This window comes from Papio anubis, chromosome 7 (assembly GCF_008728515.1).
Source record: "Papio anubis isolate 15944 chromosome 7, Panubis1.0, whole genome shotgun sequence".
Taxonomy (NCBI): Eukaryota; Metazoa; Chordata; class Mammalia; order Primates; family Cercopithecidae; genus Papio; species Papio anubis.
In genome coordinates, this window is record NC_044982.1 from 79719077 (window position 1) to 79863255 (window position 144179).

Below are 144179 nucleotides of genomic sequence, written 5' to 3' on the forward strand. Positions count from 1 at the left end.
TAGAGTCAGTTTGTACAATAGTGGTCCTGAGGTGACATACATTCTCAGCTTATGAAGATAACAGGATTAAGAGATTAAAGCAAAGACAGGCATAAGAAATTAAAAGAGTATTATTAGGGAAGTGGTAAATGTACATGAAATCTTCACAATTTATGTTCAGAGATTGCAGTAAAGACAAGCATAAGAGATTACAAAAGTATTAATTTGGGGAACTGATAAATGTCCATGAAATTTTCACGATTTATATTCTTCTGCTGTGGTTTCAGCTGGTCCCTCCATTGGGGGTCCCTGACTTCCTGCAACACTTGCTATCTCCTTCAGAATGTTTAATAAACCTTTCAAACATAATCTGTCCAAAACTGAACTCCTAATCTTCCATCCACAAATGCTCTTTCCTCTCTCAAGTGATAATATCATCCTTGCAGTTACTCAGGCCCAAAACTTGCAGTAACCTCTTATCTGCCTTTCTTTCCCTCACAAACCCTGTCCAATCCATCAGAAAATCTTTTTGACTCTACCTTCAAACTTTATCCAGGATCAAACTGCTTCTCAGTAATTCCACGACTATCACTTGGTTTTATCCACCATTATCTGCTTGTGTGGATTTTTGCAAAATCCTTCTAACTACTTGCTAAGATTCTATTCTTGCCATTTGTCATACAGCAGCCAATAGTCTGCAAAGGCATATGTGATCTGCCATTCCCATTGCCTCTTCCATCTCATGGTTTTCCCTTTCTGTCTGATTCATTCTACTCAAGCCACACTTGTCTCCTTGATATTCCTCCCATACACCAAGTTAAGTTCCATTACAGGCATTTCCAGTGACTAGTTTTTATCTGCCTGGAATGTCCTTCAAAATATCCTCATAGCTAATTTCCTCATCTCAAGTCTTTGCATAAATGCCACCTTCTCTGTGAGGTCTATTCTGACCATCCTATTTAAAAATGTATCTTTATCTATCCTATACACTTGATCAGCTCTATCTGTTTTATTTTTTAACCATGGTATTAATGGCCTTCTAATATGCTATATAATTTACTTTTGTGTATTTTTTGCATCTCTCTCTACTAGAATATAAGATCTACAAGAGCAGGTATTTTGATGGATTTTGATCACAAATACATTTCAAATTCTTACATTGGTGTTAAATAAATTTTCCTTTTTTTAAATTATTTTATGGAATACACACTGTAGTACTATTGTTTGTGCATAGCTTATTTCCTTTCTCAGTTTTTGGACTCCATGAGGAGAATATCAGTGTCTGATTCATTTTTGTTAACTGCATCTGCATTCACAGTATTCAGTATCTTGCTTTGCACATGAGAGGTAAGTCATAGTACAATTTTGGTACAAAAAAATACAAATTCAAACAAATTAACTGTTTGTAAATGGTGTAAATTAATTTTGGGTGCATAATTATTTCACAGAAATGAAATAAAATTTTTCTATATACTTTCCATATTTAATAAACAACTAATACCAGGAAACTGGAATGCTATTGGGAAGTGAAACAGGATCTCCTGTCTACATCTTTGTGGAGCCAGATATTTCATCTCTAGTTGTTTGCACAGTTTTGTTTTTTCATTTATGTCTGTCTCTCCACCCCTTCTCTTTGCTCTCTAATCCATCTCCACACAGTATTTCACTGCTTCTTCATATTTATATAACAAAAGATGGCTATCCATAGCTTCCTAGTTTAACTCCTCCTCAAGTAACACTTGAACCATTTCAGTTTTAGGGGCTTTGGCCTAGATATAATGACAACCATAAAAATTTAACCCATCAAATTTTATTCAAGTCTTTTCCTAACCATTTAAATGGCCCTCACTATAGGCCTAAATCTCCTACTTAAAAAAAACCTGCCTAGTTCAGCAGACTGCCAATGGACATCCAAACTCATTCAAGCAATAAAAGGAATCTTGACTAGGTTGAAGGATTCATTCTAATTAAATCAATTCCTTTGTCCCATTCATCATTCATTCTCTCTAAATAGCTATGCCAATTTATTTTGCCCTACTATAAGATTTATAACCTTGTGTTTATAGTGGAAAAGAAATGGAAAGGCAAGGTGAAAAGAAAGTTTCAAGCTCAACAAAGAAAAAGTATTTTGCCCAGTTTTCACTTACAGCAATGTAAAATCTTTAGGCAGGATATCCTGAGTTATATATATATAATTTAAATTACATATAATGTATTTAAATGTATATAAATATATTTAAATATATATTTAAATTATATATAATTATTTGTTTAATAATATATATATACTTAATCACTATGATTTAAATATTCTCCCTTTTTTCTCCCCTAAATGTTCATCTTCTTGTTATTACCACTGGTTGTCAAGAGATACTAGATCTTGGCTTTCTACAAAAAAAGCTGGGGAAAAAACATCCCACAATATTTAACAAAAACCACAACAGAATTTTAAGAAACAGATTTTGTCTTTTTGATATTTTTCTTTTTCCTTTTCACTTACTTCTAAATGAAAAATAACAACCAGAGATACTGGCTGAGGAAGAATATGATGAATGTCACTGCTCATCGGGGTTTCACCTAGACCACTGTCTTCTTTCTCCAGTCTATCCCACACCGATAGAGTTTAAAAACACAAATTCTTTGACACTCCTACCATTGTGAGATGAGGTTCACAGCACTTCTCCTTTAATCTGGGCAGGTTCATAACTGTTTGTACCACTAGAATATACTATGTGGCTTCCACAACTAGGTCATAAAAATATCTATGCAGTCTTTCACCTTCCTTACTGGTACACTTGCTCTTGGAGCCCTAAACAACAGTGTAAAACTGCCGACCTGGGGTGGAGTCGTATAGATTCCCCCATCAACATTCCTAACTGTGTAAATTATTTTGTCATCTACTCTACCTGCTAGAGATGTGAATAAAGAAATCATTTTTAAAGGGTATCCTCCATCCCTAACTGTTTCAGCCTTTACTGCTTTAAATTGCCTCCAGTAATGGAGTCATTCCATGAGCATAATAAAATGATTATAGCTTTGTAGACCTGACTTGTGCAGTAGTTTGTTACACAGAAGTAGATAACTGGCCCACATTTCAAAGCTTTAGTTGTTTCTTTTGATTCCTGAACAACGTCTTCATTAACAAAACATTGACAGCCAGTTATCATATGTAAAGGATGTGATAAACTTTACAGTAAGGTGTTAATAGGTGATAACCCAACATAAGCATCTGAGCCTCCAGCTTCCTCATTATTAAATCAGGAGTATGTGCTATATAGTCTCCTAGACTCCTTTCACTTTGGATCTTTGTAGGACTCATGAGATGTGCCTTAACTTAGGGAATAAAGCATCAGTGGTAGCACTCGTGGGTGCATAATTTAATTTTCAAATATTTAGCTTAGAATCTCTCAAATATATCATTAGGTTGTCATTCTCATCAGTTTGTTCCGACACTAACTCTAGTCTAGAGACTGTCAATTCAACATTTTTTTATGGGAGCAGTATACCTCTACATCTCTTCTCTAATTAACTCTTAAATAAGATGTGTGATTTTTGATGAACAATCCAGGTACTTTCCTTCTCTACAGTAATTCAGAGAAGCAGTTCTCTCAGGACCATACTAGTGCCATTAGTGTCTGTAATATTGGGCCAGAAATATTTCTAGCTATTTCCTCTGGAAGGCAAATAAAAATGACTGGGAAGTTTCCTAAGGATCAGATTTACTCAAGCAGTATTTTGTCCCAAAGCATTCTTTTGCTCATCACTAGAAATGGCATTATATCACCATTAATTCCTATATTAATTTTTATATTAAAGAAGATGCATTTCTGAATACTTCTAAAAATTTAACTTTAAAACAGATTTTGCTTTAAATAAAGGTGCTTCTTTTCCCCCTCTTAAATGTTAGTGCAGTGAAGAAATTAATCTCGTTTTTCTTTCTTTCTTAAACAAGCATTCCTAGTTATTTGTTCATTTAATTATTGTTACATAGCTAAATATTTTTTTTCTTCAGATTTTAAAATCTCTCTTTCCTAGTGGTAGACCACTGACCCTTAGCGAAAGGAATGAAACCAGTGAATTTTGGTCATTAGCAATAGAAAAGATTGGATCTTTTCACCATCTCTGAATGGAAAGAGATTGTGACAGTTAACCGAGTTATACTACCCATTAAAGCTTAAAATCTGCTTTTCTGAAAATCCTGAGGTAACCCTCACACCACAGATTGCATGTGTTGTTCTTTTAAAAGTGGAGAATGACATTAAAATAACTATGAAAATATTTTTGACTGAGAACATATTGAAACTTATCATTATCCAACTCTGGTGCTTTGACTAAAATGTAAAACACATTTGCTGAAGCATTGAAGTTCTCATTAAGTAGCCCTAGCTTAGTCAAAGCACAATTGTTGACCTTCTGTGCTTAAGGCATGTGCTGTTCCATACAGATAGAGGCTTTCCTACCACACTCCTCTTGATGGTTCATAACGGAGTGACATGTGCATATCAGGAGAAGAACAGACCCTAATTTGAAATATTAAGTAGCATAAGCACATAAAAGGCCTTCATTAAAATATTAAAAGTTTGTTAAACCCATAAGAGCTAAGAGATATGTTTCTATGAGAGGAAAATTCCAACCTCAGGCTCCCTCCATATGTTAATTTCTGACATTTGTTAATAAGAACATTAACTTAGAAACTCATTTTATCCAGTAGCTGCTAAAGTGCTACTAGACTACCGGAGGATTAGTTCACATTTTACTTTTTGCAGAACACAACAGAAGAGTACCATATACAATCGTTGCATCCCTGAAAGTGCCAAACTACAAACTTAAGGCTCATTTTGTCATTGTGAGCTAAACGGAGGATTGGCGGGGAGTGTCCTCATTACAACAATTTTCACCAAGTCATTGATAGCCTCATCAAGGTTTTGATATTATAACTATGTCAATGGACAGTTGATGTTCATATTTTCATCCAAAATTGGGGAAGCACTTACCATCAGAAAGTGCCTAAAACAGAGCACTCTGAGTCTCCAATTTTGACTTTTTTTTTCTTTTTGAGATGGAGTCTTGCTCTGTCACTCAGGCTGGAGTACAGTGGTGCAATCTTGGTTCACCGCAATCTCCGCCTCCTGGGTTCCAACAATTTTCCTGCCTCAGCCTCCTGAGTAGCTGGAACTACAGGTACATGCCACCACGTCCACCTAATTTTTCAGTAGAGATGGGGTTTCATCATATTGATCAGGCTGATCTTGAACTCCTGACCTTGTGATTTGCCCGCCTCGGCTTCCCAAAGTCCTGGGATTACTGGTGTGAGCCACCACAACTGGTTGACTTTTAAAAATATAAAACAACCTATCTAGAGACTAATTTTTATATTAGCTATTAAATGAACTTAGTAATTTCTATATTTAAAAAGATGCATTTCTAAATACTTTTAAAAATTTAACTTTAAAGTAAATATTGTTTTAAATACAGGGCTTTTTTCCCCTCTTAAAAGTTAGCATCATGAAGAAATTACTCTCATTTGTTAAGTAACAGGTATCAAAAAAGTGGTAATATTTATATATACCTAATCTTTAGATATTGTTATCTTAACCATTTAAAAGTCATATTACATCCTGGAATCCATCATAGTGCTTGAAAAGCACCTGAGACATAATTCAAGGGCTATTTGTTTAACATATAAATTTTTTAAATGCTTTACTCCTGCTGAGTACACTTTAATAGTATGAGGATAAACATGGAGGGAATAGCAAGGATTGCTCCAGTAACTAGGCTAGGAAGGACTTCGTGGATTTGCAAAAAGAAAGAAAAAGTTCACAAATTGGTAACAAAGTAATATGTGAAAATTAATGTATTCATTTTGCTAGGGCTGTCACACACACACACACACACAAAATACTACACAATGGTGGTTTAAGGAACAGAAATTTATTTGGTTACAGTTTTGGAGAAGTGTATGATCAAGGTATTATTCTGATGCCTGTCTCCTTGGCTTCCAGATGGCCGCTGTCTCCCTGTGTCCTCACACATTCTTTCCTCTATTCCTGTACAGAGTTTTGGTGTTTCCCTGAGTGTCCAAATTTCTTCTTTTTGTAAAGACAACAGTCAGATTGGATTAGGTCCCCGCTAAAGATCTCATTTTAATGCAATGACATCTCTAAGAGCCTTATCTCCAATACAACCACATCCTGAGATACTGGGAGTTAGAATTTGAACATATATACTGGGGAGACACATTTCAGCCCACAACAACTAGTTTCTCATCTTCAAGGCCACAGAAACCCACAAAGTTAAAAATGGAATTTTGAAAAAACTGAGATTTTATTTATTTGGAAATATATTAGGGAGAGACCTTGAGGTCTTTAGATATTCAGAAACTGTAATACATTTGCAAACAGTACAAGAAAATTGTGTAATCAATAAAAGTAGGCTTTGTATCAACTGCAAAAACAACAAATTAATGTCATGGTATTATACCATAAACATAAAGGGTCACTCTGCTGGAAAAAAGTTGTTTCACAACCTACTTGAGAGAAGAGAAGGGGAAGGTATGAACTGAGCAATAACCAATTGCTATATATGGCTACATATGAAATCTAACTCCCAGAAGATAGATGTGGGAACTTGGGAGGAAAGGCAAAGTCAAATGCTAATAACTAGCCTAAGGCTTACCAACCCTTACAAACCAACAGGGCTTTCTTGCTGGACCCTAGTTTCTACTCCCTAGAATGACCATATGTTCCAATTTGCCAAGGACTATCCCAGGTTATATCTGTTGTTTCTCAGTCGTATGTCTGGCTAGCATCCCCATGAAAATCAAAAGTATCCCAGTTTGCATGATGTGATCATCTATCACTATGGCCCCTTCTCCCACAACATGTGTATAAACCCACACAAATAGCAAGTATTTGAGGTTCAGAAGACCTGGTCTCCCATCCTCAATAGATATCATCCCCTCCCCATACTTACACATTCAACCTCTTTCCTTTTTGACCAGTGAAGAGAAGTTGAAAGATCTCAAATTCTGTTTTATCTATCTTTGATGTATTAGTCTGCTCTCTGAGACTGGGTTATTTATAAGAAAAGAGATTTATATTGGTTCATGGTTCTATAGGCTGTACAGAAAGCACAACACTGGTATCTGCTTCTGGGGAGGCCTCTGGAAGCTTACAATCATGGCAGAATGCAAAGAAGGAGCAGGGACATCACATGGCAAAAGCAGAAGCAACAGAGAGAGAGATGGGAGAGGTGCCACACACTTTTAAAGGACAAGATCTCTCAAGAGCTCTCTCACTATTGCCAGGACAGCACCAAGGGGATGGTACTAAACCATTCATGAGAAATTCACCCCCGTGATCCAATTGCCTCTCACCAGGCTCCCAACTCCAACATTGGGGATTATCTTTCACCATGAAATTTGGGTGGGAACACAGATCCAAGTCATAGCACTTGATAATACAACCTAGGTTCTGAAGAGAAAGAAGAAGAGTTCCTGTAATATTTTTCAAACTCTCACATTTAATCTCAACAGTCATCAAGGTATAATAGAAAGAAGTCTGGACTAGAAATATTATTAGAATTCTGGTCCCCACTTGGTTGTTAGTCCTGAGACTTTGTACACATTATTTAAACTGTTTAAGCCTTACTTTCTTCATTCATATCAAAGGAATAGGGTGGATAAGGGAGCATGATATCCATCCTACCTATTTCAGTGTCCTAAAGAATCAAATGAAATACTGGCTAAACACTTTTAAAATCCTTTAAGCATCATATGAATGGTAGTTGTTATTATTCTTATAATCAGAGAGATAAATAGACAGCATAATAACTAAATGTGTTTATTTAAAGGCCTTATCCACAACATTAGAAGTGCCCTCTAGGAGCCATAGCTTCTCACTTCCAGACCACCCTTTTCTCATTATTGTACTTTCACCATGAGGATTCATATGAGTAAGGTGAAAGCAGAAAAGCTGAATTAAGGATCGTATATCTGAATATACTACAGAATTAAGGACGAATGATTGAAAAACCTACAAGTTCAGAGAGGAGGAAAGGTGAAGTGAGATAAAACTGTAAAAGTACTCCGTAAGCTTCCCGGTCAAGTCTTCAAGGGCATTGGAACATGTAAGTGGTGATGTGTTAGTATCCTATGTTTTTTATACTTTTATTATGGGGAAAGGGAAGTTGGGGAATGAGAAGAGGGAGAATAATAAAAAAGAAAGTAAACTATAAAAACAGCAATGAATAGACTTTTAGCCTTTGCTTTGCCCATTTTGACTTTTGTTAAAAGAGGACACAGAGAACACAGGAAAAAGAGAATCAAGATGTGGGACTATTTTCATCAACATAGACCTGGATGTATGAGAGATTACCTTGACTTCTTTGTTTTTAGTGTGTTTATGTGTTTCTTCAAGAAAAAAAAAAAAAAAAAAACATATATATAAAAGTATATGGTTTTGTCCCTAGAAAGACTGTTGCCTAATACTCAGTTGGGTAAAAAGATAAAATAATACATGGTCAATCTGGAACAAAAAGGACTTACCAACCTATATTCTAGCACAATACTCCCCACTTTTCACTAGCCATCCCATTGTCATCTTCTTTTTTATCTATTATAAAATTCTCACCATTCCCATATCCACAATTTAGTGTGTATTTAGGCATATTAACCTGGGGATATATCTAACTATGGATACAATGTATGTGCTCCAGTTTCCAAAAAGTAATTTTATGCTCAGAGAGACCAAGGTCAAAGTGGTTGAAAAGACATGTGGGGTCAATTCTTGCAATCATTAGAAATCAGTTCAAAATATTTCTTAAACAAATACCCAAATCATAATTGTCCTTAAGTTTGAATAGGTACTGTGACATAGTCTATGCTCTTCTGACAGAAGGTTTTGTTTTGTTTTAACAAAACTACCACATAATCTGTATTGAATTAGTTTGCTACTTGATGTATTCAAAAACATTAAAATTTGGCAATGACTCTTCTCTTGATGATGACTCTTGGCTATGACCATGGCTAGTTGAGGGAAGAAGAGTAGAGAATTAGGATTGTTTGCAGAACATGCCCATAATGAAGCAATTTCATCTTTTTTCTTACTGTATCAGTTATCTGTTGCCATCATAAGGCTATAAAACAACAGAAAGCCTCAATGACCTATAGCAGTAAACATTCATTTAGCTCACAAGTCCGCAAGTTGATGATTGAGGCTGAACTCAGTCACATAGTTCTTCTAGTCTCAGGTGAGAGCACCCGCATATCTGGGGTTCTGCAGTCCTAGATTGGGGCCTCATACATCCGGACTGCCTGGTTATTGGCTAGAGTAAATCAGCTCTGCTTCACTCACCTCTCGCCAGCAATCTATACTTGTATTCTCATGGCAAAAGCAGAGGAATGAAAGTTGAAAAAAAAAAAAAAAGAATAAACAAGTAAATGGTTTCAAGAAAAAAAGGAGAAGGCAGAACTGTCACTGCCTGTTTCTCCCTATCCACACCAAACTCTTTTTCAGCTGCCTAAATGTTTCTCAGGTTTCTTGACTCAACATTTTTATCAATGATTTCCTCTTTCTTCACCACATCATTACTGATATCTTATTCTCCTGTATTCTTTACTCTGTATACTCTATAACTGATTTTCTATATCCTATAACTGATGTTTTCAAACCTCCTCATGCATTATACCTGCTAACTTCCCATTGACCAAACCAAATTACATGGTTGAAGGTAGAATCCAGGGAGCAGAGAAATAAACCCCACCTTTTAATGAGAGTAACTACAAAGCCACATGGCAAAGAGATCCCTTTGTAAGGAGTGATGAAGAATTTGGGCTATCCCTGCAGTTTATGGTAGATATACCATCAACCATTCTTAAATAAAAAATTTCTCAGGGCTTTAGGGACATTTCTACACGGTTTCATTAGAATATCTATATCTATATCTATATCTATATCTATATCTATATCTATCTATCTACCTACCTACCTACCTACCTACCTATCTATCTATCTATCTATCTATCTATATGCAGTTCCCAGTCATCTTCCCTGGGCCACCTCCCCACCCACCCTGAAATCTATTTCAGCTGCCTATGTGTTTCTCAGGTTTCTTAACATTTTCATCACTGATTTCATCACCTTTTATCACGTTGTTATCAATATATATTTCCTTCTGTTTTCTTTATTCTCTCTACTCTATAACTGATTCCATCATGTACCAGGTCAAATGAGCCAGAAAAATAGGAAGGTCTCTTCCTGCTTACCCTCTCTTTACATTTTCCAATGGATCATGTCCCATGACTGCTACCTCTGTAATATTTGCTTATGTATTTTTCTTTTCTGTTTCCACTGTCACAATACTGATTCATGCTTTACCTTTTATAACTACTGAAATATTTTACTTCTCTTTCTATTCTAACCTGATCCAGAATAACCTTTCTAAAATGAACATTGTCATGGGATATCCTAGCTTACCATCTTCAATGGTGCCCCATTGCCTGTAGGACGTAGAATGTGAGGACCTTCGTGATTTAGCTCCTTCTTACAGTACCCCTAAATTATGATAATACTAATCTGGAATAATTTAGTGTTGTTTCAATAAGCCTGGCTGATTCTACTTATTTGATTTGAGTGTCTCATATATATATATATAATATATATATAATATATATATACACATATATATTATATATATATATTACATACACACATAAACACACATACATGCAGAGACACACACACAACTGGGGTAGGGAAAGCAATAAAAACATAGACTTTGGAATAGGGAGGATCCGAGTTTGAATCCTGGCTACATCACTAACTAGCTATTTAAATTTGGGCAAGTGAACTAAACTCTTTTAGTACAGTCCTTTGGTCTAAATGTTGGTTTACATATTTGTGTAAAAATGCACAACTGTAAAGATACACAAATACATCGGGTATGTATCCATCAGGTCTCAGTTCAAGGACCATCATCTATCTGAAACCCTTTCTAAATGACCTAGAGTACCTTTCTCACTCTGTATTTTATGTCTTCACTACATTCTGTGTAGACCTTTATCATAACAGCTGTAGTGCATTAATGCACTTATTGCTTTACATCTGTCTTTGGTTTTATAGACTATGGTTTTATAGACTATTCTCACCTTATTAAGATGACTTCTTATTCATCTTTCTAACCCCAGAATCTAGCATGCAACAGATTTGGTGTCTGAATAAACTCAGAGACAGGTGGTAGGTACAGTTTCCAGGTGAAAAGGAAACATTACACATATACCCAGTATACATGTTATATTTTCTCTTGATATTAAATAAAACAGACTGAAGAAAATAGACTAAGCTTGAATCTTCCTCTACTCTCTTAAACGATATCCCAGGCAATTTGCCACTTACTCCTTTTCAATCAGTGATTACTTCCTAGAGTTCTCTCCAGATGTATAAAATGACTGGTAAGTCAGTCTTACAGAACCTGCCAGAGTCAGCTCTCCAGATGGTACTAAATGTGTCAATAATGAAAATATGCCAGTGTTAATGCTGTCCTTCATTTCCACATACCTGATGAGCCAAAAGAATGAGAGAATGTCAACTTTTACAATAGGTGGGTGAAGTACCGGAACAAGAAGATTTTTGCCCTCAGGAGTACCAATAAATCATTAAAAATTTTATTCTACCTCAAGAGATAACTCCCCAATGATATTCTTAATAATGAGGACTTACACACAAGAGAAGCTAAGAAATTTAAAGTAGGACACAATATACATATTAAATGTATATTAATTTCAATAACCTGCGTACATTCATTTAAATGGTACACATGCAGATACCATTCAAGGCCTCCAGGTAAGAGTAGCCAGACTCTAACCAAAGCAGAAGAAGGAAGATCTTGTGGCATCAGAATTTCACCTCTTTAAGGGTTCTTTTTCCCTCCTACTATGAAATAATAAACATATATTCAGTTATCACTTTTTACAGTCATAATATACCACCTGAGAATGCCTAACAATGAATTGCATAGTGGAGAGCTGACCATAACCCTGAGTTTCTTCCATACCCATTGTCTTCTGCTGGTCAGAAGTTGCCAGTTGGCCAGCAGAGTAAATGGTGTCTTTACTTGAGTATTCTGAACTTAAAAGGTCATATTAAAATTGATAGTGACTATCCAAACCAATTAGAGAAGGATTAGATAGTGGAAGGATTTAAAAGATTTGCAGAAATAAATAAATAAGAGCCATGAGAAAGTGCACATCATGAATAAGAAGAAGCCAGGAGGTAAAAATAGAAAAGCAAAAAGTAGCCACAAGTAAAAGCAGAGAAACAAGTGGAACAATAGACTGATTAGTAAAGGCAACAATGGGCATTTGCCTACAATGAGACAACTGAAAATTTCTGGGGAGACACAAAGAACTCCTTGAGGACCCGGGATTTGATTACTGAAGCAGCTTCTTGTACTTTCCCTCTTCTCCTGTAAACCTACAATGAACTCCCATGATAAGTGGAAATCTAAACATGTTTACTTCTTATTTGGAAGTAACTTAATAATGCAATGGGAAAGTGTAAAGAAAATGTATGTGTTTCTGCTGGGCAGCATTTACAAGTCAATTTTTCTTTAGAATCTAACCAGGATAACAGCTCGGAACTTTTAACCTTCAGAACCATATTAATCTGTTCCAACTCTTTCATCTTACTGCTAATATTTTGTTAAGTATAACTTTTCCCCCATCATGAGTCAATATTTTAAAACAGTACTTAGGTTAAGAGAAAAAATGTCACTTAATAAGATAATATCATCTCTCTCAGGTACGTTAAAGTTCACTCTTAGTTCATTAATGTAAATCAAAATAAGTACATTAAGCTACTAGTCATAAAAAAGTTCAAAACAAAACACAAATGAAATAAGATGATTCTCTAACATACTTTTCCCAACCAGTATTTGATCTGTAACTCTCAAGACTTCAACTGATTAATATTTTCTGCCATAAAAATGCCCATGATGGAAGCCAAAATGTTTTAAGAAGTTCTTCTTTCACTTCTCCTAGATTAACTCTTATACGGGGTTGAAAAGATATCCCTTGACCACTAGCTATGGACAGAACCACTTCTGCCATATACAGTTGGTCAAAATAATCACAAAGCCTGCTCACAGTCAAGGAATAGAGAAATAAACTCTATGTCTTGATGAGAGAGTGGCAATGTCACACTGCAGAAGAGTACATAGGATGGGAGATCTCTGGTCATCTTTGGATAATACAATCTGTCAGCCTCCAAAGTTAAAAGTGCGAGCACAGATATATTTTACAAAGTATCTTCTGCATTTTTTTCTATTTTTATAGTATTTTCACAATACTTGGCATGCAGCGGATATTTTTACACAAGTTTTATTTTTCAAGTAAGTTTTGAAATATTTCTAGTACTGCCACACAGTATACAAAAAGTAGAGGTGCTATTTTTTTTCGGGGGTGGGGGTTAGATACAGACAAGAAGATGCTACCTATAAAATGTGGGATAAATTTTCAGCTGCAGTAAGATTATTGTTTGCCTTATGTTTTCTTTGATGAAAGTGGCCAAGAAGACTTCCATCCTGAAAATTTCACCTTCTAAAAGCCCCATTTGTTGAGTACTATTTCCATGATTACATAACTAGATTTGATCCCTGGGTGTGGACTATGCATGTACTTAACCTGAGGTTGATTTGTCTCTCCTCTAAGGATGCATAAAAATTAGTTTTTAAAGGTTCCTATAAACTTTCATCAGCTAAGTTTGTATTAAAGGAAAAAAGCAAAAAACCAAAAGAGCCTTCAGTATTCTAGATAAAGAACCTCCTTTTGATTGTTGCCAGGGAGACCTCATCTGAAGCCTCCCTCTGTGCTGGACATGCATTGGCTCATATTCATCACTATTGACAGTCTCATATGTGTCACTGTCCAGCAAAAATCCTATCTGTTGCTATTAATAAGTACCCTTTGCCACATTGATTAGGTGCTTATCTGAGCTTTACAGACAACAACCTCCCTGCTTGTCTCAGAAGTCTCATATTAGTCAGAATGGTACCCCTAACTCTTCACTCCCTATTTTCATGACTTTAGGTACACACAGCTTTGACCTTAGATACTTTCTTTGTACCTCTGTCTTAGCACTCAAATCAAGACATTCTCTTGAACCTTGTTACAGTGTTAACTCTCAGACAACCACACTCTGCTTTGTGCATTTCATATCTGGCACTTTCTGGAAGTCGTTTGGGTGTGGCTACTCTGCCTAAACTATAGATGGTAGAAATCTCCAAGCTAAAGTGTGGGGCTTCTAAATAACATGCACACAATAAATTTTAAAAGGATGCACGCAAATATCCCATTTTTAACATGACTTAACTCCGTTTCTTGATAACAATAACAATAATTAAGTGGAACTGGAAAACTATTAGATCTAGTCCAGTAAATCAGTGGTATGACACACAAAGTAGATATTAGGAGGCAAAGGAGAAGCTTGTTCCCAGCTTAGCTGTAAACCGTGCTCAAAGATTCAGATGCTACTGTAACTCCCTAGAGAGCCAATGGGTTGACCTCACTAGGAATTTATTTCATTGACATGTCCACCTTGAAAGCAGTTTATCCAAAAGAATGAGGCATGCAAGCTCAATTTGAGAATGATACCAATTTAGAAAGAGGAGGCAGTTATCAATAGGTGCTTTATGTGAGTTTCATGGCCTCACATTTGTATTGTAGGAAAATTGACTTCCAGAGAAAATAAAAGCTGTTTTCACCAAAATCTTCATGAGATATTGCGACCATGAAGTCCAATATGAAGTGGCTACTCTGGTTGCTTGTATCTGGGACATATATATCCAAGCACACCACAAAGGTGGGAGAAAGGGCTTCTCTTCCCCTAAGCATAGAGCCGAACGGCCACATGGCGATTCCTCAGCTTCAACAATAACTTTAGTTTTGGTGCAGCAAAGCAGCTTCAGTTCAATAGAATATTGACATTACTCAGTTTCAGTGATTTTTATCCAGAGACTGTGACAATATCAGCAGCCTTAGAGTTCCTTTGAAGGATTGTGTGGACATTGATTATTTTAGCAGCATACATTACTTGAGAAGTATGGACCAACAATGAGAGCAAAAAGGAAAATTTTAAAAGTTACACAGAGGTCCCAAAATAATTGGTGGAACTTTGAGAGGGACTACAGTTTCCACAGTAGAAATTAAAGAAGGTACAGAAAACTATTGTTTGTCATTTTTGAGCTTAGTCTATATAGGTTTTTTCATATAAATTAAAAAAAAAAACAAGATATGAATTAAGATGTAGAATTGAGAAAAGCCCCAGCAGAACATGGGGATGAATGTTAAACATTGGCTTCTCTAACCCTACAACTTTGCAATCTATTCCCTGCCTACCTTTTCATTTTTCCTTATTTTGTTTATACACATGAAGGATATTGGATGATGGAGCCTGTGCCTCTGACCTGTGCCTCTCCACAAAATAGATCCATTATATGCATATAAAAAAAGAGTACGCATAAAAACAAACACCATGCTTGAAATTAGAAGAAAACATTTCAGTAGTACATTCAGTTAAACTTGCTCTTCTTATTTAGGATGCTATTATAGCTTCTTTGCTAGAATGTTGATTTCTAGAATTGTTTGCTGCTAGCAACTCACCATAAAATTCAAGAAGTGTGTCATAAAAGATCTCATCAAATATAACAGTTAATCAGATTCTTTTAATTCTCTGCATACATTTTCTCAAAATAACACATAGTATCCTTAAGAAAATGAGTTCTAAAATATGATCAAAGCAAAAATAACCTGTTTCTGATGGAAGCCCAAAGTGTCTAGCAAATACCTTTCTAATTCAAATAAACAGAGACAAATAGGTTAATTTTGTTTATTGTTTTATTTTTAACAGCTCTCAGCCAGGATCTCATTTACATTTTTTTTTTTTTTTTTTTTTTACTATAACTCTCTTTTAAAAGGGTATTTCCTCAAGACAAAGAAACTTCCTGGCATAATTGGCATGAGCATGTTATGTGAAATTGAATTATGTTAGCCAGCATTTCTCTAATTACCATTTTTTCATGGGCATCTATTATTCAACAATAATATTAGAAAAATAATTAATACCTTCAGGACAAGGACCTGAACTTTATGCAAATATAGATTAGAAAAGTCCAAATTATTTTTTAATGAGCTATATGTATTATGTCTCCCTATCTAGAGTTCATCTGGACCATGGCATTAAATAAGCTTAGAGTTAATTAAGCGTATTATAACTATTCCTAGCTTCTGCCATTATTAGTATGAATCTGCCAGCTCAGAGGCACTCAGCAAACATGAAAATACTTTATCAACATCCCTCTTCAAAACACCTTGAAATATTTCAATCCTGTCTATACTCTTGGGATAATTCTAGAAGCTCAAACCTATTGGACCCATTTTGAAATCCATTACTTTTCTATTTATATCAATATGAATTTCAGGAATAGAGGAGGCTTTCTTTGTAGATGTTGATTTATATTAATAAGAGCTACAGCCAAACAATTGCTCTCAAGCACATGCACACACGAAGGTAGGATATCTCTTGCTGCAAAGATACTGGCTCAGGCAGCAGATTAAATGAATAGATTTGCTTCATATTTGAGTGTGCTAAATTGAATACAAGTCATAATAGAAAATCTCAACATGCAAATGAAATCAGAAGAGCTTTTCTAATTTTCAGGAAGTGAATGACAGAATCGCCCTTTCAGTTAAAAAAAAAAAAAAATCTTCAGACCACTCATTAATAGCTGATCACATGTTAGCACTAGCCAAATTAATTGAATTGAAACCTACTCAGAGGTTGTGTTAGTTAGAAGAGTGAACCCTGTTGGAGCAAGTCCTTCTAAAATCCACCCAAAATTTGAAAGAATTATTACTTATATAAGATAATCCTATGGATGGAGAGGAGCAGTGCCATGAATATCAAGAGAAAAGCAATAGACATTCATTTTCTATTAGGAACTCAGCAGGGAAAGGAAAAAAAGCAAAGTCAAGATGAATTTTCCATGGGGTGGGTTCAAATTCTATCATAAACCCTAAGGCCATATTTCAACAGCTGTGGCAAAATTTTTTATAGGAGAATGATTTGACATTTGAAGAGTTATCTTTCCAGTCTCTTCCATGTAATTCTGTGATGAAACAACAAACTCAGGCATCCTGGAGAAGGCCTGGAATATCAAAAACCAATAGATTGTGGATTCAGACAAACCAGACTTTAAATACAAGCATAGCCATACACTACATGAGCTACCATGGAAAATCAGTTAACTTTTCTCAGCCTTAGTTCTTTCTACAGAAAGAGAATTCACTACACAAACAGAGCCATCAAAGGGCATGTACCCAGCAAATATTTTGAAACATAACAGGCATTCAGTAGTTATTTGTTCACTCATCTCCCTTTCTTCAGATATTATCTTCACTCTATTTTTATGCTATTGGCTACTGTTCAAAAACTTCAGTCGCTTTGTGCGATTTTGCCTTCAGTGTTGTATATTCTACTTTTATCTCAAGGTGTTCATCAGTTTGACCCATATAATATATCTTTTGAAATACCTCAAGACCTTCTGTCCCCACAACCTAACTCCATTCTTCCTCTAGGGTTGGAGGAAGAACAGAATAATAGTCAAATGGAATTAATAAGAATAGGCTATTGTACCAGAAGGTGGAATTTCTGTTGGGAAGAATAAAGGAATCATAATGGCAGCTAGACCCAGGCAAACACATTCCTGTCTCTCGTGAAATACTCTTCCCCTTAGAATTCCTTGTGGCTAATAGGTTTCTTTTCTTCTTGGAAGAGAAACACCCGCAACTCTGGAGGAAGAGTTCAGGAAAAAGGAACTAAGAGACAGGATAGTGAGGCCCACACATTATTTAGGGCAAGGTAGTCTTCATGACACATATGAAGTACAGGTTTGTTCTCTGGAAGGATGGACACATAAGCATTTCAGAGCCAAATCAGTAATTATTCTTTTTCCTTTTGTGAAATGATATCTGTGCACATGGGACTCAAGTTGAGATGGTCAAGGGGGGCTGCAACTGCTGTATGAGACAGGTAGAAATCTCAAAGATTTGATCCTGTCCACATGCTATCACTACCCTTCTAATAGTTAAATGAATGTAGCCTGGTTTTCTTGAGTTTCATACAAAACAGTTTACAATATTATAAAATATGATTTTATAACTTTACTATAAAGATTTAGTACCTCATAAAGAAATTTTGAACTTCTTTTCCAAAAATGAATATAAAATATTTGTTCATATCATATACAAGAACTCTCTTAGGTTACATATTCAGATAACTATTTATAGACACTAATTTTTGATGGATCACTATGGTCAGCTACATAATAACACCTCAAAATATTTACATCCTAATCTCTGGAATGTTTGGATGTTTTCTTACATGGCTAAAGGAATGTTGCAGATGTGATTTAATTAAGGATCTTGAGGAGGGGCAATTATCTTACCTCATATCATGGACCATAATGCAACCCTCAGTGACCTTATACGGAGGAGACAGAGGGAGTTTATAACAGGAGATGATGTGAGGGTGCTGCTGACTTTGCAGATGAAAGAAGGGGACCTGGGTTGAGGCATGCATCTCTAGAAATGGAAAAGGTAAAGGATCACATTTTCCCAGAGAACCTCCCTAAGGAATGTGGCCTTGCCAATACCTTCATTTTGTCCCAAAGAAACCCACTTTGAGATTCTGGTCTCCAAATCTATAAAAGAATACATTTCTGTTTCAAGTGACTAAATCTGTGGTAATTTGTTACAGCAACCATGGGAAGCCAATAAAGTCAGAAATGTTCTAACCAAATAGCAACTGAGGATTAAATAATTTATAATTTGAGTATGTGAACAGAAACTAAAGCTTTTCCCAAAACCTCCAAACTTGATTAGGTACTTTCACAGCATAGCATAATCCTCTCTCACTGCATCTCTCACATACACTGAAACTTAATTATTTAGTCATCTCTCTTTTCCAAAAACCAGAAAGTCCATGAGAGCCTGGTTTCATATCTGCCTTACTCATCTCTGTATCCCTAAAGTTGAGCATAGTAGCTGACACATAGCAGAATCAATAAACATTTGTTGAAACAATAAATATGTGAATGAGAAAATGAATGAATAAATAAATTGTTTAAGAATGGTGCCAAGCAAGGAGAAGCAAAGCAAGGCAACACAGGCAAAAGAGCATTACCTCACACATGTAAACTGTTGTCAGTATAGGAAAGAAAGCCAGTGGATTCAGGGGATTTTTTTTCATGCTCTTCTTGATCATCTTTTGCTAAGTTTCAAGAAGCAAAGCACAAAAAGGCAGCCAAATGAAATCAAAGTTTTGTATTATCTATAAACTTTTAAAGAGACCTTAAATTATCATAAAATGTAAGCATTTATAGATGATCGTAGGATCAAACATTTAAATATTTGAAAGATTTCTAATTCATTTTACAAATTGTATTTTAAATGTATTTCATTGTACTATATAATGGAAATACTATTATTATACTGTTGTATTGTGTTATTATATGGTCTAAACAATGATTCTTAGTAACAAATTACAAATACAGTACTTTTACCATTTTACACAAGCCAATAATCAATAGTCAAATTCAACAGGGAAGTTGTATCTTTAAACTCCAAATGTTTTACGTACCCCAAATGGTTGTGTTTCCTGTCTCTACACAGGAAAGACAAAGAACATTCACTAAAGTTTAATTCTCCTTGACAATTAGCACTTCTCTAAAACACACTCAAAGACATAGAAATGGGAGGTTCTACTTTGACAGCACCTAAACCACCTGTGGGGTGGGTTGTTTGTCCGGTGACTTGCTCCTCGCAATTACTAATATTGCTCAGTAAGGAGGGCTAAGCTTTTCCCGCTTTCTAATATACGTAAAAACCTTGTCTGTAAAAGTTTTTACTATCAATAAATGCATTTCAATCATAGCCAGTCTATGTATCCCAAGCTAAACGCTTTCTTCAAACAGAAGTGCATATCCTGGAATCTTTTGCACCTGTTAATTTGAAAGCAAAATTTGGATCTGAAACCTTTTTTTATTTTTATCTAAGCACTTCTTTACAGCTGTTCAAACTAGTATGATAATATGAAAATCACATATCATTTATTCAGAAGGGAAATTAACTTTTTTAATAACATACATTTCAGAAATTTCCCATGTAGATAAACATTGCTTTTTTTTTCCCCAAATTTAGATTTTCTTGACAAAGATTTGTTCTGTGTCATCGAATTCTTGTTTCTCTAGTTTGAGAGCTATATATGAATATGCAAATAAACTAGAGCAGTAGTCATTCATTGGAAAGCAATACTAATACTAATATTAATGCCATTCATATCTTACAAAGAACTTCTCAGAGTTAATATATAATGTATAGTATTATATGCAAGTAATTCTCATTTGCATATAATATAGAAAAGTATGCCTGCCTTAGTATAACTAAAGCTGACTTTGAAAATATTTCCAGCACAAAATCCATTTTTAAGTATTGGTGATCATTAAAAAGTCAGGAAACAACAGATGCTGGAGAGGATGTGGAGAAATAGGAATGCTTTTACACTGTTCGTGGGAGTGTAAGCTAGTTCAACCATTGTGGAAGATAGTGTGGTGATTCTTCAAGGTTCTTGAACCAGAAATACCATTTGACCCAGCAATTCCATTACTGGGTATATACCCAAAGGATTATAAGTCATTCTGTTATAAAGATACAACCACACATATGTTTATTGCAGCACTGTTCACAATGACAAAGACGTCGAAGCAACCCAAATGCCCACCAGTGATAGACTGGATAAACAAAATGTGGCACATATATACCATGGAATACTATGCAGCCATAAAAAAGGATAAGTTCATGTCCTTTGCAGGGATATGGATGAAGCTGGAAGCCATCATTCTCAGCAAACTAACACAGGAACAGAAAACCAAACACCTCATGTTCTCACTCATAAGTGGAAGTTGAACATGAGAACACATGGACACAGTGAGGGGAACATCACACACTGGGGCCTGTTTGGGGGGTGTGGGGTTATTGGAGGAATAGCATTAGGAGAAATACCTAATGTAGATGATGGGTTGATGGGTGCAGCAAACCACCACAGCACATGTATACCTATGTAACAAACCTGCACGTTCTGCACATGTATCTCAGAACTTAAAGTATAATAAAAAACTAAATAAATAAAATAGAATAAAATAAAATAAATAAAGATTGTTAGCTATTAACAAATGACTCTCTAAAGAACAACACACATTTTGATTAGGAGCAAGGAAATGTGGCAAAGATTGTAAAAATTCCTGTCAGATTTTAACATTAATACATTAGTCAGGCTAAGAGTTATATCAGTAAAGGATGAGTGATGAGAAAGCTTCAAGTATACCAACAGATTCTGGGCTAAAGTACAGAACTGTCACGAACAAGATCTGACAATGAAAAGCAAAGAAAAAAAATCACAGAATGGTACCCTCAACTTGATTCGCCATCTGCTAGAATATTTGTATTAAGATCTTGATTTCTGGACTTAAAAGATCACCCAGGATGGGCATGGTGGCTCACACCTGTAATCCCAGAACACTGAGAGGTCAAGGTGAGGAGGTCACTTGAGCTCAGGAGTTCGAGACTAGCTTGGGCAATAGGGCAAAACCTCATCTCTACAAAAAATACAAAAATTACCCGGACGTGGTGGTGTGTGTCTGTAGTCCCAGCTACTTGGGAGGCTGAGGCAGGAGAATTGCTGGAGCCCAGGAGGTCGAGGTTACAGTGAGCCATGTTCGTGCCACCGCACTCCAGCCTGGGCAACAGAGTGAGGTCTCCAGCTCTAAGAAAAAAAAAAAAATCCTCAATTTTCTTCTCACGCTAATACATCATGGTAATAATGACTTAAATTATATTTCTGTTAAGGCCATCTTTTAACAGGAAGATAGATGAGAAAAGAATTCACGTTAACACAGCAGTACTTATAAAATTTAAAAAGTGATTATGAACAACCTTCCTATTTGCTTTAGAGATAAAAGAAGAAATACAATTCAATTTGGAGTTGATAAGAAATTGTAAAAAAGCAATCACTTGTTTTGAACATGGACTCTGTAAACTAACATATTTGAGCTACTGAATACTTCACAAGCCAGATTTTAGTGGTCTTTAGTCTCAGGTTGGCACCTCTAATGTTCACACAGACTGTTTCGAAAGGAAATTTGCAAAACAAAGAAAGATCAAAGTACATTTAAATATGTGGATGCGGCTGAAGTATCTATCAGTGGAAAAGATCTCCAAGATGGAAACTGTGATCTTTAAAAGACAGTTTCTGTTTGTCAGCAGAACCCAAACAAAACATCATTTTGTTCCAAAAGATGAAACCAAGGCATTTTTACAACTAGATTTGGACTATGGGCTTCCTAATTAATTTATGACTTCTAGCTCTGTATGGTAACGTTTCTAATCCATTTCTTGAAGAAGAATAACACCACACAATGAAAAGTTGAATTTATTAAGAGGCCAACATTAGGAATGGGCGGAGACTTAGAATTCATGTAATAAAACTATCTCATGTTACAGGCATGCAAACAAAGGCGTAGGGAGGTAAAGTGACTTGCCAAAAAGATGACACAACCTTTCCTCTAAAAGGAGGAAAAAGACTCCTCATCTCCATACCCACTGTCAAGTCCTCTTTCCCCCAATATTAAAGCACAACAAAGAGCAACTGAATGTGAGTGAATGATTTACCGTACATCATGCTTGCGTTTTGGCAGCATTTCACTACTTTTTGAAGCCATAGTGTTCTGAGTTACTAAAGATTGACACTACTATTTCAGTGAAGTTTATTGTTCACATGAAACCATTACAAAGTAGAGTAAGAGACAGAACAAATTTGATTTTGAAGTTGACTTTTTGTGCTTAGAGCATGTGATGAGGGAAAATGTTCTGACAGTTCAAGCTTACTCAAGCTTAATGACAGATCTAAATTGGAGCTTGGAGATAAAAGAAATTCTTTAGTGATGCCTCAGTTGTCATTGATTGCTATGAGCAATTTTAAAGCTATTCAAGATGAGAATTGCCAGCTTGGTTCTGAAAGGGGAGAAAGTAGTACATAAGATTAGAGGCTGGTACAAATGCTATCTTGGTTTAAAAAGAGAGAGGACAGTTTAGTATCACACGCATAGGTGACAATCGTGACTACACATAGACATTTACCAGCAGGAAATGACTCAATGAATGTTTAGGGTAGTGTAAGCACCAGCTGTGCTGAGGAAGATGAAAATGAAAAGCAGCTTCCCTTATAAGGATCACCAGCAGCAACATGGCTGGGGAGGGAGGGGGAAGAAAGTGGTTGCTAAAGCTGAGAGCTAATAAAAAATAATCATAAACTATCTTCATAAATTACAGGATATGGTCCTTCTGCTTGCTGAAAATCATAGAATTAAAAAGATATAGAGTCCATTCTGAGAAATTCAATTTCATCAAATGGAAAGTGAAAGCATCTCCAATTCTATATATACACACTGAAGCCTTCATGCCCCATTTACACTACTCGTATCGAATCCCGTAATAAGTTTCTGCCTATTGGGTCCGAATAAATAGTGGTTATCAAAATGTTCTATTTTTAACTGATCTTTTAAGTTGCTTTCTCTTTAGTATTTTTCCTGATAAAATATCCTAATTCCTTACGACTGTTAATTAATTGATGTGCTTTCCCGTAAATAATAGTATCGTTCATTTAAAGGTAGGAGCCAGAAACAGAAAAATTCAGCAATCTTTAAGGGCTTTTTTTTTTTTTTTTTTTTTTGACAAAAAAAGTTCTATCTACAAGTAAGACAGAGGGTCCCGGGAAAAAATATAGCCCCAGTAGAGATTTTCCACTGGAATACACAGCTCTCACCTGTTTGTTATCCCCTAAATATACTGTGCATATTCACACTCAGTGCCTTTTTAAAAAATGAAGCTGTTCTTCTATATAAAAATGGTTTTTCCAAGATTATTCACCTAGCGTATATAACTCATTCTCTACTTCTTACCTCCAACATCACTTTAGTGACCGAAAATCACATGTCAGAGAGAAATAAATATTCTGCCTTTGTATTTCCACAGCACACACCTCCAACATAGCAGTAGCACATACAATCCGTTTATTCCTTCACTATAAGAACTGCCCTATAGAATATTATTTGTCTCTGTATCTGTCACAGGAGTTAATATATTGACTTTTACAGAGCAAGTACTACAGAATATTTGTTCAATAAATGAATAAAAGTGGACTATATCAATAGGATTGTTTATTTCTTTGTTTTCAATGGGAATTACAATAAAATATAAAATCCAGCTACGGACAACCTTGCCAGTGAATTTTTCTTCCACATATATCACAGAAATGTATATTTTACCCTAATATATCCTATACAAATATTTCATTATGTCTATTTTCCACCTAAGTATTTATTGTTAACAAAGAAATTGCATAGGAATTTAGGAGTGTGTTTGTATTATAAGATAAATAACATTTCTCCTTTTGTTTTGCAGCAATATAGAAGAACTCACTAAAAATAGTATTTTCTGTTGACCTAGACTAGGATTGATAAACATAGAAATGGAAAAATGATTTTATGGAAATGACAGAATCCACCTCCTTTCAGAATCATACCTGAGTTAGTGAAGAGAGGAAGTGAATCACAGGAATTCCTGTGTTGTCTCTCGCTGACATCTTCACCTGCAATATCATAGCTTTCAGTTACTGTGGTGAGATTCAGCCACATTATCTGTACTACACCATACTGTCTGCCAAACTATTTCCTTACACAATTCTTTTATAGGAAATAAAAACTACTCTAATCTATTTATTTTTGTCATATGGGTGGACCTGGGCAGAAAAATCCAGATGATTTTGGTAAAGTGAGCTGGAAAAACCCAATGTAAATTTCCTAATAAACAAAAGCAAGCATTTTACAGTGTAAATTATGCCACATCAGGGACATCTCATAGTCCACAAATGTTGCAAATTACTAATAAGATATCCAATCCCAGCAGTCTGGGTATATCCAGTTGTTATTTGTTTGTTTTTCACTAGAAATGATCCTACCAGCAAAATGCTGTTGTTTTCTAAATTCTTGTTCATTTTGGCAATGTGCTCTAATAAGAGAAGGGAAAAAAATTCATTGAAATAACCTCCCATGAGGGTGCTTGTTATCTGTGAAGGTATATATAATGTCATTGTCTTTATAAGAGCAGAAATAGCTCTGACCTTCTCAAGAATGTATACAATCGCCGAGAGTGGTGGCTCACGCCTGTAATCCCAGCACTTTGGGAGGCCAAGGCGGGTGGATCATGAGGTCAGGGGTTCAAGACCTGCCTGGCCAACATAGTGGAACTCAGTCTCTATGAAAAATACAAAAACTTAGCCAGGTGTGGTGGCTCAGGCCTATAGTTCCAGCTACTCAGGAGGTTGAGGCAGGAGAGTTGTTTGAACCCGGGAGGTGGAGGTTGCGATGAGCTGAGATCTCACCACTGCACAGAGACAGAGTGAGACTCCATCTCAAAAAAGAAAAAAAAAAAAAAAAAGAATGTATACAATCAATCTAAAAATGGGATAGTTACACTTACTTAACATGCCTTATTTTTATCCAAATAAACGTGAAAAGAATCTAATATCATATTTGAAACTCTAATATAATATTTGAATATCTACATAGGATATTATATTAGAAAAAAATAATAGTAGTCTTTTTATAATGTTTGTTCGCGTCACAAAATTACTGAGAAGGAAAGCATTTCTAAAGTTACATTAGAACTTTGTAATTCATGTTTGTGTTGGAATGATGGTTACCAGAATCTGGGAAGGGTAGTGGAGGAGTGGAAGCGGGGATGGTCATTGGGTACAAAAATATAGTTGGATAGAAAGAAAAAGACCTAGTATTTGATAGCGCATCAGGGTGACTATGGTCAGCAATAATTTATTGTACGTTTTTAAATAACTGTAAGACCATAATTAAATTGTAACACAAAGAAAGGATAAGTGCTTAAGGTGATGGATACCCCATTTATTCTGATGTGATTATTGCACATTGTATGCTTCTATCAAAATATCTCATGTGGCCAGGTGCAGTGGCTCACGCCTGTAATCCCAGCACTTCGGGAGGCCAAGGCAGGGGGATCACAAGGTCAGGAGTTCGAGACCAGTCAGGCCAACATGGTGAAACCCTGTTTCTACTAAAAATACAAAAATTAGCCTGGCATGGTGGCGGATGCATGTAATCCCGGCTACTTGGGAGGCTGAGGCAGAGAATTGCTTGAACCTGGGAGGCAGAGATTGCAGTAAGCAGAAATCACACCACTGCACTTCGGCCGGGGCAACAGAGTAAGACTCCGTCTCAAAAAAAAAAAAAAAATCTCATGTACCCTACAAATATATACACCTACTATATACTCATAAAAGTTAAAAATTATAAAAAATAAAAAACAAATTCTTCTCTTTTCTAGTAGTCCTCTAAAATTATTTCAAGAATGATATTGATGCTGTAACAAAATTATGCAAAAATTGATAAAGTAAAACTGCAATTTGGGTCTTGTAATAATAAATTTGCCCTGTGGTTTTTCTTATATAATGTAGTGGAATCTTCTAGTACCCAAGCCACTGCAGAAGAGCAAGTTACCTAGCTTTTGAGAAAAACAAAACAATTATTCTTACAAACCACAGGAAACTTAGTAAATTAAAAGAGAAATTATGAATATTATTGAGAAGCATGAAAGAGACAATGCAATCTATTAATTTATGTTCAGAAAAAACATCAGCTCTATACATAACTAATTATTGATAATAATAATAATTTTTCAAAATTTTCCTTTTCTGATACATTTCTGGCCACTACTTAACATTCCAGTTTGTGCCCTTGCCTACCTTACCATACAACAGACTCTTAATTTTGTATTGATTTAATGAATTATTGATTTAGTCTGTTTTTCTTCCATTAGTCTGAATATTTTGGAACTGATGCTGTATTTTCACTTACCCTGAAATTAACTAATAAAAAAGTCTGAATTATAACATTTTAATGCATCAAAATTGTTCTTTTAACAAATGTTCTTTTAACTTTGAAGAAATAGCAATTATATTCTCAAAGTCTTTGTTTCACTAACGCTGAGGAAATGAGGCTTTAATTTTAACAGGAAAACACTGTTGATTTATGGGGGCACATTTTTGGTTATTTTTATTTTTATTTTTATTTTTTGCCCTTGTTAATTAAAAAACAGGAAAAAGGATGGGCACGGTGGCTCACGGTGGGAGGTCGAGGCAGGCAGATCATCTGAAGTCAGGAGTTTGAGACCAGCCTAGCCAACATGGTGAAATCCCATCTCTACTAAAAAAAATTAAAAAATTAGCCAGGAGTAGTGGTTCACACCTGTAATCCCAGCCACTCAGGAGGCTGAGGCAGTAGAATGGTTTGAACTAGGGAGGTGGAGGTTGCAGGTGAGTCTAGATCATGCCGCTGCACTCCAGCCTGGGCAACAGAGTGAGATTCCTTCTCAAAAAAAAAGGAAACATATATATTGAAGTAGTGTATTTGCTCTTACAATAGGTATATTTCTTGTTTTTTAAAATCCGATTCATCATTCAGGCAAATTATTATGTAATCTTACGTTTCCCTCTAAATTATATTAATACATGCATTCTCATGTGTAAAAAAAAAAAAAAGAAAATCTGATTATACTTTCAAAGGCCAGGCCTATATGCCCCTCAACCTTTTCAACAATAATGTTTGTTTGTTTAATCTAAAACAATGAAACTGCTAAGGTTTGAAAACAGAGAAAGCCTTTATCAAACCTAGAAAGATTGGATTAATAACTGTAATTATATGATAATCTGATATGAAATTGAATTTTTAATTTTGATAACATTTAATCTTTAGTTCACATAACAAGTAGTACTCAAGATTCAAGGATATATGAAGGTATGGTTGAAGAGATTGTTCTAGGTGGAAGAAGGCACTGTAAATAACAATTACCAAGATGCTGCTGTGAATGCCTTTTTACTGTTCATTATAGCAAACTGCTGTAGAATTTTCACTATATTCTGGGGAGCATCATGAAAGAGATTCTGGCGTCTGTGATCTTTTGCTGGGTCAGTAGTGATCCATCAAATATGTACCCCTAGGGAGATACATATTCCTTGATGTGAAAGTTAGAAAATACTTCAACTCTATTACTTTCTGTATTTTTTTACATTTTAAAAATGGAGCTTGACTTTTCTTCCTAGCACACTATAGGACATGCCTGAAACTAATGGACTTCAGACTCATCTAGCCGAAATAATGCAGTCATCTATTTTAATCTGTAGTGTTTGTGGGGTCACGTCCTTCTTCACATTCCTAATATTTTTATTTATAATATCTCTTTTTTCCCCTTTGATCAGTTTTTCAAATGTTTACCTATTTTATTAGTATTTTTAGCAGATGTATTTTAATTGTATTAATAATTTTCTTTGTTTGCTTCTTTGTATATTTTTACTTATTTTCTCAATGTCTAACATTATATTTACTCTTCATTTCTTTTACATTATTTGGATTTATTCTGTGTTTCTTTCCATTAATTTTGGGGTTGAATGCCCAGCTCATTTATCTCAGTCCCTCTGGTGTAATGACATCACATCAGGTAACTTTTAAGCCAGTATCTTTCTCTCTATGTAACATTTGGTTATATGTTGTAAATATTGAGGTGTGGTAAATTCAATTCCAAATATTCAGCAATTTTTAAATTATCTTTCTTATTCATCTTTTCTTTTTAAAAATAATTTTAATATTTATTGTAGATTCAGAGGTTACATATGCGGGCTTGTTACCTCGGTATTTGCGTGATGCTGAGGTTTGGGGTATGATCGATCCTGTCACCCAGGTAGTGAGCACAGCACTTAATATTTAGTTTTTCAACCATGCCCTCTTCCTTCTCTTCCCACTCTGGTAGTCTCCAGTATTGTTGCCTTCTGCATATTCATGATCACTCAATTTTTAGCTCCTACATATAAGTAAAAACATGCAGTATTTGGTTTCCTACTCCTACATTAATTTATTTAGGATAATGGCCTCCACCTATATCCATAGTTTTTCAGATGTATAGTTTGTGAATATTTTCTCCCATTCTGTATGTTGTTCATTTACTCTGTTGATAGTTTCTTTTGTTGTGCAGTAACTCTTTAGTTTAATTAGATTTCCGTTCATCAATTTTTGTTTTTGTTGCAATTGCTTTTGAGGACTTAGTCATGATTTTTTTCCTAAGGCCCACATCCAGAGGTGTTTCCCAGGTTTTTCTCTAGGATTCTTATAGTTTGAGGTCTTATATTTAAATCTTTAATTCATCTTCAGTTAGTTTTTGTACGTAGTGAAAAATAGGTGTCCAGTTTTATTCTTCTCCATATGGCCAGCCAGTTATCCCAGTACCTTTTACTGAATAGGGAGTCCTTTCCCCATTCGACTTTGTCAAAGATCAGATGACTGTAGGTAGGCAGCTTTATATTGGGGGTTCTCTATTGTTTTCCATTGTCTATGTGTCTGTTTTTGTACCAGTATGTACCAGTATGCTCTTTTGGTTGTGGTAGCCTTTTCATATAGCTTGAAGTCAGGTAGATGATAATCTAGCAATTATCCCATCCCTCACTTACCCTTCAACACATGCAAGTTGCTGACAGATATATGTTTCTGGTCCCACACTTCCTTACTCATTTTCTTGTCCAAGCTAGTTATGTATTTTCCACATTTCTGAACATAGGCCTCTTGAGTTGTGCTTTGTCTTAGCTATGTCTACATATTTCTTGGACACAGAAAACATTTGAAATTCTGGCTTCCTTGGACACGCCCCTCTGGGTTATACCAAGTGTCCATCTCTATTATCTCCTCATCAAAGGAAAAATGAGAAGACCACATCTATTATGGCAATTTGTTGGTGTATAGCAGAGGATCAAGGCAAAGACCGTGTTGGTACACATGCGCGCACACATACACACACACACACACACACACACAAACACCTCAATATATAAGTAGGTCTCTCCTCACTAAGTCTCCTTACTGTATGTACTCCCACTCTGCTTTTCTCAGAGCAATGGAAGTCTTATTTAATCTGGAAAGAAAGTAGGCAGGAAGGAAACTTTTTCTGACTTATTTTGTATTTTTTTTTTAATGTATTCTTTCTGAGGCTGGGCGTGGTGGCTTAAACCCATAATCCCAACACTTTGGCAGAGCCAGGCAGGTGGATCCCTTGAGCCCAGAAGTTCGAGACCAGCCTGGGCAAAATGGTGAAACCCCATCTCTACTAAAAATACAAAAAATTAGCTGGGTGTGGTGGTGTGTAACTATAGTCTCAGCTACTCAGGAGGCCGAAGTGGGAGGATCATGTGAGCCCAGGAGGTGGAGGTGGAGGTTGCAGTGAGTGGTGATTGCACCACTGCACTCCCATGTGGGCAACAGTGAGACCCTGTCTTCCCCAAATATATATATTTCATGGGGTGAACTTTATGCCCAGCATTCTTCAGGGCTTAAGCTTTTGAAGGTAAGTATCATTTTCTTTTCTTTCTTTCTTTTTTTTTTTTTTTGTTTTTGAGACGGAGTTTCACCCTTGTTGCCCAGGCTGGAGTGCAATGGTGCAATCTCGGCTCACCGCAACCTCCACCTCACAGGTTCAAGCGATTCTCCTGCCTAAACCTCCCAAGTAGCTGGGATTACAGGCATGCTCCAGAATGCCCGGCTAATTTTGTATTTTTACTAGAGACAGGGTGTCTCCATGTTGGTTGAGCTTGTCTCAAACTCCCTACCTCAGGTGATCCGCCTACCTCGGCCTCCCAAAGTGCTGGGATTACAGGCGTGAGCCACCACACCCGGCCATTTTCTTTTTTCTTAAAAGAGGCTTCAGGTGTACAAAACCTGTGAAGACTCCTTGAGGAAGTAATTGCCTCATCAACCTCAAGGTATGAGAGGGAGCGTAATTCTGAGTAATAGAAAATCCTAGAAGTAACATAGAAGCTAATATATTACAAAATATGATTCTGACACATATGGTAAGAGACCAGCACTAATGCTTTTTATTTGTGTTAAAGAAAAATTGTAAGAATTAAGACATACTTTATCCCAATTCTAATCTTCATTTCAGGATATCTCTGACCAGTGAATTATTTTCAGAACTAGACAAGCTTTAAGGAGGTTATATACTGTTATGTAAAGGGCCTTCAAAGCTCTGAAGGTTGTAAATATTTTTTTTTAATTCAATAAGAATAAAAATAAAGTTTTATTTCCAAACACAAAATTTTGTTTTTACAAGGGAAACATACAAGGTCCATACGTTAGAATACTAAAATATTTCCAGACAACCAAGTAGAAAATAAAAACAATCACTTCTTTGTGGCTCTTCTTTGATAAGAATTTTTCCAGGATTTTAAGTAGAAATCAATCAAGTTTGGCAATATTAGGCCTCCACATCCACAAGACTGACATAATCAATGTTACCCTAAAACTCTGTAAAATACAATTCATTTTCAGCACATTAGCATATTTTCTGGAAGCAATATGAGGTTGAGAAAGAGACAATATTTTTAGTAAACAGTGGCAATCAAACATTAAGAATAACTGCAAAACAAAGCGAAAATATATCTACCTCTAGGGTGAAATGAAAACTTTAACATAAGTTGTTTTTTCCTTCTGTGTAGGAAAAAAAGACTATAAGTAATTTTTAAATTTTGCATTAAATGTATTAGAACCTAGTTTTAAAACTGAGAATGTTTAAAAATATGTACCACAAAGAAACAACATTAATTTAAAAATCAAAAATTCACAACCATTTAAAAGTACCTTGTATTTCGAGGCTCTTAAAACTGTTTGATTTTAAATTTTGTTATAAAATATAAGCTCTATGAGGACATACACCTTCTCTAAGTTTTTCCCCACTGAATTTTCACTGCTCAGAACATTAAATAAAATATGAAAATCACTGCATAAATCCCCATAGAATGAATTAAAATATGCGATTTTAATGACCACATATTTGTGACACAATGAAGGTATTTTGTCCTTAGTATTTCATAAGGGAGATGCTAAGTGATATTTTTCAAATAGCACATGGTTATTTAGTATCAGATAAAAATGTTATTCAGTTTTACATCACTGTAATGTTCTTTCCCAATAGCAGAACAAGATTTATGAGGCTACTAAAGGGTTACATATGTACATCATTGAATAAATCAAAACTGCTATTTTAATTCCATACAGAACCTGAAATTTTGTCAGATTCCGAGAAAAAGCTTTGGTTTGTTTTCCTTTAAATCTGTATCTATTGAAGTATAACTAACATTTGTTCCTGAGCAGTTTGTCCATCAATTTATTCATCCATCCATTCGTTCATCCTTTTTATCTTAATGATATCATTCAGCACTAAAATAAAGGAACCATACAAATAAAGCTGATGGAGTCTGAACTATCACAATAAGTAACCCAACTTACTTTGTGCTTAAAGAGTACTATGACTTTGTTATGCCTTTGTTTTTTACAGCAAGAAATTTTTCTTGTTTTTTACAGCAAGAAATTATTTTGTCACATTCGCTTTGTTGTAGGGAGGGCCAATAAAATCTCAACAATCTGATGATCCCCTAAACTTTCACCGTTCTCCATCATGTTTCAAGCAACTCCCTTTTACTTCACCAGGAGAGTTTGATTAGGTCATTCCCTCCATTTACACTGCAGGGTTTCATTCATTCCTGGGATAAGAGGAGAATGAACACTTTAAGAAGAATCTAACCAAGCCATACGGGTTTCTCTGTGAGCTCAGGATTGTGAAAGAAATTAAAGGCATATTGAATGAGAAAAAGTTAAAGGAAACTGGAGGTATTTAGCAGTGAGAAAACTCTAAGACTAGGCAAGGTCATGGTCTTCAAACATTTGAAAGGTTGTAAGGTTCCAAAAAGGAATATTTGTACTAGGGATAGAAGTAGTACTGGTGGCAGGAAGGTTAAGAGTACAGATTGCAGTTCAATATAAGGAAGTAAGAGCTATTCAAATAGAGATTTGGTTATGCAATTCAGCCCATGTGGAAATCTTCACTATTTATTTGTCACTGGACTTATCCAAGTGTAGGTTAGAAAACCTCTTGATGGGGTTGATGTAAGCCAATTCAATCATTACATTAAGGTTTAGCTTTCATGACCTTTAAAGTCCATTCCAATGCTGAGATTCACCGAGGCTCAGAAACCCACTCCACTGGGAGTGCTGCCTGCCAAATTAGTCTTTGCATGAAAGGCACAAAATGATGTCAATTGTTGCAGCTGCAGTGAGTCAGCTGGAAACTGCCTGACAAAGGCAAAGTTCAACCTAGTTACTAAACCCCAACTAATTTTAAATGATTTTAGCTTCTTAGATGGTTCCAGAATTACACACTCAATTAATGCTGTTGATTTCAGCCAAGTCTCCACAAAAATAAGTGAAAGCAAGGCAATTACTTGGATAAGTCAAAGCAAAGAAACTAAATCTTTCTATTTTAACTCTATTTTCAATGGTTCTGAAAACTCAGACCAAAAGTATATCATGATTCATGATATAGAGGATTGAATTGGAAAATAGAAGTCCAAGTCGCTGCCATATTTCACTGTATTTACAAGAGAGGAAGTTTCAGAGTGAGGCTGATTAAGTTTGAATACTGGCTTAACCATCATTAGTTATGAGACCTTGCAGGAGCTACGATATCTCTGAATCAGTAATCTCATCTACACTAACAACTGCAACTATCATTATTGGAAGCCTGCTATGTGCCTGTCACTGGACTAGAGTTTCAAATGCACACTTATCTTTACAATATTTCTATGAGATGAGCATGTTAATTATGTTTTAGAAATGAAGAAAATGACTTTCAAAGAGATAAAGTCACTTCCCCAAACCACACAGTTAGTAGGAATCTTATGAGAGTTAACAGCACTTTTTAACATTTCATTGTCAATTTTAGCCAGTGAAATGTAAAAGTGTCCTGTAGATCTTACAGGAAGATTCATTTGAGAGAGGAGACATGTTTGTCTTATACCCTGCCTCTGTCCTGCTGTCCAGAAGTTGTCTGTGATGGCTAGAGCTGAAGTCACTGGCTAGCTCTGGTAAGACATCTAGGGACGAGGAAGAAACACACTGAAAATAATCTGGGTTCCTGTGATTTTGAGCAACCACCATGTGTGTCTAAACCAGCTCATAATAAAGTTCAACATGATAGGGAAATGCACTTCTTTCATTTTAAGCATTGTAAAACATTGCTGATACGGGTTTTAGTATAAAGATGCTGACCTTAGTTATCCTAAGTGATATACCACATATCCAAATAAATCATGTTTCTGGAGCAGAGGCTCATGCTGGGGCATAATATGAGAGATGTTTGATTAAACAATATGCAGATAACAACTACAGAAACCGAAAAGCTATCTAGCAGCCTAAAATTTCTGTAAGTTATTAAGTAGCCAACCATGGTAAGTTTTGGGGCAGATTTAACTAAGCAGCAGCATATATACAAAATAAGTTGGAGTTGAGGACAGAAGCTTGTCTTAATAAGCTGTAACATTGGCAAACCAATTCTTCCTATGATATTCCTCTAGAATCCGGTAATAATAAAAACCAGTCATCAATTGATACTGGAAGCCAATAATCTCATCTTTTGTTTGATTCATTTACTTAAATAATTGTGCCATATTCTCCAATGCACCATGCCTGCTATATATGCTCAAGTCCTCAGATTGATTTAGAGATACAGAACATGAAAAGCATAATTCCTGTCCTCTAGTGAAAGAGACGTAAAATTAAACAAATAAACAAACAAATACACAGAAATGAATGATGTGATAGAAATACGCACAAGATGCTTTGGAAGCCCAGAGGAGAAACAGTCCCTTCCCAGATTAGAGGGAGGGATGGGGATTAAAGACTTCTCAAAAGAGGTGACAGTTGACCTGAGTCCTCAGCAATACATAGAATTTAACCAGGCATATAAACAGCAGAAGGGTACTCTAGACAAAGTTAAAAGTCCATACAAATGCAAAGCATTGACAGCTTGACATATTTGAGCTGGTGTACACACATTAATATGGAATAGAGGAAAAGAGGATATGAAGAAAGGGCTGGATAACCAAGGCTCGTTATACTAGCCAGAGGAGCTTAAATTTTATCCTTGAAACATTTAAGATATTTCATGAGCACTTAAATGATCAAACGTGCTTGCTGAGATTACTCTGGGAAGAGTTTGGAGGACAAAATTGCATTACAGATATAAATTGAAGGGCACATTAGAGATATTTAAAACAACTAAGAAGAGTCTACCAAATTTAGCAGTCTAAAGGCCATTTGGTTTCAAGAGTGAGAGAATTTCAGGGGTGCGTGAAAGCCAACTCAAGGCTGACAAGAGTAGAGGATTGAATGAGCAATGAAGTGGAGAGGAGTGGAGACTAACTCTTATGGTCATGTGCTGTATAAAGATGTTTTGGTCAATGATGCACTCCATATATGATGGTGGTTCCATAAGATTCAATGGAGCTGAAAAATTTATATCACCTAGTATTTACCATACTACACTTTCATCATTATTTTACAGTGTACTTCATGTATATATACACACATATACATGCACACACACACACATATATATACACACACATTAACTGTAACACAGCCTCAGGCAGATCCTTCGGGAGGTATTCCAGAAGAAGGCATTGTTATCATAGGAGATGACGGCTCCATGGATGTTATTGTCCCTGAAGACCTTCCAGTGGGACAAAACATAGAGGTGAAAGACAGTGATATCGATGAGCCAGACACTGTGTAAGCCTAGGCTAATATGTGTGTATGTTTTTAACAAAAACATTTTAAAAATGTAAAAATACGTTAAAAAGCTTATAGAATAACAATATAAAGAAAGAATATTTGTGTACAGCTGTACAATGTGTTTGTGTTTTACGCTGAGTTTTATTACAAATATTTTAAAAAATTAAAGTTTATGAAGTAAAAAAGTTACATCAGCTAAGGTTAATTTATTATTAGAAAATAAAAATAGTTTTAATACATTTAGTATAGCCTAAGTGTACCGTGTTTATAAAATCTACAGTAGTGTACAATAATGTCCTAGGCTTTCACATGCACTCACCACTCTCTAATTCACCCAGAGCAACTTCCAGTCCTACAAGCTCCATTCATGGTTTCTTATACATTTTTTAATGGTAAAATGATAAACATTTTTTAATGGTAAAATGGTAAGTGTGACATTTTTAAAAACTTTTTTTAAATTTTAACTTTTTTCTTAATTGATATTTTTTTGAGACAGGATCTCACTCTGTCACCCAGGCTGGAGTGCAGTGGCGCAATCACAGCTCACTGCAGCTGCCACCTCCCAAGCTCAGGTGATCCTCATCAGCTTCCTGAGTAGCTGGGACTCCAGATGCATGCCGCCATACCCAGTTCCTTTCTTTTATTGTTGTTGTTGTTGTTGTTGTTTTTGTAGAGACAGGGTTTCGTATGTTGCCCAGGCAAATCTCTAACTTCTGGGCTCAACTGATATGCCCACCTTGGCCTCCCAAATTGCTGGGATTACAGGCTTGAGCCACCATGCCTGGGATAAATCCTTCATACTGTATTTTCTACACGTTTTCTATGTTTAGACATGTGTAGATACATAAATATGTACATTGTGCCACAGTTGCCTACAGTATTCAGTACAGCAACATCCTGTATAGGTTTGTAGTCTAGGATCAATAGGCTATATCATATAGTGTAGCTGTGCAGTAGGCTATATTGTCTAGGTCAGCTGTCCCCAAACTTTTCAGCACCAGGAACCAGTTTCGTGGAAGACAATTTTTCCATACACGCAGTGGGGGCAGAGGAGAGGGTAGTGACGGTGTCAGGATGATTTAAGCACATTACATTTATTGCGAACTTTATTTTCTGTTATTTTCACTTTGTAATATACAATGAAATAATTATACAACTCACCATAATGTAGAATCAGTGGGAGCCCAAAGTTTGTTTTCCTGCAACTAGATGGTCCCATTTGGGAGTGATGGGAGACAGTAACAGACCATCAGGCATTAGGCTCTCATAAGGAGCACACAACCTAGATCTCTCGCATGCGCAGTTCACAATAGCGGTCGTGCTCCTATGAGAATCTAATGCCGCCATTGGTCTGACAGGAGGCAGAGCTCAGGCAGTAATGCGAGCAATGAGAAGTGACTGCAAATACAGACTAAGCTTGGTTCACTGTCCACTGCTCACCTTCTGCTCTGTGGCCTGGTTCCTAACAGGCCACGGAAGTGGCCCAGGGATTGGGGACGCCTGGTCTAAGTTTTTGTAAGTACACTGTGTGATGTTGACACAATGACAAAATCGCCTAATGTTGCATTTCTCAGAAAGTTACCAGTGCGATGCATGATTGTGGTTTTCCATCAAAGCAAAGCTGCTTGAATTGAGACAATATTCAAAAATATGTCTCAGGAAGAAAAGTAAAAGGAGTGTGTCTTTTCCCAAAACTAGAGAGAACTGAAAATGTTTATATTGTGGTGGGGGCAGGAAAGTCTGTAGAAGGATGAGAATAATCATTGAAAGCAAGACCATGAGCACTTAAGGGAAATGGATCCTACACAAAATATGCAGTACAGAATACAGTCAGGCAATAGAATTGTTCATGAAAAGGGACCCCAGGCATGAGTGAAGTATTCAGGTTTAAAGAAATTGGAGAACTTCATTATTTGCTTCCCTATCCCAGATGTAAGCCAATTGGGAGAGTCAACAAGAAAAAAAAAATCACACTCAGCAGAAGGTTTGAACAGCCATATTATCTGTGAGATGCTTTATACTTGATCCAAGAACCAGAACAAAGAAATGTATTCTTTTCTTCCCCATACTTATTATCTTATTTGTCCTTTTCTATGCAAATAGGGGTTGGGATAGAAATAAAAAACCCTTAAAGACATTTTTATTCATCGTTAGGTAGACTCAGACAAAACAACTTGCTGAATGAAACTATAGACAGTGTTTTAAATATTAAAATCCAACCTACAAGAAAGAAGGGGGAAGGAAATTCAGAAAGAAACTGCTAGTATTGTTCAGAAATGCAAAGACAATATTGTCAGATTAACAGTAGGAAAATTAGAAATGATTCTGAGAGATTAACACCTGGGGGGAAAGGTCTCAGGATTAAACTCCAGAGATTAGAAACAAGATTCTCAAAATGCAGTTTTGACAATGGTGAAGACTAGAGTGGTTTTCATCATTGTGTCCCCCATACGTGATGCTGTTACAGCACATAGCACTCACAAATGACTACTATTTGTATATTATTATGAAGTGTATAACATGAGCCTCATACCTTCAGTATGTTTAATCACATTCTTAGTATGGCTAAGTATGGACTATCAGTTCTGTAACACTTAGTTTTCTTTTTAAAAACGTACTTTGTAATTGACAAATTAAAATTATATATGTTTATGGTATAGAACATGATGTTTTAGAGTATATGTACATTAGGGAATAGCTAAATCCAGTTAATTAATATATGCAGTACCTCTTATACATATTCTTGGTGATAAGAACACTTAAAATCTGTTGTCAGCTATTTCCAAGAGTACAATATATTATTACTAACAGTAGTCACCAGGTTGTACATTAGATCTCTTGAGTTTATTCTTCCTATCTGCACTTTTGTATCTTTTGACCAACATGTTCTCAACCTCCCACCCTCACCCCAGCTCCTGGTACCACCAATCTACTCTCTACATCTGTGAATTCAATTTTTTAGATACCACATATGTGACATTCTGTGTTATTGGTCTTACTTGGCCTGGCTTATTTCACTCAATATAATGTATTCTACGTTCATCTACGTTGTTACAAATGACAAGATTTCCTTCTTTTTAAAGGCTGAATCATATTTTATTATGTATCAATCCCAGACGGTCTTCATTCATCCAATGATGTACACTAGGATTGAGTATATATCTTGGCTATTGTGAATAACGCTACAATGAATATGAGAGTACGGGTATCTCTACAACATACTGATTTTAATTCCTTTGGATTCCCAGTAGTGGAATTGCTGAATAATATAGTGATTCTGTTTTTAAATTTTTTGAGGAACTTTCATACTATTTTCCATAATGGCTGTACTAATTTACATTTCCACCACCAATGAGCTAGGGTTCCCTCTCCTCCACATCCTCACCAGAGCTTATTATCCTCCATATTTTTGATAATGGCCATTCTAACAGGTTTGAGGTAATATCTCATTGTGGCTTTAATTTGCATTTCTGTAATGATTGGTGATGTTGAGCATTTTTCATACATCTATGGCCCATCTGAGTGCCTTCTTTTCAGAAATTTTTCAGCTTCTTTGCCCATTTTTCAATCAGGTTATTTGTTTTCTTGCTATTGAGTTTGATAACGGTTTGGCTCTGTGTCCCCACCCAAGTTTCTTCTCGAATTGTAATCCCCATGTGTCTAGGGAGAAACCTGTAATCCCCACGGGTTGAGGGAGAAAGGTAATTGGATTATCGGGGCGGTTCCCCCATGCTGTACTCCTGAAAGTGAATGAGTTCTAATGAGATCTGATTGTTTTATAGGTGTTTGGAAGCTCTTCCTTTGCTCTTTTCTCTCCTTCCACCTTTTGAAGAAGGTGCTTGCTTCCTCTTCGCCTTCCAGCATGATTGTAAACTTCCCGAGGCCTCCCCAGCCTTGTGTATCTGTGAGTCAATTAAAGCTCTTTCCTTTATAAACTACCCAGTCCTGGGTATTTCTTTATAATTGCAGTGTGAGAACGAACTAATGTAGAGTCCTTTGAGTTCCTTATGCACTTTGGATATTAACCCCTTATCAAACGCACAATTTGCAGATATTTCCTCCTACTCCATAGATTATTTCTCCATTCTGTTGGTTGTTGTGCAGAAGCTTTTTAGTTTGAAACAATCCTACTTGTCTATTTTTGCCTTTGTTGCCAGTACTTTTAGGGTCATATCCAAAAAATTCATGCCCAGGCCAATGTCATTTATGGTTTTGTATGAGTTTTAAGATTATCTCTTCTGTGAAAAATGTCATAGGAATTTTTACAGGGATTGCATCAAATCTGTAGATCACTTCAGGTAGTATGGACTATTTTAACAGTATTAATTGTTCCAACCCATGAATATGGGATATATTTTTAATTATTTGTGTCTTCAATTTCTTTCCTCAATATTTTATGGCTTTCAGAGTACAAGTCGTTCACCTCCTTGGTTAAACTTACTTGTAAGTATTTTTTTTTTGTAGCTATTGTAAATAATATTGTTTTCTTGATTTCTTTTTGTAGTTCTTGGTTGTTGCGAAGAAACATTAATGATTTTTGTATCCTGCAAATTTGCTGAATTATTTTATTTGTTCTTACAGTTTTTTACTGGAGTCTTTTGGATTTTCTATACATAAATAATGTCATCTGCAAACAGTGACCATTTAACTTCATCCTTTCCAATTTGGAAGTCTTTTTTTTCTTTCTCTAGTCTAATTACTCTGGCTAGGATGTCCAGTATGAATATTAACTAGTATGTTGAATAGAAGTGATGACAGTGGGCATCTTTGTCTTGTTCCTGATCTTAGAGGAAAAGCTTTCAACTTTTCACCTTGAGTATAATGTCAGCTGTGGGTTTGTCATATGTGACTTTGATTGTGTTGCAGTACAATCCTTCTATATCAAATATATTGAGTTATAATGAAAGAATGTTGAATTTTGTCAAATGCTTTTTCTTCACCTATTGTGATGGTCATATGGTTTTAGTCTTTCAAATGCGGTATATTACATTTATAGATCTGTGTATGTTAAACTATCCTTTCATTTCTGGAGTAAATCCCATTTGATCTTGGTGAATGGTCCTTTTAATTGTGCTGTTTGATTTGGTTTGCTAATCTTTTGTTGAGGATTTTTGTATCTGTGTTCATTGAGAATATTGACCTCCAGAATTCTTGTCTTGAAGTGTCTTTGCCTGGCTTTGGTATCAAAATAACACTGGCTTTGTAAGATGAGCTTTGGTGTATTTCCTCTTCTTCGATTGTTTTGAAGAGTTTGAAATGGTTGGGATTAGTTTTCCTTTAAAAGTGTGATAGAATTCAGCTGTGAAGCTGTAAGATCCTGGACTTTTTTTTTAATGAGAGAATATTACTTATTCAATCTCCTTACTCTTTATTCATATGATAAGATTTTCCATTTCTTTATAATTCAGTCTTGGTAGGTTGTCTGTGTCTAGGAATTTATCTATTTCTCCTAGGTCATCCAGTTGGTTGGCATATAATTGCTTTTAGTATTTGCTTATGATCCTTTATATTTCTGTAGTGTGACACTTTCTAGTGTCTATAGCTTCTGAAGGGGCTGGAGATACAACAGATGGTTAGATTCTCCAAGAGAGTGTTCGTTTATTTATTTATTCATTTGAAAATTATTTAGTAAGCTCTACTACAAATTAGGCATGGTATTAGAACTAGAAATCCAGAACTCAATCAAGTTGCACTGTTTGTTTTCTATCAATCATACAGTTGTACCACAATTTCTAGCTATGAAGGGAAAGCCTGAAACAGCTTCTCTAAGATGGCAGAAATTGAGTGAGATCTCACAATAATATAAATTGTTTACAGCAGTGTTTCTTAAATCTAAATGTGCATGCACTTGGGGATAATGTTAAAATGTGGACTCTGATTCAATAGGTCCAGGGTGTTTCATGAACCATGCTTTGAGTATCAAAAATTCATAGCAATTTAATATAGGTGGTATTAACTAGAAAACACATTTGAAGTTTTGTTTCTATAGTTTTTCTCTTCATATATTTTGCCTTTTTGCTACCTTTTCATAGTGTTTTTGTTTGTTTTCTAGTGCAGTGAGTAATTGCTGTCTCAGTTGGAAAGAGTACACTTTGAATATATTCTTCAAACAAAAATATGCCATAGGTCACTGGTTACTATGGATATTAAAGTATGTTTTAATATTGTTGGGCTCTAAACACTGCATAGCTTAGTTCCTTCAGGAAAAAAATGCTCAATGATATATTTTCTCTTTTTATTAAAGCATTATTTTTTAAGATTGGAGGGAGCACATAAATGCTGCCTTATTTTCTCTTGATAACCAAATTGTTCTACTTTTTTCAGTACTTAATTAGAATAATCTCAATTTTCACTGGAATAATAAATTTGTCACTAATATTCTGTGTGAACTTGACTAGAAAGCTAGAGAAAAATTCTTTCTCTTATCTGAGTTATATATGTGTGTATATACATATATATATATATATATATATATATATATTTTTTTTTTTTTTTTTTTTTTTCTTTTTTTTTTGAGATGGAGTGTCGCACTTGTCACCCAGGCTGGAGTGCAATGGTGCAATCTTGGGTCACTGCAACCTCCGCCTCCCAGGTTTAAGCAATTGTCTTGTCTCAGCCTCCTGAGTAGCTGGGATTACAGACACCCACCACTGTGCCTGGCTAATTTTTGGTATTTTTTAGTAGAGACAGGGTTTCACCATGTTGGTCAGGCTGGTCTCAAACTCCTGACCTCAGGTGATCCACCCACTTTGGCCTCCCAAAGTGCTAGGATTACAGGTGTGAACCACCACGCCCGACCTAATTTTTAAAATCTACCAAAAGACTACATACAATTGTCACCCTATTTTGCATATTGAAAAACAAAGCAAAATCCCAGGAACTATTATTGCCCAACCAACCATTGATACTCTGAATATAACAATCCTCATTGTTAAAATGGCGGTATAGTAGTCTGCTTAATTCCCTGCACCTATAGCTCTCTAAGTCTAAACTAGAATTACTAACATTCCCATGAATATTTAGTTGCCTCACCCCCATTTTTTAGGGCAAGGTCTAGTGTAAGAAGCTTTGGGTCAGTATTTATCATTAAACCCTCCTGACTGTTGGCCTCTCTTAATTTTAATAGCTGATTCACTGGTTGTGAGATGATTTAGTCTGTATTTGGTATTTTAAGACACTAAGACATTGGATTTCCTAATCTTTAGCTTGACTGTCCCTTGGAAAAATATGTAATATCTTCTCCTAGATGAATATCAAAAAGCAGATGCTAGATCATCAAAGTTATAATCTATTCTCTTTCCTACTGCACTGACACCCTTGATTTGAACTTAAATCAGAGTATTGGCTAATCCTCAAAATCTGCCTGTATTTTCCTCCATAAACTAAATTTATCAATTTGGATTTAATTTTAATAAATACTTGTGTTTAAATTTCCCATATTCCTGGTATAAACTCTTTATCTAATACTATGGACATACCTAGATTTCTAATCTTAAATGTTCCAACATATTCCCTTCCCTTTGTTGTCACATCTATCTTTTCCCTCCATCACTCCATTTCTGATTTTGATACTAAGGCCATTTCTTTTTATACTTAAAAAAAAGTTGAGTGCCTACTGTGCTCTAGAAACTGTCTTACATGTAGTAATACACAAGAAATTACTCATCTGCACAAAGCTTATTTTTCAAATGCTGTGATTCTAATATGTACCTATATAAATTTAAACAACTGTGAACTGTATTCCAACTTTATTTCATTCAGTATTTCTGATATATATTTTTATATTTTTACAAAATACATGTTTCCAAAAACGCTACAATTTTAACCATCTATTTTACTTACATAAAATATTCCATAATAATTCTTTTAGAATCCTAGATTGCAGTTTTAGAAAAAAAAAAAAAAAATTAGAAAATACCTAATTCAACACCCTTACCCAAATTCAGAATACACTTTCCAGAGTCTGTGTACATCATCTAGTTTCTGCTCAGATATCCAAGAAATGGGATTTTTTTTTTTTTTTTTTTTTTTGGGACAGAATTTTGCTCTGTCACCGAGGCTGGAGTGCAGTGGTGCAATCTTGGCTCACTGCAACCTCCGCCTCCCAGGTTCAAGCGATTCTCCTGCATCGGCCTCCTGAGTAGCAGGGATTATAGGCACCCACCACCATGCCCGGCTAATGAGTTTCTTATTTCATAAGGTGAGCTCACATTGTTGTTTCTCTAATTGGTACCATTTCTGCTCTTTCCTCAACAAAGAAAAATATTATCATAAGGTAACCTCCAAATATTAGAATTGCACCATCCCGTGTCACCTTAATTCTTTCTTCTCTAAGTTAAATAACTCAAATTTGTGGCAGAGTTTTATAGATCCTTCACCACTTTGATCCCTGTTCTCTGTATATGCTCTAATTTTGCAATGTTTCTCTAAAGATATGACACTCCGAATAGAACAGGATCACCCTGGTGGACCAGCACAAAACACCACAAACATTCCTGAGACCTGGATAACCTAAAATTGTAAGGTAAGGGTGTCAATCTTCAGTTTGTGGTGAGCTAAGGGAAACTAAATCTCCTTCCACATGAAATACAAGCCAGATATTTCTATATCTTAAACTAAATCAACCAATTGCTTATGCCTAAATGGAGTCAATTATATTTGCCCATGTTAATTTTTTGTTAGTTTCAATACAACATTCTAGTTCTGGTTATGAAAACACATGACTCAATCAACTATGCTATTAACTATCCCTTCCAATTTTTTTCCATCTGAAAGTATGATAAGCTTGTCATATATGACTTCACCCAAATAATTGATAACATTTTTCAACACTATGAAGGCAGAAGACAGAGCCTTGTGGCATTCCCAGATGGCAGCAAGCCATTAATCTTTCTTTCTTTTTTTCTATTTTTCTCCTTTGTAAGTATTTTCTTATGAAACTCATACTTGCTTGCTATAAAAATTTAAACAATACAGGAATGGATATATTAGAAACAGAATAGTCCTATTACAATCCTACTTTCCAAAAGTAACATTTTTCAATGTTTTGTTACATATTTATCTATATAGATGTATTTGCCTATTTCTATTATAATTGTATGTATTCATATTTTTCAAAAGTGGGCTTACATGGTAAATATTGTTCTACAAATGCTTTTATTTAAATTATCATTAGCCTATTTGCCTCTGTGTTCGAACATTTCAAGCTATTTTATTCTGTTCTGGTTACATTGTATACCATCATATAGTTTTACCACAATTTATTTAATCTTTTTCTGGTGAACTTACTTTACTTACAATTTTTGCTGTTATAAAATATAGTTTTATATATATATATACACACACTACCACGTACAAATTTATTAGGCAATATTGGCAGTATTTCTGTAGGATTAATTCCTTGAAGTAGAATTGTTGAATCAAAAATTATGCATATTTTCAGGTTTAATGCATACTGCCAAATTGCCCTCCAAAAAATAATATGGAATTATACCTCAACCAATGTTAATGACTATGTCCATTTGTTTATATCTTTGTCAAAAAAATGATCGATCTTTTAGTTTGTGCCACTATGACAGATAAAAGCTTTTCTTAATTTACGTACCTTTTGTGTTTTTTTGAATTTCTGTTTTAATGTTTTCTGTTTTAATCTAGCAAATTATAGCTCGGTTTCATAGCTAGGTATGAAAGCTTAAGGGACCCTAGAAATAATTAATTCTTTGAACTGAGATGGATGGCACCAACCCAGTCTCAACTCTTATGACTATATACATCCCAAGTGAAGACTGACAAGATTCCAATATTAAAGGCATAAATACATGAAGAAAACTGATGTTCCTTAACTCTCATCCTCTTTAAGTTGGAACTCCATTATTCTGTATGTAAAATGGATGAAGTGAAGGCATATATTTTTGCAAAATGGTAAACAAAATATATTCTCCTGGGTACAATTTGGTTTTATTATAATGTGTGAATATGGAATGCTTTCTATTTGAACAAGAAAGTGGTAAGTTTTTTTTTTTTTTACTTTCACATAATAAAGCATCATTTTCTTATTATATATTTAATGTATTAATTTCCCCATCTAATTAAATATCCAAAATATCTATTACTCCCCAGTGATCTCAAGCAGTAGTTTTTTTAAATTACACAGCTCCTAAAAGAAACTAGTAATTTCTAAGAAGATAACATAAAGCAGTTATTCTCAAATCTAGATAATCACAGTATCCTTTGTGGACCTTTAAAATAACAGCAACAACAATGACATCTCTGGAGCACATCACTAAAAATTCAAATGCACTGGAAGTAGTAGGAGGCATTAAGTCTATACTTGTAAAAAGTATTTTCAGGTGACTCTGATAATGTTTTTAAATATTATACATGTTTTTACCCATTTCTATAGAATTTATACTATAGACTCTTAGACCACCAAGTTTAGATTATCTGGGAAGATAATTTTAAATGCGTATGATAACTAGGCTATAGTACAGATATGCTGACTCAAACATTTAGAAGGACCTGGAAATTTCAGTCTTAATTCCCATCCCACTAAGTTTCAGTAATATTTACTTCAATACTGAGTCTCTACAACAGCATCATTGAAGTAGAAATGCAGGAAGATTGATTATGAAACTGCCTTTGCAAAAATTGTATCGGAGAGAAAATATGGCAGTGGGGGAGATTTGATTCAACCAACGCTCACTCTTGCCTTTAGGTTTCAAGCTGCCTTAATTATTCTTAGACTTAGGCCAAACTAACTTTGGAAGACATTTAAGTTATAGTTTAAATGATAATAGCCCTTGTCCAAAACTAAACTGCCTTTGTAAAGCTAATGAAAGACCACCCGGCTAGGGGGAAGAGAGGAGCCTGAATTCTGCTAAGGTATAGACTGGTCACAAGACAGGCAACTTCTCCAGTTACTCCTGCAGATAACATCACTATTGTACATTGGCCTTTTGAGATATCTTTTCAAGTTTTTTGCATGTCTGACACTGATGGCTCCACCTGGACCCACCAAACCACTCCTGTGGCCCCACCAATGAACTACTCAGCTCAAGAGGACAGCTTTGACCTGCTATGATTTAATCTCTCCTGCGGCCTATCAGCAGCAAGGACCCACTGCCTAGGCAGCCCCACTCCTTTTCCCAAAATGCTTCTGAAAAATCCCTCACCTACAAGCCTTCTTGATTTTTATTTTGAATAGGTATTGCAGCTTCAATCTTGCTCTATGCCTCTTACATGTGTTCTCTGACGCTGGAAAATTAGGATTTTAGCTACACATTTCTCAACTGAGTTGAGGCACCTATGCACTGTGTTTTAGCTGTACCATTCTCCTATATTTTAACCACATACTCTCACGCCAGCCTACAACTCTTGTGTATCTACTAAAGACCACCAGTATCGAAAAAAAAAAATAAGAGGAGCATGTAGAAGTAAATATCATATTTTTTCTCCATAGGTCTATTTTAAATGTGTGTGTGTGTGTTTGTTTGTTTTTAAATACAGGGTCTTGCTATTTTACCCAGGTTGGTATTGAATTCCTGGGCTCAAGTAGTCCTCCCACCTCAGCCTCTCAAGTAGCTGGGATTACACGCACAGCCACCATGCCTAGCTAAAGGTTTTTAATTTTAAAATATATTATAAAAATCAGAAATGTATACATAAGTTAATTTTAAAAGCAATTTTAACCAACCCAGGTTTTAGAAATAGAATATTGTCAGTATTTTAAAGCCTTCTGTTTGACCTTTCTTGTTACATTTCCCTCTCTTCACACAAGAGATAATCGTTATTATGTTTTCTATGAATAATTTATTATTGTTTTCCTATGTATGAATCCCAAAACAATAAAGTTTAATTTTTCTGTTTTCTCAGTAATATAAAATTTAAATCATACTGAATATACCCTTTTGACTTTCTTCTTTTCCTCAGTAGTTTTTATATGTTCATTCATATTAGGGAGTGTATCATATAGTGTTCTATTTTATGAATATACCAAAATGTTAAATTTTACTACTAATGCAAATTTGAGTTGTTTCTAGTTTGGACTATTGTTTTTTAAAAAATGCTATAAACATGTGTTGTAGACATACAAGTTTTCCTCTAGAGTATACAACTTGAAGTGGGTTTGCTAAGTCATAGGATATACACATCTTTAATTTTCCTTGATAATAACTAACTTGTTTTCCAGATTTCTAGATAATGACTAACCTGTTTTCCAGAGTCATTGCACCAGCTTACAATACACCAACAAAGTATGCATGTTCCCATTGCCTTATATTTGTACCAGCACTTGGTATTTCTGATTATTTAATTTTGGTCAATCTAATACATGTGTTAGGATAGCTCATTGTAATTTAAAGTTACATGTGTCTGATTACTAATGAGGTTGAGAATGGTTTGAGTTTTGTTGTGTGTCCCAGTAAAATTTTATTTACAAAAATAGAGGCTCCTAAATTTGGGTGGTAAAAGTCATGTGAGAAGTGGCTAAATTAGAGAATTTTGTTTATATGTTTATCAACTCTGGATTTCATCTCTTGTCACTTAACATCTTTTGAAAATTCTCTGGGAGTCTTGAGTTCCACCTCAATTTTTTCCTCAGCAGTTTATCTGAAAATAAAAAAATGTTATTGATGTTGGCTTTCAGGTTTCTGTAGCCATTCAATATCACCTCCAAAATTTTATAGAAGAGCTGCAATTCTAAGAGGTACCTTGTGTTCCCCAATCTTACTAACATGTCTGATTTCACATCACATACAGGATCTTCTAGAAATAATCAGGAGTCGCCTTCCAAGTGAACAGCCTCTTTTAATCCTACCACATTTTATTACATCCCTCCTTCTGAAGAAGACATACTAGGGTTTGAAACAGTCTATAGAGTAAATGTCTTGGAGACTGATGGGGCCATGAAAATAATTCCTCATATATCCTCAAATTCTCATTTTAGAGACAAATAAATAAAGACCCAGAAACAGAGAGAGAACCAAATTTTCAATGTAATTTAATGATCTTTTGCATAATTCTAGATAAAATTGAGAGATTATTTTCTAATTATGAAAAGAACACATATTCACGTAGGAAATTTAAGCCATAAGATACAAAGAAGAAAATAAAATTCCCTCGCTACCCCACTAACTGAAAGTAACCAGTGTATATTTTCTTTGAACCAGCTTGTAAACACTCTCTTGCTCTCTTTCTCTCTCTTCAATATATTTCTTTAAAAATTACTTTTAATTTTTGTGGGTATATAGTTGGTATATATATTTATGGAGTACATGAGATATTTTGATACAGGCATACAATATATAATAACCACAACAGGGTAAATGGAGTATCCATCCCCTCAAGCGTTTATCTTTTCTTTGAGTTACAAACTATCCAATTATACTCTTTTAGTTATTATTGTTGACTGTAGTCACTCCATTGTGCTTTCAAACACTATATCTCATTCATTCTTTTTTGTATCTATTAACCATCGGCACTTTACCCTCTCCCCACAACTACCCTTCACAGCCTCTGGTAATCATCATACTACCCTCCATCTCCATGAGTTCAATTGTTTTAATTTTTAGCTCCTCCAAATAAGTGAGTACACACAAAGTTTGTCTTTCTGTGTCTTGCTTATTTTATTTAACATAATGACATCCAGTTCCATCCATGTTGTTGCAAATGACAGGCTCTTATTTTTTTATGACCAAATAATACTCCATTATATATACGTTCCACATTTTCTTTATCTGTTTGTCTGTTGATGGACACTTAGGTTGTTCCTAAATTTTGACTATTGTGAATAGTGCTGTAATAAACATTGGGAGTGCAAATATCTCTTTGATATACTGATTTCCTTCCTTTTGAATATATACCTAGCAGTGGGATTGTTGGATCATCTAGTAGTTTTATTTTTAGTTTTGTGAGGAACCTCCAAACCGTTCTTCATAGTGGTTGGACTAGTTTCTATTGCCACCAACAGTGTACAGTGTTCCCTTTTCTCTACATCTTCACTGGCATTTGTTATTGCCTGTCCTTTGCATAAAAGCAATTTTAACTGTAATGAAATGATATCTCATTGTAGTTTTCATTTGCATTTCTCTGATGATCAGTGATGTTGAGCACCTTTTCTTGTATCTGTTTGGTATTTGCATGTCTTCTTTTGAGAAATGTCTATTCAGATCTTTTCCTAATTCTTAAATTGGATTATCAGATTTTTCCTTTAGAGTTGTTTAAGTTATTTATATATTCTAATTATTAATTCCTTGTCAGATAGTTGGCAAATATTTTCTCCCATTCTGTGTGTTGTCTCTTTACTTTGTTGATTGTTTCCTTTGCTGTGCAGAAATTTTTGACTTGATGTGACCCCATTTGTCCATTTTTGCTTTGATTGCCTATGCTTGTAGAGTACTACTCAAGAAATCTTTGCTCAGTCCAATGTCCTACTGAGTGTCCCCAATGTTTTCTTTAAGCAGTTTCAGAATTTGAGGTCTTAGATGTAAGTCTTCAATCCATTTTGATTTGATTTTTGTATATGACAGGAAATAGAGGTTTAGTTTCATTCTTCTGCACATAAATATCCAGTTTTCCCAGCACTATTTATTGAAGAGATAGTCCTTCCCTCAATGTATATTCTTGGCACCCTTGTTGAAAATGAGTTCACAATAGATCTGTGGATTCGTTTCTGGTTTCTCTATTCTATTTTATTGGTCTATGTGCTTATTTTTATGGCAATACTGTGCTGTTTTGGTTACCATAGCTTTCCAGTATAATTTGAAGTCAGGTGATTTGTTTCTGCAGTTTTGTTCTTTTTGCTCAGGATAGCGTTGGCCATTATCTGTCTTTTTTGGTTTCATATAAATTTTAGGATTGCTTTATATTTCTGTGAAGACTGTTATTTGGAATTTTGATAAGGACTGCATTGCAACTGTAGATTGCTTTGGGTAGTATGGACATTTTAACAATATTGGTTCTTCCAACCCATGAACGTGGAATATCTTTCCATTTCTCTGTGTCTTCTTACAATTATTTCATCAATGATTTACAGTTTTCATTGTAGAGATCTTTTCTTTCTTTTGTTAAGTTAGTTTATAAGTGTTTGATTTTATTTGTGACTGTTTTAAATGGGATTACTTTTCTGATTTCTTTTTCAGGTTTTTCACTGATGGCATATAGAAATGTTGCTGATTTTCATATGTTGATTTTATGCATCTTTACTGAATTTGTTTTATCAGTTCTAATAATTTTTCGATGGAGTCTTTAGGATTTTTCAAATGTAAGATCATATCATCAGCAAACAAGGATAATTTGACTTCTTTCTTTCCAATTTGGATGCTCTTTATTTCTCTCTCTTGTGTGATTGCTCTAGCTAGAACTTCTCCCCTAAATTTTTTGTTTGTCATTTAGCTTAATTCTTTATTATAAACAATATTATAATGAATATTTTTGGCATGTATTATCCCATGTTTATTTGACGTTTTTCTTATTATAAATTCCTGGAAAATAGGATATCACATTTATGTTTTACTAGTTTACATTTGCTAACAAACTTTCTCCTTGAAAGTACCAATTTAATCTGAATGCTGGTTTCCTCATGTCTTTGCTGACATTGAATATTGTCAATCTTTTTAATATTTCATAGATTGACAAAAACGTGAAAAATCATTGTTTTATGTATGTGTTTTTGAATGCCAGTTATGTTGACACGTTGTCACATGTTTAATAGCTTTTTACATTTCCCTTTAGAATTGCTTGTCCATGTTCTTTGTCAATTTGTAATTGGAATGTGTGTTTTATCTTATTGATTTTGAAATTTTTGTGTATATTAAGATCATTAACATTTTTATCATATATGGTGCAGATGACCTCCAGTTTTTAATCTCTTTGTTTTGTTTTATTAAACTAAGGTTTTAAGAAAATGTTTTGTTTGGTATATTAATCATAATAAAAATGATTAGAAATATATAAACAAAAATGCTAATGATCCATATTTGTGTGATAATGTCATAAGTGACAGTGGTAGACAGTGTATTATTGTCTTGTCTGCCCAGCATGCAAATATTCAGTATGGCAAGCAATTTCCTCCCACCTCTACAGTGTGTGAAAATATGTCTCTCTCAACATGATTTAGCAGCTAGAGTTAGGCATGTGCGTCAACACAGCAACTTAGTAGCTGCTACGAAAGAAAAAGAAAACTGGGGGAGTGACACAAAGATAAAGGGCCAAATAGGGGATCTGTGAAGCAGCTACCAAGAGTTGACAGCCTAATAGCATGATGTAAATCAAATATTCAAAGATGTAGGAAAGCAGCATATCAACTAATTGTCCAGTGGCATCAGGGTCAGAAATGTCACATGACCAGAGACAATTATGCCAAAAGTGATACCCTAAGCAAACATTTCTTATAACAAAATCTTAGCTGTGCAGAGTATTTTGCACAACGAGGATCCTGCTCAGTCTTGGTTCTCATCCTCCCTGTTGATTATGTAAGCCACCTGATACCCCTGTCTGTCTGCACTTCCACTTCTGGCTTAGTTCCATGACTTTCTTTACTTTTACTTATTTCTAAGCCTTCTATAATCAGATGATAGATGATATAACGGACCATATGATTGTTAGTTTTTAAATTAATACATAAAGCAATACAAAATATATTCTTTTATTACCTCTGTCTTTAATTTGTATGGCAAAATTTCAGGTATAATTTTCAGACACGTATTTGCCAAATTTGCTTCAGGAAGTTATATTTAAACAAGCAAACAAATCTGGACTCACATATGCCTTAAGAATTTTGTAATATACATAGCAATGTTATTTTCATTTTAAAATAAAATATGTAGTTAACTGAATAATTTTTAATTTATATAATCTGTTGATAAAGCAACATGGAAACTTTATTTAAAATAGATGTCATTCACTACCACATGTACATGTTGAAAGCTGCAAGGGCATGCTTTGATTATACTGGGAAAAAAAAGTATTTCTTGATTATACTGGAAAGATAAATTTATTGAAAGTAAATTTTCCTGTATAATACTATCAACTACCAAATGTCACAAATTTTGAAGAAAGAAGAAAATGAGTGATTCTTCAATTAAAAACCCCACATGAAGCAAAATAATCTGCAAGTTTAATTTGACACTTATAGACATCTGGAGAAACATTTGGTAAATTTAGAGAAGTTCCACTGGATGTTTCAGAACTCCTTACTGCAAATTTCTCTCATTAAAACCAAAGGCAAACCATTATTTAAAGTGACATCATTTTTCTCTGAGTAATTAAAACTAAAATCCAACTTTTAATAACATTTAACTGTACTTTACTTTTTAATAACCATTATCTCTTGGTAGGTACAAAATTTCAGAAAGTTATACCAGCTATACATAAAGGCAAATTGACTTTACTTATTAACATCTTAATTACCCTGCCCAGTTAATCTTAGAGTTCACTGTGTGATTTGCTTTGGCTGATGGAAGGTGAACGGATGTGAAGTATGCCATGACCGAACAGAAACTTTGAGCACTTGAGTGGTTGGGCTCACTTAGCAGCTCTTTTATTTATTCCATGAGAGCTGCATGGCCCAAATAGAGACTGCTCCTTCCACCTGAATCCTCAAATGAAAAAAGACTCATAGAAAAAGAGTAGACTTGGATTATCTCTGTTTAGCTGTGGCCTACAGATGACATGTAATGAGAGAAACCACATAACTTTGTTTTCATAAGCAATTCAGATTTAAGAGATACTCGCCATGCATCATAACCTAATGCAAGCTGACTAATACAAGTGGTATTGGTCCTCATTGTAGCCCAGTCGACATCTTCAGATGAGAAAATTCTGCATATTCTATATTACTTATTTAAAAAATAATAGTAATGAGAGATAAAGTGTATGCATCTTAACCCCAATACACCCAGAAGAATTTCTGTTATTTATCTGAATTAGAACAGGTTAAATCACACATTACCCTGACTTAGGGTAGGAATATGGAATGAGATACTTACTGTAGTCTACATATTCCACTACTGTAGTCCAGGGTGGAAGCAATTGCTCTAACACTGCAAGTATTACTCAGTGGAAATTAAGGACTTTTGGAAACTGAGAAAAGAGAAATAGATGATTAGAAGACAGTTAACAATTATTTGTTACACCATGAAAAAAGACAATTTTTAGTGCTCCCTTATAAATATTATTGTAACTTTTAAAGAAAATGGGTGCACAGTTTATATTTGCAAATGTTTAAAATGCGGATAGAAATATAACTTAGGGGTCAAGTCATATTAGTGGTTAAGATCTATTAGATTAGAGGTTAAAATTTTAACCACTAGAAGGTTACATGATTAGTTTGATACAGAAGTCACTAAAATATTTTGTAACTAGTGAGGAAGGTTGTGGAATAAATCTAGATATTTGTACACATATTTGAATCTGTGGTACATTTCAGATTAATTAATGTAGATAGTTAACAGAGACCATTTCATTACTTTCATCTTCAAAATGCGTTGTCCTATCTGAAAATTAAGTACACGCATACATTGTACAATATGTCCATTTCACTTTGTTTACCAATGTTAGTCAGAACAAGTGTGTGTATGTTTTTTCTGTCTTTAAATTCAGTAGCAGTTGTGTGAGATTTTTAACCATATGAACTGTTCAAATGAAAATGGATACATGTAGAATCAGAAGATGTGGGTGACAAAATGTATTACATAAAACAGTAAGGAACCAAAGGTGCCTCAGGAATGGACAAATGATAAATAAGATAGAGTATCATTAAGGATGGAAGGGATACAAATGCAGGCAGCAACAGTGAAAGCTGGCATAAAAGTAAGGGCCTCAGTCCCCTAAAAGGATTAAAATCTCACAATAATAAATTTCATTGGAAGATTTTGAAAGTTACTTTTCCTTATAATAAATCACATCAAATTATTTCTTTTCTTTCTATAGAGAGATAATCAAAAATTTTAAAGGAAAAAATAGAGTCAAACCAATGACATAGTTGTCTTATTTATTCCTAAGAGCCCACACTTGTGAAGAAATCTATAGGTAGACAAAAAAAAAGGATGCCATTTACATAGTCTTTCAGGATATCTGTTATTCTAACTTTACTACATAGGAAAAAATTGAAGCAGAATTTGGTTGATTGTGAAAATGCCTTTTCTTCCTTCAAAAAATACCTCTTCAGTGGATGCATGTATTATTAGTGAAAATGAGCTCAGTTGCATCACCTACTGTGAACGTACAGCTGTATCAATCAATGCTGCTTTTTTTTTTTTCTTTCAGCAAAGCAAAAGAAAAATTTTTAGACAGGAAATGGAAAGGGAAGTCAAGTAATTGTGTTGTATTTTTTTCCCCATTTGGGAGTGAAGTGAGCTTCCAGAAATAAAACCGCTGCAGCAGGCAATAGATCCCCATTGTTATGGCTGATGTTCTGATGATTTTAAGAGAGTACCATGCTGTTAATTAAGCTTGCATCTTGTGATTTCCTAAAGTCTGCTGTCATAACTGGAACTATAACCAGGAGTCATGGATGATGCTTGTTTGATGATGACATGCCCTTGGAGTTCCAGCTACTCGGGAGGTTAGAGTTCAAGACTAATCTGGGAAACATAGAAAGACCCCATCTTTAAAAACAAAACAAAGCAAAAAATAAAAACAAAGCAAAACAACTTTCATTTCTCTTTCCCTGTGTCTTGTTTACCATCTTTCCTTTGTTCTTTTTGTCATTTAAAGAGAAAAAATAATTTGTGCAGGACTTTACCTTTGGGCAGGTGGATTTTCACTTGGGACTAGGGTGCCATGTTGCACAACATTAAGGGTTATTCATCAAAATGTAGCAAAAGCCTGGATAAAAATGTTTTGAAGTTCCTGGAGTTCCATAGGGCACTGTTCACCTAGAAAACAATGTTAATGCGGTCCCCTGGGGTTTAGAGACACAATAGCATTGCATGAAGCCTCCCCCCAAACCTTGGGCTCCAGTGAAAAACAGAAGCTGTAAGAAAGTAGCTTCACCATCACCACTGAAAGGACCAACAGTCTGAGATAAGGACAGAAGTCACTGCCAATATTTTACATCCATGATATGGCATTATGCTTCCTTCCCTTTTTGACCCTGTGGCTATTTAGTTGGGAAAATAATAAATAAAGGAGTTATATATGAAAGAAAGAAATAGGTCATTCAATTTGTAGATAATGGTAAATTGATAGGTCATATTGAAGAGTGAAGAGATCTTAGATAGCTGAAGAAATGAAAATTGTAGATGAGAAAAAATGGCCATTTTGTGTTGTAGCTTCAATTTACAAATGAGTAAACCAAAGCCTAAACAAGATTTTAGGTGCCTAACTCAATTCCATCAGGAAAGCTCTACTTATTTATGTTTTATTTTAAAAGGCTGTCTTGTAAGATTTCTTCTGCATAAAGGATTACCAGTGCCCAGCACAAACACTGTCTTTCATCCAAGCTAAGGCATACCTTGTCTCATAAAAAGCAATTGTAAAGGAGGTACTTTAGGTAGAAAGATGGTAATCCTAGGAATGGAGAAAAAGGCAAGTAAAAAATGAAGAATGGTCATATAAAACAATAATATGTTTTGTAGTTAAATATTAAAATTAAAGTATATAAATCAATAACATGTAAATCTAGAAAGGGGCATTAAGTGCAAATAAAATGTTCTACAGTTCTAACATTATCTGAGAGGAAGACAAAAGTATTGAGTAGGTTTGGATCTAGTGAATTAAGTGTGCAAATTTTGATTTCTGGTGTTACCACCAAAAGAATAGAAAAAGTGTATTTTTAACTGAGCAGAGAGGAAATAAATTCTTTAGCTGTTTCTTCTGCTATGTATTTTCATATTTCTAAGCAGTCTGTTTATATGGCTGCTTGATCAATTTTAGACACTATCAATTATTTGCCTTTTATGTGAGCTAACCACTTTTAACACCATGACCACACCATTTTCTTTTCTTCTGTCCTTCCCAATATAGTTATATCACGGCTCTGAGGTAAACCAGTATTCAGCTTTAATAGTGTCATGACTATATAAATAATGTTACTTGCTAAAACAAGTTTATTGCAAATGTATTTCCTTTCTTGTGTAACATTTTGCCATTTTTCTGGAATAATAATGGCCTCATTTTTTCTTTTTCATCCATCACGTATCTCTAATTCTTCATAGAAGTTCCTTTGGAATGAGAACTAGGGAGGAGGATAAGTAAGGCTGAATATTAAAATATTTAACAACCAGTAACTTACATATATGCCAACTAATCCAATAGTCTCTGTCTATAAACAATCAGTAAGACTGCTCCAGGATACACCTACCAAACATCAGCTCTGGGGATGGGAATTTAGTAGGAAAGAGTGAAACCTTGAAATGCTATTTGACCATTTAAACAATATGTATAAATTATATCTGTATTAGGCCATTCTCTCGTTGCTATAAAGAAATACCTGAGACTAGGTAATTTTCAAAGAAAAGAGGTTTCATTGGCTTATAGTTCTGCAGGCTGTACAGGAATCATGATGCTGGTTTCTGTTAGGCTTTCTGGGGAGGCCTCAGGAAACTTACAATCATGGCAGCAGATGAAGAAGGAACAGGCACATCACACAGCCCAAGCAGAAGCAAGAGAGAGAGGGGAGGTGCTACACACTTTTATATGACCAGATCTCATAACTCAGTCACTGGTGAGGATGGCACTAAGGGGATGATACTAAACCATTCTTGAGCAATCTGTCCCCATGATCCAGTTACCTCCCACTTCTAACACTGGGGATTACAAATGGACGAGAGATCCAAATCATATCAATGTCAAATAAAAATTAAAATTAATTTAAAATATAAATATATTTGCTTATATTTACTCCTTTATTCCCAGCTGATCAACTTGATGCTAAATAATTCATTATGTGAAATATCCACAAAATAAAATGCAAGTAGGTATTTGAAGCAAAAGTCTATAGCAGGGGAAAATGTGTCTGGTGTGTAAGAGGACTGCGTAACAACCAAGGCACTTACTTTCCAATGAATAAATATTTTTGCCACTGTTTAGAGCCAGAAGCTGAATCATATACATCAAATTCTTCAAAGCAAAATGAATTGAATTAAAGAGATAAGGCAGATTTCCTCTTGAGGAAACCGTGAAGCAATTGCACCCTATTAGGTGTTAATTTTCAACAGGTATTGCTTAAATGTAATGTAGCATCATCCTTGTATTAGTAAGATCTCTGAGCTGTGTGTCTTGGTGCCGAATTTTATACTGATTCATTTAAATTGGATGAAGTTACTACACCTCCCCCAACACAAATAGAGATAGACATGCCATTTAGTAACTGTAAGGGGCACCACATTAATTATCATTCTTAATTTCCCTGCAGAAATCATTTCTGTCAATAATTCTATTTCAACTAAGATGAATGGGAGAAAAGGGCATTAGGTTTAAGCAGCAGGCTGCTGACAAACTGATTTTGGGACTACAGCCGAGATTAGATCATGAAAGTATGAAAGAGTTGAAACGTGTCATATACACCACCTATTTTGTGGTGTACAAATATACAAAAAACAGAGACAAATAATCTTTCTTAATGTTGAATTTTTGTTAAAATACAGAGTACCTACTAATACAAAAACTTTTGTAGGCTCTCAGTATGGAAGACTTTTCTTTTAAATGGATTATCAAATAAAAGTCTTCCTCTTATATTTTGGAGTTCAAGGACAAAAGTCTGAAGCAAAATCTAGGAATAATTCAAAAATAAAAAAGTATAACTGAACATTTAAAAACAGTATGAAATTTGCTATAGAGAAGATATCAAAACTGTGAATATCAGGCAATGCACAGAAATAAATTAACAATGTGTGTGTGAGAGTTGCAAAGTAATACAAAACTATTAAACATTAAGTGATTTTATTCAATTCAATAAATATTTAAGAGAGGACTTGGAGATAGTAGAAAATGGCATGGTCTTGTCCTTGTGAAAAATATAATCTTAAAGTGGAAATAGAGGCATAGGGAAATGATTTTATAATGACTGAACAATTCGAGATCTGTGGTTAATTTTGCCTGGGACTGGATTGAGGGTGGCTATTTAAGAAAAACCTATTTGAAATATATGTAAGTGATTATTAAATAAATACAGAAAAAATTGCACTTAAGGCAGATGGAACAGCAAGAAAGCATGAAAGTACACAAAGCATAAAAAGTGTGAGGTGGTTAGAATTTATAGCAACATATTTTGTCTAAAAAGAGCACTTATTGGGAGAAGCTAATAGAAGTCTAACACATTTGCTGTTTCCTGCATTTATCTAATTTCTCAAACAATTAGATAAATAGCCTGTTCTATTGGAATTATGGCTCCAGCTCATGTTTATTTGTGCTCTCCATTTTGTAAGTAATCAGAATTTGTACTCCAAATAGAAATTACTTTACCTAATGTGTACAGCAGTATTCTTTCCATAACTGTAATCACGTGCACCCACCAGCAGACTCTAAAGCACTATCTCAAAACACAGGCACATCCTATCAGAAGCCTTTACAGGTTTGAGCATATATTTTCTTCCTATTTCTGTCTTGGCCACCTTATGCCATATTTTCAACATAGGATATGAACCAAGAAAATCTAAATTTGAAACTTAGTTATTTTTCTCCCACATCAACCAAGAAATAATGATTGTCCTCAGCATATCAAAATGCTATTTCAGAGATTTTAAGAGCTACAGAAATTTAATCCATTAAAATAAGTTGTGGGAAGGCCTAGGGTGCTATTCAGCATAGATAAAATAAAGAAATATTATATTTTCACATAATTTTTATCCCCTTAGAAAAAGCATATCCTTTTTCAATGAATAATATTATACATAAAAGTCTTACATAACACCTGTTTGCAATTATAACTTTGTCATCTTCTTTACCCTCAAGATATTATGACTTGACGCAATGCAGCTAATTTTTATAATTCACATCATAATTCTCTCAATGTTTTACCTACATTGCCCATCAATTTTAAATGTGAATAAAAATTTAAGGGAGTCTTTTGTACTATGTATTTTAGCTATTGCTTGGATAAAGGGAATTCAGGTGACGCTCAACTTTTCAGAGCAGAATTTTCAATCTTTGATTTTGTGACCTTGTTCTCGTAAATAAGACCTCCACAAATCTCATATTTATAATTATATTGACTGTGATAATATTAACACTCCTGATTTTGAATGATGGAAACTGTCCCTCCTTCAGCATTTACGATTATAAGGCTTTCAGAGACTTTCATGTTCTTTAAATGTTTTCAATACTAGCAACGCCAAAACTGAACAACAAGTATAACTTAACAGCCCTGATGTCAGGAGGGCCTTACAAAATAACCACATTTGCATTTAGGCTAGTTCTGAGGGGGATATGTGCCAGTATTTATCTTCCTTGCGCTAGGAATTTCCAGCAGTTGAAGTAAAAATGAATATAACTTGACAACCCTTAAAGTCAAAGCATATAGATGTTCCTGCCTTCCAAATAAATTGCAAGCATGAACATTTTAAACAAAATTTTAAAAGGTGGAAATGTTTCTAGTATTTAATGTGGAATAAAATCATCAACTATGCATCCAGATTGTCAAATATTTGCCAAAACTTCATAGACTTTTGAAAAACTGGTTTCATATAAGGCAAGTGATGGATACGTCAACTTCTATTAATTTATGAGCTGAATTTTTCCAAATTATTCCTTATTATAAATAATTTCACTGAAAAATTATAAAGAAAAAGAGAACATTCTTATTGGTTGTATTGACTCATTGCCTGGGTGTTTGTTTCAGCAAAGGAATAAACAAAATAGGCTTTGGAAAATAACTTATCTATTACCATACATCTATGAAAATTAGTTTATATCTAAACAATCATGCTTCATTTGAAATCATATGAAACTTAGGAACATAAAAACTTTTCTGAAAATCTCATCAAAGTCCATTAGGAAAGCTAACATCAGTCATGGTGCTTAGGAACCTCATACCATAATCAATATACAAGAAGATGTGATATTCAAAGAACATTTTTAATGATATATTCTCAGGACATTTTTTAAACTTTTTCTTTTACATTCAGGGGCACATGTGCAGGTTTGTTACATAGGTAAACTTGCATCATGGGGCTTTGTTGTGCAGATTATTTTGTCACCCAAATATTAAGCCTATTACCCATTATTTTTCCTGATCCTCTCCCTCCTCCTACCCTCAACCCTTCAATAGGCCTCAATGTGTGTTGTTCCCCTCTATGTGTCCATGTGTAATCATAATTTAGCTCCCACTTATACGTGAGAATATGGTGCATTTGGTTTTCTTTTCCTGCATTAGTTTGCTAAGAATAATGGCCTCCAGCTCCATCCATGTTCCTGCAAAGAACATAATCTTATTCATTTTTTATGGCTGCGTAGTATTCCATTGTATATGTACCATATTTTCTTTATCGAGTCTATCACTGGTGGGCATTTAGGTTGATTCTATGTCTTTGCTATTGCAAATAGTATTACAATGAACATACATATGCAGGTGTCTTTATAACAGAAAAATTTATATTGATTTTGGTAGGTACCCACTAATGGGATTGCTGGGTTGAATGGTATTTCTGTTTTTAGGTCTTTGAAGAATTACCACACTGTCTTACACAGTGGCTAACTAATTTACACTCTGACCAACAGTGTGTAAGCATTCCTTTTTCATTGCAATCTCTTTGACTTTTTAATAGTAGCCATTCTGACTGGTGTGAAATGGTACTCACTATGGTTTTGATTTGCATTTCTCTAATAATCAGTGATGTAGAGCTTTTTTTCATATGATTGTTGACTGCAAGTATGTCTTCTTTTGAAAAGTGCTTGTTCACATCCATTGTCTTAGGATAATTTAATTGGTCTTCTGTCACAGAAAGAAATTAAACTCCACTTAAAAGTCAACTTTAATATGTTTCTTTAAAAAAATGGTGGAAAATCACTTCAAAATTTTGAAATTTATTTCCAGATGCTAAGTCCAGGAAACTGCATGGTTGTATTAGAAAAGACATAAAGTATTAACAGAAAACAATGAGAAATAATGGACATCATAGCTAATCTGAATGATCAAGAAAAATGCTATAAAATTAACTAATGTTATAAAAGGAGTCAAGAAATCCTGAAATTCTAAACTTTTTCTTTTTCTTTGTATTTTTAGTTGAGACAGGGTTTCACCGTGTTAGCCAGGTTGATCTTGATCTCCTGACCTCATGATCCGCCCTCCTTGGCCTCCCAAAGTGCTGTGATTACAGGCATATGCCACGACGCCTGGCCTAAACTGTTTCTTAGGTATAAACCAGCAATCAGAAGAGAGGTTCAGGGTCATTTTTATATGGTTATTTTACTGGAGTTCACAATAGAAGTGACTATTATGCTCTACTGCATTAGCACAGAGATTATAATAGGCACCTTGCCCTCAAGGAAATTATCATCCATGCTTTTCTCTTCATTTCCACATGGCAAGAGCTAAAAACTGTCATATATCTAAGATAAACTCTACACTATAATGTTGTAGTAGACTGGCATTTTTATTTCTCAATCCAAATGGAGTTATTTCCGTTAATAGGAAGAGGAGACAAGGAAAAAGAGAAAGGAGAAAAACTTTACCTCTGATAATATAATTATGCTACCAAGTTTTATGTGAAACTTGTTTATAATAATGTTTGCTTTCATTGAATTTTCCAAACATTTCCCAAATAGAAGTCACAAAAGTAGTTAGCAAAGGAAATATTCAAATTTGTTTTTTAAAGAGCTATTTTATGAATATACAATATTGTCAAGCTGTTCAAAAAAATGTTCCTGCACAATTTAAAGTTTAAATACTTTGAAATATCTTTTATCACCCTTAACTTTAGCATTAGAGAAAATAGGAAACCACTAACTTATCTACCATCACTTAGCAACTTAAATAATTTAAGATTAGATCATTAACAAATATATTTAGGAAAAACAATTTGAATTCTTCTAAAGAAGTAGTATTTGAAAAAAGCATGTTATCTGAAATTCTTAATGACTTTAGGCTAATTAAAAAAACAAAATTCTTATAATAATAACACAAGGATTTCTCCTATTTGAAAATGTGTTAACTTTCCATTGTGTTTTACATTATTTAAAAGTCACTTTACTATAATTGCACACAATATTTTGTCCATTTTTCTGTGTCATGGACCCACAGACAAACGATCAAAATTAAATCATAGAGGGATTATAATTACTAAAACTGAAAATGATCTCTGAAATTGGAGCTAAATATTCTCTAGCTAATGAAGCACATGGGCAGCTGTAAATTAACCAGTAATTCAAAATGTGTCAAAAGTATTTGGTAATATTGAACCTTAGCTAACACCACACATCAAATTTCTGTCATCCTGTCATAGCAAAGCCACCTAAATCTTTAGTTCTCCCTCTGGTTCAGTACTGAACTTACCAAACAACACTTAAGACACAGTTTAACATACATATTAAAATTATGTTGAGTGAAATAAGCAAAGTACAGAGAGATAAACTGCATGATCTCCTGATATGGTTAGGCTTTGTACCCCCATCCAATTTTCATCTTGAATTATAACTGTCATATTCCCAATGTGCCAAGGGAGACACCAGGTGGAGGTAATTGAATCATAGGAGTGGTTTCCCCCATGCTGTTCTCATGATAGTGAGTGAGTTCTCATGAGATCTGATGGTTTTATAAGGGAAGGGGCTCTTCCCACTTCACTTGGTACTGCTCCTTCCTGCCACCCTATGAAGAAGGTGCCTTGCTTCCCCTTTGTCTTCCACCATGATTGTAAGTTTCCTAAGGCCTCCCCAGCCATGCTGAACTGGGAGTCACTTAAACCTCTTTCCTTTATAAATTACTCAATCTCAGGCAGTTTTTTATAGCATTATGAAAACAGACTAATATATCTCCATATGTGGAATCTTAAAAAGTTGATCTCATAGAAACAGAGAGTAGAATGGTGATTATGGGGAGCTAGGGTAGTTGGGGTGAAGTAAGGGGTTCGAGAGATATTGTTCCAAGTGTACAGATTTTAGTTAGACAGAAGGAATAAGTCCAAGGGATATATTGTACAACATGGTGACTATAGGTGAATCATGCCAATGTTCTTGAAAGAGGGGACTCAGTGTGACTTTCAGATCTAAACTGAACTGTGGTGGACAAGAAATGGAAAAGGGATCTAGACCTTAGAACTTATTCTCTAATTTATTTTATTTTCCAAACTCAACTATTTTATTTTCAACTACCATTGGGTCGTGCCACACACAAAACACATTTTTATTCAACCCTAAAGCTTGCAGATTCTTTTGAAACAAAGGAATTGAAAACCCATTAAAGGTATTTATTTCTCATTCACTCTTCCACCGGTCCCCTGATCCAGCTTATTCTGCCTTCTGATCTACCTTATACATGACTAATAGTATTATATGATGCTCCTCCAATACTGTTTTTATACTATTATTACCCTGGCTCCTTATATGATATTGGAGTACTTTAGGAGGCCGATGTCGCTGAATCACCTTTGGCCAGCCGTTTGAGTCCATCCTGGGCATCATGGAAATTACCCCATCTCTACTGGTTATACATAAATCCCCAGCAGCAATGTCGCGCAATTACTTATGTCCCTTCAGAAAGCCTTGTTTCTACTCAGGAATATTTCTGAGTGTTTTATCGTACTCTGGAATATTTCAATCTCTCCAGTGTCTCCACCAGGTGGCCCCACTGCCTCCACTGCTGCTATTGACCCTCCTAAGACTAGGCCTCCATTTTGCACAGCTGTCCTCAACTGGGGCCACCGCTAGACCACTGCTCTGGCATCGAAGGATTAGTCAGAATGATCCCTAAATGTTTGTTGGTTTTCTTAGCACTGGCCTGGCATAAGCTATACACCCATTTTTATTTCCTATGGTTCAGCAGAGATGAAACTATATATTTAAGATACATAGTTTTTACTAAAGATTTGGGTAAAATGAAGGTAAAGTGCAAACAGAGAAGTATTTACAAGGACTACTGGATGTCACTACTCTCAGAGCACATAGGCTAAGAGACTTCCTCAGTAATTCTCATCAGGCCTTCTCGCCATCCATTTCCAATGCTTTCAGAATGAGATAAAAACCAAATTACTCCCAACCAGTGGGAATACTTTGACTATGCACAGTTCCTAGTCCAGAATAAAACAGGATATAACAAGAAAACTTGTATTTGTTTTCCCCCAACAGGGTGTAACACATATCCTTAGACCTTATTTCTGTTTCAGGAGACCATCTTAGATGATAGGGAGACTGTGTATTCTTTTCAACCAAAGCGCTTCTACCTGTCACAGAAGCATGTTCTAATTTTATTTCAAGAAGATAATTACACTGGAATACAGAACCTAACGTCAACAAATTCTGTATTATTCAGTCTTAAACATATTGCCAGCAGTGAACATCAACAACTCAAACTGTGTATAGCTATGCCAAGAGGAGATCTGTTCCATGACAGTTCTTCCATAGTGGGAGTTTTAGAAATTGCACATGAAACTACCAATATGGTTACAATGCATACCAAGAAAGCCATACTTAATTTCCTAGTCTGCAACATCTGCACTCAGGTAACTTCAGCCACCCCGAAGACTATTGCTTTTTGTATCCATAACTACAAGGGTCTTGGTAATTTTGCTCGTATCTTTGGAGTAGGTTTTACTGGCTGCTATATCCATGAAGAGCAGGTGGAGGGGGAGAATGATTAGTCTCGAAGGGCAAATTTTATACTAGGTTATCCATTGCATGATATAACTTCTAAACTTAGCATCTTTAAGCTAATCTTCAAGACCATATAAAAGTTTTCTATCACATAATTTATCGATATGTAACTATTTCTTTACTTGCTGGCTAAAAATCATCTCCATGATCCAATATAGCTTACTGATTGCCACATCACTCCTTCTGCCTGGAATCTAACCTTACGAGTTAGATACAAGAATGTAAGTCTGTGTTCTTCACTTCCTTCAAAGCCAAGGGCAGCCAATGTTTATGGGTTGCCTTCTCAGCGCCAATTTTCCCCTTTCCCCTTCCTATTAGCATCTTGTTTGCATTTGAGATATAGAAGCTTCTGAGGAATTTACTTCTCTCTCAAAGTCAGGGATGGGGCATATGCACTCCATACCCACTAGCCACAGTAATTCATTCAGAGATTCTCCCAGGATAACTCAGCCTCTGGAGAGTGAGAAGAGTGTTTGAAGTTTGGAATTCTGTAATCATTGTTGTTTCCAGAAGAGAGGTGCCTGAATATGATGCCAACATGCTGAGGGCAATAGACCCAAAAGGATACAAACAAATGGAGCCAGATCCTTGATGACATTTTGTATCCCAGGATCAATTCTTTTCAGAAGCCAGATCTACCTTTGAACTTTCTTGTTACAGGAGCCAATGAATTCCCTTTAGTTTTGTATCCAAGTGGGACTTTCTGTTTCTTGCAATGGAGAGTATATTATCTAATACTCATAGTGTAAACTTCATCTTCTTTGGGAAGACTTTTTTCCTTGAAACCACCTGACTTTTTCTGTCCTACTTATTTTTACCTTGGCTGTTAAGCTGCAGTCTACTAGGGTAATCTGCAATAATCCATAGTAATAGCAAATTAAATGACCAAAAATCAGTTTTAGTATTTAAAATGTTCCTAATTAGATTATAAGCTTCAAAAGGCATAAAAAAAATCTTCTCTTGAATTTTTTTTCTCTCAAGAACCACATACAAATGTGGTTCTTGAATTTTTAATTCAGAAAATTTTAATTCAGAAAATGTTGACCAACGCCAATAAATGAGGTGAACAGCAAAAACAGTAGAATTTTGTTTCACAGATAATGACTTAGTAACATACATCTCATGGTTAATAGATATTTAACACACCTGAAATTGCACTTAAGCGATATTGAACTTGCCTGGTCACTTGTTCATTTTCTTCTTTAACTGATGTTAAAAATCATAAACATTTCATGTTCGATAGCATTTTTTCCAACTGTATATTCAATTTTATTATTTTACCTCAATATTTCAGTGACAACTTGCTTTACTATGGCATATATAAAATGAAGAGGATAAGTCCAAGTACAAAAAATTCAACTTTTAATTTTACCATCTATCTTCACAAATTACAAATATAGAAAAGGACAATAGCAGCGAAATACATGCAGTGCTTATAGAAAATTTTATATACAATTGTCTAAAACTGGTATGTCAACTGAAACAGCAAAAAAACACCTGCTAGACTAGTTCAATATTTCAACAGCTTTATTCCCTACGTAGACAAAACACAAAGTGACTGAGAGTGGTGATCCATGGGCCTAAAGTCCAGTGGTTACAGAGTGTTTTTCTAATTCTCTTAATATTCCTTCTTGAATTTTTTGCAATAATCAAATTGCTAGTTTGTCTAAATATAGTGGCGTTTGTGTCCTAGATCAGAAATCAAACATACTCAAGTTTTGGAAAAGCTAAAAATCATTTGTTCTACAAGCAATCAAATCTCTTTTAAAGACAAGGTTTTGTTCAGCCAAGATCTGAACAACTGCCCTTCAGACACTACTGTTTCTGGTCCATGGCTTCCTGATAGATTATTCTCCACCTCTGTGTCTTTCTGGTTGGTTTTGTTTCAGCCTGCTATGCTAATCTCTGTTACTAAAAAGCATGAAAACTTGAGTATAATACTTCTGGAGGCTCCTGAGTGTGTTTGTAAGGGATCACAGGATAGTCTAAGATTTGATTCCAGATATCATAAGCTGATAATTTTGCTGGTGATAAAACTATTCATTAAACAGTTACAGAGCAATGAATGTTTTTCACAAGGCATCATTTAGCTTTTCTTCAGAACTGCAAATCCTCATTACAGAGAATGAATGTAATTAATAGCTTAAAATTCATAGCAGGCTCTCAAATGCTGTGCTGAATTAATAGTTTAGATTTACACACTTTTCTTTCTAGATTTTATGTTGAATTGAATCCCAAAGTTAGCCATTTTCTTTTCCTAATTAGCTTCAATTCAAAAACTATTAATTGAATACCTATATTGTACCCTGTACTATGCACACCTTTAGAGACACAATGTTAATCAATAAAGGAGGTTTCTGTTCTCAGGGAGCTTACTGCCTAGCACATATCAATACTTCAGATATATAAGGAAAGTAATTTGAATGTAATTTGAGAAATGGCATGGGAAGTTCAATATGCTGTGGAAGAACATAAAAGGGTTGAACATATTACCCCTGTTTGGTAGAATCACAAAAGATATCCCAGCAAAACTATGCCTAAGTGAAAACTTCAGGTTAAGTAGGATTCAGGTGGCTAGACTGAGGAGAGAGACAGAGTTGAAAGAATGCTGCAAGAAGAGAGAACAGCGGCTGGGCGCGGCGGCTCAAGCCTGTAATCCCAGCACTTTGGGAGGCCGAGACGGGCGTATCACGAGGTCAGGAGATCGAGACCATTCTGGCTAACACGGTGAAACCCCGTCTAACTACAAAAAAAGTAGCCGGGCGAGGTGGTGGGCGCCTGTAGTCCCAGCTACTCTGGAGGCTGAGGCAGGAGAATGGTGTCAACCCGGGAGGCGGAGCTTGCAGTGAGCTGAGATCCGGCCACTGCACTCCAGCCTGGGCGACAGAGCGAGACTCCGTCTCAAAAAAAAAAAAAAAAAAAGAAGAAGAGAGAAGAGCATTTGTGAAGGACTAAAGCAGGACCATTAGGCAATAACGATTTGATATTTTGTTTAGTTTTGTGTTAAAACAAAACTGAGTGCACAGAAATACAAAAGTGAATGTTCTAACTTTTGAATTTTCAACATTCTTCTCAATAAGCTAGAGCATTCAGGTCAGAGCTATAGGAAAACAAAATGAAATGTTCGATGTGGGCATCTCCCAAAGTTGCATTTGAAATAACTCTCTGTGTGGGTTCTCTGGGTTAATCGTTGTAATAATTTAATATCAACAAAAGGAAAAAAAATATGACTTCATTAACTTCCATTTGTCCCATATCAAAGATTTAAATCCCATTATTTGCATGGGTCATACTCAGATTAACCTAATCTTACTGTGTGGTACGTGTTCACTGGCAGTGCACAGGCATTCAGGTAACAAGGAAATAGAAGAAAATTAATATTTAAGTGCTTACTACATGCCATTGTGTTTTATATATGCAATTTTATTTAATTTCAGTGAGGAAGGTTTTATTATTTGTATTATATGGATGAGGCTACTGAAGCTTGTGAAGTTATTACTTGTTTAATTAAACACAAAATTTGTCCTACAATATCTTAAAATATGAACACATTGGAGCAACAATGATGGATTTGAGTATCTAAGTTGATCCATTTGTTTTGCTACTTTCACAATAAACCACATATTTGAAGTTCTTATGATAGAGTCATTGATTAGGAAGGTTGTAGTTCACAAGTGTATATTTTAGATTTGGGCTTGCACTTGACTTCAACATAAAATTGTACAACTGTGTACAATGTCACAGCCTTATGTGTCACACTTAATAAAAGACCACAACTTGTGCATGCATTTGTATTTATTTATTTTATACATGTTCTCTAAAAATAAAACAGCCAGTTACAAAACAACTGAACACACAGCCTATGAGTTTATGACATCATACCTTATAATTGATTATGCTCTCTTTGAAAATAATTTGTGTAACTTTTATGTTCATGACTAAGATACGAGGTGTCATAGGTACTGTTTTCCCAAATGGCTAACAAGTTGATCCAACAGTACTTATTCAGCATTTTATTCTTTCATCTGACTTGAGAGATCAATATTATTATATAGTTAGGTTCTCTACATACATGGTTCTATTTCATGTCCTATTATTTTCACTATCCTGCTTGTTCTGTTGAATACCGTTAAACTATTAATGGTTTTGTTTTGTTTTGTTTTGTTTGAGATGGAGTATCACTCTGCCATCCAGGCTGGAGTACAGTGATGTGATTTCAGCTCATTGCAACTTCCACCTCCCTGGTTCAAGTGATTCTCCTTCCTCAGCCTCTCGAGTAGCTGAGATTACAGGTGTGTGCCACCACACCTGGCTAATATTTGTATTTTTAGTAGAGATGGAGTTTCACCATATTGGCCAGGCTGTCCTCGAACCCCTGACCTCAAGTGATCTGCCCACTTCAGCCTCCCAAAGTGCTGGGATTACAGGCATGAGCCACCACACCCAGCCATAAGTATGAATGTTAATACCCTTATTTTTCAAAGCTTCTTTAGTTATTCTTCAAAATACTCTTCAGTTATTCCTTAATTATTCTTCTAAATATATATTATAATCATTTTATCAAGTTTTGCCTATAAAATTATATTTAAATGTTGGCTAAATTTACAAGAAAATTTTAAGCTGTTTAACTTCGGTGAAAATAAAAATAAGGCAGAAATGGCCCTATTGATTATGGATTTCCCTCTGCAATATATTATGTTTTTTTTTGGTTTTTTTTTTTTTTTTTTTTTTTGCTTTTGGAAAAGAAATACAAAAAGTTATATTGCCTATGGAAATTTTAGGAAGTATAATGTTCTGGCTCAAAATATATTATAAATCAATGACAAATTTTACCAGCCAGTACAACTTAGCCAAGAAAAACATGGTTTGAATTATTGAACTATGGTCCTTAAGTAAAATAAAAATAAATGAGTAAATATTTAGACCTGTATTAGTCTAAATTACCCATTCTCACATACTTGAGAGTGGGTAATTTATGAACAAAAGAGGTTTAATTGACTCACAATTCAGCAGACTGTACAGGAAGCATGGTTGTGAGGCCTTAGGAAACTTATAATCACAGCAGAAGGCAAAGGAGAAGCAAGCACATCTTACCATGACAGAGCAGGAGAGAGAGAGAGAACCAAGGGGGATGTGCCACAAACTTTTAAACCAACAGATCTCATGAGAACTCATGCACTGTCATGAAAATAGCAAGGGGGAAATCTACTCCCATGATCCAAGTACCTCCCACCAGGCCCCTTTTCCAATTTGACATGAGATTTGATAGGGGACACAAATCCAAACCATATCAAGACCCTACTCCTCTGACTGATTGCAATGAAAGATAAATCTTCCTTTTCTGGTGGAAGAAACTTGAGGGAAGTTTACTCAATTTAATGAATATCTTTTCCTTAAATGCCTCGTGTTAATTTTAGTGAACTAGGCATGCATGGGTGAGGAAGAATTAGAATAGGATTTTAGAAATTTGTTGTTACAGTAAGGTTTTGTTAATACCTGGAATGTCTTTAAACGTAGTTTTGTAAAAATTAGTATTTATTTTAATATGAGGGTTCTCAAGGTTTCCTCCAAAGTTTAATTCCAGTGATATCATGAATAAAGCATGTTTATCAGATTTTCTAATTATTTATTTTTGGTATATAAAAATGATATTGATTTTGTATGTTGATTTTATTTAAAAAAATTTAATATAACTCACGCATTAGGTCCAGTAGAATTTCAGAAAGCAACAAGCAGAAAACAACAATCCTATTTAAAAAATGGACAAAGAACACGAGCAGACATTTCTCAAAAGAAGACATACATGTGGCCAACAAGCATATGAAAAAATGCTCAACATCACTAATCATCAGAGAAATGCAAATCAAAACTACAATAAGATACTGTCTCACAAAAAATAACAGATGTTGGCAAGGTTGCAGAGAAGAGGGAACGCTTGTACACTGTTGGTGGGGATGTGTATTATTTCAGCTACTGTAGATAGCAGTTGGGAGATTTATCAAAAAACTTAAAACAGATGCAGCAGTTTCCATTATTGGATATATACCCAAAGGAATATAAATTGTTCTACCATAAAGACAAATGCATACATATGTTCATTGCAGCACTTTTTACAATAGCAGAGACATGAAATCAACTGAGATGCCCATCAACAGTGGACTAGATAAAGAAAATGTGTACATGTACATATACACCATAGCATTCTACACAGCCATAAAAAAGAAAGAAATCACGTTCATAGCAGCAACATGAATGCAGCTGGAGGCTATTATCCTAAGTGAATTAACGTAGGGACAGAAAACCAAATATCACATGTTCTCACTTATAAATGTGAGCTAAATGTTGAGTACACATGGACACAAAGAAGGGAACAATAGACACTTGGGCCTACTTGAGTGTGGAGGGTGGAAGGAGCATGAGGATGGATAAACTACCTCTTGGATATTATGCTCACTACCTGGGTGATGAAATCACTTGTACACTAGGCCCCAGTGACAAGCAATTTACTCATGTTACAAACCTACACATGAACCCCTTGAACCTAAAATAAAAGCTGGAAGGACATAAAAAAGAATTTCAGTTGATCCTCTTGGGTTTCTCAGGTAGGTACTTATTATCTACAAACGAACAATGACTTGGGCAATATTTATTTCAAAATCTATACATTTTAAAATTTTGTTTTAAAACATTAGCTACGTCTTCCAAAAAATAATGAATAATAATGACAGTAATCAGCTTTGTCTTTAGCATAGCACTTGCCAAAGTTATTTCAGCAAAATTTTAGTTCCATGTTAATATGATATTATCATGTGGAAGAATATTCTATGATCATACAGAAAAGCAAGCCTCACTAGTGAAAAAAGGCCCAGGAGTTTTAATATGACAAATGCTTATTATGAATTTCCTAGAGTCTAATATTATGTGTAGTTTATCCTCAAATTATTTGACAACTTTAGATCATTAATTCATACTAAATTGAATTTATATTGTAAGTTGCCTGAAAACAGGTATGAGTTGATTTTATTTTCAAATGATTACCTCTCACAAAATCATGTTTTTCTCTGTGGAGTTGAGAAACCATTTATAATAAAATATTTACATTTCTTATTCAGCATATTTGACTTGTATTATAGGTGTTTCATTGTCTTTAACAAAGGCATTTTTTCTATATGTATACTATAGAGTTTCTGGTTTTGATTTCTTTTATTTAGGTTTTACACATTAATCCTTTGTCAGATTACTTTATAAGAACTCTTATTCATATTTCAATGATCCTTTGATTTAAACTGCAGCCAAGATAAAATAGCCTTACCCATTTGATGTTATTACTACTAATACACATTCCCTTTTTAATAGTTTATGCTTGTTTAAAATATTTATATGTTTAATTACTTTGTTTTTCAAGCATCTCTCGTAAACAGCATGTGGTCATATTCTTTTAAATGTTTGACTTGAACAATTATTATGTATTTTAATGAAGACATTAATCTCATTCATATTATAATTCATATATTTTATCTTATTTCAGTCAACTTTTTCTGAATAGACTACATTTTTTCTACTTTTACATTCTCCCGTGTGTTATATATAAATTATATCTGTTTTTAATTTTATTGATGATTACTTGGAATGGTAAATAACATTTTAAAAACGATTATCAGAATCAAGTGTTAATTGATATTTATTGAAACCTGCATTTCTTGTTTTTACTTATTTTTTCATCTAACCCCTTAGAAGGCAATTAGCTGCTTTTTTGACAATAAATTTCACATACTAAATCCTAAAATTTTTGTCTTTGCATCAAATTTTATTACCATATATGTACGTATTTTAAAAATTTAATGAGTGTCTATATACCATGAAATGTAATGATTTATAATCTAAATATTTATGGCTCAAACATAAATTACTATAACACGTGATTGAATGATAAAAAATCAAGGAGATGGAAGAAAATGAAACATTAAGAAACAAGTATATATTCTACTTTGATTTAATTGTGTTGTATTTTTAGAATTATTTTAGGTTACATTATTAATGTCAACTTCATATGGACTTTGTGTTCTCTCTTTATATTTTTCACCTTTTCCTCTTTTTTTCCTTCCTTCTCATCTTCCTTTTTCCCTTCTTTTTTTTTTTCTTCCTTCTCCTCTTCTTTTTCTTCCAGGCACATCTTTTATTTTTTCATCTTCGCCTCACCTTCTTTCACTTTCACCCACAATCTGAGACCATCCACACAGTCATCTGACTGCTTAAAGACTTTCCTTAAATAAATCTATACTCAAAGGTAGCTATATTTCTAATTTAACCCTTTTGCTGCAACCACAAAGCTTGATATTAGACTCCATCATACAGAGCAGCTATATGAGTGGTGGGAAGGCAATGAGAAGATGTTGCTTCATTCATGTGTCATCTTAGCAGATAGTCCAATGTCCTGAGGTGAAAAGCAGCATTGCAGGAGTCGCAAGGTTTCATGATGTTCCTGACTTTGCTAGCAATGCTCTACCAGGACAGGAAAAAGAATTTTTATACACACCACTGAATCTCTAACACCTACCCTATCCTAACACAACTATAAAGTTAAAATGTATAAGGAATAGTCTAAATTAAAGCAATGGCGAACATAACCAAAAACATTCAAATTATTCTATGTAATAATTTGTTTTTCTAAAATTAAAACAAGGCAGATATGAAATGTATTGTCCTGCTTTTATTTAAAAAAAAAAAAATGTGTTCCACGTGATAATTCAAGTCTTCCTCCACTCTTTCTCTTCAAACTCTGTTACACCTTTATTCCCACAGTACAGCAAGGTCTTCATTTGATGGAGATGCATTATTTATATGCTGAGTTCACTTCCTCTGTTCTTTACTCATTAGCCAGTGACAATTGAACTCATACTGCACTGTCTTTTTCATGAGGTCAAATCAACGTTTTAATCTATTGAAAAACTTAAGAAACTAAAGTTTTTATGCTGTGGAAATGTCTTTTAATTGCAAATTTACTTTGCAAAAGGAATTATGTGTTACAACAGGCCAAATAATTCAGCAACAATATACATGAAATTATTGTTTTAATCTTGATATTAAGACACGCCATCCCTACAGGCAGTACAGTAATATTAAATTCAGTGTCATTTTAGGTGATAATTGACATCCACAAAATCATAAATATGCACGCAAATCTAGGAATTGAAATAATAATCCAGACTGTGATTACATTAATTTGTATTTTTATCAGCAAATTTTTTTTTAAATCCACATTTAAAATTCTTATAGAGTACTCCCATACCGTAAAACTGCATTCTATTCTCTAAAGACAGTTTGAGAAACAGTGAATTATACCATGCTCAGGAATATAGGAGGGAGAGGTATAAATGATTTTGATGTGAGAATGACCTAGAAGTAGGCAGGCTATAGCTGAAATATCAATGAATTTTGTTGAAAATTTTGTCTCTCAGCGAGTTGATGAAGCAATGAGGACAACTGTTTCTCTGGACTTAACTTTGACCAAAAGAAAAAACTGGTTCATGAAATTCAAGTGCCAGGAACCTTGGGAGAAAGTCAAGTTGTCATCTTAGTGCTTGAAATAGCAAAGAAAGGAAACACTCGGCGCAGTCTGACAGATACTTAGGACTTTAGAAAAGCAGATTTCAAAAATTTCAGAGAGTAGATGTGAGTGATTCTACCACCTTAGACTTATAAAAAAATTAGAGGTTTTGAAAAAGAAATTCTGATAAGAAAATTATAAATGAATTCAATGAGGTAGAAACAAGAGAGAAAAGTACATGAAAGAAACTATCATAGCTAGGCCAGGCGCGGTGGCTCAAGCCTGTAATCCCAGCACTTTGGGAGTCCTAGACAGGCCGATCACGAGGTCAGGAGATCGAGACCATCCTGGCTACCACGGTGAAACCCCGTCTCTACTAAAAAATACAAAAAACTAGCCGGACGAGGTGGCGGGCGCCTGTAGTCCCAGCTACTCGGGAGACTGAGGCAGGAGAACGGCGTGAACCCGAGAGCGGAGCTTGCGGTGAGCCGAGATCGCGCCACTGCACTCCAGCCTGGGCGACAGAGCGAGACTCCGTCTCAAAAAAAAAGAAACTATCATAGCTATATACACATTCCTGCACTGTAATAGTGAGAACGGAAAAACATTTCTACGTTTTTGTTTTGGTTTTGAGATGGTGTCTACCTCGGTCACCTAGGCTGGAGTGCAGTGGCTCAATCTTGGCTCACTGCAACCTCTGCCTCCCAGGTTCAAGCAATTCTCCTGCCTCAGCCTCCTGAGTAGCTACGATTACAGGTGTGTACCACCACGCCCGGCTAATTTTTGTGTTTTTAGTAGAGAGGATCTTCACCATATTGTCCAGGCTGGCCTCAAACTCCTGACCTCAGTTGATTCACTCACCTCAACCTCCCAAAATGTTGGGATTATAGGTGTGAGCAAGATTCTTATATTTTGAACATCTTTTATGTGGAAACAAGATGCTTGGTTGTTCCCATAGTTGATGCTATGACAGGTGTTTCTATAACTATTTTATTGAAGAGAAAACTGAGGTTAGGCTCAAGGAGATTAAGGAGTCTCCAGAAATATAAAGTTCAGCATAGAGCTATTAAGATAATTGAAGATAATAAAAATGTATCACCCATGTTCAAGGCACCTTTTCAAAAAGATAATTAATTATAGTGGTTGAAGCTGATAATTTCATATTAACCAAAATAGTAGGCAAGTATAGATATTTAATCCTCAATTCATCTACGGTGAAAACTTTTCTTCATACTACTAAAGATAAACCAAGTTCAAAGAAAAGATATCTAGATGACTCTACCTATTATAAGAGGTAAATATGTTTAGGAATAGACAATTTGTATTCTATTTTAGCAAAAGCATCCATCAAAACGCCCTGCCTTGGTCCCCTTCTCACCAATGGGAATCTTGACAAAAATCCCTAACCAATCAACTAACAACTAGTAACTAAGCAGATTCATTCTCTATATAATCTTAACGCAAAACCTCAGAAAGAGTAGCTAGTCAGATGATGGTAAGCAACAGAAGTGAAGAGTCATTTTCGGTTATGCAAGGATCAGCATCGTAACTCTAAGCTATTTGCACAGTGAAGTCATGGAGGACTCATGACCATGAGTAGCCAAAGAATCCAAGTATTCTGGGAGCATAAAGACCATGAGGAATGTGTATAAAGAAAAGTATAGATGAGAAGCCAGATCTCCCTAGAAAGACACAAAGCAGTTTCAGATACCGGCTTCCAATTCCAGGCCTCACGTGTGTAGGTTGCCCTGTGTTTTTTGTCCTTGGATATCTGAATGATACATTGTATGTGATGTATACCTACTGGGTTGTCTGTACATCATCTCTAGTTCTGAAAGCTCCACTCTACGGTTTACTTCCGCTTGAAAATGGGACAGTCATATTCATACAGCATTATTCCATTTCCTTGACAACATTAGTTAATCCAGACATTGAAACCTCAGCCAAGTGAATCAAAAATCCTTTCTGCATAGAATATGAAATAAGTGATTTCAGCTTATAGGCCACTTTCTGAAATAGAGTGGTTGTAAATTTTAGAGTTATTCATATTAGTCATTATCTACTATTTTAACTAGAAAACATAAATTTTCTCTGTACAAATGAATATGGATGAGAAAAAAAGATAATGTGAAAAGGAGAGGAGAGACAACAGATTAAGAGAACTTACTGAGCTCCCTTCAAGTGGACTGATGTGTGGTTGATTTCTAAAATACATTCCTGCCTTTGGGTTCCATGAGGCAGCTCCTATTTCTTACACAATTACAGCATCAATGTAAGCAGCATGTGGATAATTGTAGTGAATGGAAAGAGTGCTAGAAAATGGTGTACAGATCAATATATTTTCTGCTTCTCTCATGTAAAATTTAAATGGACATACCACAATTATATATCATGGAGCAATCCATCAATTCCCAGCAAAATTCCAAGACATATAATTAAACAGATGGCTCATGAACACCTAGAAAAGGAAGAAGCAATCACTGAGAGCCACTTTGAGTTCACTAAGAATAAATTATACCAAATTAATTAAATTATTTAGACATAGTGAATCTGCATTTCAATGAGGCACTTAATGCAGTGTTTTGTTGGTGTCTTTGTGAACAAGATAGATGTACAGAGGATTTTTGTAAATTATGTGGATATGTGTTAGTTGAACAATTATTGTCAAATGATGATGATTAAATGGCTCATTTTTGAATCTGTGAATTGAATTGTGAGCCTTATTCACAATTTTAGTTTAAAAATAGATGTAGACATAGAAAGGATGTGTATCAATTTGGAGAGGTAGTCAAATATCGGATGACAGAATCATGATGAAAAAAATCAATTTTTTTTTGTCATGAAGTTTGAAACAGTAGATCAAATTGAGCAAGAAGGAATTCTGGAAGATAAATATAAAGTCTAACACCTAAATTTAAAAGTCAACCACAGATACAGGATAGCAGAGATTGTGAATAGGAAAGAGATGTTCATGTCCTTGGATAAATGGGACCCTACCTTGTAGCTCCATATTCACATCTCCTAACGCAATTCCTGACACAACATAAAAGCTTATATTAGATAATTTTTAATTAATAAGAGATTTAACATGAGCCAACAAAAATATATTGCATTTTCATAGAACAGTGTTTAGCAAGGGAGTCAACAATGTCCCTGTAGCTTGCATCGATAAGACTGTATTTGGAGCACTGTGTCTGCTCCAGATATTAATATCAATTAGGTGGAACACTGATGGGGTGTAGTGGTTCCAGAACTAATAGGAGGGTGAAAAACGGGGTTCCTGTATTTGTCATGGTTCTCCAGAGCAAAAGAATCAGGATATGTGTGTGTGTGTCTCTGTGTGGATGTCTGTGTTTATGCGTGACTGTGTGTATGTCTGGTATATGTGTGCATATATACATATATATGTGAGTCAATTCCTTCAAATTTCTCTCTACCCTAGAGAGAGAGAGAGAGGAGACAGGGAGAGTTGAGGGAACCGACTCACACAATTACAGAAACTGGAGATCCAGAGAAGAGTTGATGTTGAAATTCAAGTCCAAAGGCAGTCTGTTGGCAGAATTCCCTCTTCTTTGGGAAAGGTCAATCTTTTTCTTAAGGTCCTAACTGATTAAATAAGACTTTCCCACCTTATGAAGGGTAACCTACTCTACTCAAAGTCTGCTGATTTAAATGTTAATCTTATTTAAAATTACTTTCACAGAAATATCTAGACTAATGTTTGATCAAATATCTGCCCACAGTGACCCAGAAAAGTTGACAAATAAAATTAGCCATCACAACTCCATTGCTATATGATAAATGGTTAAGGAGAGGAGAGAGATTTAACTTGGAAAAAACAAAAGTTAGGGAAATAAATGACACCTGTTTTAAAATTTTTCAAATTTTGAAATAAAGAAAATATTAGACTTTATCCCTGTAACTCTAAAGTGTTACCTTAAGATACAGGGTGAAAATTACAAGTGAATCCAGTGAATAATATTTATAACATTTAAACTATACTATCTGATTCAGAAGGTATACATATAGCAAGAAATATGTGACAAGGTCTCGATCCTCAAGAAAATTTATAGTTTAGTTGCAAAGACAAAAAGGCACATATAAAGTAAAACTAATTCATTCATTGAATAAACATTTTTTAATGATCTACCATATACCAGGCACTTTTCTATACATTAGCAATGCAATAGCAAACAGCAAAATTCCCCTGCCCTCATGAAGCTAGTGAAAGATACAGAAAACAAACAAAATGTGTATTTGTAACATACAGTATGATAAAAGTGATAACTGTTAATGAAACAGGAGAGTCTGGCTCCTGGCTAAAAACCTATGTGTGACTTCGGGTCCAACCACAGGAAATTATCAAGGCTTTATTTGCCATGTCTCATATGGGAAAGCTGTTATACCCACAGCCGACTTGCTGCAACCAGCGCATTACATCTCTGAAGGGAGTTCCAGTCACAGTTTCAGACCCCCTTAGCCAGCCATGCTTTATGCATATCCAAATCCCTAGCTCAGAAACCTTCATTTCAAGGCCTCTATGGAAGGCTTTCTCCAGAGTTCTCTGTCTAAAACTCCTGGTGGAGTGCGAAGATCACCAGTCTCAAAGATCCTTTTCACTCTGACTCAATGCTGCTCGACTTACAATGCTGTTATGTCTTGATAAACCCATTCTAACTAGAAAATAAAAGGAAAAATATTATAACTGGAAAATGCACTTAATGCTCCAATAAACTCACCTTAAATTAAAAAAATCATAAGCTGTACCAACATAAGTCAAGGACCATCTGTTCTCAATACATTTCCCACTCCTGGTCCTTTTCTTTCCTTTTCCCCATAGTTCCCATGTCCATTAAACTACAGGAACCTTTGTTCCAGGTTTCCTTGGCAGTGAGACAATCTTTACATCCGTGTTCATCCTCCTGACCTTCAACCTCTGTGTCTTTCCGTGGGGGAAAATGGAAAGAAGTGGGATGGAGGGGGAGTCTACACTTTCTCTAATTTATTCTTTCACTTATACTCCAGCAGCAAGTGATCCAAAGGTCTAATACTTTCATTTTTGGTTTGTTGTCCTGGTTGACTAGTCTGAAAGCTGGTACCTAGTTCAGCTGATCTGGGATAGAGACAAAATTAAGCAAGAAAAGAAGAAAATTAGGGACAGAAGAGGTGGGGTTACCATAAGGTGGTCAGGGACCTAAGAAGTTGATACCCAAGTAAACGCCTGAAGGAGGCGAAGGAGAAAGCCTTGTGGCTGTGTAGGAAAGACACTGCAGGTGGGAGAATAGCAACAACAAAGGCTCTGAGGATGCAGGGCTTTCTAGGCACTGGGAAGATGTTCGGTATGCAACATGTAGGCTAGCAGAGGCCTGGCTTCCATGGTTCTTTCGGTCTAGATGGAGAAGAAGATAGATAGAAGACAGTGACAAGTGCTATGACAGAATAAATATAAGTATGCTTTGGAGGTACAAAGCAGAGGTGCCCAATGATCAGGGAGTGTGCATGAGATGACTAATCAAAAACAAGAAGGATAAGAAACAAGAAAAAATGTCACAAAGGATTCCATGATGAAGAAAAAAGAGTCATCAGGTAGGGACGTTGTGCTGCACATCTCTAGGGGACCCCACTCACATCACAGTGTTAGACTCATGCAGTGCACAGCTGTGAGGCCCTATATGACAGTCCAAAAATCAGAAGCTAAAATGAATATGCTGCCGTTAGGGAACCAACAACATTCAACAGCACTGGAGTATAGAGTGAATCAGGCAGTGTAATGGGGAAATCAAGATGTAAGTACAGAGTTGTACAAATTGTTCAAAGTCTAAAAATATTTTAAACAGGAGATTCGTATGACAAAAACTGGTTCTTATGATGGATTAGTGATTGTGGGGCAGCAAGAAAAAACAGTTCTGATACTATTGTAAAAGATGTATTTTCTTGGCTTATGCTAGGGTCTCAAAAACTGGGTTTAAAAAAAAGCAAATGAAGATAGGTAGAAGCAAAAAGGGCTGGGAGTTAATGGAATTAGACATGGATGAGATCAGTTAAGGACGATCTCTATATTTTGATTTGGACACCTGGTACACTGAGGTGGTCCCACTCCAAACAGAAAACAAAAGAGGACAATTGGGTATTGTACACAAGATAATCCGAAGTTCCACCAACAAATTCAAGTAGAAAAGTAAATGGGATGAAATGTTAATAGGTAGTCCACAAAAGAAGGGTTTTCTGGTCAGATATACCTGAGAAAACTATGTATTCTATCCTCTCATGAAGATTCATTCAGTTATTTATTCATTCAACCTCCATTTTATAGTTTCTGCTTTGTGCTATTTTAATCTGTGTTTTACTCTGGAATGTAGAAGTAAAAAAGAAAAACATGGTCCCTGCCTTCAAGAACCTTACATTCTATGCGGAATACGTGAACAAATAATTGTTTGAACTATAATTGGGAAAATGTTGTGAATGAGTAGCAGAAGGTGTTAGGAGTGTGTAAAACTAGACTAATCTAGCCTGACGAGCTCCTGTGTGATTCTCACATTGGTGTTTTCAAATCCTGCTACTCTAGTGAACCCTATCAGAATTATGTAAATAAGAGTTTCCAAGAGTTGTTAGGTCTTTTTAAGCATGGAAGTCTTTTTATTTTCCCCCATGAAATGTCTATTACTTGTAAAGAGCAAATCTTGGAATGTAGTTTGGAAAACTCTCAGAAAAGGGACGAGGGAAAGTTTAATAAGTAGTTGAGTCTTCATCATCAGCGTGTAGTTTTCACCCTTCTGCAAAGAAAGACCAGCAGGATCAAAGGTGTGGATGCAGGACACACAGGGAGCACAGGAAGGTGAGTGGCTCGATGAGAGAAGAAACAGACTGAGTTAAAGCAACTCTGGTCAACTGGGCACTAAAAGAGAAACTATAGGAGTTACTTGGATTGAGTCACTTGACCACCCAAATTGCCTCCATTTCCTATTTCACATATTAAAAATGATAATATTCATTTTTCTCTTTTCTTCCTATCCTAGAGACACAGAAAGGCTGTCATAGCTGTGTTTAATGAATGGAAGAATGAATGAACTCTGATCTCTTTGGTATGTGTAATGAATAAAATATTTTTTGCATTAATAATGAAATACAGTTATTTAACATTTAACTGGCACAGATTGAGATTTCATTTCTGATGTCTGGAACTGTACTTTGAGGCATCAAAAGACTTTAAATCAGTTGGATTTTCAGGCAGTATGTATATATATTCTATATATTCTATATAATATATATATGATGGAGATATATATGATGGATACACACACACACACACATATATATATATATTTGTTTTTTGTTTTTTTTCAGTATGATTGTGAGGCAGGGATACTAGAGCCAGAAATATGCCCTGGGAGGACACAGGATTTAGTGTGCCTTCTCAAATCCGCTCGCTCTCCTTGTTTTTCTTTTCCTCCCAAATATATTCTACCAAATTCTTGGTCAAAATTTTTACAATTTATGTGCAAGCAGTTTTAGAAACTGAACATTCATGGGTTGATTAAATAAACTAGAGCAAATTGCTGCAATTAGATAATATGCAATGATTAAATATAAATATTGCATTTAATAGCATAAGAAGATGTTCCAAATATGTTGTAAGCAAAAAGAACAAATTTAGTTTAAGTTCCAATTTTCTGTTTAAAAAATATGCAACTGTGTAGCCGAGTATGCTACCTTCTGGATAGTGTTAAAAACAGGATTTTATTTTTCCATTTTTTTTGTTTATGTATATTTTCAAATTTTCCTATTACTAATTTAAATAAAATTATTGAATAATTAAGTTAAACATTTGAGAGGCATTTGGTCAAACATATATTTTAAGGGGCTACATATGAGTTTTTATTAATAATAGTTGCATTGGATTTACAAGCAAATTTGAGGGTTTTTTCATTTTTAGCTTTATATATGTAACAGCTTTTCTGACATTTGTCAAATATTCTGTTAAATAATCATTCCATGCTTGCCTTTCTGAACACTCTACTCTCACTACTTCTTCCACTACACACTAGCAAAGAACAAGCAGTGGTGGCAACAACTACCTAGATTCCAGTGGTCCTAGTAATTAAGTTGATCATGAATATTCGCTTGCAGGTTGTACATTCTGAAAGTAATGGCCTTAGTGGAGGATCTGGTGAAGAGCCCTGAGGATGAAGCCCAGTTTTTTTGTGAATATCAGGCATGTTACACAGGCTATTGTAAAAGGAGGTTATTGAATGGAGCCTTTTTGGATAACTAGTCTTTTTTTTTTTTTTCCAAATTATACTTTATTCTACGTAAAATAATTCTTGCATGAAAAAATGTGACCTTAAAGTGCCAAACTAATTTTCATGGGTCTATAAAGTCTCGTATCTTTACAGTAACATTCCAAAAAATGTTTAATAAACACTGTCTATGTACCAGAGACAAAGTGTGTGTGTGTTATGTATGTGGTGGGGGATGAAGTGAAGAATACAATTAGTAATAACATTATTTCTGCTTTAGAAGTTTTTAACAAAATAGAAAGGAAGAGGATCACAATATAAGGTGGAATAAACTAATTTAACACTTTGAGTACTGATGGTCTCTCAGTGACAGGGAAGAAAGTAAGAAAAACATATTCCAAGTTAATTAGGACCAATAGCATAATAAGTGCATGAAAGTACATGGTATACTGAGAAAATGGCTAAAGTTAAGCTTAATGAAAGAATATGCATTCAGAAGTAATCTGAACAAGCATACAGAGATCCGTTGTAGTAGCCTATGGATGTCATTTTAGGTAATTTGGCTGTATTTTGTAGGCCATAGGCAGTTGTCATTTTTTTCTTTATTTAAAAAAAGTGATATGCACTCTGACCTACATTTTAAGTAGCTAATTCTGGACCCTGTGTAAAAGGTAGTGTAGTATATTGAAAGTCTGAAGACAGAGATACCAATTAGAAAACTACAAGAATATTCGGGGTATGAGGTAATGTCATTGCGTGCTCTACAGGAGGAAGAAAAAAATTAAATGATAGACTGGTGAAGCACCATCATGCAGGTAGAACAAACAGAATGTAGTCATTTAACAGTTGCAAGGATGATGGCAATGAATGACTTAAGGATAACTACTTCTTTTCATGAGTGACTGGAAAGATGAAGTATTAACTATACTGGATTGCATTCAATTTGGCTTTAAGATATGCAACTTATTGGGAATTAGAATTCAAATTTCAAGAAACACATGCAGAGTTGCCAGTTATTGCTCAGAAGTAAGGGCATGATATTTCTGAGGGGAAAGAAAGACATTAAACAATAAAAAGACCAAGACCAGAAAGGGATAGATTTTATATGTAAGGATTAATCAACCACCCCCCCCCCCCCAAGAAAACTGTGATATGTAAGGGGTGAAAAGGTAATAAACTCAATGGTGAAATTGACAAGGATCCACATTAAAAGCAAGAGTAGCAAAATATAGCTTTTTTACCTCTTTGGTCAGAGTTAAAGAAATAAGATAAAACTAACTAAAGAACAATGTCAGAGAATCATTGGAACAGAAAGATTAAAGAATGAAGAGTGTCCAGTAACTATCAAATACAGCAGAAAATTTGGGGAAAATGAGAACTAAGAATGACTAGACATGGCAAAAAATACATTACTGATGACCTCCGATTTGGTAGTTTCAATAAAGTATAGGAGACAGAAGCCCTAAAAAAACATATAAATGGATGGTAAAGAAACGGAGACAGGCCGGTCACGGTGGCTCAAGCCTGTAATCCCAGCACTTTGGGAGGCCGAGACGGGCGGATCACGAGGTCAGGAGATCAAGACCATCCTGGCTAACACGGTGAAACCCCGTCTCTACTAAAAAAAATACAAAAAACTAGCCGGGCGAGGTGGCGGGCACCTGTAGTCCCAGCTACTCGGGAGGCTGAGGCAGGAGAATGGTGTAAACCCAGGGGGCGGAGCTTGCAGTGAGCTGAGATCCGGCCACTGCACTCCAGCCTGGGCCGCAGAGCGAGACTCCGTCTCAAAACAAACAAACAAACAAACAAACAAAAAAAAAAAAAAGAAACGGAGACAGCAATGTAAAATAGTCTTCCAAAAAATTTAGTAAACTTAAGAAAAGATATGAGGTGAGGGAAGGGAAGCAGGGCATGATAAAAAAGTTTTGTTTTATTTATTAACATTTGAAATATGAGTGCTGACTTCAGAAAATCTGGTGAATATAAAGAAAGATATTAATTGAGTAATAAATTATGGGACTACAATTATGAAACTGAGAATAATAATGAATGCAATCAATAATAAGAATGAATTCAATTAAGGATAGAATGGCTAGCTTTGGAAACCAGGAGCACTTTTTCTTCAAAGACAGGACAAATTGAGTGGAAGTCAAGACACAAATCAGTTTATTAGAAGGGAGGGAAGTTAAGAGTAGTATGTTGACTTGTTTCTTTACTTGCAAAGCACAGACCAACCCTATAGCTTAAGGTAATATATAGATTTAATTATTCTATATCCTATTAGTGGTTCATATAAGAATTTCAAAACTTCAGAAAACTTTGGATAGAATTCTATCTGACATAGCTGGACAGGTAAGGGTACAACTCATAGACTTGGAGTTACAGATAAACCCCAAGAAGAACAATCACAGCCACTGCAACTAGGTTTTCTGAAGAAATATATTTGTATTAAAAGAATAAAGTAAATCTGTTTAGTGCCTGAAAAATTCAACTTTTACACGTGGCTTATGGAACTATACAACATTATACTACAGCTTTCATGTAAACCTAATTTTACACCACAACTGCCTTGGGAAAAGATGCAATGAGTGCCACAAACAGCTTGCGAAATATTTCATAGTCTTTCCATTCAGAACAGGGCACAACTGGCCAGATTGAGGTCATTATGCCTGAACTCAAGATCCAGCTCTGCCATTTGGGATGTCATCATAAGTAAGTTACTAAACTTTTATGCTAATATTTTCTTCAGTGGAAACTATCTGATAGTTTTTCTGTGAAGATTACATAGCTAGTGCATATCCACTTCATAAAAATTACCATTGTTCTCCTCTAGCTGTCCTACTCCTTTTCCACCTTCTCCTCTTCTTTCTCCTCCTTCCCTCCTTCCTTACATCCTTTTTCTCCTTCTCCTTCTCCTCCTCCTCCTTTCCCTTCCTCAATGCCACCTCCTTGCTCCTCTCCTCTTCTCCTCCTCCTCTTCATTCCCTTCTCCCTCTTTCTTTCTCATCTTCTTTCTGTTACTTCACTAACATTCTTATTTAATTCCTTTAACAAACATTTATTGTGTCAAATACTGTAAAACTCTACTATGCCCAGGATTTACATTGATGAACAAAATCTATATGATTCCTGAGCACTTCGAGTTGGTGAGTTAGTTAAGAAGACATTTTTATTTTTATTTATTTATTTATTTATTTAGAGACAGATCTCACTCTGTCCCAGGCTGGAGTGCAGTGTCTCAATCTTGGCTCACTGCAATCTCTGCCTCCCCAGTTCAAGCAATTCTCGTGTCTCAGCCTTCCAAGTAGCTGGGACTACAGGCAGGCACCACCACACTCCGCTACTTTTTGTATTTTTAGTAGAAACAGGGTTTTGCCATGTTGGTCTGTCCGGTCTCAAACCCCTTACCTCCTCGAGTCGATCTGCCTGCCGCGGTCTCCCAAAGTGCTGGGATTACATGCGTGAACCACCACACCAGGCCCAAAAGACAATTCTTTACTGAGCAAATAAAAATATAAATAAATATAGGATTACAAATTGTGATAAGTTCATTGAAGAAAATAGTATGGAACAAGAAAAGCGAATAATACAAATAAAGATTCCAATGTGAGGGCAAGGGAAGGACTTTCCAAAGAACTGATGGTTAAGTAGAGGTATAAAACTCTTAAATTTTGAAAGCATAAATATTACTTGATTTTCTAAAAACTTACTCCAAAATTTATTTCAACCAGTTAATATTTTAAGTGCATTGCCTTACATTATACTCCTATCAGAATTTCTGTAACTAAAGCAGAAAAATCTTTGCTTAGAGCTTAAGATTATTTCTATGATAAAACAAACTAACCAATTAAAACATAGTACGTTCCATTTAAAAAGTTAACAAAAAATAACATAGCCCTTTAAATTAGTATTACATGTTTTAACCAGATGTAATCAAAGTAGTTTTTGTGGAAGATACAATCTGAAGCTACCTTAGCCAAATATATAAATGTAAGGGAAAAAAAGACTCAATGAGAAGGAAAAGGACAATTATAGTTAATTTGTACAATATCTGTCATGTAGCTATTGCAGTAATGTCTGAAATGTCAGGAAAAGGATTTTAGCTCTCCATGCCAATATATTTTGGGAGGTTTACTTATTATATAATCCACAAGCCGAGTGAAAACTGAAATATCAAATCATTCAAAGTTTCAGGTTTTAAATGAAGCACAGAAAATAAAAGAAAAGCAAGTTTGGGCTAAGCTAGTGGTCAAAATCAGCAAGTAAGTAGGATGTGAGTCACATAGTTAAGTCACGAGGGTTGATTTCCTTGTACTTCAATCACGTTGCCAAGAGGCAAGAGATAGAAGAAAGAAAGAAATAGCCATGTTTCAGTCTTGCAGATTAGAGCATAGAAGAAGAACTTTAGGGTCTGAATCAACTTGGTGGATGTATTCCTGCCCTATGGCTTGAAATATGAAAGTAAATGCCAAATCCACTGGCCTCACCTATAGGCCTAGGTAATATATATCATATTCTGTATATATAAAATCTCTTGAGAGTGAATTTGCCTTTACAAACCTTTTTATTTTGATTGTTTCTAACAACTAATATAATTTCATAGAAAAGATGGGATGGAAAAAGTTTTGTTAGGTATGTTACAGCTAACAGTTGAATTATCCACAGCAAATAAAAATAAGCAGTCAATTAATCACATGTGATTATTTATGTATGATTGCCATATATAGTTTAAGCAAGATATATATATTAGTTGCAAGGAGAGTACATAAAAATATTCAATATATTTGATTCACTACTGTAAAAAGAAAAATACATATGAATTCAGTGTACTGGGAAAATAAATCAAATATATTTAAAAACAGGCATAAGTTTCTGTAATGAAGGTAGACATTCGCTGCAAAGTAGAAATGATTATCTCAAGTAATATATATGTCAAGTAGATGGACAGCAAATTTGCTGTTTTTCATTAGCTTGTGACATTAACTTGAATTCTGTGTTCATACGTGATGTGTACTTTTCTACATTACCACAATTAATCAGTTGATGATTGCCATATAAAAGAATTTTAGAAGTTTCTACCTCTACTCACCATAGTTCTTGGCTCTTACTTATTTTAAAATTATGACATTGTTTCTTTGGGAAATTTGAAATTACAATGTATAGCTTTAAATGATTTCTATGTATCCAATGAAAATGTCACTATAAGAAATTAAACTGGTAAGAGTTACTTTGGACTTACTCAATTTTAAAAAACATTAAGGCAATAATTTTTGCCTTTGCTAAGTGATATGAGAAACAATGGTCTAAAATATTTAATAGATTTAAACTCTCTTAGTTTGAACCTGATAGAGACCACATAAAATCAGACAGGACAAACAAGTTTTCAGGGAAATTAAACTAAATTCAGGATTATAACATTTCTACGTTGAAATTTTGTCCACAGTGATATTACATACATACTGACTTCTCTTTAAGGTGAACATCAATAAATTGATTGACCCAAGAGATAAATATTGATTTTAGCAAGCCCAAGGTCTACATTTATATCAGACAATTCTTGATATTTCCTAGGATGCAAAGTCAATAAATAAATTGTTATATTTATATTCTGAATAATTTCTCAAGTCTGCATGAAAGTTAGATTTTTCAGTCTATTATGGAGAGGTGCTGATCAAGTTATGTCTATAGTCTCTGAATGCTTTCTGAAAATGTACAAATGACATATCTCATATTTGTTGCACTAACATTTACTCACTTTAATAACACTGAGCATTATTTTAATTCAGGCTATATTTTTATACTCATCTCTCAATTTGCTAGATTTATTTTTGTATGTGTCCAATATATTCAGGCTACAAATGTGCCCAAAATCTATGGTCATTGCATTTAGCCCAGAAAAAGAAAATAAGAATTTAGTTATTAAATGAAATATTCTGTTCTGACTGTTTACCGGTAAGTAAAATAAGTACACAGACGTTTGAATGAATTGTTTTTATCTTAAATGAACAAAGGCTCCTTTCTCCACTAAGTGTATTGCTTTGTTCTCCTTATTACCTAGGTTTCTTGGCTTCAGTCTACTCCTAAGAGGCTGACAGTAGTACTTGGTACATGCTCTTGAGCTTTAAACAGGAATCTCGGCATCTGCTTAAGAATAAACTCAGATCCTTGAGGAATCGCCATACTGTTTTCCATAATGGTTGAACTAGTTTACAATCCCACCAACTAGAAGTACCATATGACCCAGCCATCCCATTACTGGGTATATACCCAAAGGATTTTAAATCATGCTGCTATAAAGACACATGCACACGTATGTTTATTGCGGCACTATTCACAATAGCAAAGACTTGGAATCAACCCAAATGTCCATCAGTGACAGACTAGATTAAGAAAATGTGGCACATATACACCATGGAATACTATGCAGCCATAAAAAAGGATGAGTTTGTGTCCTTTGTAGGGACATGGATGCAGCTGGAAACCATCATTCTCAGCAAACTATCACAAGAACAGTAAACCAAACACCGCATGTTCTCACCCATAGGTGGGAACTGAACAATGAGATCACTTGGACTCGGGAAGGGGAACATCATACACCGGGGCCTATCATGGGGAGGCAGAGGGGGAGGGATTGCATTGGGAGTTATACCTGATGTAAATGACGAGTTGATGGGTGCTGACGAGTTGATGGGTGCAGCACGCCAACATGGCACAAATATACATATGTAACAAACCTGCACGTTATGCACATGTACCCTAGAACTTAAAGTATAATAATTAAAAAAAAAAGAATAAACTCAGAATTCTGATAATGGTAGTCTTAATTTCTTAATCAAACATTTATTACTATCAATGGCGAGTTAGTATAGAAAGTTAACCTAACATGCATTTTGAATAGTGCCTCAAAATATTGTTATCTTTTTGTTTCCATATTGAGTCTTTTTTCCAAGGACAGCAAAAAAAAAAGAGACTATGGTGGTATAATATGGTGGTATAATTGAGGATAAATGAAGTTATGATAAGTGTACCACATCCTTCTGGAGTATCATTTTTACCAAATGGTAAGCATATTCATTTGCTAGGGCTACCATAACAAAGCACCACAGACAAGGTGGCTTAAACAACAGAAATTCATTTACTTGCATTTCTAGGGCTGAAAGTCCTAGATCAAGATGTTGACAGGGTTAGTTTCTTTTGATAGCATCTTTCCTTGGCTTGGAGATAGTGGCCTTTTTCCAGTATCTTCACATGGTCTTTCCTCTGTATACCTATCTGTGTACTGGTTTCTTTTGTTTTTTTTTTTTTTTTTTTTTTCCGAGACTGAGTCTCACTCTATTGCCCAGGCTGGAGTGCAGTGGCACAATCTCAGCTCACTGCAAACTCCGCCTCCCAGGTTTGAGCAATTCTCCTGCCTCAGCCTCCTGAGTAGCTGGGATTATAGGCACCTGCCACCATCCCGGCTAATTTCTGTATTTTTAGTAGAGACAGGGTTTCACTGTGTTGGCCAGGCTGGTCTCGAACTCCTGACCTCGAATGATCTGCCCGCCTCAGCCTCCCAAATTGCAGGGATTACAAGCGTGAGTCACCATACCCGGCCCTAGCTCCTCTTTTTATAATGAAACCACTAATATTGAACTAGGGTCCACCTCAGGGACCTCATCTAAACTTAATTGCCTCCTTAAAGACCTCATCTCCAAACACAGTCACATTCTGAGGTCCTGTGGGTTAATACTTTGTCATGTGAATGGGAGTGTGGGACATAGTAAAGCCTCAGCAATAGATTAGAAGAATAATTAGTTTTATTTAAAATTAGCATGGAAATATTATGAATAGAATGTAAATTTTATGTGATTTGAAGATATACAAGTGACTCTAGAACATATTTGTCTGTAATTTACGTCTTCAGACCATACTTCTGGAATTCCAGGGTACAGTGTTCTCTGCTCTGAGGATATTTAGGTGAAGCATTAGTAATGGAACAATAATGAGATTTAAAATTTAAAATTCTGTCTTCAAGCCCTGACTTTATCACTTGCTCATCTCATATTGTGGCAAATTATGTGTGATATCTATTCCTCAGTTTTCCCTCTTGTAAATATGAATAATAACAATACTTAAGCTCATAGAGGTAGTTTAATTCAATGAGATAATATAAAAATAATGAGTACATGTAATTACTTGTATAATCATTAGTTTTCCTTTCAGAGGCAGTTCTATGTCTTGGTTTGAAAATAAAATTTTGAAATATGGCCTTCGCCTAACAGACAACAAATGGGCACTTACTAAGATAGTAAAAACTGTAGGCATACAGTTTTTAATATTTAACATATAAATGTTAAATATTATAAAAAGATATTCAAATATGAAAACGAACACAATAGAGAACCAAAACCCATTACATTATTTTAGAGAATTTTATGTCATCCTTGCTTTTAATTTTCTACAAAGATACAGGTAGATATAGATACACACATATACATTTTATGCAAGCATATGTGTAGGTAGGTAGGTAGGTAGGTAGATAGATGGAAGCTTGGGAGCCCCTATAATAAATTTGTTATTTCCCAATAACGAGTGTAAGGATAAAAAGGCTAACATGAATTAAACATTTACTGAGTTAATACACAGAAAGCCCTTAGAAAAGTGACTATCACCTAGTGATTAATGAATGAATGTTTGTTATTAGTAGTATCAGTCACCATGCTAACCACTTTACATGTGCTATTTCATTGTATTCTCACAATAACCTTATGAGATAAGCACTGTTATTATCCTCATTTTATAGGTGAGGCTGTTGGGGCTTAGAGAGGTACACTCTACTGGTAAATGACAGAGCCATGTTTCAAAACAAGGTCTTTGCAATTTCAGGACCCAAATTCTTAAGACTATGCTATACTCCGTTTCCCACATTTCATCATTGGTACTGATATGCTCAGTAAACTTTCCCTCACTTAGTTTCAAATTACTTCTGCTTTCAATGATGCTTCTCTATTCCCACTTAATTTAGTTAGGTGACTATCTATTCCAAAAGGTCACTTCCAGAATATATTAAATTGTGCCAGGACAAAGGAAATCCTGCACCTATTCCTGCTCTCCTTTCTGTTCTCTTTTGGTTTAAATTTAATAAAAATTGTGTGTTTCTGTGAGAAATATAATTATATTTGCAAATGTAACCAAGTATGATTGTCTTCTCTTATTAAAATGGTACAACTCTGATGAGCAAAAAAACAGAAAAGACAAACAGGGGGAAAGATGACTATCGCAGAACTACAGTTCTGGCAGCAATAATACAGATGAGAGATCAGATGAGGGATGACTTATAGTATTTTCCTAGCTCTCAACTCAGTATGTTTTCCACAATAGCAAGGTGCTTAGAGAATATGAATAACTATACAGATCAAATATATCTTTGATAGGGCTCAAAATTCTGAAAAAAAATAAATTTAAAGTTGCTTAATTGTTGTTCATAAAACCAATACAGTATCATGGGCTCTGAATTCTATCAATTTTCAATATTTATTTTTTCTGATTACTTACATTGCCTGCTCATACTTCAGTATGCATAAATATTTCGGAATCTTAAGTGTAAGGAGCATATAACAGATTCCCTAGATCTTTCTTGGGAAGACATTAATGAAAAATAGTATATCAGTTGAATATAGTTTGTCACTCTTCACCCCAAACCCTCTCTGGCAGATTCCCATGAGAAAACTGTCTTGCCACATTTTTATATTTTTTTGTTTAATCTGCTCACCTAACCTTTTGAGAACTTAATTAAGTACTTCTAAAGATACTAGCATATACTTCATAGAAATTGAATTTTCCATTAAAAGTTACGAAAACAAATGGATAAGAGCTAGCATAGTTGTAAAGAAAGACAAAGTGAAGATGTCAGCTAAAGGGAGATAAAAGACGGAAAGAAAATTATTGTGTCATCAAAAAGATAATGAAGTTTAAAAGAAATAAAAAAGATGAGACATTCTGCAGGATGTATAAAACAGTTTGACTAGAGCCAATAAAAAAGGTAGAAACTTTGGTGAAGGGAATGTCACTAATTAGATATTGTTAAAGCTGAAATGAACTTTTTTATGCTTTTATAGGCTAACAAATAAAAAATATACTTAAACAAGCTATATCTGGTTTTTCCACAGATCAGGGTACAGATTGTGTGACATTATCTCTACAGGAACACAACCTGATCATGTGGTGCTATGACACCATGAGGCAATGTGAAAATGCATTTTGGAAAAGATCTTGAACTTGTATGCCATAGACAGAAGGAAGCAAATGCATTTTTGAATCCTTGGAAAGGATGAAACTGCTAGGACATATGCCTTTGAAAGGAATCCACAAAAAGAAAAACACACAAAAACAATTATATCCCAACCATGACAATGTAAGCTTAATCTTATTATCAGCAGAAATTAAAAATAACAATGTCATAAATATATTATCTTTCAAAATATTATAACATCAAATATGTGCAATAACCAGTATTGGTGAGATATGCTTTCAGAATCAGTTCTTCAAAGGTACAAATATTGCCAGTATTTAGTGTGGTGAAGGATGTGAGGAAACAGCTAGTTGGTGGTATGCAAAATATTGACAACATTGTGGAAAACATGACATCTTGAGTCAAAGAAGTATGCCTTGACCCAGCAATTCTGTCCCTAGAAGTTTATTCAAAGTAGAGATTAGAATAAGGATGTAAAGATATATTCATCCTATTCATGCTATTGCCTGCAGCTCTGTTTGTAAATATGTGTGTGTGTGTGTGTGTGTGTGTGTGTGTGTGTTCCCCAGGGGGTAAAATTTTGTTTTATTTTTCTTTCTTCTTTATTATATCTTTTAGTATCATTTGTATTTTCTACAATGAGCCTATATTTACCTTTCTAAACAGATAAACTAAAAAACAAACAAACAAACAAAAAGAAACCAGAGATTGTATTCAGTACATGGAATCAAGAAGCAGAGATATGAAATGACTCACTCTAAGTCTCACATTAGTTAGCAACAGAACTAGTAGTAAAGCAAACGTTACCGTTGCTGTCACAACCAGTATCCAAGGGATGAAAGAAAGGATTGGGTTTGTCTCCCATTTATATGCAGGATTACACTGAGCTGGTAACACTCTTCCATTTAAAGAACTGCTAAGAAAAACCAGTTGAAAAACAGAGTAAAATAACCATGACATAAATCCCAAAGATCTTTACGAATCCAACTTTGCATTTTTGTATGATTAGAGAGTTCAATCTTTGTACCTATTATATTCCCAAAACCCCATATAGCAAAATGTCAGCAAAGGAACCTCAAATAATGTAATATATTGTATGTTGTCAACAAAAAGAAAAAATCATAGAACACCAGAATTTATAATTCATCCCTGGAAGATACCTTTGTTTCATCTTGTCCATTTTAAAGATGAAGAAACCGATGCCCAAGATTAATTTGCTCAAGCTCTCAATAAAATTTAGCACCTTGTTAAATTGTAATTGAAGTATTTTAGCATTAAAAGGAGTATAGAAAGCTTTATGTCTACCAGTTATGAATTTTATTCAATTATAAATATTTATTTGGCGTCTGAAGCAGGAACTTAGCATGTCTTAGCAGCCTGCTAAGTTCCTGCTTCAGACGCCAAATAAATATTGTTTATTGGTGGCACTCTTTCCTTTTATAGACAGTCCCTTCTTAACTTAAAACTGTCTCTACCTCTATATCTGCATTACAGAACCCAAATGATCTGACTTGTTGTCTGAGTTCAAAATGCAGACACTGAATTCTAAAAGAAAGTAGTATATTAATGTCATATTCCCTCCAAGACTTTTACTTGTAAGAAGTTAGATGATCATGGCATGCAAGCAAAATAATATGACAATTACCTATATTAATGAGTTGAGACTTATAATTAAATAAAACAAATTTAATTAAAACTAAAATAAAGTATGAGTAATACTGCCTGATATTTAGGCATAATAGGGGTAAGAGGAGTGTTAAAAACAAATCTTTTTATTCTCAGCTTTTCTTTTTGATAGTTCAGTTACTCTAATCTTGCCCAGATGTCAGGGGATTTAACTCTCATCTAGTGGGCTCAGTGACAGTGGTACCAATACCAGAGTTTTTTTGTTTTTGTTTTTGTTTTTGTCTGCCAGGGTTGTGTTTCATTTGGATATTAAGCCTAGGGAAGCAGAGAATCAGGCTAATGGTAATCTCAGGAAGAAAAAGACCAAATAGGTTGAGAAAAAAAAATCATTTGTTGTTCATCCATTAAAGTAGGTAAGACTTAACAGTCCTTCAAGAAATCCATAAACTAGAGAACTCCTGCAACACGGTCTCCCAATTTTTCTAGATATTCCTTGAAATGAGTAAGCCTCTTGGATCATGTATGAATTAGCATGAGATGCTATAGCAAAATACTATAGATTGGCTTAAGCAACAGATATTTATTTCTCACAGTCCTGGAGGCTGGGAAGTCCAAAATCAAGGTGACTGAAGATTCAGTTCCTGATGAGGAAAAGCAGAGAAAAGTTACTCGCCTGGATGGGAAAGGACTGACAAGGCAAGCAGTGCTTACTTTTAAAGCAAACATTACCTATGAAAGAATCATCACATAGTATAATTCAAGAGAAAACAGGGAGGCTCCCACCTCCCACTGTTTCCACCATACAAATTCAAATAATCATTAAGTTGAAATAAAATTATAGGATAGATTAAGGGGGTGGTATATGGAGAGGTTACAAAACATGTGAGGACTAAACTCTGATTTTTATCTTGCCCAAATTCGTATCTGAAGGGTCTGGGGAGTCATGCCATACAAATCATAAATTCATATCAGATGGGTTTTATTTAACCCTGTGTATCATAATTTACTTTCCAATCTGACTCTAGCATAACATTACGAGACAAAGAAGAAAATCAAAATATTTTACCCCAAAACATGTTTGTTTTCCACATTTTGAAATATTTGAAATGGCCCTGCAGTGGCCCTCCTGTTCTTTGTGGCGGAGAATTTGCATCTGTAAACAATCTCTATTAACATAGCTAGATCTCTTTCTTCCAGACCCTCCCAATCCTAAAGAGATTAACTAAGATCTGAATAAGAAATATTTGTCATCTATTGTCTCTAAGGGCAGCCACTATAAGACTTCAAAAAACTTTGGCCTCCACAGTCTTTTATCTTAACCTGAACATTCTCCTTTTATTGATCCCGGGTCTTCAAACAAACTCAACCAATTGTCAACTAGAAAAATGTTTAAATTCACCTGTAGCCTAGAAGCCCCCACTTTGGGTTGTCGTGCCTTTCTAAACCAAACCAATATATTTATTAAATGTATTTGATTGATGTCTCGTGCCTCTCTAAAATGTATAAAACCAAGCTGCGCTCTGGCCACCTTGGGCACATGTTCTCAAGGACGTCGTATGGACTGTGTCATGGGCCATGATCACTCACATTTGGCTCAGAGTAAGTCTCTTCAAATATTTTACAGAGTTTGACTCTTTTCGTCGACACACATCGACATAGGTTAATAGGCAAAACTGGGCTCCAAGCTCGGCGGTACTCGTCAGCCTGCTTTTGAGCACAAACCCTGCACATGTCTTTCTTTATTTAGCTAAACTTCTAATATTTAGCTAAACTTCACTGAGAGAATTTTGATGAAAGGTGCTGAGGAAAGAAAAGGTAATTTTTAATTGGAGACACTACAGAGATAGAAGGGCATACGTATAAGACACTGAACAGCTAAAGGCAACAAGAAGGCATTTATGAGAAGAGAAAATTGCAGATGACCAGAAGGGAATAGTAAAAGAAGAGACAACCGTGGGTGAAAGGGTTCAGATTTTACTGACGACTAGCCTGGCTCTCTTCCTATTTTAAATGAAGCACAGCACTCAACAAACACTTCTCAAGAACTCAGGACCCACTAACTTTGACGTGCCTTATGGTGCACAAAACCAGCAACAGAGAGGCAAGGAGAAACTGGACCAGGAATCAGGAGACCTCAACATGATTTGTTGACTTGGGGAGGTAATCGTGTCTCTCTGAGGCCTAGTCCCCAGGTTGTACTCTCTCAGGCAGAATTTTTCAACCATGACACTATTTACATTTTGAATCATATCATTCTTTGCTAAAGTGGCTCCTGTGCATTGCAGGGTGTTTAGCAGCACCCCTGGCCTCAACCCCTTCAGTAGTGATGAGCTAGAATGTCTTCAAATACTGTCAAATGTCCCATGGAGAGCAAAATCTCCCCCAGTTGAGAACCACTCTTCTGTTATCTGTAAATCTTAAATTCTGTAATTTTATCTTTTTAATATGCCAGAGTAACACATAAAGAAGCAGTAAAGGGCACAATATTTGAAGTCAGTGTTTTGGGGGTGAAATCTCTCTTTACCACTGGGAAATTACTTTGGGTAACTTAACTCATTTTTGAAATGAGACTGGTAATGCCTACTTCATAGTGTTTATGAAGGGATTAATGTATGTGATGTGTCAAGAACAGCATCTTTCTCATAGTATGCAATGTTTGGTGTACATAGAAGACCCTTTGATTTGCTTCCCCAAGTGGTTCTTTGGGGATGCATAAAAGACACTTTTGACTTACTTTCCCAAGCTAACTGTAATATTAAATCTGAGTACATATGTACCATTATACATGACTATCCTGTGGAGGAAATGGTGGCTACATTGTAAAACAGGAACTGGATTTATGCATTCATCTCTACATCTCCAAAACCTCAGCATAACACCTGGCATACAGTGGGTATTCAATAAACAGGTGCTGAGGAATGGATCAACTGATGGAAGAATGTTGCACACTGATAATTAAGTGGTCTGCTTAAGATTCCAAAATGTCTAAAAGTGGGTAAAGACTTACGTACATTTCTGATGCTATTCTTTATGACAAAAGATAGAGAAATTATGTGAAAAATACTATAATCATATGCTTGAGAATTTTACAGAATAACATTACTGATATAAGAAGTAGTTATAAAAACTAACAACTCTATAGCCATATTTCTTGCAACACCAGGAAATCAATAGAAACAAACAATAATTTGTTTGCATCTGTGGTCTGTGTCCCACTCTCCACTGATGACACTGGATGCTTAAGCTTCATTGGAGTTGTTCCAACTCTCTCTCTCTCTCTCTCTAACAGCTCTACAAAGGAAAATGGAAAAGCTGAGAAAAGAAACTTACGGAATATAATTCTCCCAGCAATAAGGATTTTTATTGTCAATCTAAAAACAGCTGACACTGCCTGAAAGTAGGGCCATAAAAATAAAATACAGCAGACACCCTCCATTTGCCTACACTTGAAGGAAATGAGAAGCTCTCACAATTGGCAACTTACATTACTACATTTGGTAGTTTTTAACAAAGGAAAAGGGGAGACAAACTCTGCTGAGCCTTAAGATACCTCCTTGCTTTTCATGTTGAAGCAGTTTAATTCAAGGACTTATACATGACAAATAAATCTTCATAATGAAAATGTAGTTCATCTTGTTCCTATTTCTTACTTGAGTATCATTTTCAGCTCCTCATAGGACTAGAAAAGCAACTCTTGCCCTAAGATGGCTGGATTCATTTTATTTTCTACTTTCAAAACTAAAATTACTTAGGGTCAAAACTTTGACTTCCTCTCCTATTGGTCTCCCTGTATATTCCAAATATTCACTAGTCTTCCCAAGATTTCTAGTCTTCCTCCTGCTGAAAGGAACCTTTCTTCCTACTTCCCTGAAAAATACAGTCTGTCAGGAGTTAAGTGCCTCAATTTGCTTCTTAAAAATATATGTTCGTGTGTTCTCATTGTTCAACTCCCACTTATGAGTGAGAACATGCAGTGTTTGGTTTTCTAAAACTGGTGATCAGCAGCTTCTGAATAAAAGTCAGAAGTTGGATGAGCGGGCTCAAGCATGCATACCAAGAGGCAAAATCATGGAGTTTAACTGGTGTATGACCTTCTCTAGGAACACTCAACTGGTAAAGGAAAAATGCCTCAAGTGAGCATGTGCACAACTTCAGTAAGCACGCTGAACATGCAGCCCCTCCAAAGTGCTGGCAGGCCACTGTGCATGTGGACAGCCCACTCCAAGGGAAGAATCAGCGGAGAAGGGGTGCAACCCCCAAAAGCAAGCCATCATATAAAACCCTGAGTCAAAGTTCAAATCACACATGTGAATCAGGTGGCCCACTTGGCTCTCTTTCAAGTACATTTTCTTTTGTTCCTGCTCTAAAACTTTTTGAAAAACTTTCACTCCTGCTATTAAAAAAAAAAAAAAAAAAAATCTTCATTTCAGACCTTCTCAGATTAGCTAAATTTTATCTCATCTGCTTCTCGGGGATAATAATCCATCAAGTCTTCCCTTTCCTGCCCAAATGACCATCATCTCCTTTTCAATAAACTCTTTTCTTCCAAATGCAAATCTACTCAAATCTTTCTGAGCATAAAAACTTGTACCCTGCATGTCCCTCTAGCTTCCCTCTGGCATCCTGGAGTTCCTTAGGAGTTATCATCTGGAAAGAATAATTGTTATTCTCTTTCAATGCCTCAGTTGCAGCATGACTCTTCCCATTCTAATGAAGCCTCTACTCCCATTCACTGAAGTCGTTGTTGGGAAGATCAGTAACGATCTCCAATTTTCCAAAATGTTGGTTATTCATGTGACAAATGCAAAACAATTAACTTGCAGGTATTATCAGGCATTCTCCCTCCCTAACCAAAGGTTTTCAATTTTGACCTCTTTGTTTCTCTTACTTTTCATTTGAAGAGAGTTCTAGATTTTATGATGTAAGGTCAGGGAGAAAGAGACAGAGTGTAAGATGAAAGGCAAAGAGCTACAGATGGTGAAGGAAAGTTGAGAGGATGTTTCAAAAAAGAGCAGATATACTGAGAGAAGTGGACAAGAAGCTCAGAAATTTTGGTGTGGTTATAAATTCCCTCCATAATATTAGACAAATAAATGGAAAACTGGGTTGTTCTGAAATCTTTTTATTGCTTTAAGATGTGTTATTTTTATTATGACATTTATCAAATAGTAGACAATTGTTACGCTTAGCTTACCTGACTTCTCATCATTTTACATGGAGAATTGAATCTTCCTGCTTGAAAGGTTTAATTTGTATACTTCTGTAACTTTCTTGACCTCGTCTTACATCTCTGGCATTCTTATTCATACCACGCATAAACTTTCTTCTTTCCTATCCAAGGAAGTCCATGATTGGAGACTTCATTTCACCAAAGCCATCCTCACCTTGCACTGACAGGATACTTGTTATGGGCTGAATCACATCCTCCTGAAATTTATATGTTGAAGTCCTAACCCTTTAGTATCTCAAAATGTGACTATATTTGGAGATAAGGTTCTTCAAGGATGTGATTATGTTAAAATATGGTCCTTAGGATGGGCCTTAATCCAGTCTAATTTCCTCCTTATGGAAGAAGAAATTCACACACAGAGACACAAGGAGTGTGGATACACAGGAAAAAAAAGGCCACATGAGGACAGAGCAAGAAGGTGACCATCTGCAAGCCAATGAGAGGGTCCTCAGAATAAAATCAAACCTGCCAAGACCTTGATCTTGGACTTCTAGCCTCTAAAACTGTGAGAAATTTCTGTTGTAGTCTGTGGTATTTTGTCATAGCAGCTCTAGCAAACTGATACAATGCTTATTTTGTGTGTGTGAGTGTGTTAGACCAAACACAGATTAAGTTCCGATTGAAGTCTGGTTTTAATTCTATATTATGAAACAGAATCATAGGATATTAAAGTTGGAAATTTTTTAGGGATCATTTAGTAGAGTAAAGTTTTTTGTTTTCATTGTTGCAAAGGTCACTAAATTCATTTGTAAAATTTATGAAAGTCAAAGCCCCTTAGTCGACAATATGAATATGAGCACATATATATATATTTATGCATATATTTTATTTCATTATGAACTGACTTTTTCACTTAAGCAATTTTTTTTACTTTATGAATAAATAATTCTTCTCATTTTTCAGGCAAAAACTAATGACTGCTTCCTGAAATAAAATGGAAAGAAATTGCATTGTAGAAACAAAAAGAAAAATAATTCTCCTCAATATGAAATTTCAAAGAAGCTGATTTAAAAGTTTTAGTTTTCTTTGACATGGCACAGAGAATGTATCTTGGATGCTCCATGGATTTCTGATTTTGCTGTTGCCTGGCAGCAAGAAATAGTGAAAAATCTAGCTCCCTGAATAAGATGACATTGTCATATTATACAGAATTAAAATTCGCATTACCGTCTTTGCCCCTCAAAGATAGAGATCTGTGAAGAAAAAAAACACACACACAACACATTCTCTAGGACCCTTCTGATAAATTCTACTCACATCACTTTCCCCAGTCAGTAAGGTCATCTTTGCCAAGTACTGCATCACTGATCCTGTCTATTTCAGCTTGAAAATAAAATAAATCCATATTTCAAAGTTGAGGTCATCAGAGCAGTGGTAACTTCCAAACACGTTTTTTCGGTACTTTGATATATCCAAAGATTTCTGCCAATGGATAAAATGACAAAACTGTCACTCTCAACTCCAGGCTCTAGAAGAACTTCTGAAATTTAAAAGGGTATATGTTCCACAGCTCCTATCCTACTCTTGCAGAAATAAAAAGGACCAAAAGAACTCCTTGTTTTCAAAAGCATTTACAGGCAAATGGCAGGACCTTAAATCAGAAGATAATGCCTTATTCATTGGACCAAAATATCTACCAAGTAAACCAACCCTTGAATGTACTTCTCCCTGTGAGGTTCTTCTGTGAATGAACTTTCTCATTCTCTCAAAAGTGAAACTTCTACTTAAAATTGAATCAAGCACTTAAAGAGGTGGCAAACTTCTTGGGACTTAAAAAAATTTTTTGTTGTTATGCTTGAATTGATGACAAAACTTCTCGAAAAGAAAATGATTCAAAAACCTGGCTTGGAGGAAATTGATATCATTCATAACAGTAAACAATATTGTTTTTAAAACTTCTGGCTGGATCCATGACGCTGGTGTATCTTCATGTCAATGGCCATGAGAAGTCATATTGGTGTAACTTCACCAAAGCAGAAGAAGCAGAAGACCCAGGTGGATAGTCAAAACTGTTTATGCCTCACTGGGGCATAATTATCTTAGGGGTTCTTTGTTTGTTTTTGCTTTTTTTTTTTTTTTTTAAGGGTTTTGGTTTCTTTGTTTTGTTTTTGTTTTTGTTTTTCAGATGGAATCTCACTCTGTCACCCAGGCTGAAGTGCCATGGCACGATCTCTGCTCACTGCAACCTCTGCCTTCCAGGTTCAAGCTATTATCCTGCTTCAGCATCCCAAGTAGCTGGGATTCCAGGCATGTGCCACTATACGCAGCTAATTTTTGCATTTTTAGTAGGGACAGGGTTTCACCATGTTGGCCAGGCTGGTCTCAAACTTCTGGCCTCAAGTGATCCACCCACCTGGCCCTACCAATGTGTTGGGATTACAGGCATGAGCCCCCACACCCGGCCTTGTAGGGTTTTTGTTTATTTGGTTGGTTGGTTGGTTGGTTTGGTTTTGCTTTTGTTTTCCCTAGACAAAGGTTTACTCAGCGAAAAAAATTTTCACCATTTTGAAAGTATTTATGGCCATTAACATTTCTAAAAGTGACTCATACATTATAACATTCCTTTGATAGTTTTGTTGTGAACAGAAACCAAGAAAACTAAGGTTTGACATCACAGACAAATAATAGTAGTGTCACCTAATTGTATACAGGAAAGAATATGACATAGTTGTAAAATCCTGCTACTTCAGGATATTAGAAGAAATGTTAGCAATTCTAATATGTGTAATATAATTTTTGAAAAACATTGTTTCCAATTTGTTCTGTGGCTACAATCACAAACTAGTGAAATACTTTCCATAGAATAAGCCTGTACAAAGTGTTCACAATTTTATGTGGCCTCATGTGCTTAACAATGTCATAGTAAAAACTTATATATATACACATACATAGTGTGTGTATATATATACACACACACACACAGACATACATAGTGTGTATATATATACACATACATAGTGTATATATACACACACATACACATAGTATATATATACACATATACATAGTGTGTATATATACACACACACTATATAAAGCCACAAACCTCACCCCAATGTAAAAGAATCATCAGGATAGCAAGCACATCACATGTGCTCATTAACCATCTCTTCTCAATCATCATGCAGTATTGGCCATTTTTCCCTCACTGGTTCAGGCTTCTTGCAGTGATGAGCAGCAATGGTGTGACACTGTTGTTTATACCTATCCACATTGTTTTGCCATTGCCCACACTGTGTGTGAAGGCTGCCAGCATGTGCCAAGGTGTCTCTTTCCAACCCCAAGAGAACAGATATCTGCATCAGTAGAGGTTTTCTGCTCCTGCCAAAGCTTCTGGAGCTGCTTACTATGGAAGCTATTGGCTCAGCCAGCAAATGCCAAAAGCAATCCAGGCCAGAGTTGTTTTCTCTGCTGAGGCATATACATTTCTTGCACCCTTGCTCTGAGTGACACATGTGCTGTCAGTACTCTCTGGAGTGCATAGTAGATACATTCTTTCAGTTTTCTTGAACCTCTAGGACTCAGACATAAATAGAGGTTAGGATTAAAGAACTATCTCACGAATACATTGTGATATATACAAAATTTGACCATACACATGTGCCTCACTCTCTACACATCTGTTTCTCTCTGTACAATCTCTTGATGCACCTGCCTAGTCCTACGGGTAACACAGGTAGACTCAAGCAAGATATCATACTATGTTATTAACCCGGTTTGCGGCTTATTTCCAGGTAGACACACACCACTCACTGCTCATTACTTTCAGTTTAACACCATTAGGAAAATATTCCATGAGCGGCTAAACCTTACTGAGCTTTAGACAAATGCTAAAGCTATCCTCCATAAATTGACATTAAACAATAGGAAATTAGGTCACTATATTTGCCACTCACATTCACACACACACATATACACAATTACCAAGTTTTTTGTTCTCACAATACCTACAATTGACCTATTCCATGTTTTTAAGTTGCCTTAACCACAATCATTACAGAAAACCATTTTACTTCCTAAAGCATTATTTCAAGAGAAGACATCACCAGCTACTCAGTTAGGAAATTAAAATCCTAGAAGCCATCTTATTTTCTTCACCTTCCTTATTCATCATACCTAATAGATTATGTCAACACTTTCTTTGAATTATCTCTCAGCTCTATTCTCTTCTGTCTTTTACATTTCGTCCTCACCTTCAGCACTACTTGTTTGGCTATTGCAATGGCCAGCTAGATCTTCCTGTCTCTCTCACCACACTCTTTCTTTCCACTTTCCATACTATTGCCACAAAGTTTTCCTTTAGTCATCTTTGTCCCTACCTTGGACAGTACCTGGTACATAGTAGCAACATAGTAATTGTTATCCACTAGGTAAATATGCAACAAGAAATGCTCAGCTAATGCAGACACTTTCATGAACCAGTTTGAATTCATTTGTCTTTAGTACACATCCCATTCTTTGCCCATCTACAACTTTCTGATATTAAGTTGCCAGATCAGCCATGACTGCTCTTTCCCCTGTGAGCTGGAAATACTTCTAATGTAACCAGAAGCTTCCAGGTTTCAAATGTGATATCTTAAGAGAAGTTTGGATGTAGGGACTGAGCTGGGATATCTGCTCTGCTCTAATCCTGCAGAGGCATGTCCTGAATAAGCACCGTGATTCAAAAAAGAAAGCAATTTGCCCAATACCATGATCCTCAAACTATGCAAACCAGGTGCCATTCAGGATGGAGATAAAGCTCTAAGGCAGCAGGATCCTTTCATTCATTTATCTGTTACAACCTAGTAGAAAGGAAGCAGGGCAGTGCCATAGAGATTCCTAGAGTAAGATGAAATTTAAACTTATTGTACTCATTATTTACTTTACTCTTATGACGCTTATTGAGGTATAATCCTGCATAGAAATATAGAAACTGTATGTTCTTTCTGGCTGTCTTGTCAGGATATTACATTATCTGTAGGAATGACAAATTAGAGTTATTTTTAAAATTTTATGCTGCCGAATCACACTTTGAAAATATTTTGTAATGAGGCAGTTTTGTTAGCTAGTTGAGCTGGAGTTGAATGGCTACTTGAATCACTAGAAACTAGAAACCATGCTAACAGCTAGGAATTACTAATGTAAAGAACACCTATGCTCTCAATGACTAGCATCCATTTGATTCCATTGACAAGCAGAAGTTTTCACGTTATAAGTGGAAAAGGAGAGAGGAACTTCGGCTGGAGTCAGGGCATCAGGAGTGGGAGGAGGAGGAACCAGGGGATTCCGTGGAGGTTCTACCCCCCACCTATTATTTGGGATTATTTTAGTACTTCTATGGATAGAGAGATTGAGGTGGGATCTGAAAATATCTTCAAGTTTGGGGTACAAGTAAAGCTGCTTTAGATCTAGGAGACAGAGTGGGGCATAAAGTAGGTAAGAAAGTCATTCCCTATATTCCACATGGACCCATGAATTACTCAGGTGTCTTGAGAATTAGAAGTTTGAAAGCAATTAAAACAATGACTTTGACCTTTACACTGATTCTCATGATGGGTATAAACAACAGTGAAGCCGCCAGAAGCAACTCGGTACAAATCAGAAGTGAACAAGCAAAAATTGAAGTAGAAAAGAACGTGAAGTATACTGTCGTGAATTCATCTAATAGTTGGCTTGGGACCCATGATGGACTCCCTCTGAGGGAATCTCATAAATTATCAGGAGACACTTTGAGGATGCTATTTGTAGGCAGTCATCCAATGGGAAAGCATCCCATTACACTTTGAGTATAAAAAGAAAGTGCTCTCTTCCTTAGAGTCACAAGCTATAAGGCCTAGAATATTTGGGTTATGTATATGGGACAATGTACACTCGGGATTTAGCATAAAAGAATCACAGAATCCTAAGCATAAACATAATTGGAATGAGTTAGAAGACAAGGAGGACATTGTCGCCAAACTGCTTGAAAACAATTTAAACTTGGGTTGTTTTTATATAAAAGCATATGTATTTGTGTGTGTGTATGAGTGTTTATGTGCAAGAATAATAAAGTAATATGTCATGAACTAGTAATAATGAATAATACAATGTATTGCACCTAAAGTTAAAATGAAAAAATAATCAAAAGATGACTTGAGGCCCATTAGCATAATTGAAATTTCATTGTTTGCTTTCATATTATAGAGTTATTCCATTATAAACGTAAGTATTGCTTTCATGATAGGGATGAATTCCATAGAAGTATATATTAAATGAAATGTGTGACCTAGGAGACAGGGGACAAATAAAGTAGACAAGGAAGCCATTCCCCATACTTCACAGAGAGCCATGAATTGCTTGGGTGTTTTGAAAATTTGGAGTTTGAAAGCAATGAAAACAGCAACTGATCTTTATATGATGAATATAAACATCAGTGAAGCCCCCATACTCAGTAAAAATCAGAAATGAACGAATAAAAATGAAGTAGATGAGAACAAGAAGGATGCTGTGTTGTGAATTCATCTGATAGCTGGCTTAGGACCCATAAGAGACTCCCTCTGAGAGAATCTTACTTTAACAATGCATGGTAGAAATGTTGGAGTTGAAAATGAAAATAATGTACATGTCCAAAAGTATTCAAATTAGAGTTTTTAGCAGCATTTATTGTTTGGCTCTTTTTTCCTATGCCTCTTTTTACATATATTAGTTAAAATGTCTTCTGTTTCTTCAGAAATTTTTCATAGTTATATTGCCCTTTGAACAATATTAGTGAAAAGTTGCATTATGGTTTTTTATATAAGTGTGGTAAGTTTCAGCACAGAAAGAGGTAAATAAATCAATGGGGAAAGACCTGAGGCTCCCGGATTCAGAGCTTATATCTGGTAGGTACCAGCAAAGGCAGATAATTTCTCAGTTATTCTAATCAAATTATATTATTCCCCCACATAACGTCCCTGTTCACACACATACACACTATCATAGCCACTGCTATTGCCTCCACATTGTAAAATGCCACTGTGACATTTCCTGTGCAAGGGAAGGCTGCACAAATGCTCAGAATAGGGCAGTATAGGGCTTCATGTACCTCACAGGTCACTTCAGGAGAATCTTCTGGATAAGCACCAGTAACCTAAAATGGCCCTTGGAGTGGCAAGAAGTAGTTTTTGAGAGCTTGGTCTTCCTGCCAGCGACTTGAGTCAAGTTTTGGCAACATCTTCCAAGGGCTTAGAAACCTCTAAGAAAATCCTCCCTGGCATTTGCCAGCTTTGCTTACAATGCATCAGCAAGCACCTGGGCATCAATTCACTGTGTTTTGGGGAGATTTATGTTCCTTTCTCCCCTTGGGTGGCCATTAAATGTGACTTCATTTTGGCTACAAATTTATTTTCTTCCATGTGCCAGCCCTAAATGAATTATTGACTTTATTAACCTATTATTTAAAACAAACATTTATATTTGCACAACAAAGATATATTTCTAAGATGTAGGATTAAAATTCATGCTCATTGAGAATAAATGCACATAGTACATTATGCTATGATATAATGACATAGTACAGGAAAAAAAAAAACTTGAGAAATGACATAATCTATTTAACAGTTCTGCATACTATCAGATCTGATACTATCAAAAAGGACGTGGTTTTATTTTTTCAAAAAATGACAAGTTATGTGTCTTTAATTTTACCTCTTTTTAAAAACATATTAAATTTGCAGTAAGGTTGCAAGAATTGCCCGTTTTGATTCACCTAGAAGCCCTATTTGAGTTTTAGTGACTGTTCCAGTAATGTCCTCTACAAAATGATCCAATACAGGGTCACATGTTGTATCTAGTTGTCATGTGTATTTAGTCTCTCCTTCAATCCAGGAGTGCTGGAGTAAACCGCTTCCCTGAGAATTTGCCTTTCTCATGAGGGTTCCAACCTCTGTCATGCTGCTATCTTTTGTATACGTTCTTCTTGTGAATCAAAACTTCACATAGAGTCACTTCCTTATTCAACCTTTGACCCCTACCCCCAGCTACCATCAGAACTCAGACATGCTTCATGGGTTTTGATTGAATTATTTGCATTTTACTATCTTCTTGTAAAGGGTGTTGAGCTGTGATCTGGCTAGCAGTTAAACTACTAGTAGATCCCCCTTGATCCTGAAGTTTGTTTCATGCTTTGTTAAAGAGGGTCCATTGTCACTTAGAGCTTGGTCCTATCTTATTGTCTAGTGATTATTTCTAAATATGGCCTTTCTGGGTATCAGCTAAATATCTCAGGTGTGTAAGGCCTTGTCATTCTGCCTGGTCCTAAATACTAAAATCTCCTGCACTGCCTAAACTCGGGTATTTCCCTTTAGCTATCAGCCCTGGAGCAGGTGCTGTCAGCTAGGCCTCACAGTCCTGCCCTGTGCAAGACACCATGAAACATCTACACTGCCTATAGTCCAATCCTAGAAAACAGATGCGCCATATATTTTGTCCAGTTTTGTAGTTGTTCACAGCGGGAGTGTAATTTTGCCACATGTTATTCTGTGTTGGCTAAAAGCAGAATCAATTATGTATTTAAAGGTAAAATTAATACGTGAAAATACAGTCAGATACATTGAACATAAATTAAATTGAAGTACACATATTTGGAATTTTAAAAAGGGTCTTAGTAAATGAATGTGAAAATGCTTTTAAAAATATTAAGCACATTTGATTGACTGCAGCAATACTTTATTTAGCATAGCTACATAGTTATGATTCTTCATCACACTGATCAGCCAGTATGGCAGAATTTACTCTCATGCAAATGAATACTGAGCCACTTTATTGCACTTTCTTCCATTTCCGTTACACTTTCTAATCTCTTTATTTTTGTTTACTCCACAAAAGTCCCTTTTAGTGCGATTACATCCTATTATCTGAAGACACTTTCATTATTTTGCAAAGAATAAGCAGTCATAGGTACTGCATGGGTTGCATTAAAATGCCAGCTTTACTGAGTGGAGTGAGTAAGTTCTCAGGTTAAGGTAAATCATATGCAAGTCCTAGTAAAATCCACCATTAAAACAATGGTAAAGAATGCAGAAACATAAAGTCATCAACCATCAAACCTTAACTGTATTGATTTGAATAAATGGCATTGTAGATAAAATACAATTCTGTAAGTACCATGCCATGTTAACTGGGACAGCACTAATTCATTTAGCCCTGCCATTTCTAAGAATGCATTTACACCACTAAGTTCAGCACAACTGAATAATTATTAATATACATCTTACTCTGGAAAATATCATCTTTAAATTCCATTAGACTTTTACTTCAAGTGTTCCAAAGAAAGGTAGAATAAATTATGGAAATTGATAATGATATTAAATGGTTATATATATAAACGCATAATTGGTTCATTTTTAAACATCAGTTTTATCACATATCATGGTTGCAATGGATTTGCAGGCTTACTATTGGAAGACAGTGTCAAGGATTGGAAGAATAAAGGTTGGAAGATTGCCCTAATTTAGTTAGAGGTGAGATGTGAGGTGTGTTTGCCCTTTTACATGCATGACCCCTAAGGTTCTCATTAATGAAAGAAGAAACCTCCATCTATGACTCTGATTATCCACATACAACAGAGAACAGAATGCATTATCGCAGGAAGCTCACTTTTGTCATGTAGCCACTTAAGACTCTCAATTACTTCTAAGTTTTCAGTAAGATGAAAGATAAAAACCACTGTTCCTTCAGGAGATACAGATCGTACTAAATAGTTTTCACTGGAAATGAGTTTAGCACAGAAGTCTGTGTCACTCAGCAGTGTAGGATGTAAGCAACATGCAAAGGACTCTCCTCAGAAACCATGGAGGATATCTCCATAGTTAGGAATTAAATTCAGCAGTAGTTAATGAAAATCCTACAAGGGCAGCTTACCCAAATGGGGAATTATTTTTTTCATGTAATCGAAGTACATAAAAAGGAAATCAAGGGCGGATTCAACTATTCAAGAAAGTGTTTATGTCTTGGAGTCTTTTCTCCTGTCCAAAGATGGCTACCCCATCTCCAAGGGTGTCTATCTTCTGGGCAGGAAAGTTGAAGAATAAAGGGCAAAAGACAAAGGCCAAAGAAGCAAGCAGGACTGTCCCCTTTAAGTAGCCCCTTCTCCCTTAAACAGCAACTTCTGAGTGTATCTCATTGACCAGAATTGTGTCAAGACTGTTTCTTCCCCACCTAGGAAGAATAGAGCAGGTTAACCAATTAGAGAGTTTGAATATGTGATCTATGGACCTAGGTACACAAGGCAAAATTGCAGGCCAACATGTGGCCATACTAAGAACGAGAGAATTTATAAAATTTTGTCTCAGGAGCAAAGAGAACTTACCCTGTGATCCCAGGCTACTGATAGTAAGACAGACCCCAAGAATAAGAATGGAGAATTTGACTCTAAAAAAAAAAATAACCAATCCAAAAGAAAAGACATATAAATACTAACATTTTTTTGGTTTTTCCAATGAGAAAGTCTACCTGTCACTCAATCACCCTATATTGCCCTCTAATGACAAGCCTCCACCACACACACAATTTCCAAAAAGATTTTTAATATCTCACACTTAAAACTCTCAGCCTGTATCAAAATATCTCATGTGGCCTGTAAATATGTATACCTACTATGCACTGACAAAAATTAAAAATTTTTAAACAGGCAAAATCTGTCAGGTTAGGATCATTACATATTCAAGGAAAGCCCCTAATAGGAAAGACAGACTAAAACCAACAAAAGGCAAAAGAAAGTTTAGGAAGAAATAAACTTCAAAAATATAAGCAATTAATGACATTAGAAAGATCATGCAACATTGAATCAATGAAATAATATCAAAGGGATATGATAAAGAAAATATAAGAGGTCAATAAACAAAACAGTTGTTAGAAATTAACACTGTCATAGTAAAAAATTTAAAAATTCAGAGGAAGAGGTAGAAAATAAAATCAAGCTAATCTCATGGAAAATTGAACAAAAAGTCAAAGAAATGGAAAATAAGAAATAAAGTGTAAGAAAATCAAGTCAGTTTAGGAGATCCAACCTCCCTCTCATGAAAGTTCCACAAAGTGAGAAGAGACAAAACGAAGAGAAAAGAGTTTTTGAAGAAGCAATATAAGAAAATAGTTTAGAAATGAAGAAACAATTTCCACATTGGAAAATAAGCAGACTGAAAAGAAGAGATAATGAAAAAAGATACAGCAAGCACAATGTTGTAAAAATTCAAAACAGAACACACGGAAGATATCAAAAGCTTACGGAGATTACATAAAAGGATACTGATTTCAGAACAAAATCACTCTCTGCAGCAGGAATATGGAAGACTGAAGACATTGAAAAATGCCTTCAAAAGTCTGAGGCAAAATTACTTCCAACCTAGAATTTGTTATGTAGCCAAAATACTGCATCAAATGAAAAGTAAAAATTAAAACATGTTTACTCATGTAAGATCTAAAAATGTTCATTTTCATTGGCTTACTAGTTTTTAAGAAACTACCAGAAGCTGAACTTAAAGAGATTGAAATAATAAAGAGAAAAAGCAGAGAGTCCAGGAAAAAGGGGATCCAAACCAGGTATTAGGCAAAGGGAATCCCATGTTAGCTGGTAAGTGAAAATCCTAGGATAACAGTTGTGCAGCAGGCCTAGAAAGCAGCAGCCCAACTTGGAGTAAGAGGAGGAGTAAGCTGACAGAGTTCTAGAAAGAAGTAGTAGTAAAATAATTGATGTATTTAACCTGGGTGAAGGAATGCTTTACTATATTGGCTAGTATGTTAGCTAATATAGAGTTGAATGAATTAGACATGTCAAATATCAAGCAAAAGAATAAAAGAAAGAAATATGTGGCAAACTGACTATACGGTGACCCCTGTGATCTTCAACTCCTGCTATTTTATCATTTCCCCATTTTAAGTTTGGATGGAGTCTGGTACCTGTTTCTCACCAATAGAATACAGCAAAGATGACAAGATGTCTTACACTTCTAGCAGACTTGCTCTCCCTTTCCTTCTGGCTTGAAAGAAGTAATAGGAAACAGAAATAGAAACAAAAAACAGCAATAGACTACATAAACTTTAGAAAAAACAAAGTTGTACTAGAGCACATATAAGTCACTATGTAGCTCAGCAATGAACAGTATTTATGGTACTAACAATGTAAATTCTGAATGTTAACTCTACAAAAATTACAAATTGAGAATGAGGGGGAAAGTATGTGTCTTAAATAATGGTGATGGTGACTTGAGTCTACTGATGTGGTAAAATGCTGTAGAACTATAAACCAAAAGCAAACAGACAGACAAATAGACAAAAAGAGTGAGTGTAAATACTGGTGAAATCCAAGTAATGCCTGTACCTAACTAATAGTATTGTATAATACTCAGTTTTCTGATTTTGACTATATACTATGGTTATGTAACATATTACTATTGGGAGAAGCTGGGTGAAGAATACACAAGAACTCTAATTTTTGCAACTCTTGGGAGTCTTAAACTATTTTGAAATAAAAACTTATTTTTAAAATTTTAAAAAGTATATGTTTTGTATAAGGAAGGTTTATAAGAGGACCAACACATCATCTTCATAGTAGTAGTATTAACAAAATCCATTTCTGGAATTCCATACACTGTGCCTTTTCCAAATACTAAGATGCTGTTATTTCATAGATTCATCAGCAGTTTTATTCACTCTTCTCAGTTTTCTGATCAGTGCTTCCCCTTTCCCTCCTCCTTGACTTCCCCCCTACCAACCCTGACACTACCTCAGCCATTCCAGTTCTTTTTGCTGTTAAGCTCCTGCAACTCCCCTAACTCCTCCCATTTTCCTTTACTTAAAAGACTGTGCATGGACATGCTGGGTGAAGCCCTCTGAAGTGAACTAATCTCCCCAGTGGGAAGGAAGGGATTTAGACCACAGGTAACACCAACCCTCCTGCGTTATCTGAAAGAGAAATCAAGACTGCTGCTATTTAGAGCTACTGTAAAAGGCAGTGGGCTTTCTCTGAGATGATGACCTTCAAAGTTCCACTCAGAGCAGCTCAACATAGTTGCAAGATTCTGAGACTCTCTCCAAAACACCAGTAACATCAGAAGTAATTCTTAGGATATCTTTGGAGAGAGAGCTGACATCAAAGAAAGTCATTGGGAATAAAGAACAGAGGATACATATTTATGAATTTTTATATTTAAAATATTTTACTTTCACTGATTTATAAGTCTGAACACTTTCATCAGTTTTATTTTTTCAAAGTGTGTTCAGAATTCAAGAAAGGAAATATTAGGCAACATACATATTGAAATTCCAATATTGTAATTTTGCTTATGTAGTAAAATTAAGACTCAGTACAAAACCAACTGACAATATCTAAAATTTTATAATAAATAAAGAAGAAGAATAACACACTATTTTGTTTGGAGATAAGTGCCAGAAAGTTTTGAAAATTGTCTTTATTCTACAGGTTATTGATGTTATATTTCTATATAATATGAAACCATGCCATTCTTTCTATATGTATTATAAAGTTATGATAATTATAAAAGTATGACACTGCCCAAGTAGTCAATAAACAGATCTATATAGCACTATAAAAATTCAAATTTGTTTTACAAATGAGGTTTTCAATAAAGCAGACCTCTGAAAGGAGGAAGGAAAGAAGTTAAATGATTGGCATACCTGGGCGCGTCATGTTATATACAGATAACCTTAGGTCTCATCTGTAAAACTAAGACCAGATCCTCTCAGAGTGGATAATGTCACAGAATTATAGGCCACTGGAGCAGGAGGGTGGAATAGGACTTTCCAGCACAAATGAGTTGAAAATTTTATGTCTACACAATATGTGCAAATGTGCACAGGAATGTTTATAGCAGTTTTTTTGATAATTGACAAAACTCGGAAGCAATCCAGATGTCCTTTAGTAGACAAATGGATAAATAAACGGTGATATATCCAGACAATAGAATATCATTCAGCACTAAAATGAAATGATCTATTTGGCCATGAAAAAACTTAAAGGGACCTTAAATGCAGATTACTATGAAATTATATGGGATATATACTGTGGGGTTTTGATAGCGGGCAAGATTGGGCATACGTGGGGGAAAAAATATAGGGAATCTCTATTTTCCACTCAATTTTGCTGCAAACCTAAAACCGCTCTAGAAAAAAATAGTTCATATTTTGTAAGGTACCTGAGTTCAGAAAATGTAAGTTTTTATTCACTAAAAATATAGAAGCACATTTAAATTTAAAAATTAAATTCAGCTATGATATGGTTTGGCTGTGTCCCCACCCTAAATCTCATCTTGAATTATAATCCAAATTGTAATTCCCATGTGTTGGGGGAGAGACCTCATGGGAGGTGATTAGATAATGGCAGCAATTCCCCCGTGCTGTTCTCAACGTAATCAGTGAGTTCTCACGAGATCTGATGGTTTTATGAGGGTCTTTTCCTCTCTTTGCTCTGCGCTTCTCTCACCTGTCACCGTATGAAGAAGGATGTGTTTGCTTCCCTTTCCTCCATGATTGTAAGTTTCCTAAAGTCTCCCCAGCCATGTGGAATTATGAGTCAATTAAACCTTTTTCTTTTATAAATTACCTAGTCTTGGAGCAGTTCTTTACAGCAGCATGAAAACAGACTAATGCAAGCTATCATACAGAGTAGTTTTGGATTTTTTAGGATAAACAGTTTTTTAAATAACACCATATTTAGAATCCCCAAAATATTAGGCTTTTAATTTATTCTTTGCTATGTTCAGTGTTATAACAAACAACTCCTTAAATGAATTTTATGAGACATAGGTTACTTTGAATAGAGATAATTGGTTCAATGTATTCTTTAGATTAGTTCAATTCCAAAAATTCCATAATAGTGACCCTAAATAAGCTATATTTGGGATATTATCAACACCATTATTTATTTAAATCAATTCCTGAAAAGCACAGATCTTAAAATTAAGCCAACCAGATCACTTAGAAGCTTTTTAATTAAATGTCAAAATCTTGGAATCTTGAAGAAACACAGGCACACGTAATACCAGGAAGAAATCTCTTTGAACAGTATTTTAGTTCGAACACTTTCAATTTCAAATGACAAAATCCCAACTCAAACTAGCCTAAAGAAAATAAAAAGGGGGTCTATACAGTTTAGTGGAAAGAATAGGGCTGGATCTAGGTTCTTCCTCTTTCTTCTTCCCTGAGCTCTGCACCTTATTGCTTTCTTTCTCCCTCCCTCCTTCTCTCCCTTATTTTGCTCGCCTCATCTTTGTTTATCTACATGTTTTTATGTTATTTTTTTTTCTTTTTGATGATTTGATTCTTACAAACAGTGGGAGATAAGCATGGCCTGTAGTTGACTTGGAAGGCACAAATCCTGGCTTAGACGAACTAGAGGAAGGAGAGAGCATTTATCTCCCAGAGGCTCTAAATGAAATCTCAATGAAGTTTTCTAATTGATCCAACTCACATCATGTGCCCATCTCTAGGCCAAAATCATTCAGGAGCCATCATAGCCTCTTTTAGCACAGAAAGGAAAACTCCACTGAATGGGAAGAGCAGAGATGGAGAAAAGGGGTGAAAATAAAAATTGGAGAGATGGCTTAATTAATATATTTAATTTGTTAATTTAATGAACTTAATGAATTGATTTAATAGAAAAAGATCTTGTTTTTAAAACCAAACTCCCAGGAGTAAAATTATGTTTTATTATAAAACAAAAATACAATTATATTTTATTAGGAAATTCAGAAAAGTTATCTGAAATCTGATAATGAAGAGGTAGAGTACATTGGCTAATAATACTGAACACTTCAGGAAATATTTTCTTGAAAACGAAATGTGACTGAAATTGTTCTTTATCATTAGCCATATTCCCCTGTCAGGTAAGGTTCATTATGTACTGATCTGTTTATTTTTTTAAGAATTTTTCATTTTGAGGATATAATCAGTCTCTAGAGCTTTGATTGACTGGTTTATACAACAAGTGACCATGGGTTAGTTTTCAGATGATTAACAGTAAACTGTGTTTAAAATACTCTTCATGTAAAAAAAAAAAATGCTTTTAAAAAAAAAATCTGAGATGAAACCTGAAGTGAAATATTAAATAGATACCATCTATTCTATGAATAATTTGGGTTTTAAAAAACTTTTTCTCCACAATTGGATGTCTCAGAGGTGTGGGAGTTTGCTCAAATTAATTGACATTTTAAATCTTGTGTTGACAATTCAAAATTCAACACTGTGGTACATATTTAGGTTTTAACAAAACCCTCAACATTCTTAGAGTAGCCATTTTAGAACTGTTGTTTCCTGGAGTCTTTCATTCCATAGAAATATTGATTGCAACAGGCTTCTTCTGATTGTGTCTGCTCTTTTAAATTAGGTCCCACTCCACATTACAAGAGAAGTTGTAAGGTAGAATTAACCCTAAATTAAATTATTTCCTAAAGATTTGAAGAGCAGTGCTGTTTATAAATGTCTCCCAAATCCTAGTTTCTGACCCAGGAAAGCAAACGTGTAGATCTTGTCCTCAGTTCCAGTTTCCTCTCCTACCTCAGTCAAAATGTCAATCAAGTCAGCTGGCTCTGCAGTATCTCAGGTTCCAACTATGCCACCTCTAGTCCAGCTCACAAATAATCACCAGTCCCTCTACCTTGTTCCTGTTTTTCCTGTAATACTTTACTATTTACCTATTTACAGTTAATTTGGTTTGGCAAATAGGTTGGTGATGAATAGAGACATAGATTTTGGAAAGCTAATACTCCTCCTCACTGTGTAGAGAGTCTTACAATGTTGTAAGTCACAATGAAGTAAGAAGTAATACCAACTGCAAACAGCTAGGTAACACATACCGAGAGACTGACTTGACATATCTTGGTCATTCATAAACTGAATTGAATTCAACAGCTCTTGGGTCTGGGATTGTAAATAATGTCTGAAGCAGGATTTTTTCCAATATGGGAGAATCTATGTATCTATTTAATGTAAGCCCTTGACCTCTCTCTCTTAGACCTTCAGAAGTTTAATTTATTTCTGGACACCCGATTGCCATTGCTAAATGAATTCTATGCTCATCTGTCCCCTGTTCACTGTCTTTGGTAACCAGGATGCAACTCCTAGATTCTAGCCTGTATCTGCATTTCTATATTTTGACTTACTCTCTCTTTTAACCTAATTTCAACCTAAATATCTTCCTTATATCTGTTTTTATTTACTTTCATTCAGCATATGTGGGCCTCTGGGTTCTATTCCTAGATATGTTCCTTCTCTGGTGGCCTCTTGCAAAAAATATAATATTAAAATATGTTGCCTTTTCTGAGTATGCAATAACTAATGACAATAGGAAGACCAGAAGGAAGAAGGCATCCTTCCATGAAACAGTCTTTGTAGAGAGTCTACAAACTATATAAACATAGCTAAAGAATGAAGAGTTGGCTGTATAAAGGGGTTAATAAGGTTTGGCTGTGTCCCCACCCAAATCTCACCTTGAATTCCCATATGTTGTGGGAGGGACCTAGTGGAAGGTAGTTGAATCATGGGGGCAGGTCTTTCCCATGCTGTTCTCATGATTGTGAACAAGTCTCATGAGATCTGATGGTTTTAAACATGGGAGTTTTACTACACAAGCTCTCTCTCTCCCTTTGCCTGTTGCCATCCTTATAAGATATGACTTGCTCCTCTTTGCCTTCTGCCATGATTGTGATGCCTCCCCAGCCATGTGGAACTGTAATTCCAATAAACCTCTTTCTTTTGTAAATTGCCCAGTCTAGGGTATGTCTTTATCAGCAGCATGAAAATGGACTAATACAGGCGTTGAGTAATTCCACCTAATTATTCAGTTTGTTGATTATCTAAGACATTCTCATTTCTTCATTTATTCTACTGTCTACATTTTTGCCATTTTAGTAAATGAAAAATTAAAATTTCCTAATATCTAACATGAGACTTAGAATTTTTGAATTTCAGTGATTTGTGTACCATTGTCAATCAAGATTCAATTCTCCTTGAATAAATATTTAAAATGTAGATAATTTCAAAATATTTGAATATTTTGTCATTCCAAACCTAAGACCTTCAGGGATATGAGGAGGAAAACATTTGTTGTCATTTTTAAAAGTGAACTAGGTGTCCTATTTATTGATGCTGTTAAGCTAAAATATTTCTTTAAGGTGGTTTTCTTCTTGATAATTTGCACAATACATTATCCAACCATTCAACTTTATCCACATATGTGTTATTGTTTCTGGATGTTGTTTTATGAAATATCTGCTTCAAAGACTATTTAAAATTCAGTGAAAAAAAATCTAAAAAATTTCTCCTTTGCCATTTAGCACTTCACTGAAATAATAGGAATACACAGCATTTCAATAAAAATGAGGATTTTTTTACACTTATATTTAATCATATATCTTAAATCTCTTCTCGTATCTTGAATCAGTTCTTTCTTATAGCTAGAGCTATTTGAGTACTGCTGCTTTGTTAGGCAGCATTTTTTCCAGGCTTCCTTTTTCAGTTGCTTTCCAAAGGTGCAAAAATAATCCTGTCACAACAGAGAAGAAGAGCTTATAAAGATGCTTTAAAAACCTTATCACCAGGAAACAGTGCATAGTGTATTGTATAATATAGTGTCTTAAAATACTTCTGCTTACCTCCTCATTGATGCTGCTACAATATTTACATAACACTGCTAAGTAATTCTTCATTATGTAGGTTATTTATCCTTTCTTTTGGAGACTGTCTTCCCAACACACTTAATATTATCGAATTGAGTCATTGTTTTTATTTCTACCTACTGTTTAGCTGCAATGAATCTTTTCTCAGTTCTGGGACTGCACTGGTGGGTCAGGATTCATGTTTACTACTCCTTGGGGTAAGAAATGAAGAGTAGGAGGAGAACTGTGGCAGGACAGTCTGGCTAGCCATCAATGCAGGTTGTTTATGTCTTCAAGATGGGTTATTTCAGAACTAGAAAAAATAAAAAAAGGAAAAAATAAAATAAGGGAGCTGTTTTGGTTCAGACGAATGGATGTCCTGGGAGAAAAAAGTAAAAGTAGAAACTAATATTTCAGAAAATACTTCAGCAGAAAGACATTTTTAGTGCAAGATATCTCACAGGCTAGGAAAAATTATTTGACGCATTAAATACTTTCAAGATTTCTGTGTTGAATACATTTTTAAACCCTAGGCTAGATGTTTTTGTTAACATTTTATGTTAAAGAATTGATTCAAATAAGAAAAAAAAAAAAAAAAACCTATCTTTCTGTATAACTGAGGAGCACTTCAAGGCAAACAAACATGTAGCACACTTTACCTAGTTTCAACCTGAAGATCAATCCAGATGAACAGGGTCTTTGATTTCCCTCTTTAACACTTCAACACTGTCAAGTCAGATTTCCCATTTATCTTCTTGTATGGGTCTACCACTATAGCTCGGACCCTCAGGCTGAGGTCACTTAGCTTCCAACAAAGTTGTCGGCCCCACTTCACAAATAAGTCACCTCATCAAACAACAACCAACACTGTTGTGGCTCATACCCACACCCTAATCTCCTGGAGCTTAAACATACTGTTTCTCAAATACATCCCTCTTCCAGCAGCTAGGAAAATGAAACCTAGAGGTCACTTCCAAGCTATAATTTTCCATATGATTTCTACCAATTGCCCAAGAAATCCCAAGGGAAAACATTTACAGTTACAGAGTTGCTGAGCTGCCTTAGATTTGCTAGAAAGAAAAAAAAATCCTGGGTAATGTTTTTTGGGAGGGGTGTGTGTGTGTGTGTGTGTGTGTGTGTATGTGAGTGTGTGTGAGTGTGTGTGTGTGAGTGTATGTGTGTGTGTGTGTATTTTCCTCAGCTGAAACAGAAAGCAACTAAAATTTTAGAGGTTCTATAAACCTGTAGATTTTTCTTTATGTACTAAACTTGGCTGGGTATACATAAAGTAGCCATATACTTTTTCTCTCACCAAGTAAAACAATAAAATTAGGAATCATTCTGTCAAATAAATGCAGTAATCCTTCCAAAACTAAACTTACCCTGTTATTTCAGGAGTAAATTAGACCTATTAATGTATCTAAATAGCTAAAAAGAGTTATGAACTAAGTAAAGCTTTGAATATATCTTGCTGGAGTATAAAACCCTCTCTTCTTTCTTATAATAGTAATAAACACATATTTATTGACTAACAAGTAGAAAACTGACACTAAACTGTGGGCTTTTGCAAAGCTGACTCTCCATGACACTATTAGTTGGATTTTATCATCCCCTTATACTGAAGAGAAAAACAGCCTCGCAGAGAGCAGATGGCTTCCCAAGGTCGTTCCACCCATAAATGAGCTCGGATTCAGTTCTAACTCCAGCCCCCGTGTTATTTCCACTACTTGATGCTATGACTCTTCATTTGAAAATTTAATCATAAAGAATACTACATCATTAATCTACAAACATGTTTTCGTTCTACCCTGTAAAACTTGCTGAGTACAAAATGCTGTCCTCTGTTAAATTGCATAACCTTGGGCAGAGCTAGGGTAAAGTTTGATCTATAGAAAAAGGTCTGATTAAAAACCTAAATCAAAATAAGAACTAAGAATATGAAAAGTAAAAGTACATTTTCAAGCTCATGGTAAATTGTGTTTTCAGTAAGAATGTTTTTAGATAATTTTTGATGGGTATTTTTCAAATTACTTATTACAATAAAAATACTTGATTATTCTTAGTAACTGTATATAAGCATATTTTAAACCATTTGAAAGGATGAACAAGTTTTAAAATTCTTAATGCTAATTTCTGCCTGATGTAGAGGGCTTATAACAGATGTATTAAGTACACTTGATGAACTTCCCAAGGATGAAACAATGAGTTCTTTCTTTAATGCTGAGTTTTAACTCTCACACAACATTAGTTTAAAAGTATATTAGTGAGATTTTTAAAAATCTAGAAGGCTTAATGTATTTGTGATTTTATTTTTTGTCCATATCTACGAGTATGTTGTCTCATATAAAATTGTATTACTAGAGATAAGAAGTCATTTTTATGATCCTGAAAATAGCAGTATACATAATACTAAGTATGTTTAGTAGGTGTTTAGTAAGTGTGTTTAGTAGGTGCTGTATAATAATGTTGACTTAGTTCCACAATTTCTATGTAATATCTTAGTTTAACTTCTGGACCACAGAATGGCATGGCATTAGTGCTGTTTGGCAATGGGATAACTGTATGGCTACCATTCTGTTAAAAGTGTAACTAATGACAACTAATATTTCAGAGGTGCAGCTGTCTCATGTAGAGCTTCATAGTTTATGTGATTTAAAGAGTAATAGAAATAAATAAAATAAATTTTATTCTTTCTTTTTCCCAGTTGGCTTTTGTTGACATTTTCTCTGCGTTCAGCAACTTGCCATTGTTTACAAAGAAAGATGAAGATAAGATAAAGAAAGAGAAGGGGCCAAAAAGGCAAATTACTTATAGATTTAAAAAGAAAACAGGGCTAGTCATTTCTCTATCAATCGCTTTAATCACCAGGGAGATTATTTAATTATTACCCCCCTCTTATTTTTCTCATTCTCATAACTCAATTATTGGCTACCTTAGCCTATCCAAGTTTCAGCCTTCTGAGCACATTGGTTTTTCACTCATTTTTAGGTTGGAAATCCTCTTCAGCATTTTTCTATGCAAGCAACTTGGTTCAGATAGAGTCTGTACTCTCCATAATCCCCCAAAATAGCTTTTGTGTGTATAAATTGCTTTATATAGCTTAATATTCTTACCAATACATGAGCTCATTTGATGCTCCAAGTTCAGAAAAATATTTAGAAATTTTATGTAACTTACACAAGTGACATTCTCTTAACCACAGTACTGACTCTAGGACTATCTTCCAATGGGGAAGAGGAACCCTGGTAGAAACATATGCACTGATATATACAGAAAAATAAAGAAAACTAAATTTGTGGGAACTGTGGGAAGACAAAAAGAAACAAATATGCAAATGGCTTGGAATTAAGAAACATCTCTAAGGCTAAAAGCTGACTTCTGGGAAAAAAGTTTCTGTAGTAATTTGAAGGCTGTCCTACTCTTATGGATGAATCAATATCCAAATTTTCTAAGCATTGACTTCCTATCTGTATAATGGAAATAATAGTTGATATATCTAAGTCCTCTTCAATATGTCTACGTTTCTCTTCATCTCCCTGACACTGCTGAACAATATGGAATTCTATGTAGTTTGTCAATCTCATTCCTATCACATAAATAATGTTCTACACCATTTGGAACTTCCTAATTCCACTCCATTGGATAATAAGCCAAATCCAGTTCTATTTTATAACTATAACAAAAATCTGCATTACTGAGAAAATTACATAAACATAGAAAAAATCACAAATTTGTTTTAACTTTTAATATAGCAAAACAAATCTGAGGCTATTTCCACAGAGAATATGATTTTTTCTTCTTGCTAAATTAAGAACAATCAGGATAGAAACATTCAGTAATAAACTTTTTATGTTGAAATTAATATTTTGATGATAAAGATATCTCTCTCTCTCCCTTTCTCCCCCTCCTTCCCGCCCTCCCAATTTTTTCATGACAACACAGAAGCACGGAATTGAACTGATCATAATTTACATTTCAGGGTACAGTGGTGCCTACCTATAATCCCAGCTACTTGGGTGGCTGAGGCTGAGGCAGATCACCTGAACACAAGAGTTCCAGGCAGCAGTAAGCTACAATCCACAGCACTGTACTCCAGCCTAGATGACAGAGCAAGATCTAATTTCTAATAAACAAACAAACAAACAAAAATTTTTTAAATTCACATTTCCCAGCTACAACCATCACTGGGTCATGAGAGGGACAAAAGGTAGTTGAATTAATCTGTAAAAGAGAACATGTAGAAAAAAGAGAATAAAAGCATGTAACCAACAACAAATATTTAAACGTGACTAAGAATATAAGAATTACTTTTAAAAGACCAATAATCAATGCAGTGAGGCTTACCAAAAATGCTAAAGACAGGGAAAACAGAATTTTGAAGTTAGGATCAGAGAAAAAAAACAGGTTACTTCAGAGTTACATTTTTTGTAACATATGGCAAAGAAAAAGCCATACTACTCAAGTATTTATTTTCATCTTTACTGTCCAGGATAGCAGAAATAATGTTGGTAAAAGGAAACTGTGAGATTATAAGAAAGCAAATCTTTCCCAAAATTACTTCATATTTTTTTGTTCCTGATGAACTATATATACTCAGGTTACAAAAAGAAGTTTCAAATAAAATTTCTGTACCATTGAATTATTTCTTGAGAAACTATAAGTAACAATAAAGACAACCAAAATGTTGAAGAAGGGAAAAATGTTTCTTTTCAACTTAAAAGTCAAAGAATTCTATAATATACTGGAGAATTTGAAATTATTCCATAAAAGATTTATAAATATTTGAAATGTAGTTTATGACCAATTGGAAACAAATGATCAATAGGAATTAACATGGGTTCATTAAATGCAAATAATGTATGTTTTATTTTATGCCTTTGTTGGCAGACTTCGCCCATTTTTACGTCAGGTGATTTCTAGACATATAACTCAATTTATGCAAATCATCGGATATACTCTTAGGTGATATACTCATGGCCAAAAAACAAATGATGAAATCTTACTATAAAGCTCAAGTGGTTTAAATGGTTGTGCTAAAAATATGTTATAAATATTACAATCCCGAAAGATATTTCTAGTGGAACAGAGTTTTGTCTTGTGCTGTGTTCTGATGAAATTTATTTAGGAAAAATATTGTACAAGACTTGCTTAACCAGAAGAAACAGAATGGTAAGTGGTGCCCATAAGAGTGTAGCCCAAACACCAAGTATAATTTACCAAAGTATAATTTATCAAAAGTTCCAGTTGTTATGCTAAAATTATGTGTGTGCTTGTGCTGAGGTCACAGTTCCCAAGGGCTGCTCTCAATCAACTGCTGAGCCTGGCAGGGATACCGAGGTAAGCCTGTTCCTTGGAGATGTGGGACTCCTCTGACAAGTGACTTTGTCTCAAGGGCTTTCTGATGGCCTTGCTAAAACTTCCTTCTAATGCTGTCTGGGCAGGTGTAGATCTCCAATCAAGTCTAAGGTAAAACCAACTCAATTTGCCACTGAGGGCAGGCATGTAAATCACTGGTTTACACATCATGTTTGGCTATGAAGAAAATCAGGGTTGTAGCTTTGATTCTGGGCTTGAGAGTTTGATGTAATTCTTAGCTCTGCTCAACGGAAAATGAAAATAATAATATAAAGTGTACCTTCCTTAGAATTGAAGGGCATCAATAGATCCAAATGGGAAAGACAAAACTAGGAAATTGATGGAGATTTCAAAATGTTTGAAGTAATGTTAATCTAAAAGTAGTGCATATTTCTCCAAAGAACTACAGTCTGTAGGCACAACAGAGTAGAAACAACATAGAAATAGTTAAGCACTTCTTCCAAGAAAACACAGGGACCTGGGCACAGTAGCTCACACCTATAACCCCAATACTTTGGGAGGTCAAGGCAGAAGGACTGCTTGAGCCCAGGAATTCAAGACCAGCCTGGGAAACATAATGAGACCCTGTCTTTACAAGAAAAAAAAAAGCTAGGTGTGGTAGCATGTGCCTGTAGTCCCAGCTACTTGGGAGGCTGAGGCAGGAGGATCACTTAAGCCTAGGAGGTAGAGGCTGCAGTGAGCTATGGTTGTACCACTGTACTCCAGCTGGGGTGACAGAGTAAGATACTGTCTCTATAGAAAATAAATAAAAATTTAAAACAAGGAAACACAGGAATGTCCAAACACAAACACATACCATTGAATTCAAGAAAAAAGCCTTCCTTTCTTTGTTTAGGAAATCTCCTTAAGGTTCCCCTCTATTTTCCTCCTGCTCAGAGCTTAGAGGAGGATAGCTCCTTCTAGCCCTGGTTGTTCTTTTGGTGTAGGTTCATGGTGGCCCACCATCTGGACTGTAGAGGTATTTATCTTCTTACTTTTTAAATTAACTTTAAAGAGTTTGATTTTTCCCTACTTATACCTTTAGGAGAGACTAAAAGATGTTTCATTTTTCTCATGCACAGTTATCCCTAATAGGCCTGAACTGCCAGCTCTCCAGATGTATATGGATAGTCCTGAATGCAGTTTAGATCCTCAGGCTAGGAGTCAGATAATACAATGAAAGAGATATTCAAAGAACTGCTTAGCAGGCATTTGAAGATGCTACACTGGAACTCAGGAAAACTGTGTTTATGGGTAGAGATTTATTAAGAATCATCTGCATTAAAAGAATAACCACAGAATCAGAAGAGCCATATTTAATGAGGAAGGTAGTGTAGGGAGATTTATCAAGGAACCAAGACTGAGTCTTAGAAAATGCCTATGTGGACTGGGTTTGAAAATCTAACATGGGCCTTCATAAAGCTCAGCTCTTAATTCTTTCCACAGGTCTCTGCTAGCTTGTTCTCCATTATCTTCTCACTGTGCAGCAGCTCTCACAGACTTAGCCTTCTCCACTATCATTCTGTCTCTTGGGGTTCTGTTCTCAATTTTTTTTTTTTTTTTATAGAAATAGGATCTTGCTCTGTTGCCCAGGCTGCAGTAGTGTGATCATAGCTCACTGCAACCTCTAGCTCCTGTGCTTAAGCAATTCTTCCACATCTACCTCCCCAGTAGAAGGGACTATAGGAATGCACCTCCATGCCTGGCTTCTATGCTCATTTTCCTTAATTCTTCTGAAAAAAAGTATATGGGCTCTTTTTATTTTCTTTTCAGGCTTTTACTGGTGGCAACTATGTAAATCACAGAAATACACATAACCATACACTTGCATGAATGCATACAGTGGACATCAAAATAAAAAGAACAAGAAACTCTAGTCATTAAACGCAGTTTTAAAAAATCTCTAATTCAATAGATGGGATAAATGGATGCCTTACTACTTTCATTTAGCCCTAGGCTTTCATTCTTCCTGGAGATAAGAGCCTATCACATCTTCTTGGCCTTCATTTCCTTCACCTCTCTATAGCAGATGCCATTTGAGAAGTCCTCTTATCAGCTAGCATAGTATTTTTCGAATTCTCTGTACATGACCCACATTAAGAAACATTGTATAACATTTCCCAGTAAACACATAGCTGAATGTGGGTGTATGAGTTTGAAATAATTCCTATTGTTGCTGAGGCAAATGATATTATTTTTTATTCTACTTCTTCATTTTGTTTTTTGTTTTTTGTCAGTACAATATGTTGTATCTTATGAACAAAAAAATCATTTCTCATAGTACTGGAGGCTGAGGAGTCCAAGATCAATTGACTGCAGACTCTGTGTCTAGTGAGGGTCTGCTTTCTGGTTTATAGATGGCACCTTCTTGCTGTGTCCTCATATGGTGAAAGGAGCAAGGCAGCTCTCTGGAGCCTCTTTCATAAGAACACTAATCCACTCATGACAGCTGTGGGCTTATTATCTAATCACTTACCAGAGGTGTCACCTACTTATAGCGTCACTTTGGTGATTGGGTTTCCACATATGAATTTGGTGGGGGGACATAAACATACAGACCATAGCACCATCCCATCTAAAACCCAAACTTCTATAATGAGCACTTCTTATTCCTCTTCAACACTTGTTTTTCCTTAGCAGTTATCACTATCTAAATCTGTATATTTAAGATATCTCTCTTATTTACTATGTGTTTGTCTCTTCAGGAACATACATGCTAAGAGGACAGGTATAAAGAACAAGAGTGTTTTTGTGGGGGAAAGAAAACTTACAAGTAGAATAATAGCAAAGCAAACATTTTTCACATGCTCTTATTACACCACAAGTGTGGCTAGGCCAGGTAAGGCTGGAATGCATGGTCTAAAGCAGGCATGAGGCAGAGAGGACTCCTGCCCCTGTGACGCTCCACACCTTTATACGGACAAGAAGAAAAAAACAATTTTATATGTTAACAAGGGAAACTTCTGTTCAAGAAACTAGACTTCTAACTTTCTCTTAAAAACTGTGAGGAGTAATTGAAGATTTTAAGGAGGAAAAAGACATGAGCAGACTTGCCTTTTACGAAGCATGCTTTATTATAGTGTGTAGAAATTGCTCAGAATAGCTAGTACTAGCAGTTCCTCTTGTCACTTTCTCTACCTTCTGAGAAATTGGCTATGGCCCTCTCTAGGTTAAGGAATCTGACTGGTCAAGACCTCAATAAATCTTAGGTAGTTCAGGAGAACACTTGACTTCTTTGGCTGTAAAGAATATGGGCTTGAGCGATGCCCTATACAGCCATTATATTCAAGGCGGGGAGAACAAGGATAACAATATGATGATTTTTTTCTACTTTATTCCCATTTTTTGAATTGTAGTAGACAAAAACTCCTTTTCACCTTATAACTCTAAATGTTTGTTAGCTGATATGATTTGATTTGCTTTTTATAAGATTGTAATAATATATTATTTGTTTCTACAAGGAATCTAAAATATGAAAGAATAAACTTTCTTTGTTTCTATAAATTGGGAATTTTATTAAAATCTTAGAATTCTAAAATCTTTTCATTTCTAGGTAAGCACTATTAAATAGAGATACAATGTGAGACACAAATACATATGTAATTTAAAATATTCTTGCAGTACATTAAGAAAAATAAAAAGAAACATGAAATTTATTTAATACTATATTTCATGCACAGTAGTATATATAAAATAGTACCATTTCAACATATAATCAATATAAATATTAAATTAGATATTTTGCATTTTTTATTTTAAGTCTTCAAAATCTAGTATATGTTTTTCACTTGCAACACATCTCATTTCAGAATAGCCACACCTCAGGTGCTCAATACACTCACATGGTTGGTGGTTACCATATTGGGTAACATAATTCTAGATAGTTATCAAGTGAAAAACACTGAAAAAACAAGGGCAGAGAATGAATGTTTACTGAGTACTGTACCTACTTCCAGACAGACTGCACTAGCAATTTTGTACTGATTAAAAATTTAATCCTCATAAAAACATGTGAGGTAGTCCTTAAAATTCTCATATTTCAGATTTCAGATTTTAAAAATTGCTACTTAGAGGATTAAGAAATTTGTCAAAGTCATCCAGCTAATAAGTCTATCTGGCTCCAAGGTATCTTTTTGTAGCCCTCTTTTCTACTTCAAATCAGGTGTCTTTACTATGTTTGTCATTATTAATAAGTTTAAACTATGATAAATATTACAAAATTCCTAAATTATTAACTAGGAAATTATTACGTAGGGAAAAGGTAAATAGGCTTGTTTTCTTTAGTGGTTTGAAAGAGATGCACATACTATCATTCTGTTATTAAAAAGGTAATTTTGGATACACTGATTTATACATTTTATATAAATCATAAATGCAGGATCTCTAAAATGATATCTTAATCTGGTGCTTGTCAGTTTCTGTCCCTTATCAACTCATTCTCTTTACAAACTGTGAATGTCTTGGTCTTGGTTGTGAAGAGCATGTGAATAGGACATTGTCAGGGTCTGACATGACTGAAGATAATATGTTTGTTCTGATTTGCTGTGCATGAAAAATATTAATCCCACAACATGTAAACCTATATTTACAAGCCATTACAAATTGATGTTCTGCATATTTTGGTCACAGCTAATTCTGACATGGTTGAATGTGAAATTGGCCATGTAGTATTATGAAGATAAAAAAGAAATTATTGCATGTATTTTGTTATTTGGATTTGATATATACCACTAATCATAGAGCTTTCTATTTTGATAACCTGCTGTTGAGAACAAAGCAGTGTTTAAAGGCTCATGAAATGTTTTATGCACTATCTGATTGAAAAAACAAGAAAATAATCTCTTTAAACACTAGGGAAAAGTATAAAATTCCAGATACTATAATTGTGAAAGAATAGATTATAGGAAAGAAGCTATTTTTGAGGTAGAGAGTGATATGATTCTATAGTAAAATAGAAGCACAATGCAGGTGAAGGTAATTTCTTAAAAATAATTATCAAATAAGCAAAATGTCCAAAAGTTTTATCTATCTACATTTCCAGCAAAACTGAAATGCAACATGTCAAATTACATAGGAAATTAAAATAAATAAAAACCAAACAGAAAGACTTTTATTTTTGATAGCTTAGTAAATCTCTAATAAAAAATTTATATACTCTTGGCCGGGCGCAGTGGCTCAAGCCTGTAATCCCAGCACTTTGAGAGGCCAAGACGGGCGGATCATGAGGTCAGGAGATCGAGACCATCCTGGCTAACACTGTGAAACGCCGTCTCTACTAAAAAACCCAAAAAACTAGCCGGGCGAGATGGCGGGCGCCTGTAGTCCCAGCTACTCGGGAGGCTGAGGCAGGAGAATGGCGTGAACCCGGGAGGCGGAGCTTGCAGTGAGCTGAGATCCAGCCACTGCACTCCAGCCTGGGCGACGGAGCAAGACTCAATCTCAAAAAAAAAAAAAAAAAAAAAAAAAAAGAAATTTATATACTCTTACTGATAATCTAAAGTTAACTGTTTCTTGAAAAAAACTACTGATTATCTTTACTTTGATTTCTTTTATTATTTATAAAACTTTGATTATTTAAATATTTTTGATATATTGAGACTAACTTATCTGTAAACAGCACAGTTAATTGACAGAATTCAGGATTCAGTTTGAAGACCTGGATGTGAGATAATTTTGGGATGTATTCTGGTCTTTGCCATAAATATGAGACAATAGAGAAGCTGTCATAACTAAATGTTCATTTTGTATAAAATCTGTAATTTTTCAACTCAAATCTTAAGCTGACTTCAATGAAGAGATGAAAGTGTTAACTTTAGTACAACCACATTTTCTAAGTTTAAAACAGTTACTTAATGGAAAGTAATTACATGAGAACAATGACAGTGTTTCTATAAATTTTTAAATTATTGGTATGTATATCATAGTAGCCTCAACATCAACATTTAATTAATTTCTTTATTTAATTTGGTTTACCTTTAGAAGAGGTCTGAATTCACATAGAAAATTAGTTTCTAAATGTAATAGTTTTGAATGACATGCTTTGCAATCTCATGACACACTTTAATTTAACTGATCCACAAGCATGAAAGAGGATTTAGAGAAAACTATGATTTCAAAGTTGAATTCTTACAAGTTATAATATAATAGTTGTTAAAGGCATAAGGTTTGAAGACTGAACGACCTGCACCTAGAGCTCTGCCTCCCCCTTTTAATTGCTATTTGACCTTGACTTCTTTAAACCGTTTACTTGAGATGTAAATTAGTAATGCTAATTATATCTACCTCATAGGATATTAAGTGAGATAATATTTACAAATACCACTTGAATTAGCTTAGAGTATGGCATATAAATATAGCTGTGTTCATTTTGAAAAAGCATAGATAAACGGATTGAAACTTAAATCTTCATAATAAAATAGTCATTTGTGTTATATTTTAAAATTTGGAGAACTTATGCTGATTTTTAATGAATTATTTTCTAACAATTTTAAACCAAATTTCTTTTTCTGTTTGTGCCAAATGATTTGCAAAGTAATGTTTCCTTATATCATATATCATATAAAAATAAGCAAATAGGGAACTCTAAACTATTTTTTCTCTTGTCCAGTTGAATTGTAAAGATTTCACATATGTCAGTCTATAAACTAATTGTCAAATAACTTGTATGCACATTCTTCTCTTAGCTTCATTTTCAGACAATGTACTAATTGTATTTTTGTAGTTGCCTGCTAATCTAATTTAATTGTTACAATATAATAGAATGTCATTTAATAAGTGCATTTTCAGCATCAGATTCAAATTGTGTTTGCATAAATTTTCGATAACATTAAGCTGTTTCATTTATTCTGAAAGAATTTGAAAGCCTATTTTTATGCTCACTTTGTTTTGTTTCATGATGTAGTAACTTGGCAGAGATTGTAAAACTCTTTTTCAAAATTTCACTGCATAAACACATCAAGGATTTGAGTAATTTTTATTGCCATAAAAATGATCCCAACAAAAATAACTTGTCTTTATCTTTCTTGCCATATTTTGTCTTTAAATTTCTAGTGATTTTGTAGAATTTCTGGCAAAATATTTTACTCTATGTTTTTATTAATGCAGATAACATCAACTGAATAACCTTATTAACATAATACAACATCTTACATCATCTTAAACCAGATCAATCTTATCACAAGATTCTTTCCATGTTTTTCATATTTTACCAATAATTTTAGTTTTAAGAATAATTTTAAACATTTGAAAAACATAATCTTTATAAATGTGAATGTTGTGTAAGAATATAAAGCCTACAATACCACTATCATAGAAAACATAGAAGCATCCAAAATTTAAAAGAAATGCTAAAACTATTTTAATACTATGTGTATTGGCCTTTATTCTCCAGAGAAACATAACTAATAGAATGTATATACATAGACAGAGAAAGGGGTTTATTATAAAGAATTGGCCCAATTATAGAGACTGAGAAGTCCCTAGATCTGCAGGGTAAGTCACTAAACTAGAGATCCAGGACAGCCGATGGTGTAGTTCCAATCTGAAGTCTGACAGATTTGAGACCGAGGAAGAGCTGATGTTTCAGTTTAAGTCAGACCATCAACTGATTGACCCAGGCCCACCCTCAAAAGGGAGAGGATCTGCTTTATTCATTCTACCAATTTAAATGTTAATCCCATCCAAAAAACACCCTCACAGACACACCAGAATAGTGTTTGGCCAAATATACGAGTATCCTGTGGCTTAGTCAAGTTGACACATAAAATTAACCATTTTACCATGTTATACAGAGAATTTGTTATAACATGACTTGCCAATCCTTAACAAAATCTTACTCTATAATTTCAGCCTCCACCTTTAGATATGCCTGAACTTGCCTAGCATTAAATTCATTGCAAAACTATACCCAATGCTATGATAGCATTCTTTCTTTCTCAGCTTATAATTTTCATATGCGAGGGTTTGAATATTTTTGATAACAGTACAGCATTACATTAAAGTACAATGACTTAATAAGAAGTCGTACATATATATGTTGAGATGATAGGACAAAATTTTTTTGATATATGCCAAAAATGAGTTAACCTACAAAATATTTAAATTAGAAGGTCTCTGATCTTTTAAATATAACATATGATATCCTTCATATTTTGTGTTGCTCTATTTTATACATTTTTTTGGTTGTTGTTTTACTAAAGTTTTACAGAATCTGAGTCCTCTTTGTACTAATCCCTAGCAGCCACTTTTTGCTCATATTTACGGGTCAAAGATCATCCCTTGAGATAGTAGCCCTTTGAAAATCAACTCTGTAAAATTTTCTTTGAAATATCTACAAAATCATCTTAAAAGGAATAATTTTCCATAAAGTAATGAGAAACAAAGAATAGGCATATTCTAGATTCTGGGAGGAATTTATGCAATCTTCTATGGGCAATTTGGGATTAAGAATCAGTGCCTATTTGGGTTGCTCTTATTTTTACCTATTTCTCATGCTCATTCCTGTAGTTGAGTTTCTGAGTGTTTGGTAAAACTATTGTGTCAAATCAACTGTCATATGGGAGCCCTCCCTTCCCATTAACTTTTTGGCTTTATACCCTATGCCGGCAAGGAAACTGCCTCAGGATGTGTGCATTTTGCAATTTTAATGTCCTTCAAAAGTGCATCAACAGAAGCAGTTTTTTTTTTTTTTTTTTTTTTTTTTTTTTTTTGGTTGCAGGTCCTTCCAGAAGAAGATTGTAAATAATATTCTTGTCTGCCCACCACATTTTTGGCCTTTAACTTCTAACTGCAATCTGAGTGAAAATCAATAAGATCTCCAGCCTAGAAGTTCTCATTGCATTTTACTTAGAAACAAATTAGTTTGATATCTAAACCCAGTACAAAGATTAATCCTCGGATACCTTGCATGAATAGGTATGCAAAATTTCATATGTATGTACCTACAAACACATTTTCCTGGGTAAAATGTTTGTGCCTTTCATCTGAGTCTTGGCAATGTTCTTCATCCCAAATAGATTGAAGCCACTGACCCATTAGGGGGTTCCATGTTTTATAAATTGCCTTCTGTGTTAGGGTTCTTCAGGAGATATATAGATTATATATACACACACACACATATACATACCTATATATATATATGCTTTCCTATTGATTCTGTTTTTCTGGAGAACCCTGACATATATACTATAAACACAGATAGATATATATACACACACACACATATATATGTATATATGGACATACACACACACATATATACACACACATACATATATACACACACATATATGTATAAACATACACAGAGTGAGAGATTTTATGCAATTGGCTCATGTGATTATGGGGGCTAGCAAGTCTGAAATTCACAGGGCAGGGCAGGCTGTTAGGCTAGAAGTTCCAGCAAGAGCTGATGTTGTAGTCTTGCATCCAAAGGCAATCTGGAGGCACAATTCCTTTTTCTTCGGGAAACTTTGGTCATTTTTCTTAAGGCCTTCAACTAATGGGGTAAGGCCCAACCACATTATGGATGGTAAACTGCTTTACTTAGTCCACTTATTGAAATGATAATTACATTGAAGAAATGTCTTCATAGTAACATCTTAGACTGGTGTTTGACAAAAACATTGGATCCATAGCCTGGTCAAGTTAACAAAATTAACAAAATTAAATATTACACTTTCTATATACGAGGGCACCGTTTGGGCACTCTCTTTTGCTACTAGAGAGGCCTGAATCATAGTAAGCATTCAATAAATATTAGCTTTGTATTTATAATTCAATCTGTTCATCAGCATCAGATCAGAGAGCTGCCACCTACCATAACTAAGTCAAAAGTAGAATGGATTGCAATTTTTAACTAAGTACTTATCGAAATCTCTTTATTTCTGTGCAAGAAGGATATGATATATGCTGTATAACTGGTTTCCCAACATTCCTGGTTAACATCAATAAGGAGAGTCAAGTTAAGAAATGAGACATGAAAAGCAAAGACAAGAGTAACAACAAAAACCCCACGCCTGTAGTGAAAAAGAGCAGTAGAAAGAAAAAATTAAAATCCAGAATTTAGAGGTAGATTATTGCCTTTCAAGTTACTGACTGATTTGCTTGCCAAAATGGAACAACATTGTAGAATCTTACAGACTCAGTTTTAAACTGGCTAATCACTGCTGTTTAACAATGTTTATTGTTCACTCTTTAGGAAAATAATTCTTAGAGTCAAAATGGAGGTTAGGCAGTATGGAGATTAGAGCTGAAATCTTTTTTCCTTCAGATGGAAATCTGTTGCCTTCAGAGGACCTGTCTCTGAGCCTGGAGGAAAATAGCTGCTGTCACAACTATTATGGATAGCGGTACTCTATACTCAGTGATGATGTGCTGATGGACACTTCTCACACAGAAGAATTGAACAATTGTTTATAGTTGAGAAGGGCCTCAAAGTTTATGATGTTCCAATCTCATCATTTAACAGATAAAATTATGAAGACCCAAGCAGACCAGTGCCTTGCCATAATCATTCACCTGTAAGAGCTATTTCAAACCTTATCCATGCTTTTTACACTTCCCGTGGTTGCTCTTTACCATTCTCTGACTACTGAAAGATCATCTTTCAGCCTATTTCATCTTCCAAATTAACACCACTGTCTTCTTTCTAACCTCAATTTAGCTCTTTCTTAATCTCATTTTAAAAATCTTCTCTTCTCCTTCAGGAGAAAACTCACCATTTACCTTGTCAAAACTAACCCCAATGTATGATCATTGTCTTTTCTTCTCTTTCCATTTAAGACCTGGATCTTCAAAATGAAACTGGAAGACACCAGCACCCAAAATACCTTTTGTTCACTTAAGGTTCTCTTTTCTGGTTTCCACTGTGATCTTACTGAATCAGAATTACTGGAATGAGGCCCAGAATCTGTATTTTTACCCAAATGCTCGAGATAATTAGGCTTTCCAAAGTTTAAGGAACACTGCTCTTGAAAAATTCCGTCAATAATTGCCTCTTTCCTTAACAGATCCAGAAACTTCTTCTTAATGAGCTCTGTTATTTGGCTCACATTTCCTCAATATTATCTATAAATTTTATTCAGATGTCACTTATAACCACCTAAATAGGTATTAAAATGGCCTCTTCCTAGTTCTTAGCCTCTCTTCAGCATGATAAAATAGTCATATCATATAGCACTGAACTTCTGAAATTTCAGTTATGAACACTTGGACAAAAAGAAAAAGAAAAAAAATACAAAAGTAATCAGGTAATTTATGTGCTATTCCAGTCATTAAACATGTACTCCAAAACGAACACAAGATGGGAGACCTGAATCCACCATCAGCTCAGTAGTCTCTCATAGTGTGAGCTACTCACTCACTGAATATGAGTGCAGTTTTGAACACGTTGTCTTTCACATTCAACATGGCCCCTATATAAAATTCAGCTATGCCCTACAGGACTCAAAGGAAAGGGAGAAGGGAAGGTAAGAAAGGAGGAAAGAAGAGAAAAAAAGAGGGAGAAAAGGAAGATCTATTTCAGTTTGGGGAAGGAAAAGAAAACTAGTGTTGAATTTTTATTTTAAGAAACAACTGTGTGTCAGTATGAAATCTGACCCCTTTCTGATAGATTTTGTAAAATAGTTTTGAATTTATACCATTTTTAACATACTATAAATCAAAATTTTAACTCAGGAATAAAATGGAAATTCACTCAAATTATTAACTATACTCTTTATTAAACAACTTCCTTAGCCTCAACAATTATACTCTCACTTAAACCTTATTGTTCCTTCTTATGTCTGCCTCACTGGTTCCTTAGGATAAAAGTAAAGGCATTTTAGCTCCCCTCTTCCTCCTGCCTTTACTTTCTCTGGCTTGTTCCACTAATGAATTCTTATTGTAGAACAGAACCATCATTTAGTTTCTGAATTAAGTCCAGCCAAGGGAAGAATTCTTCCAGAAGCAAAACTCTGTCATTGAAGTAGATTTGAAATTGTCATACTTCCTAGCAATATAATCAAGTGGTCCAGTCACCAATGTTAAGATACTGTGTTTCTCCCCCAAATTTCCTTGTACTAGATCCATTAATTTGGGACTTAGGGAAAAACTGCTGGTGCTTATGTCACTTAGAAGTCTCTGTTCTCTCTGTTCTCTCCTATATAGACCCTATCCACAGGACTGAGTTTCTGCATTGACTTCTCACTCTTGTTGAGTAAGAGAGGCTGACTTGTTGGCCTATGCTGCTAAACACCATCAGCTTCTTTAAGTTTTATCAAATAGTGAGGCTGAGGAACTGACAAAGTGGGTAATGACAGGGACAGAAGTCTGGAAACAGGTCCAGTGGATCTGGGTGTACAGAATTATGGGAGATAAAACTAAAAGGAATGAAGGATGGAAAAACTTTAAAGAAACTCATTTTGCAAGCATTTAGCCTTTCAGGCACTTTTACTTTCATAACTACTATCCAATATTAGACTGAACTTTAATAGTAACTTTTACAATTTATGGTATGCTCTGACTTTTATTCAGAAAAGCACACACATTTTTGTGTTTGAAAATGTCAAAGAATCACTATGAAATTAGTTCTAATCGGATCCTTGCCATTAGTGAAGTGTGAATTCAGCAGCATTCAGAGGAAATGGTTTTAGGAACATAAAAGTTAATCTATCATGCTAAAAGATCATTGAAAACACTATTTTATAAGCCAAATTGATAGCAGCTATATTAACCAAAATACATTTGCAAAGGAAATTTTTAAGAACTATATCTTTATTTCCATTAGATGAAAGTATGTGCATGTCTCCACTCATATATAAGCAGTTAAAATTATAGGATATTTTATAGTTGGAAAGGACTTAATTATGAAGTCCAACACTTTCATTTTATAGATGAAGGTACTAAGGCCTAGCAAAAGCAGACTAAATACACATCTAACACCTAGTTAGTGGCAATCCCAACTCCAAGCTCTTTTCCAGTGCTATTTCATTTCTACAACAATCTATTGAACACCTTCTCTGTGTACTGGATCAATGATAAATGGAAAGACCCAGTCTCAACCTTGGGTTGTCACACTTCCCTTAATATTTAAGTAGCCAGCTTTCCTATTCTGTATATGTTTAAAAACATAGCCTTCTTTCTCACTTGTTGACTTCTCCGGAGAGTCATGGTTTCCCTACTGGCCTTTTGCTCCACTTTCCTTGATATATTGTTATGATGTTTCATTTTTTGTGACCAAGTTACCCTAAAAGGGAATACAAATAATTTATCTCAGATTTCCCAAAGTACCCAGAAATATAAGATTTTCATATTTAACTGAGTTTTCTAAAAATAATAATAACAATAATGGTATAGTGAATGGACATTAAATCAGAGCTGTAGCCTTTAGGATTTTTGGTTGTATGTGGTAGAAAAATAAATCTCTAACTACACAAAATCATTCATTCAACAAACAGTTATTGGTCCAAGAACTGGGAAATTCACAGTGAAAAAAATACTCAGAAACTTCTTCTGTCACACAGTTGCATTTTTCTTTGGGGAGATAGATAATAAAGAAGTCAATAAATACAAATATGCAGTGATCACAGAAGGGCACAAGATATAGTTTATCTTTTAGTTAGGGGAGTAAAGGAAAACTTCATGGAGAAGGTGCATTTAAAGAGAAATTTGAAGAAATTGTAGAAGTAAGTCATATAGACATCTGAAAGATGGGAGTTCTAAGCAGAGGAAACAGCACTGTCTCAGAACATGCTGGAAAAGTGTTGACTGGATTAAGCCTAGACTACTTTCAAACTAATTGCTATGTAGAGTATTATGAGATTACCTGATTGTTTAGACTAATTTACTATCACTGTTGGAGGAGGAAAGAAGGTTCATCTCATCTAAACCAAATGGTTGCCACATAATCAGGGAAGAGGGGAAGGGATATTGTAATGATAGACACAATGTCCAATATAAAGGAATGGAAAGGTCACGGGAAAGATAGCTGAATAGGAACAGCTCCAGTCTGCAGCTCCCAGCGAGATCAAAGCAGAGGGTGGACGATTTCTGTATTTCCAACTGAGGTACCCAGTTCATCTCACTGGGACTGGTTAGACAGTGGGTACCACCCACAAAGGATGAGCAAGAAGCAGGGTGGGGAGTCATCTCACCGGGGAAGCACAAGGAGTCGAGGAACTCCCTCCCCTAGCCAAGGGAAGCCATGAGGGACTGTGCCATGAGGAACAGTGCACTGTGGCCCAGATACCATGCTTTTCCCACAGTCTTCACAAGCCACACACCAGGAGATTCCCTTGGGTGCCTATACAGCCAGGGCCCTGGGTTTCAAACACAAAACTGGGTGGCCATTTGGGCAGACACTGAGCTAGCTGCAGGAGTTTTTTTCATACACCAATGGTGCCTGGAATGCCAGTGAGACAAAACCATTCACTTGCCTGGAAGAGGGGCTGAAGCCAGGGAGTCCAGTGGTCTAGTTCAGCGGATCCTACCCACATGTAGCCCAACAAGCTAAGATTCACTGGCTTGAAATTCTCACTGCCAGCCCAGCAGTCTAAAGTCAACCTGGGATGCTCAAGTTTGGTGCAGGGAGGGGCATCCACCATTACTGAGGCTTGAGTAGGCAGTTTTCCCCTCATACTGTAAACAAAGCCGTCAGGAATTTCAAACAGGACAGAGGCCACCGCAGTTCGGCAAAGCCAGACTGCCTGTCTAGATTCCTCCTCTCCAGGCAGAGCATCTCTGAAAAAAGGGCGGCAGACTCAGTCAGGGACTTATAGATAAAACTCCCATCTTCCTGGGACAGAGCACCTGGGGGAAAGGGTGGCTGTGGGCACAACTTCAGCAGACTTAAATGTTCCTGCCTGCTGACTCTGAAGAGAGCAGCAAATCTTGCAGCACAGCCTCGAGCTCTGCTAAGGGACAGACTGCCTCCTCAAGTTGGTCCCTGAACCCCATGCCTCCTGCCTGGGAGATGCCTCCCAGCAGGGGCCGACAGACCCCTCATACAGGAGAGCTCTGGCTGGCATCTGGCGGGTGCCCCTCTGGGACGAAGCTTCCAGAGGAAGGAACAGGAAGCAATCTTTGCTGTTTTGCAGCCTCCACTGGTGATACCCAGGCAAACAGGGTCTGGAGTGGACCTTCAGCAAACTCTAACAGACCTGCAACAGAAGGGTCTGACTGCTAGAAGGAAAACTAACAAACAGAAAGGAATAGCATCAACATCAACAAAAAAGAACATCCACCCAGAAACCCCATCCAAAGGTCACAAACATCAAAGACCAAAGGTAGATAAATCCACAAAGATGCGGAAAAAGCAGTGGAAAAAGGCTGAAAATTCCAAAAACCAGAATGTCTCTTATCCAAAGGATCACAATTCCTCACCACAAGGGAACAAACTGGACAGGGAACTGGACAAATTCACAGAAGTAGGTTTCAGAAGGTAGGTAACAACAAACTCCTCTGAGCTAAAGAAGCATATTCTAACCCAATGAAAGGAAGCTAAGAACGTTGATAAAAGGTTAGAGGAATTGCTAACTAGAATAATCAGTTTCAAGAAGAACACAAGTTATCTGATAGAGCTGAAAAACACAGCATGAGAACTTCGTGAAGCATACACAAGTATCAATAGCCAAATTGATCAAGTGGAAAAATGGATATCAGAGATTGAAGAACAATTTAATGAAATAAAGTGTGAAGACAAGCTTGGAGAATAAAGAATAAAAAGGGACGAACAAAGCAGCCAAAAAATATGAGACTATGTGAAAAAAACCAAGCCTATGTTTGATTGGTGTACCTGAAAGTGATGGGGAGAATGGAACCAAGCTGGAAAACACTCTTCAGGATATTATCCAGGAGAACGTCCCCAACCTAGCAAGACAGGCCAACATTCAAAATCAGGAAATACAGAGAATACCACAAAAATAATCCTTGAGAAGAGCAACCCAAACACACATAATCGTCAGATACACCAAGGTTGAAATGAAGGAAAAACTGTTAAGGGCAGTCAGAGAGAAAGGTCAGGTTACTCACAAAGGGAAGACCATCAGACTAACAGTAGATCTCTCTGGAGAAACCATGTAAGCTAGATGAGAGTAGGGGCCTATATTCAGCACCCTTAAAGAAGAGAATTTTCAACCCAGAATTTAGTATTCACCCAAACTAAGCTTCATAAGCGAAGGAGATATAAAATCCTTTACAGACAAGCAAATGCTGAGAGATTTTGTCACCACCAGGCCTGCCTTACAAGAGCTCCTGAAGGAAGTACTAAATATGGAAAGGAAAAACCAGCACCAGTCACTGCAAAAACATACCAAATTGTAAAGACCATCGATGTCATGAAGAAACTGCATCAAATAGTGGGCAAAATAACCAGCTAGCATCATAACGACAGGATTAAATTCACACATAACAATATGAACCTTAAATGTAAATGGGCTAAATGCCCCAATTAAAAGATACAGACTGACAAATTGGATAGTCAGGACCCATCAGTGTGTTGTATTCAGGAGACCCATCTCATGTACAAAGACACAAATAGGCACAAAATAAAGGGATGGAGGAAGATCTACCAAGCAAATAAAAAGTAAAAAAAAAAAAAAGCAGGGATTGCAATCCTAGTGTCTGATAAAACAGACTTTAAACCAACAAAGATCAAAAAAGACAAAGAAGGGCATTACGAAAGGGTAAAGGGATCAACACAACAAGAAGAGCTAACTATCCTAAATATATAAGCACCCAATACAGGAACACCCAGATTCATAAAGCAATTTCTTAGAGACCTACAAAGAGACTTAGACTTCCACGCAATAATAATGGGAGACTGTAACACCCCACTGTCAATATTAGACAGATCAATGAAACAAAAAATTAACAAAGATATTCAGGATTTGAACTCAGCTCTGGACCAAGCAGACCTAATAGACATTTATAGAACTTTCCATCCCAAATCTACAGAATATACATTCTTCTCAGTACCACATCAGACTTATTCTAAAATTGACCACATAATTGGAAGTAAAACACTCCTCAGAAAATGCAAAAGAATGGAAATCATAACAAGCAGTCTATCAGACCACAATGCAATCAAATTAGAACTCAGGATTAATAAACTCACTCAAAACTACACAACTACATGGAAACTGAACAACCTGCTACTGAACGACTACTGGGTAAATAACGAAATTAAGGCAGAAAGAAATAAGTTATTTGAAACCAATGAGAACAAAGACACAACATACCAGAATCTCTGGGACACAGCTAAAGCAATGTTTAGAAGTAAATTTATAGCACTAAATGCCCACAGGAGAAAGCAGGAAAGATCTTTGAAAACAATGAGAACAAAGACACAACATACCAGAATCTCTGGGACACAGCTAAAGCAATGTTTAGAGGGAAATTTATAGCACTAAATGCCCACAGGGGAATGCAAGAAAGATCTGAAATGGACACCCTAACATCACAATTAAAAGAACTAGAGAAGCAAGAGCAAACAAATTCAAAAGCTAGCAGAAGACAAGAAATAACCAAGATCAGAGCAGAACTGAAGGAGCTACTGACACAAAAAAACCCTTGAAAAAAAACTCAATGAATTCAGGAGCTGGTTTTTTGAAAAAAAAAATCAACAAAATAGATAGACCACTTGCCAGACTAAGAAAAAAGAAAAGAGAGAAGAATCAAATACACACGATAACAAATGATGAAGGGGATATTACCACTGATCCCACAGAAATAAAAACTACCATCAGGGAATACTACAGACAACTCTACACAAATCAATTTTAAAAACCTAGAAGAAATGGATAAATTCCTGGACACATACATCTTCCCAAGACTAAACCAGGAAGAAGTCAAATCCCTGAACAGATCAGTAACAAGTTCTGAAATTGAGGCAGTAATTAATAGCCAACCAACCGAAAAAAAAGCCCAGAACCAGAGAGATTCACAGCCAAATTCTACCAGAGGTACAAAAAGGAGCTGATACCATTCCTTCTGAAACTATTCCAAACAATAGAAAAAGAGGCACTCCTCCCTAACTCATTTTATGAAGCCAGCATCATCGTGATACCAAAATCTGGCAGAGACACAACAGAAAAAGAAAATTTCAGGCCAATATCCCTGATGAACATCAATGTGAAGATTCTCAATAAAATACTGGCAAACAGAATCCAGCAGCACATCAAAAAGCTTATCCATTGCAATCAAGTCAGCTTCATCCATGGGATGCAAGGCTGGTTCAATATATGCAAATAAATAAATGTAATCCATCACATAAACAGAACTAATGACAAAAACCACATGGTTATCTCAATAGACACAGAAAAGGTCTTCCATAAAATTCAACACACCCTCATTCTAAAAACTCTCAATAAACTTGGTATCAATGGAACGTATCTTAAAATAATAAGGCTATTTATGACAAACCCACAGCCAATATCATACTGAATGGGAAAAAACTGGAAAGATTCTCTTTGAAAACCAGTACAAGACAAGGATGTCCTCTCTCACCACTCCTATTCAACACAGTATTGAAAGTTCTGGCCAGGGCAAACAGGCAAGAGAAAGCAATAAAGGATATTCAGATAGGAAGAGAGGAAGTTAAATTGTCTCTGTTTGCAGATGACATGATTGTATATTTAGAAAACCCCATCATCTCAGCCCAAAATCTCCTTAAGCTGATAAGCAACTTCAGCAAAGTTTCAGGATACAAAATCAATGTGCAAAAATCACAAGCATTCCTTTACACCAATAATAGACAAACAGAGAGCCAAATCATGGGTGAACTCTCATTCACAATTGCTGTAAAGAGAATAAAATACCTAGGAATACAACTTGAAGGACATCTTCAAGAAGAAGTATAAACCACTGCTTAAGAAAATAAGAGAGAACACAAACAAATGGAAAAACATTCCATGCTCACAGATAGGGAGAATTGATATCATGAAACTGGCCATACTGCCCAAAGTAATTTATAGATTCAATGTTATCCACATCAAGCTACCATTGACTTTTTTCACAGAATTAGAAAAAAACTACTTTAAATTTCATATGGAACCAAGAAACAGCCCATATAGCCAAGACAATCCTAAGCAAAAATAACAAAGCTGGAGGCATCATGCTACCTCACTTCAAACTATACTACAAGGCTACAGTAACCAAAACAGCAGGGTACCAGTACCAAAACAGATACATAGACCAATGGAACAGAACAGAGGCCTCAGAAATAATGCCACATATCTACAACCATCTGAACTTTGACAACCCTGATACAAACAAGCAACGGGGGAAAGATTCCCTATTTAATAAATGGTGTTGGGAAAACTGGCTAGCCATATGCAGAAAACTGAAACTGGACCCCTTCCTTACACCTTACACAATAATTAACTCAAGATGGATTAAAGACTTAAACATAAAACTTAAAACCATAACCCCCCGCTAGAAGAAAACCTAGGCAATATAATTCAAGACATAGGCATGGACAAAGACTTCATGACTGAAACAAGAAAAGCAATGGCAACAAAAGCCAAAATTGACAAATGGGCTCTAATTAAACTAAAGAGCTTTGGTACAGCAAAAGAAACTATCATCAGAGTGAACAGGCAACCTACAGAATGGGGGAAAATTTTTACAATCTGTCCATCTGACAAAGGGCTAATATCCAGAATCTAAAAAGAAATTAAATGAATTTACAAGAAAAAAACAAACAACCTCATCAAAAAGCATGCAAAGGGTATGAGCAAACACTTCTCAAAAGAAGACATTTATGCAGTCAACAAACATATGA

General features: G+C 35.3%; 2 long non-coding RNA genes across 4 annotated transcripts in view; both read right to left on the minus strand.

Annotated features, from left to right (window-relative positions):
• Positions 1-30824: 30824 nt before the first annotated feature.
• LOC103886158 lies at positions 30825-89595 on the minus strand. Of its 2 annotated transcripts, none has more exons than XR_002523281.2 (4): positions 86776-89595; positions 55583-55715; positions 53826-53919; positions 30825-31518 (listed from the first exon to the last, which is right to left on the minus strand). It is a non-coding gene; the product is annotated as an uncharacterized LOC103886158 (long non-coding RNA). The 2 variants fall into 2 exon arrangements; XR_002523280.2 differs by lacking the exon at positions 30825-31518 and adding an exon at positions 47728-48447.
• A 29192-nt stretch (positions 89596-118787) lies between these two features.
• The window catches only part of LOC110743751, a 63174-nt gene continuing 37782 nt past the window's right edge, over positions 118788-144179 (minus strand). The window contains exons 2-3 of one of the 2 annotated variants that reach the window (XR_002523279.2): positions 119063-119378; positions 118788-118953 (exon numbers count right to left, since the gene is read on the minus strand). This is a non-coding gene — a long non-coding RNA (uncharacterized LOC110743751). Of the gene's footprint in view, positions 119379-144179 lie in introns of both variants that reach the window. The other variant, XR_002523278.2, reaches the window with a different exon arrangement.